General features: G+C 44.9%; 8 protein-coding genes across 13 annotated transcripts; 3 read left to right on the top strand and 5 right to left on the bottom strand.

Annotated features, from left to right (window-relative positions):
• The first annotated feature begins 2,182 nt into the window (after positions 1–2,182).
• On the top strand, positions 2,183–25,916 carry pcid2 (PCI domain containing 2). Of its 2 annotated transcripts, none has more exons than XM_033979559.2 (15): positions 2,183–2,305; positions 2,541–2,590; positions 2,732–2,821; positions 8,117–8,190; positions 8,279–8,344; positions 9,714–9,755; positions 9,911–9,965; positions 11,144–11,247; positions 11,332–11,407; positions 11,580–11,721; positions 19,192–19,292; positions 21,218–21,291; positions 24,240–24,365; positions 24,786–24,909; positions 25,691–25,916. In XM_033979559.2, exons 2-15 carry the CDS (start codon positions 2,555–2,557, stop codon positions 25,778–25,780), a joined length of 1,200 nt encoding a protein of 399 aa, XP_033835450.1. In that variant the 5' UTR covers positions 2,183–2,305; positions 2,541–2,554; the 3' UTR covers positions 25,781–25,916. The 2 variants fall into 2 exon arrangements, with proteins under 2 accessions (XP_033835450.1, XP_055083280.1); XM_055227305.1 differs by having other exon boundaries at positions 2,198–2,305; positions 8,279–8,336; positions 9,706–9,755; positions 25,691–25,878.
• Positions 25,917–27,961: 2,045 nt separating this feature from the next.
• prph2b (peripherin 2b (retinal degeneration, slow)) lies at positions 27,962–33,788 on the top strand. Its single transcript, XM_033979564.2, has 3 exons — positions 27,962–28,592; positions 30,581–30,827; positions 33,591–33,788. The coding sequence occupies exons 1-3, from the start codon at positions 28,012–28,014 to the stop codon at positions 33,786–33,788; spliced, it is 1,026 nt and encodes a 341-aa protein (XP_033835455.1). The 5' UTR covers positions 27,962–28,011.
• A 1,427-nt stretch (positions 33,789–35,215) lies between these two features.
• yipf3 (Yip1 domain family, member 3) lies at positions 35,216–49,122 on the bottom strand. The gene is made up of 9 exons (XM_033979560.2): positions 48,832–49,122; positions 41,792–41,989; positions 40,914–41,020; positions 40,722–40,767; positions 40,244–40,336; positions 38,283–38,414; positions 38,075–38,188; positions 37,443–37,566; positions 35,216–35,649 (listed from the first exon to the last, which is right to left on the bottom strand). Exons 1-9 carry the CDS (start codon positions 48,895–48,897, stop codon positions 35,543–35,545), a joined length of 987 nt encoding a protein of 328 aa, XP_033835451.1. The 5' UTR covers positions 48,898–49,122; the 3' UTR covers positions 35,216–35,542.
• A 127-nt stretch (positions 49,123–49,249) lies between these two features.
• Positions 49,250–54,447, bottom strand: tspan14 (tetraspanin 14). Of its 2 annotated transcripts, XM_033979563.2 has the most exons (9): positions 54,307–54,447; positions 53,472–53,552; positions 52,541–52,591; positions 52,327–52,473; positions 51,541–51,711; positions 50,939–51,064; positions 50,225–50,275; positions 49,969–50,082; positions 49,250–49,756 (listed from the first exon to the last, which is right to left on the bottom strand). In XM_033979563.2, the coding sequence occupies exons 2-9, from the start codon at positions 53,550–53,552 to the stop codon at positions 49,673–49,675; spliced, it is 825 nt and encodes a 274-aa protein (XP_033835454.1). In that variant the 5' UTR covers positions 54,307–54,447; the 3' UTR covers positions 49,250–49,672. The 2 variants fall into 2 exon arrangements, with proteins under 2 accessions (XP_033835454.1, XP_055082994.1); XM_055227019.1 differs by lacking the exon at positions 51,541–51,711 and having other exon boundaries at positions 54,307–54,402.
• Positions 54,448–56,758: 2,311 nt separating this feature from the next.
• LOC117382386 (echinoderm microtubule-associated protein-like 4) lies at positions 56,759–88,926 on the top strand. 2 transcript variants are annotated; one of them, XM_033979556.2, is made up of 24 exons: positions 56,759–57,080; positions 57,955–58,149; positions 58,220–58,358; positions 62,198–62,422; positions 63,511–63,612; positions 65,358–65,383; positions 68,484–68,525; positions 69,972–70,095; positions 72,229–72,378; positions 72,470–72,539; positions 72,682–72,792; positions 73,059–73,154; positions 73,233–73,367; positions 74,459–74,591; positions 74,682–74,830; positions 80,097–80,222; positions 80,634–80,765; positions 80,869–80,936; positions 81,035–81,123; positions 81,858–81,955; positions 82,029–82,116; positions 86,247–86,345; positions 86,780–86,910; positions 87,724–88,926. In XM_033979556.2, exons 1-24 carry the CDS (start codon positions 57,065–57,067, stop codon positions 88,045–88,047), a joined length of 2,868 nt encoding a protein of 955 aa, XP_033835447.1. In that variant the 5' UTR covers positions 56,759–57,064; the 3' UTR covers positions 88,048–88,926. The 2 variants fall into 2 exon arrangements, with proteins under 2 accessions (XP_033835447.1, XP_055082992.1); XM_055227017.1 differs by having other exon boundaries at positions 56,787–57,080; positions 65,361–65,383; positions 87,724–88,730.
• A 1,017-nt stretch (positions 88,927–89,943) lies between these two features.
• Positions 89,944–91,747, bottom strand: LOC117382391 (cystatin-F). Its single transcript, XM_033979562.2, has 4 exons — positions 91,607–91,747; positions 91,006–91,175; positions 90,691–90,810; positions 89,944–90,339 (listed from the first exon to the last, which is right to left on the bottom strand). Exons 1-4 carry the CDS (start codon positions 91,638–91,640, stop codon positions 90,208–90,210), a joined length of 456 nt encoding a protein of 151 aa, XP_033835453.1. The 5' UTR covers positions 91,641–91,747; the 3' UTR covers positions 89,944–90,207.
• A 125-nt stretch (positions 91,748–91,872) lies between these two features.
• On the bottom strand, positions 91,873–105,637 carry ppp2r5d (protein phosphatase 2, regulatory subunit B', delta). Of its 2 annotated transcripts, none has more exons than XM_033979557.2 (17): positions 105,502–105,637; positions 104,764–104,847; positions 103,817–103,973; positions 102,062–102,261; positions 101,440–101,550; positions 101,273–101,365; positions 100,651–100,781; positions 100,464–100,523; positions 100,278–100,386; positions 100,147–100,200; positions 96,114–96,284; positions 95,766–95,893; positions 95,076–95,177; positions 92,897–93,029; positions 92,692–92,739; positions 92,461–92,571; positions 91,873–92,375 (listed from the first exon to the last, which is right to left on the bottom strand). In XM_033979557.2, exons 1-17 carry the CDS (start codon positions 105,526–105,528, stop codon positions 92,238–92,240), a joined length of 1,857 nt encoding a protein of 618 aa, XP_033835448.1. In that variant the 5' UTR covers positions 105,529–105,637; the 3' UTR covers positions 91,873–92,237. The 2 variants fall into 2 exon arrangements, with proteins under 2 accessions (XP_033835448.1, XP_033835449.1); XM_033979558.2 differs by having other exon boundaries at positions 92,897–92,969.
• A 252-nt stretch (positions 105,638–105,889) lies between these two features.
• Positions 105,890–117,954, bottom strand: znf318 (zinc finger protein 318). Of its 2 annotated transcripts, XM_033979554.2 has the most exons (19): positions 117,933–117,954; positions 117,655–117,842; positions 117,315–117,400; positions 116,289–116,450; positions 115,975–116,188; positions 115,337–115,734; positions 114,480–114,701; positions 114,213–114,378; positions 113,965–114,097; positions 113,437–113,495; positions 112,900–112,999; positions 112,246–112,517; positions 111,451–111,717; positions 111,181–111,274; positions 110,481–110,599; positions 108,674–110,357; positions 108,293–108,450; positions 106,966–107,568; positions 105,890–106,870 (listed from the first exon to the last, which is right to left on the bottom strand). In XM_033979554.2, the coding sequence occupies exons 2-19, from the start codon at positions 117,793–117,795 to the stop codon at positions 106,661–106,663; spliced, it is 5,088 nt and encodes a 1,695-aa protein (XP_033835445.1). In that variant the 5' UTR covers positions 117,796–117,842; positions 117,933–117,954; the 3' UTR covers positions 105,890–106,660. The 2 variants fall into 2 exon arrangements, with proteins under 2 accessions (XP_033835445.1, XP_033835446.1); XM_033979555.2 differs by having other exon boundaries at positions 108,293–108,429; positions 117,655–117,947.
• Positions 117,955–122,669: the final 4,715 nt, after the last annotated feature.

Genomic DNA, 122,669 nt, shown 5'->3' with positions numbered 1-122,669 from the left:
ACCACATTAATGACCACATGGATAATGACCACATCAATAATAACCACACTGATAATGACCACATGGATGATGACCACATCAATAATGAACACATTGATAATGACCAGCAATAATAACCACATTGATAATGACTACACTGATAATGACCACATTGAAAACAACCACATTGATAATGACCACACTGATAACAACCGCATCAATAATGACCACATGGATAACGACCACATGAATAATGACCACATGACCACACTGATAACCACATGGATAATGACCACATTGATAATAGCCACATTAATAGTGACCACACTGATAATGACCACATTGATAACAACAACATCAATAATGACCACATGCCTCACATGGAGGAGTTCAAGTATCAAGGATGGAGTGTGAGATTGACAGTTGGATCAGTTGATGCGCTTGCTTATCGGGCTGTTGTGGAAAAGAAGGAGCTGAGTCCAAAGGCAAAGCTCTCAATTTACCCATCAATCTATGTTCCTACCACATTGATCATGGTCATGAGCTTTAGGTAAAGACCGAAAGGACAAGATCGTGGATACAAGCGGTCAAAATGGGTTTCCTTCGCAGGGTGGCTGGGTGTTCCCTTAGAGATAGAGTTGCTACTCCTCCATGTCGAGAGGCTCTTGCATCTGTTCCGGATGCTTCTTGGACGCCTCCCTAGGGAGACGTTCCAGGCATGGTCCACTGGGAGGAGGCCCCAGGGAAAACCCAGAACAGGCTGGAGGGACTATGTCTCTCAGCTGACCTGGGAACACCTTGAGATTCCCCTGGAAGAGCTAGAGGAAGTGTCTTTGGAAAGACTAATCTGGAGCAGAGTTCCATATTTGGAATTCCAGCAGTAATTATCATAGCAACCAAAGAGCCTATCAGGCTGTTGAAGATAACACCCCTTCCCACCCGCATCACTGGTTTAGCAATACTGTCGATCAAACCTCTTGCTGATGCTACTGTGAGTGACCTCAGGGAAAGAAGGATTTGTGCCTGATCAATGTTCTTGATGTTAATGACAACTACACCCATAACATAACAGACACCTACACCCATAACATAACAGACAACTACAATCATAACATAACAGACAACTACACCCATAACATAACAAACACCTCCACCCATAACATGCCACCCAGAACATAACAGACAACTACACCCATAACATAATACCCAGAACATACAGTAACAGACACCTACACCCATAACATAACAGGCACCCACACTCATAACAGAGAACTACACCCATAGCATAATAGACATCTACACCCATCAAATCTGCTTCCAATTAATCTTTATGAACATGCAAATGTTTTCATATTATTATTATTATTATTATTATTATTATTATTATTATTATTATTATTATTATTATTATTAACAACAACAACAACAACAACAACAACAACAACAATAATAATAATAATAATAATAACACCATAATCTAAACCAAAGGCTTTGTTCATTTAACGATTTAAACACAGAATGAGCTTTCGAACTACAATTTTAACAGAAATAAACAATATTTCCTTGAGAAAGAACAGAAATAAACGACTCACCTCAGTGGCAGACCTAGCTTCAGGAGGTTTCAAACTGAACTCAAATTTTTTAAACTTTACATAGGAGTGAAAAGGCAAAGTTTTTGTCTCTGAGAATCAAACTCTACAAATACAACTTTATATGTGTTTGTTCAGCAGAGGACAGACCGTATCTATAAACAGACTGACACTGATTCATGACAGAGAGCGGAGGAGAGAAGGAGGGAGGAGGAGAGAAGGAGGGAGGAGAGAGAAGAAGGAGGGAGGAGAGAAGAGGGGAAAAAGGAGAAAGGGAGGAGAGGGGGGAAAAAGGAGAAGAGAAGGAGGTAGGGAAGGCAGAGGTGGGAAAAGGGACGGGGGAGCGACTTGGTTAAGAAACATAAGAGGAAGGAAAATGAAAAGACGTGATGAGGAGTTAAAGAAGATGAGACAGGGACGCGTGAGACAGGGACACAGCGTTCCCCAGTGGACACGGAGGATCAGTGCAACTCATATCTGATTTTTGAATTGTAAACTAATTCTATTCTATTTATTGTCCTGTTTTAACTTTAAGCACGGCGTGTGTAAAATTTAAAATAAAAATAAAATACAACGAAATAACGTGTCGGATGTGACGTCACGGAGCAGGAAGTGCCCTCTCTAATACGTCCGTGCTGTAATGGCGCCGTAAACTGACCATGGATCTGTTAAACTAACTGGAACCGAAATATTCACAAATAAATTACTCAAAAACAAGTTAAACTTTGCGTTTAAAGGTACGTGTCGTGTTACAGGTTTGTGTGCGCTTTGTGGACAAGATTTTTGTGTTTTGCACGTTTGAGAAACGCCATAAAAGGCTTTAAAGTTTAACTCCCTCGTACTGCGCGTTACGGGCTTTAAACAGTGCGTCAAAGTCAAAAGGATTTTGTTACTGTTTACTTTAAATGTGCGTGGTTTGGGTTTGAAATTAGTAATACGTTTTTACTATCTTTTAAATGTTTTGTGTTCCAGGTCAAATCTGAAGCATGGCTCACATCACCATCAACCAGTACCTCCAGCAGGTGGCGCTCTCAACACACCATCAAAGATTAGCTTGATTCATAAAACCGCCTCTGACCCTCTGTCTATTCTGTCCTCCTCTCCTCTGTTCTTCTGTTCTTGTGTCTTCTCCGCCTTCCTCTCCTCTGTCCTTGTGTCCTCAGCTGTACGAGGCCATAGACAACCGCGACGGAGCGTTTTGCGCTCAACTGTTGTCCTTTAAACACCCGCACGTCGCTAACCCTCGACTACAGGTACTGCAGGTACTACAGTTACTCACACCACTACAGGTACTACAGGTACTTACACCAGTACTACAGGTGCTACACATACTAAAGGTACTCACACCACTACTGGTACTACAGGTTCTCACACAACTACAGATACTACTGGTACTCGCATCACTGCAGGTACTACACGTACTACAGGCACTCACGGTAATCGCATCACTACAGTTATACTCACACCACTACTACAGGTACTACAGGTACTCACACCAGTACTACAGGTGCTACAGGTATTAGAGGTACTCACACCACAACAGGTAGTGATGGGAGTGTATTGACACATGACACAATCTGTGTTGACACTGTATTGACACTGTGTTTGTCACTCAATAGTGACCTCTGCTGTAGTTCCAAAATCACTGCAAGTAAACAAAATAAAAATACGATGGAAAAGCTTACATGCTGCAAACCCAACATCAGCCTGTGAATCCTGTAAAGCCTGTAATCTTTATTTATTTGCTAGTTTTTGTTTTGTAGTTTTTGTTGTGCCTTTGCTCCAAGGCGATTTCTCCTCTTGGACACCAGTTCCCCTGCCTCAGAAAAAAACTTTCACAGGGAACGCATGAAGAAGGTGTGCATAAAAATGTAAGAGCGATTTGATAAAGGTGTGGATATGTTTTCTTGTTATTTTTCCAATATTGTAATGGGTCTTGTGTTCTGGGTGTGTTGCTTTCAGCCAGGTAGCGTAGGACTTCAGCTATGGAATCGGTTGTAGTATTTGAGGTCATCTTGTTCTCCTCAACCTCCATATCTAGAGGTTTCCAGAGATTGTACTCTGACAAATATTTTAGAAATAATTCTTTGTCATGTGATAATAAACTAACAACTAACAAACTGCCACAGAAATATACATAAACATAAAGAAAAAATTGTTTTCATACCTGAACTGGGTTCTGTTCATTTCAGCAGCACACTCCAACTTCAGTCTGTTGACAGCTTTAGTTGCTTTTAGTGGACTAAAGAAGCCAACTGTTTTAAACCTTGGGTCCAACAGTGTTGGGTGATTCCAATGTTGCTGATAGACTCAGTTAGCCGCTTTCTCAAATTTTCAGCCAGCTCTTGAGCAGCTGTTTTTGTCACTGTTGAGGCTTGATGTTGAAGCTCAATGTAGATCATTCTCATCAATGGAATAACCTTTGACCCTGACACTCTTTTTTTCCTCAGAGAGTTCTCTTGTGGCTTGGTTAAAAGGAGTGAGCACCCTGAGCATCTCTTCAGTGATTTCAAATTCTTCAGGAGTCAGTGAAGTGATATCAGTTTTTAATGAGGCCATTGACACCCAGACAGCCTCCTTCTGCTCAGTCATTCTTTCCGGCATGTGGTAGGTGCTGTTCCATCGTGTCGGCACCTCATTTGTTAGTTTATAGAATGATGTTCTCAGCTGTTGCTGCATTTGAGTGAGCTTTTCTTTGGCCTTGGTGCTTGATCGAAAGTATGTCACAATTTGCCGTGTTTTGTTGCATATTTCTATTAGTGTTGTGATTTGATCACATAATTTTTTTTAAACAATTAACTTCATGGAATGGGCAATACAAATGGTTTGCTGTATTTGCAGCATTCAAGCACATAAAATCATTTTTGCTGCTGCATCAGTGACAAGACACCTCACCTTGCATGCTATACCCCACTCCTCCATGAGGCTCCTTTTAACCGTGGCCATGTTTTCTGCAGTGTCTTTCTGAGGAAAATGCTGCACTGCCAAGACCAAGACTTTGTCCACATAGTGGCAAGTAACAGCAAGATATGCCTCCATATTAATGGACATCCACATATCAGCTGTTAAAGTAGCAGCAATGGTGCTCTGGAGGTCTTTTTTATTTTCTCCTTTTCCTCCTCATATTTCTGGCTCACATACATACATACATACATACATACAGTTCTATCTATCGACAGTACTCATTAATTCAACCATACATTTCTTAAACATACCTTCCTGCTTGGTAGAACATATAAAGGTGCAATAAGCTTCAGAAGCTCCCTGAATCCCTCATTTTCAACAATGGTGAATGGCTGACAGCCTTTGATCATGTTGACTACAGCCTCATCCACTGCTTGCTTGTTAGGAACTGCAAGCCAAAAGGAAATATTTAGTTTAAAGCTTGTGAAAGATATTACACAATATTACAGAGTCACACAGAGCCTTTTGTGTATAATAAACTATTTTTGAAAATTCATATTTTTTGTGACAACATACCTGGTGTACTCACAGGAGTATCTGCCAATTCTTGATTGCCATGCTGAGCTCTATAATGCCTCAGCATTAATGAAGTGCTTTTATGGTTGTAAGATAGCTCTGGGGAGCAGAGCTGACACTTCACCTACAATAAAATAAAAAGTTAATTTATCTGAAAACAATTCAAACCTCTTACCAGAAAAGAGTAGAAACATATTTAATTAAAAAAAAATCTGTAAAAAATGCCCAAAGGAGAAAAAGATTTAACTTATTTGGCGTCAAAAGATCAAAATGATTCCACACTGGGGAAAACTTCCTGGAATGACCCATTATGTCAGAACTGGAAGCAAAGCAAAAATTCAACAGACATAGCAACAGCAAGCACAGTTTGGTCTCCGTCCAACAAATCCGCAACATGTCAATACAGTTTGTTTCCTTATAAACACAATTTGCCGCAGAACATCCAAACGCTTCCTGTATCGGTCACATGACTTTTTCTGAAAGCGATACACCCACCAATATGAAGTTTCACTCTTGTACACTCAGCACAGTGCAGACGCACCAGTGTAGTTCATCACATCACTAACTACAGGTTCTTACACCAGTACTACAGATGCGTCAGGTACTACAGGTGTTAAACATACTAAAGGTACTCACACTACTACTGGTCCTACAGGTTCTCACACAACTACAGAGACTACTGGTACTCACATCACTGCAGGTACTCACACCAGTACTACAGGTACTCACACCACTACAGGTGCTACAGGTTCTCACACAACTACATATACTACTGGTACTCACACCAGTACTACAGGTACTTCAGGTACTACAGGTACTCAGTAGGCAAGGCAAGTTCATTTGTATAGCACAATTCATACACAAGGTAATTCAAAGTGCTTTACAGAATAAGAAAGTCATTAAAATCACACAAATCAAAATATAAATAATCATCATAAAATTACCATTAAAAGAGAAGAGTGCAGAATAACAACCTTTCAGTCATATACACAGCTAAACAACTGTTTTGAGCCTGGATTTAAACATTGTCAATGTAGAGGCCTGTCTCACATCTTCAGGAAGACTGTTCCAGGTTTTAGCAACATAAAACTTAAACACTGATTCCCAATGTTTAGTCCTGACTCTGGGCACCAGCAGGAGTCAGGACTAAACACTGATTCCCAATGTTTAGTCCTGACTCTGGGCACCAGCAGGAGACCGGTCCCTGAAGTCCTCAGAGCGAGATGGTTCATATGGCACTAACATGTCAGAGATATACTTTGGACCTAGGCCATGGAGAGACCTCTACACAAGCAGAGCTGCTTCAAAGTCTTATTCTTTGAGCTACAGGAAGCCAGTGCAGAGAGCTGAGCACAGGACTTATGTGCTTGTACTTCCTGGTTCTAGTCAGGACCCGAGCAGCAGCGTAGTCTAGTTTTGACAGTATACCTTTGATTTTTGCAATGTTTTTTAGATGGTAAAAAGCTGCAGATGTTATTGATTTGATGTGACTGTTAAAGTTCAAGTCTGAGTCCATTATTACCCCTGGATTTTTAGCCTGATTTGAAGGTTTTAGAGAGAGAGACTGGAGGTGACTGCTAACACTTTCTCTGTTTCTGTGGGCCAAAGATGATGACTTCAGTCTTGTCTGAGTTTAGCTGAAGAAAGTTGTTGTACATCCACACAGTGATCTGTTGGATGCAGTGGTAGAGTGAATCCACTGGTGCATATTCACCTGCTGCCAGTGAGACATAGATCTGGGTGTCATCTGCATAGTTGTGGTAGGACACATTATTGCTGCGTATTAACTGGCCTAACGGCAGCATGTTGAGGTTGAACAACAGGGGTCCCAGGATTGAACCCTGGGGCACCCCACAGGTCAGGGACATTTTATCTGAGATACACTTCCAATTTCAACAAAGTACTCCCTATTTTCTAAATAGGACTTGAACCAGTTTAGTGCCATACCAGAGATACCCACCCAGTCCTCTAGTCTCTGTAAGAGGATCCCATGATCAACAGTGTCAAAGGCAGCACTCAGATCTAACAGGATCAAGACTGAGACTGAGACTGTCTGCATCAGTGTTCAGGCAGATATCATTTGTCACCTTGATAAGAGCAGTCTCAGTGCTGTGGTGGGGTCAAAAAACTGATTGGAAGACATCAAAGGAGTTGTTAATTTGGAGGAAGTTAATAAGCTGTTGGTAAACAGCTTTTCGAGGACTTTGCCTAAAAACGGCATATTTGAGATTGGTCGATAATTGTTCAATATTGTGGCATCAAGACTGCTCTTCTTTAGGAGAGGCTTGATAACTGCAGTTTTCAAAGCACTTGGGAATGTTCCAGATTGAAGTGACATATGCAAGTGAGTGGTGACAGCAAACTGTCGAGCACAGACTTTAGAAGTTTAGAGGGTAACACATTGAGGCAGCATGTAGATGAACTCAGACTGGTAACAATTTCTTGGACAGTTTTGTCAGTTACAGGTGCAAAGTGAGTCAGCTCTAAGTGTCTAGGTGGCTGCTGAGGTGTTATTTGCGTCGTGGAATTTATGGCATTTTTAATGCTCTGAATCTTGTCATTAAAGAACACTGCAAACTCATTGCACTTAGATGTGGAAATTAGTTCCAACAGCAGTGGAGCTGGGGGGTTTGTTGATCTGTTTACTGTTGCAAACAGGACACGAGAGTTGTTACTGCAACTTCCAATAATGTCAGAAAAATACCTTTGCCTTGTTCTACATAAAGTGTGGTTGTACTTGTGCATCTTTTCTCTGTAAATCTCATAATGAACCTGGAGCTTTGACTTGCACCATTCCCGCTTGGCCCTCCGGCACTCCCTGTTCTGTAGGTATTAGAGGTACTCACGCCACTACAGATACTACAGGTACTCATGCCACTACAGGTACTCATGCCACTACAGGTACTCATGCCACTACAGGTACTCATGCCACTACAGGTACTACAGGTACTCATGCTGCTACAGGTACTACAGGTACTCATACCATTACAGGTACTACAAGTACTCACACCAGCACTACAGGTACCAGTCTAAACCCGGGTCTAAACCCAGGTCTGGGTCTGTTCCAGTTGCAGAGTCCAGAGGAGAAGTGCCAGCAGGTCTTGGAGCCTCCGTACGATGAGATGGTGGCGGCGCACCTCAGGTCAGCTCTGAATCTGATTGGATGAAACCTGGACAGGAGCATAACTCTCGAGACTTCCTGTCTCACTCTGATTGGTTGTATTTTTCAGGTGCTGTTTTGCTGTGGCCAATCACGACTTTGTAGAGGCCTATAAGTTCCAGACTCTGGTGGTCCAATATCCTTCAGTGATCTGAATGAAGTACTGTTACTATTATTACTATTATCACTGTAGTAAACGCCTGAGGAAGTACATAGACACTATTCTAACTGTTCATCACTGAGGGTCATGATGTGAAATCTGACCAGCATTTGTGGGGTCCGCAACCCGCTCGTCTCCATGGAGATGGGATTGCTTTGCTGCGAAATGTTACACAGCGTGACATGAACTCTCTCGTAAATATACAGTGGTCCCTTATTTATCGCAGGGGTTACGTAAAAACCCACAATAGGTGAAATCCGCAAAGTAGTCAGCTTTATTTTTTACAATTAGTATATATTTTAAGGCTGTAAAACCCCTCACCACACACTTTATACACTTTTCTCACACCGGCATTAACATTTTCTCACATTTCTCTCTTGTTTAAACACTCTCAAAGTTCAAACTTTTGTATATTATATCCCACTTTCTCAATGATCACTTTAAATTTATTGTTCACGTATGCTTCCGCTCCAGCGGTATCCGCAGAGGCGGCCTCTCTGTGCAGAGAAACACTTTTGTCCAAAGCGTTTCTGAAATTTGTCAAACCAGCCCTTGCTGGCGTTAAATGGCCTTGGTACTGCATGAAAGTTGTCATCGATGGCCTGGGCTCTGCATCATCCTGCTTCTCGCTGTCATGAATGTCATCGCTGTCAGTAAAGGTTTCAGCTCTTCAGAGTTACATTTTTAGTGATCAAACATTTATGTAAATTTGGCTGAATGCATGCTGTACGGCACAAACTGATTGACTGATAGTCTGCAGTCCCTTAGCCAATCAGGACACAAAACACAAGGTTTAGACAACTCAGAGGTTTAGAATCTGCAGTACATCACTCTTTTATTTCATTTTTCATGTATTCCTTTCTTCTTACTTTTGTCATACTCATATCCTGTACATACTACTGCAAGAGTACTTTACAGACCAAGAGTACCACGACCTCTCCATTGTACACATGATATATAAGTGTGTCCTATAGCATAACGACTTCTCCGTAGTACACAAGATATATACGTGCGTACCATAGTACAAGGATCTCTCAATAGTAAATGTGATATATATGTGCATGCTGTAGTACAAAGACCTCTCTCCGTAGTGCACATGCTAGATACGTGTGTTCTATAGTACAACGACCTCTCTCCGTAGTACACATGATATATGTGTGTACTTTAGTACGACCTCTTTGTAGCACACATGATATATATGTGTGCACTATAGTACAGTGACCTCTCCGTAGTACACATGATATATATGTGTGTACTGTAGTACAACGACCTCTCTCTGTACTACACATGATACACATGTGTGTACTATAGTAGAAGTATTTCCTGGTTTTCCTGAGCATTCCACGTCATTCTTGAGAGCATTCCAGTCACACAAAGAAGAAAACTGGTGAGTTGTTTTCTGAGTCTTTTGGTCTAAATATAAAATAATAAACATTTGTGATACTTGACTAGTAATAATAATATAATACAAATAAATGAATTAACCATAATATTAGTAGTAGTAGTACTAGTAGTAGTTGTCTAACCCTGTGATGTGTCCAGGGCTCTCCCACTGATGTTTGCCGTGACCCTTGACCTCCGGATCTTCGCCAACAATGTCAGAATCTACACTACATCATGCTTTATTTCATGATTTATGTATTCTTTCCTTACTTCTGTCATACCTGTACCTGTACATATCTCTGGACATAGCAAACCTGCTAGCCACCGCATTCCAAGCAGGAAGTGATCATGGGTGCGATTCATCTCCATCGACTCTAGCTTCAATTCATTTTCTGTGTAAAAACTGTGGCCCCTCTCTCTGTAAGTGCTCTTGTCAGACTTGTCATTTTGGTCTCAAATATTCGTATTAAGCTGCTCTACATGATCCTGGGGTTTTTATTTCACGATTGTGTCTGTAAATCAAAATATGAATATTAATAACAGACCAATCAGGCACAGTCTTTCCCAGAGGTCACTCCTGCTAGCGTTAGCAACAGGTTTGATTGACAGTGTTGCTAACTATCTGCACCATAACACCCTCACACCTGATTGGCTCTTTGATTTTGTGCTCGGATTAACAAATATGGTCTCTAGTTGCCGATTAGCCGCTATAACTGCTAGCCTCGATGAGCTTCATTTGGAGCTGAATGCCGTGGGTGACGTCTCACTCAGTTAATCCACTTCTTTATGCAGTCTATGATCATGCACCTCCCCATGCTTCTCCACACGCTTTTCCACCCTCCTCCACGTGCTTTTACACACTCCTCTCCATGTTCCTCCATGCTCCTTCTACATGTACCTCCACACTTCTCCACGCTCCTCCCCTCCATGCTCCTCCACACGCTTTTCCACGCTCCACCACTCGCTCCTCAATGCTCCTCCATGCTCCTCCATGCTCCTCCATGCTCCTCCATGCTCCTCCACGCTCCTCCACACGCTCCTCCACACGCTTTTCTACGCACTTCGACGCACCTCCACACGCTCCTCCATGCTACTCTACACTCCTCCACGCCCCTCCTCACTCCTCCTCAAGCTTTTCCATGCTCTTCAATACTTCTCCATGCTTCTCCACAACCTTTTGTACGCAACTCCTCACAGTCCTCCATGCTCCTCTCCACTTTTCCACGCTCCTCTCCACGCTCTTCCACGCTCCTCTCCACGCTCCTCCACACACCTCCACACACTGCTCCATGCTCCTCCACACTCCTCCACACTCCTCCACACACCTCCACATGCTCCTTCAAATGCTCCACGCGCCTCCACGCTCCTCATCTCTGTTTTGTTTACCGTCAGGCCGAGCAGCAGCTCCAGAGAAAGGGCAAAGGTCAACCTGGGGAGATGCTGGAGAAAGCAGCAGAACAACTGATGAGCTGCTTCAGAGTCTGTGCCAGTGACAAGTGAGTATAAGGATCTAAGACAGGACTAGAATTGGACCTAACAGGGTCTAAATCAGGACTAAACCAGGACTTTCTCTTTTGCAGTCGGGCTGGTATTGATGACTCTAAGAAATGGGGCATGATGTTCCTGAGCAACCAACTGTTTAAGATCTACTTCAAGGTAAAACCAAGGGAGGGAGGGCATCTGACACACAAGGAGGGAGGGCATCTGACACACAGGCAGGGAGAGCATCTGACACACAGGGAGGGAGAGCTACTGACACACAGGGAGGGAGGGCATGGGGAGGGCATCTGACACAGGGAGGGCATCTGATATTTTGTTTGTGTTTCAGATCAATAAGCTACCTCTGTGTAAACCTCTGATCAGAGCCATCGACAGCTCCAACCTCAGGACGGAGTTCAGCCCCGCCCAGACTGTCACCTACAAGTACTATGTGGGCCGCAAGGCAATGTTCGACTCAGACTTCAAACCAGGTAAATACTACTACTACTACTACTACAACTACTACTATTACAATGTTGGCTACAAGTAGGGATGGGATGATATTCAAATTGGATGCTGGTCTTGATCGGTAAGCATGGTTTATTCTGCTATTGACATAATTGTAGGTAAATTATATCGTGTGTAATCGTTAGTATTGCTTCTGTGCACATATTGCGCATTTGAACCATGCGTTCTGGCACATTTGTGTTTAGCTATATGAATTAGACTTCAATTCAGTTCAATTCATTTTATTTTTGTAACGCCCAAAATCACAACAGCAGTTGTCTGGAAGGGCGTTCATGTTTTGATTGATGGGGGAAACCGTAGTACCCGGAGGAAACCCATCCAGACACGGGGAGAAATATGCAAAACTCCACACAGAAAGGCCTGGGCGACCCGGGGATCGAACCAAACCTTCTTGCTGTGAGGCATGAGTGTTGCCACTCAGCCACCATGCTGCCTACACACAAAAACAAATAGGAAGATCAAACAACAGGAAAAATCAGACAAAACAAGAAAAATTGGCCAGGAGGAGGGAGGGCGGCGGAGGAGCGCCAGGCGAGGAGGAGGGAGGGGGCGGAGGAGGGCCAGGCGAGGAGGAGGAAGACCAGGTGAGGAGAAGGAGAGCCGGGCGAGGAGGATGAGAGCCAGGCGAGGAGGAAAGAGAGGCGGGTGGAGGAGGGCCAGGCAGGGAGGAGGAGAGGGTCCGACTTCATTTGTCTATTGATTGAAAGTTGTTGTTTTATGCTACAGTTTGCATTATTGTAGGTAAAAATATAAGACGTGCACATCTCATCTGTGTGCATGTATGAGGTGTGCACTGGCACGTTCCTGTGGAGAGTTACGAATCAGACTTTGTTTATTGTTGATATCTGGCAGAATATAGTTCAGACAGTGATAACTGTGCTGCCCAATAGGCACAGAAGCCAACAAGTGTCATTACTATGACATAGGCCCCCCTTGTGGGCAAACACCAGAACTAACATCTAAACATTGTATTGAACTGCAAACATGAGGCAGTCTGGTGCCTTAAAGACAATTATAATCGTGCGCGATGATCACAATTACTAAAAAATGCCACAAACGATTAATTGCGGAACTTTTTTTTTATTGCGATTAGCTATATTATCGTATATAGTCCCATCCCTAGCTGCAAGGTCATGTTCGACTCGGACTTCAAACCAGATACACTAAATAGTACTACTACTACTACTACTACTACTACTACTACTACTACTACTACTACTACTACTACTACTACTACTACTACTACTACTACTACTACTACTACTACTACTACTACTACTACTACTACTACTACTACTACTACTACTACTACTACTACTACTACTAAAAGTACTCTGTGGCCAGCAAGGCCATGTTCGACTCAGACTTCAAACCAGGTAAATACTACTACTACTACTACTACTACTACTACAAGTACTATGTGGGCTGCAAGGCCATGTTTGATTCAGACTTCAAACCAGGTAAATACTATTGCTGCTACTACTACTACTACTAATACTACTACTATTACCACTAGACCATTTTCAGAACTTTTAGATTAATGGCAGTGGTTCTGACTTGTTTTTGAGTTTTGAGCCACACGCTTCTCCATGCACCTCTATGCACCTTCACGCGCTCTTCTACACTCCTCCACACACCTCCACACACCTCCACACACCTCTACACACCTCTACACACCTCCACACACCTCCACACACCTCCACACACCTCCACACACCTCCACACACCTCCACACACCTCCACACACCTCCAAGCTCCTCATATCACTACTACAAGTACCATGTGGGCTGCAAGGCCATTACCACTAGACCATTTTCAGAACTTTTATCATCTGCCAGTTTCTGTCTGAACTCTCCTAAGATCACTGGCAGAGGTTCTGACTTGGTTTTGAGTTTTGAGCTTCAGACTTTCACAGTAAATCCATGTAACGTTAATGTTCTTGTGCCTTTATCTGCACTCCTCTTCTTTAGGATAAAGTCTCTGCTCTGAGACACTGTCCTCTGGTGTCCTGTGGTGCCCTCTTGTGTCTCCGGTGTTTCTGGTGTCCTGTGGTCCCCTTTGGTGCCCTCTAGTATCTCTGCTGTCTCTAGTGCCCGCTTGTGTCTCTGGTGTCCGCCAGTGCTCCCTGGTGTCTCTGGTGTCCTTTTAATGTCTCTGGTGTCCGCTGGTGTCCGCTGGTGCCCTCTGCTGTGGACCTTATAGCTCTAACAGTCTGCAGTTTAGTCTTTTGAGTGTTTTGAGCCAGTGTCTTTCCTGGACTTAAAAAAAATTGTTCTTGATATTATTCCAAGTTGTCTGTTCAAGGATGTCTTTGATTCTATTGGACCTTATATTGGACCTCACATTTGACCTTATATTGGACCTCATATTGTACCTTTTAATGAACCTCATTGGACCTCATATTTAACCTTATATTAACCTCCTATTGGACCTCCTATTAGACCTCATATTGGACCTTATATTGGACCTTATATTGACCTCATTAGGCCCTGAGCAAGAATGTGTGAGGAGGGCAAGTAAGCACTCGTGAGAGCCCTATTGTATTTGTACAATTTTGAAGAAAATGGCAATTAAGCAGTAAACAATAATGTATAGATAAGTAAGTGGTATCAAAAAATAGAGTTCAGTGAGCTCTAATTTTGAGTGAAGACTCTAAGAAAAAGTATTGAAAGAGGGCTCAGTAGCACCACCTCAAAAATGTATTTACTTTGCAGTAATGGGAGAAAAATGTCCAGAAAAAAAAAGCCCAGAAAAATGTCATCATAGACAAATGAAACTTAGGATTCAGACAAACCCAATGTCTATGTATTTTGATGAGCTGGATATAGTATATGGTGCACAGGTAAGCATATCAAAAGGAAAGAGCCATGTTTGACTTAATTTACATCATGTTTATTTTACATACTAAAGAAAACGTTTTAAACGTTTTTGAAGTTTTAAGTTCATTAACAATAACTATAGTGTATAAAATCTGAATCTGCCCATACACACTCATTCAGTTTATCCAGCCTAGGAAAAGGGCAAAATACAGCTTGACGTACAGAGCACAGTTGCACTAGTCCAAGTGCGTAATGGACTTGGTACAGTGAGTACAGCCGAGCAGCGGGACTAGGTTACACAGAGCATTACCTATTGCTGCAGATGAAGGTATGCACTTCGCTCAAGGTACAATGTTTCAGCCAAGCAGAGAAGCTACATGAAACATGGACTTTATGAGAATTTGGACAATTTTGTGAACAGACAGGAGTAATGGATATTAATTACCTGCCGCCCAAAGACAAGAGCACATGAGAACATGCTGTGAAGCTCAGCATGTTGCAAAAGAGCAAAGGATAAAGTTCTAAATTAACCCGGGCATGGAAGACAGAGCTGTCTACATAGGTAGAATGTGCCTTACCACATTCTACCCCCCAGATGGCATGGACGCTCCAACAACAGAATTGGCATGGCTAGCACAGTGGCCTGAAGACGCACATGGATATCGATGACGCAGCATGCCCAGTCAAAGGTAAGTTGGATGCCTTGGAAGATGGTGATTGTTTGGCTGCTGACCTGCGGTGGGACATGTAGCCATTGCTACACAAGCCAATGCTCCATCCACCCGGATCTAGGGTTGAAGTGACAGGCAAAGGTTGAGAGGTGGCATTTGATAGAGGGTTCCAGGACCATGGCTCCACAGACTCAGCCACATCTTGGGAGTGGGTGGGAGGAAGTGAAGATGGTTCCTGAGGTTGTGGCCTTAGGACAGGGGTGGGGAAACTTTTTGACATGCGGCCACAATGGGTTCTAAAATTTAACAGAAGGGGCCGGGCCACTGTATATATGTGTGTGTATATATATTAGAGATTTGGCCTGTAACATGTAGCAAAGCATGAATATGCAAGGGTCATTGTACAAATTGTTTTCCAAATGCATTAATTAAATTAATAATTCATTTATTAAATTTCAGTTAAATAAGCAAAAAAAAACAACAACTTTGAACAAGGTTTATCTATTTTAATATAATGTGATCACGTTTGGCTGGCTGAATTAATAAGCCCAAAGGCCCGTGTGTGGCCCCCGGGCCATAGTTTGCCCATGTCTACCTTAGGAACAGGTCACCATCGAAAGAATCAAAAGACAAATCTCCAGCAGGCATTGACTGTTTCCCTGAATTGCAAGGTGAGTCTTACACAACTAAGGCAGGTGTGCCAAGGCTAACCAAAGCTTTCAGCAAGGAGCAATGTATGCTCTTGACCTTGCTGTGGTCATTGACAGGTGCCATAGTGTAGACAGAACCCTCAGTCTCAGTGCCTTATGACCTGATAGGTCACCAGACTCCAAAAGTCCTGAGTTTTCTGGTGATCTCTGATGCCATGGTCACGCAAAAGCACAAGCTGACCTTATTTAAGAGGCACTTTTTTCACATTTGTCATGATTAACCTTTCTGCAATCTGCAGAAGCCTTCAAGCGGTCCCGAGCCCCTTGAAAAGCGTCTTGCTGCCAGGCTTGATACTTCTGTATCCGGTCATTGACAAGGGATCTGGTACTTGTCCATGAAAGAAATCAACGGAAAGCCGTGGGAAAATAAGCATATTCTCCAGTCAACTGATGGGGTGTGGTGTAAGCAAACAACACCTCCAACGGGCAAGAATTCCAATCCCCCTTCAGTAAGTAGGACAATGCGCACAACAGATTGTGCAGTGTTTTGTCAAAGTGTTCACACTGCCCATTACCAGCCGGATGATAGGGCGTGAGCCGGGACTTCACAACACCATACAAACTGCATAAATGTTGGGTCAGTGCGTTCTTGAAGTTGCGGCCGTGGTCTGGGTGGAAAGGAGCTGGAATGCCAAGCTGTGTAAGTTGAACTCAGTCTGGTAGCTTGTCCAATACAGACTTATACTCTTTTCCTTCCAGGGCCCCATAAATCTGGAGATAGTTTCTTTCCACAGTCGCATCGTGCATTTCACTGTTTTGTTTCATCGTGAGAATCAGAGTGTCCTTCATTTCCAGGCATGCCAATTCCAAAGCAGTGATGTGCGTTTGTGCTTTTGCTATGTCATCTGTCTGGTCTTGAAACTTTTGCAGCATTTCCTCTTTAAACTGTTGGAAAGCTTCCTTCATTTTCTTCCTTACTTTGTCTTTAAAGTCAGCTAGTTCACACTTAATGTCTCTCCTAAAATCCAGTAACTCCCTTTTCCCTTAATAAGTAAAACATGTGAACATGTGGTCTTGCCCGCAACAGAAGAGCATCCGGTTCTGTTGTTGTGATGAGTGTCACATCACATCACAACCAAACCAGTCCCACACAGGAGTCGCAGATGGACTGAGTGCTGCCTAAGCGAGGTGGTCACATGTTGGGGTCACACATTATAAAACATGTGTGATCAAACACCCACCGGTATGTGGTTATGCCCATACACTGCATTCCAAATGATTATGAAATTATATTTTTGTCTAATTTTGCCAAATTGTCAATATATATCAGTCATAAGTCATCAACCTTTAGAGTACAATTCGAATGTTATTGTTAACCTCCTAATGTTAACAGTATTTTTTCAAAAATAAAAACTTAAAATGCACTGTTCCAAATTATTATGTACAACAGTTTCAAACCATGTTATTGTTGTAAAGAACTGAAAATGGTCATTTGTTTAGTTTTCAGTTTGAGTCATTAGCATATAACTGAAATCAAAAGCTATTTCAATCAAAACATCTGAACAGGTCAAGTTACATTTTAACATAGGACCCCTTATTTGATAGGAACTTCACAAAGCTTGCACCCATTGAATTTGTGAGTTTTCTGGTTGAATTTCTTTGCAGGATGTCAGAATAGCCTCCCAGAGTTGCTGTTTGGATGTGAACTGCCTCCCGCCCTCATACATCTTTCGCTTGAGGATGCTCCAAAGGTTCTCAATAGGTTTGAAGTCAGTTGTTGTTTTATGCCCGTAACAGTCAGTGATGCAGAGGTATTACTTGCAGCATGGGATGGCGCATTGTCATGCATGAAGATGATTTTGCTGTGGAAAGCACAGTTCCTCTTTTTGTACTGTGGAAGAAAGTGGTCTGTCAAAAACTCATCTCTGTAAAGTATGTGGATACTTTACAGAGGTGATTTTTGCACCTTTAGGGACCCAGCTCTCTCCCCATGATTCCCAACCAAAACTCCTCACTCAATCACTCCTCCTCCTTGCTGATGTTGCAGCCTTGTTGGGACATGGCAGCCGCCCACCAACCATCCACCACTCCATCCACCACTCCATCCATCTGGACCATCCAAGGTTGCATGACACTCATCAGTGAATAAGACTGTTTGAAAATTAGTCTTCATGTATTTCTGGGCCCACTGGAACCATTTCTGCTCATGAGCATTGGTTAAGGAAGGCCGAATAGAAGGTTTATACTTAACTGCAAGCCTCTGCAGGATCTACCTACATCTTGATGTTTGTGAAATTCCAAAGGCACCAGCAGCTTCAAATACCTGTTTGTAATGGCTTTTTAGCAGCTCTCTTAATCCGATGTGTTTGTCTGGCAGAAACCTTCCTCATTGTGCCTTTATCGACAGAAATCCATGTGTGCTCTGAATCAATTACAAATCTCTTCATAGAACGATGATCACGCTTCGGTTTTCGTGAAATATCTTAAGATTTTCATACCTTGTCCAAGGTATTCAACAATTTCACACGTTTCGACACTACAGAGATCCTTTTTCATTCCTATATTGCAAATGGCGATTGATGGCCATTGAAAATGGCAGTCTGTTTAATAATATGGAACGTCCCTCTTAATTAGTTTTTCCTTTAATTGGACGTACCTGGCAGACTAATTGGCACAGGTGTCTGAGATTGATTTCACTGACCCAAAGAGCCCCTAGGCACAATACCATCCATGAGTTTCACTGGAAAACAAAAAAATGTACCTTTATGACACTTATTAATATTCATTTGGAGCACGGTGTAGACTCTGTGGTTATGTCCATAGACTGTGGTTATGCCCCTAGGCTCTAGGGTTATGCCCACAGACTCTGTGGTTGTGCCCATAGACCAGACATGGGCAAACTGTGGCCCGGTGGCCAAACACGGCCCAGTTAAGATAAGTAATCCAGCCCGCCAAAACATGACCAAATTATATTAAAATAGGTAAGGGTAAACCTTGTTTAATTTTTTTTTTTTTAAATTTGGTCCAGTTGATGATGACGTGTGAGATCGAAGAGAATCTGATCATTAAGGGATACATACAGAATCTGATCTATGAGGGAGACATACAGGCTGATTTGGTGGGGTACAGTAGCTTGGGTTTTGATATTTTTTAATGCAGCAGTTCTGACGACTCAGTAAAGATATAAAAAAGCATTGGAGAAAGAGGAGCCTGCTGCTCGTCTGAGGGCAAAGTTCTTTTTTCCGGCAGAGAAGTACCTGTATTAAATATACATGTCTCTCCTTTTGTTCCAGCGGAGGAGTACCTGTCGTACTCGTTTGATCACTGCCATCGCTCCAGTCAGAAAAACAAAAGGATGATCCTCATTTACCTGCTGCCCGTCAAGATGCTGCTGGTGAAGACTCACTTTAACCTTAACTAGAACTGAGCCTTCAGAAACTTAACATGTCCCATATGACTCTGTTCTAATGTTTCCTCATCTCAAACAGACCTGGAATTGTGTTTTGTTTTTCTCTCAAACTGAAAACACTCTGTTCCACCTTGTGATGGCATGTGGTAATACACATGCTCCACTGTGTTTTTAAACCCCATACACCTCAACTAGAATAATTTGGATCGTTTCCAATCTCTACTGAACTAAAGGTACAAGGAGCTGTTAACTTGAAAACTACCACTTCATGACATCACAAGGTGGAACAGAGCATTTTTAGCTTCAGAGATGTAGACAGACTAATAATAAAGGGTTATTCAAACAAGAATGAAACAAAACACAACTCCAGGTATGTTTTTGAGGAGGGAACAGCATTATAACATGGAGCTCACAGAGTCTGTGTGTGATATTGTATAACACAGGACCTTTAACTATCGTTCAGGCTGACACTAGCACCTGTTCTTAATATTTCTCCTTCTGGTCTCTAAACTAACACTACATATGTATTGTATAAATATGACTATCAAGTATAGTAAAAGTACTAGTTCTGGGTAGTACTGATAAATATAAATATAACTATACTACAGTAAAAGTACTGTGTAGTTCTGATACAGTTGAAACCAGAAGTTTACACACTATATAAAGACGCATATGCTTTCTTTTCTCACTGTCTGGCATGAAATCAGACTAAACGTTTCCTGTTTTAGGTCAATTAGGATTAACAAAATTATTTCTATTTGCTAAATGCCAGAATAATGAGAGAAGGATTTTTTCATTACTTTCTTCAAAGTCAGAATTTTACATACAATTCATTAGTATTTGGTACCATTGCCTTTAAACTGTATGACTTGGGTCAAATGTTTTGGATATCCTTCCACAAGCTTAGCCGGAAGTTTGGCCCATTCCTCCTGACAGAACTGGTGTAACTGAGTCAAGTTTGTAGGCTGCCTTGCTCGCACATGCCTTTTCAGGTCTGCCCATACATTTTTAGTAGGATTGAGATCAGGGCTTTCTGTTGGCCACTCCAAAGCATTGACTTTACTATCCTTAAGTCACTTTGCAACCAATCTTGGCAGTATGCTTCAGGTCATTGTCCATTTGGAAGACCTGCTTGCGCTCAAGCTTTAACTTCCTGACTGATGTCTTGAGATATTGCCTCAGTATTTCCACATAATGTTCTTTACTCATGATGCCATCTATTGTGTGAAGTGCATCAGTCCCTCCTACAGGAAAACAACCCCACAACATGATGCTGCCACACCTGTATTTCACAGTTTGGACGGTGTTCTCACGTTTACAAGCTTCCTCTTTTTTTTCCTCCAAACGTAACGATGCTTATTATGGCCGTAATTTTAGTTTTGTCAGACCACAGGACATCTTTTGCTCTTGTTCTTGGGTTGATATGCACATTTCGGACCAAAGCACGTTAATCTCTGGGACACAGGACTTGTCTCCTTCCTCAGCGGTATGATGGCTGGACATTCCCATGGTGTTTATACTATGTATAATTGTTTGACCAGATGAACATGGCATCTTCAGACATCTGGAAATTGTACCAAGGACAATTTTGAAGAAAGTAATGAAAAAATGTAAAAAAAAAATAAAAAAATCCTTCTCATTATTCTGGCATATAGTAAATGGAAATAATTTTGGTAATCCTAATTGATCTATAACAGAAAAAGTTTAGTCTGATTTCATGTCAGACAGTGAGAAAAAAAGCATGTGTCTTTTTATATAGTGGATCTATTTTTCTGGTTTCAACTGTAAATGTAGCTGTATGTAGCATAGGAAAAGTACTGGTATTGTATGGTGTAGTTCTCATAAATGTAACTGTATGTAGCACAGTAAAAGTACTGGTACTGTGTAGTACTCATTTGTTGTGTTGTCAGGGCCACATGCCGACTCTGCAGCTGCTCCGGAAGTACGACCTCATGCAGTTCTCCGATGTCACCAAAGGAGTCCGGTACTTTTACTACTGCTAGAAATACTACTGCTACTACTATAAATACTGCTACTACTACTGCTACAACTGTGACTATGTTTTTGAGTCTTCTTCTATGAGCCCTGAGCTAAATCCTATTGACCATCTTTGGAAGGAGCTGAAACCCGTCAAACCTGAGACAGCTGGAGTAGTTTGCTCATGAGGAGTGGGCCAAAATACTTACTGTGAGATGCAGAAGTCTCATTGACAGTTACACGAATCGTTTGATTGCAGTGATTGCCTCAAAAGGTTGTGCAACAAAATATTAAGTTAAGGGTACCATAATTTTTGTCCAGGCCCACTGACTTTCATTGGTTAAATTTAATAGAATTTTTATTTATTATTACTTTTGTCAGATTCAAGTTATTTCTGTGACCATTGTGAGTTTTTCTTTCATTAACCGACAGGTACCAACAATTTTGTGTGTGTACGTGTGTGTGTACGTGAGGCAAATAAGTATTTGAACACCCTGTGATTTTGCAAGTTCTCCCACTTAGAAATTGTGGAGGGGTCTGAAATTTTCATCTTAGGTGCATGTTCACTGTGAGAGACATGATCTAAAAAAACATCTGGAAATCACATTGTATGATTTTTTTTTAAATAATTTATATGTTACTACTGCAAAAAAGTATTTCAGGGTCAGAATTCTAGCTGATAGACAGGTGTTCAAAGACCTGTCAGTCCACCTTTAAAAAATTCACCTCCACTCCACTTATACTAAATTAGAAGCACCTGTTTGAGGTCGTTGGCTGCATGAAGACACCTGTCCACCCAATACAATCAGTAAGACTCTTAACTACTAACATGGCCAAGACCGAAGATCTGTCCAAATGCACAAGAGACAAAATTGTAGACCTCCACAAGGCTGGAAAGGGCTACGGGGCAATTGCCAAGCAGCTTGGTCCACTGTTGGAGCAATTATTAGAAAATTGAAGAAGCTAAACATGACTGTAGAAGGCGTTCCCAGGCCAGCCGACAGACATAGTCCCTCCAGCATGTCCTTGATCTTCCCCAGGGCCTCCTCCCGGTGGGACATGCCTGGAACACCTCTCTAGGGAGGCGTCCAAGAGGCATCCTGAGCAGATGCCCGAGCCACCTGAGCTGGCTCCTCTTGACATCTAGGAGCAGCAGCTCTACTCCGAGCTCCTCACCCTTTCTCTAAGGGAGTGCCCAGCCACCTTGCAGAGGAAGCCCATTTCAGCCGCTTTCGGTCATTACCCAGACCTCATGACCATAGGTGAGGGGACGTAGATTGGCTGGTAAAGCAAGAGCTTAACCTTTTAACTCAGCTCCTTCTTTACCACAATCATCCAATACAGCGACCGCATCACTGTGGACGCTGCACCGATTCGCCTATCAATCTCACACTCCATCCGTCACTCGTGAACAAGACCCCGAGATACTTAAACTCCTCCACTTGAGGCAGAGACTCCCCACCTACCTGGAGAGGACAAGCCACCTTTTTCCGGTCGAGAACCATTGCCTCGGATTTGGAGGAACTGATTCTCATCACTTGATGGAGAGTGTAGAGCTGGTCCAGTGTTCCAAAACCAGAACGAAAACCGCAATGCTCCTCCTGAATCCGAGGTTCGACTATCGGACGGAGTCTCCTCTCCAGTACCCTGAAATAGACATTACCAGGAAGGCAGAGGAGTGTGATTCCCCTGTAATTGGAAGACACCCTCCGGTCCCTCTTCTTATATGGGGGGACCACCATCTGCCAGTCCAGAGGTACCATCCTCAACTGCCACTCGATGTTGCAGAGACATGTCAGCCAAGACAGCCCCACAACATCCAGAGACTTAAGGTCACAAAGGAGCTTGACAACCACCTTAGTGACTTCCGTCAGGGTGATGGACGGGTCCGCTTCTGGGTACGGGATCCTTGGAAGTTGGAATTGAGGAGATCCTCAAAGTATGTCTGACAACATCCCCAGTTGGGGTCAGCAGCCCTCCACCAAACAGTAAACAGTGTTGGTGAAGCACTGCTTCCCCCTCCCTGGACAGTTTGCCATAATTTCTTTGAGGCTGTCCGGTAGTCCTCCATTGCCTCCCTAAACTCCTACCAACCCTGAGTTTTTGCCTTCGCAACAGCACGAGCTGCGGCGTGCTTGGCTCGCCGGTCAGCTGCCTCAGGAGTTCCACTATCCAACAAGGCTCGATAAGACTCCTTTTTCAGCCAGATGGTGATTGGTTGACAGCTCTACCCCTCTCTTCATCCAAGTGTCCAAGACAGGCAGCCGGAAGTCAGATGGCACAACAACAAAGTTGATCTTCGACCTCCGACCTAGGGTGTTCTGGTGCCATTGTGCTCGAACATTGTGTTTGTTATGGGCAAACTGTGCCTAGCACAGAACTCCAATAACAGAACACCACTAGGGTTCGGATCAGGGAGGCCGTTCATCCTGATCATGCCCCTCCAAGTGTCACTGTCATTACCCACATGGACATTGAAGTCCCCCAGGAGAACAGCGGAGTCCCCGGTCAGTGCACTGTCTAGTACCCCTCCCAGGGACTCCAAGAAGGCCAGGTACTCTGCACTGCTGTTTGGCCGCCATAACAATGAGAGACCTGTTCCCAACTCGAAGGCGCAGGAACGCGACCCTCTCATTTACCAGGGTGAACTCTAACATAAGGTGGCTGAGCTGTGGAGCAATGAGTAAGCCCACACCAGCTCACCGCCTCTTCCCGTAGGCAATGCCAGAGAAATGGAGAGTGCAGCCCCTCTCAAGGAGTTGGGTTCCAGAGCCCAATCTGTGCATGGAGGTGAGGCCGACTATATCTAGCCGGGCTAGATATAGTTGGCTCCTTCACATACACACACACATACAGAGAGGGAAGCCTGCTGCTACTGAACGAGGCTCTGTCTCGTGTGTGTGTTTGTATAATGTATTAATGTGTGTGTTGTATATGTTTATATGTGTTTCACAGAGAGGGAAACCTGCTGCTGTTGAACGAGGCTCTATCTAAACATGAGACGTTTTTTATTCGCTGTGGAATCTTCCTCATTTTAGAAAAACTCAAGATCATCACATACAGGAACCTCTTCAAAAAAGTGTAAGAAATAAAAGTGTAAGAAATACTACTACTGCTACTGCTGGAACTACTACCACTACTCCTACTCCTGCTACTACTGCCACCACTACTACCACTACTATTTCTGCAAAAACAAGTACTGCTACTGCTACTTCCAATCCTACTACTACTACTACTGCTACTGCTGCTACTACTACTATTACTACTGCTACTGCCACTACTATTATTACTACTACTACACCTACAGGAACCTCTTCAAAAAAGTGTTAGAAATACTACTACTGCATATACTACTATTACTGCTTCTGCTGCTACTACCTTTTGAAGTGTAAAGGTTAATACTAATACTACAAATACCACCTACTAACAACTACTACTATTACAGATACCTCCATCACTGTACTGGGAGGGCATCTGATACAGTATATTTTCCCTGTGCAGGTACCTACTGCTGCAGACTCACCAACTTCCCCTGGAGGCGTTCCTGATTGCTCTGAGGATGATGAAAGTGGAAGGAGTAGATCTGGATGAAGTGCAGTGCATCCTCGCCAACCTCATATACATGGTAATTTTACTATAATAATGTCATATACTGGGTACTTTTACTATAGTAATATCATATATTTGTACTATTACTATAGTAATACCATATACATGGTACTTTTACTATAGTAACCTCATATACTGGGTACTATTACTATAGTAACCTCATATATGTAGTACTTTTTACTATAGTAATCTCATATACGACGTACTTTTGCGATAGTAACCTCATTGACTAAGAGTCATTTTGGGCTTTACAAAAATGAATTGAAGGTGAATGTGCAGATGACAGATGAACATACAGGTGAATGCACAGGTGAACGTATAGATGATAGATGAACATACAGGTGACAGGTAGATGTACAGGTGAAAGGTGAATGTGCAGGTGAATGTACAGGTGACAGGTGAACGTACAGGTGAATGTGCAGGTGAACGCACTGGTACAGGTGAATAAGGGGGTGGGACTAACCGTGTACCTGTATTTGACACATTTCACAGTGTCATGCCTTATGCTGAGCTCAAATGTAGATGAACAGGTGCAGGACAGGGGGCGGGGCTAACCACGGGGGTAATGGTAGCGGGGTGATGTCATAATCACACATTCATAAATGGCTCTCTCCTTAAGGGAATTTTATTCATATTTTTAACTATTTTTTTTCATCTCTCTTCCTCTATCTCTCACCTCCTCGTCCCTCTTCCCTTGTTCCCTCCTTTTTTCCTTCCCCCTCCCTCCACGTCTCCTCTCTCCTCACTTGTCTTCTTCCTTGTTTCCTCCTTGTTCCCTTGTCTCTTTGTCTCCTCAGGGTCACATTAAAGGATACATCTCTCACCAACATCAGAAATTGGTAGTGTCCAAACAGAATCCTTTCCCTGCGCTCTCCACACTCACTTAGACCACACTACCCATGATGCTCTGCTCCAGACCACCCCGGGACAGAACCAGGACTAAACCGGGACTAAACCAGGACTAAACTAACCCTTTTTCATAAATTGCATTTTGTAAAAAGTGAAATAAACTGATCCTTTTGTAGTTGTGTTTTTGTTTTGGTTAAGGCTGGTCTAAAGAGGGAACAGCAGTACACATATGACGCATGTTTATGGCTCTGTGGAGCGTCCCCCCAGTGGACCTAGATTTAGCTTATTTTACTTATGGGTCATATATATATTTAACTGCTCGTTTGAACACTTGGATCTCATGAAGTGTAAATATTTTGGTGTATTTCTATTGTTACAGAAAGATTGTGTTTCTCTAAGCCCTAACAGGAAGAACGCATCTGATTTAAATAATTTTTACTTTAGCACTATTTTGATTTTACAGCTGTTTTTATGAGTTGGCTTTGATGTCCTTAAAGTCCTTAGTGAGACATTAATGTTCTTAGGGTCCTTAGTGAGGAGGAGTCAGGAACTGAGGGTCAGGTGGTGGAGGAGAGGAGCAGAAGGTCAGCTGGAGGGAGGAGGAGTCAAGAGGAGGTGAGGCGCAGCTTGAGGAGGAGGAGTCAGAGAAGAAGAGGGTAAGCTGGAGGGAGGAGTCAGGAGAGCAGCAGAGGGTCAGCTGAAGGATGAGTCAGAGGAGGAGTCAGAGGAGCTGAGAGTCAGCTGGAGGAGGAGTCAGGAGCAGAGGGTCAGCTGGAGGAGGAGGAGTCAGAAGGAGACGGTCAGCTGGACGGAGGAGTCAGAGGAGGAGAGTGAGGTGAAGGGAGGAATCAGATGAGCAGAGGGACAGCTGGAAGAGAGGAGCAGAAGATCAGCTGGAGGGAGGAAGAAAGGAGCAGAGGGTTAGCTGGAAGGAGGAGGAGTCAGGAGCAAAGGGACAGCTGGAGGAGGAGGAGAGGAGCAGAGGGTCAGCTGGAGGGAGGAAGGAAGAGTCAGAAGAGCAGAGGGTCAGCTGGAGGGAGGAGGAGTCAGAAGAGCAGAGGGTCAGCTGGAGGGAGGAGGAGTCAGAAGCAGTGGGCCAGTGGGAGGAGGGGAGCAGAGGGTCAGCTGGAGGGACAATGAGTAAGAGGAGCAGCAGGTCAGCTGATGGGAGGAGAGGAGCAGAGGGTCAGCTCGAAGAGGAGTTTGAGGAGGAGAGAATCAGCTGGAGAAGGAGTCAGGGGCAGAGGGTCAGCTGGAGAAGGAGGAGTCAGAGGAGGAGAGGGTCAGCTGGAGGAGGAGGAGTCAGAGGAAGTCTTAAGTCAAACCCATTATAGTTAATGAGGATCAGGAGTAAGTGGATCAGGACTCAGGCCGAGGCTCAGATCAGAGCGTTGTTTACTGTGAAGAACGCTCACACAAGTACTTCAACCTCTCTGCCTACTCCTACTCCTTCTACTCCTCCTACTCCCCCTACTCCTACACAAGCGCTTACTTTGGGTCTGTTTGGGGCGATGGGGCAGATCAGCCTCTCTGGTGTCACACTTGTCCCAGGACTGTGGAGCCGCTGCTGAACCTGCTCTGGACCAGGCCTCAGTGAGTACCCCCCAGGAGGGCACAGGGGAGCGAGTACTGGGGCGAGGGCACAGGGGAGTAGGACAGTAGACGTTCTTGGGGGCTTTTAGTAAACTACTTGACCATGTGTTTTGCCGTTACCACAGCAACAAACCTGAAACTGAAAAGCATCACCTGAGAGTGAAATGCCAGTTCATGAGATATTGAGTTTTACATTAAGTTAGTGCAGAAGTTCCAGAGTCAGAACAGTGGACCATCTATTTATCCATTGCTAAAGTGGCAGTGATACAGAATGTGATCTTACTGTTGCCAGAACTACTTGTATCATGGAAAATTAATATCTCACTGACTTCTCACTGACTTCACTCACTGACGTCGTGAAATCTCTTAAAACCCAACAGAACGTTTCTGGATTTTAAATCTAAAATGGACCTGTCTAAAGCAGAGAGACAGTGTGAGGGGTCAACCACATACAAAGCACATATGAAGCACATAGATACTTGATAATATTAACCTGAAACAAAAGTGATCAGAGTAGGACATTGTTTAAAAGCAGATAATCTGTGATGGTGACGCTGTAATCTTGTTCTCGTTAATCTGCAGTTGAGCTCTTGGGCCTTGCTCCGCACCTCGTGACCTTTGCTGAAGACGCCTCTTGTGAATAGCGTTTGTGCTCTGGTTTACCCCCTCCCTCATCATGCCGCTCATGCCGGTCAAGTTCACCCTACAGAAGCGGGTGAAGCTGGCGCAGGGGCTCTGGATGCTCTACTGGGTCTCTGTGATGGTGGGCATCCTCATCTTCAGCCTGGGCATCTTCTTCAAAGTGGAGCTGAGGAAGAGGAGCGAGATGATGGACAACAATGAGAGCCACCTGGTCCCAAACCTGCTTATCCTCACTGGGCTGCTCACCTGCGCCCTCAACGCCTTCGGAGGGAAGGTGTGCCACGATTCACTCGACCCCATGAAGTTCGCCAAGTGGAAGCCCATGCTGAAGCAGTACTTCACGGGCTGCCTGGCCTTTAGCGCCGCTCTCCTGGTGGTGGCGCTCTTGTGTTTCCTCATGCAGTTCTCGGTGTACCTGACGCTGGCCGAGGGTTTGAAAAACGGCATTCGCTTTTACAAAGACACAGACACGCCTGGGCGCTGCTTCATGAAGAGGACTCTGGACATGACCCAGATCGAATTTCGCTGCTGCGGCAACAACAACTTCAGAGACTGGTTTGAGGTCCAGTGGATTAGCAACCGGTACTTGGACATGAGCAACGACCAGGTCAAAGAGTGAGTATGACACAGGGTTCAAACTGGGTCTAAAACAAATCTAAACCAGTTCTGAACCAGTTCTGAACCAGGTCCAGTTCCATCATTCCGTCAGGTGGGGAGGTTGATAAATGGCCCAGAGACTATGGGTCAGGTATGGACCTGACCCAGGGAGGACCCAGGCAGTACCCAGGGAGGACCCAGGAAGTACACAGGGAGTACAGAGAAAGGATCCAGGGAGTACCCAGGGAGGATGCAGGGAGGACCAAGGAGTACCCAGGGAGGACCCAGGGAGTACACACGGAGTACACAGGAAAAACACACGGAGGACGCAGTGAGTACATAGGGAGGACCCAGGGAGTACCCAGGGAGCACACAAGGAGTACACAGGGAGGACTCAGGGAGTACACAGGGAGGCCTAGGGAATATACAGGAAGGACCCAGGGTGTGTACAAGGAGTACACAGGGAGGCCTCAGGGACTACACAGAGAGGACCCAGGGAGGACCCGGGGAGGACCCAGGGAGCACACAAGGAGTACACAGGGAGGACTCAGGGAGTACACAGGGAGGCCTAGGGAATATACAGGAAGGACCCAGGGTGTGTACAAGGAGTACACAGGGAGGCCTCAGGGACTACACAGAGAGGACCCAGGGAGGACCCGGGGAGGACCCAGGGAGTACACAAGGAGTATACAGGGAGGACCCAGGGAGAACAGAGGGAGTACACAGGACAAAAACGAATATACAGATAACATGATACGTAGGAACAGAACAATATAATTGTGCAGTTGGTATTAAATGCCAGGGAGAAGAGGTGGGTTTTCAGTTTAGTTTTAACCTGTATATGTAAGTAGAACTATAAAAATAGCTAACGTGCTAGCTGCCAGGTTCCAAACAGGAAGAGATCATTGGCACGCTTCGACTCCACTTCAGTTTCTGTATAAAGATTGTGTCCCCTCTCTCTGTAACTGTTCATGTCAAACTCATCATTTTGCTCTTAATGTTCGTATTAACCCACTCTACATATTTCTGGGGTTTTTATTTCACGATTGTGCCTGAAAATCAAGATATTGAACATTAATAGATAAATCAGGCGCCTTCTTTCCCCTGAGGTCACTCCCTCTAACATTAGCAGCAAGTTTGATTGACAGCATTGCTAAGCGCTTGCTCCCTGCTAAAGCAGCGGTGCGGGTGGAAAGGGGTGTTACCGTCAACAGCTTTGCTCTTTGGTTGCTGTGACACTCGTGGTCGGAATTCCAAATATGGAACTCAGCTCTAGATTAGTTGCTATAACTGCTTGAGGAGTACTCAGAGAGTACCCAGGGAGAAAAACACAGTTCTGCCACACAAGGCAGTGATGTTTATTTCTGAAGACGTTTTATTTTCAGGTCAGGATTTGGGTCATGTGATTTGGTTGGGGTTAAGGAGTTATGGGGTTACAGTTGTAAACTGTCCAAAAATCTTAACCAGCTCCAGGCAGAACTGCGTTGGAGAATTACACAGATGTGTGTGGTAGCGCCCCCTGGTGCCTGTGCAGAGGGCTGTGAGTCAGGTCTGCTGCGGTCACAGGAGGATCAAAAGGGATTTATTTAAAGGTAAAAGTTTCTACCTTAAGTCTATAATCCCCAAGAGCGGATGACACACTGCACGCTAACATGCTAATACGTGCTAACAAAGGGTTTTTAGGCCAGGACCCCCCAAAATAACCACATAGCCGACCGCTGACCCCCAGGGCAAAAATGAAATATGTCATCTTAAAACATTACAATCAATGGTTTTATATATATATATATATATATATATATATATATATATATATATATATATATATATATATATATATATATATACACATATATACACATATATATGAGCAGATCAATTTCATCAAAAGGCAGTTTTTAATTAAAAACACTTTAAATACATTGTGATCATTTTAAACCAGGACTAAACCAGGACCCTTTCTGTATGCATCTATAACATTGGCATGTTCTTATCGTGTCTTACAGCCGTGTTCTGAGTAATGTGGAGGGGAAGTTCCTCATGGACTCGGTCCCGTTCAGCTGTTGTAACCCCGGCTCCCCCAGACCCTGTATCCAGCATCACCTGACCAATAACTCCGCCCACTACGACTATGACCTGCGCACAGAGGAGCTCAACATCTGGACACGCGGCTGCAGAGAGGCCCTCTTCTCCTACTTCAGCTCCATGATGAGCAGCATTGGAGCTCTGATCATCGTCACCATCCTTCTAGAGGTAAGATCAGGGTCAGGTGTCAAAGATCTGTGTGGAGAAAAGTATCATGTCCATCAGCCTCCTCCAGGTGAGACCAGGGTCTGGTACAAGTATGTGTGGGGTCTTTGAGTTCAGACCTGAAGCCAGTCTGTGGATCTGGCAGGGACCTGACAGGGATTTGGCAGGGATCTGATAGGGATCTGGCAGGAATCTGGCAGGAATCTGGCAGGAATCTGGCAGGAATCTGGCAGGAATCTGGCAGGAACCTGGCAGGAACCTGACAACTTTCAAAAAAGTGGGAGTTTGTGGTTATTTTATTTTCATTCATGAATGAGTGCATGAACAAATGTAAATATGACAGATTATAGCTGCCATCTCATTCACATCCACAGTCCTGAGGCCGGCAACAAAACATAGAACTAGAATGTTTAAGGCCCAAGTATTGACCATTGAGGTACACGCACCAAGACATCCAGAAAGGATGACCTGACACTGTCCACACGTTTTCACCAGAGCAGGACGGCGGGGCCTCTACTGCCGTGGCAGTGCCACCTGTGGTACATTGACCTGGATCGGGCTTGTTAGTGGAGGGGTGACTGGATTATGGACAAAGACGGACAACTACAGTGTTTAAGATTCATTCAAATGAATTTGAGGCTCTTTTACCACATACTGTATATACAAATGGACAGACTGTATATATATAAATGGACAGAGCTAACCTGCTAGCATAGACTGTATATATAAATGGATATAGCTAACCTGCAAGCATAGACTGTATATAAATGGACATATGTAACCTATTAGCATAAACCAGGGGTGTCCAAACTTTTTTCACCGAGGGCCATATGCTGAAATATATTTGAAGCAGAGGGCCACAGACCAGTGTTGATACAGGGAGTAAAATGGTGCATTTAACACAGGTTTGACAAAGATATTGTACCGTTAATAAGACTTGGGAGATTATTTTTAGGTCTGTATCACAATGCAATGTGATGTTATTCAGGTAATAGAGGAAAAATCTCTTCAGTTTGTAGTAAAAAATACTTCCTAATAAATTGGGCCAGTTTAGGAGGAGGCATGAGGGCCAACAAAAATTGGTCTGAGGGCCACATTTGGCCCCGGGGCCATAGTTTGGACAGCCCTGGCATAAACTGTATATATAAATGGACATAGCTTACTTGCTAGCATAGATTGTATATGTAAATGGACATAGCTTAATTGCTAGCATAGACTATATATAAATGGACATAGCTTAATTGCTAGCATAGACTGTATATATAAATGGTCATAGCTAACCTGCTACCATAGACTTTATATATAAATGGACATAGCTTACTTGCTAGCATAGACTGTATATATAGATGGACATACCTAACCTGCTGGCCACCACGTTCCAAACAGGAACTGATCATGGGCACACTTGCGCTCCATTGACTCTAACTTCAATTTACTTCCTGTGTAAAAACTCCGCTGCTGTCAGACATGTAATTTTGGTCTTAAAATAATGGTTTTAAACAATTGCGGTGAGAATTCCAAATATGTAACTGCTAGCTCCAGTTTAGCTGCTACAACTGAGCTTCTTGTGGAGTGTTCACGCTGTGGAGGCGTTACACTTCTTTATAAAGACTATGGTCTATGTTTACAGCTTACAGCTGTCTCATTGTGGAGTCAGAACCAGATCTCACCTTTACTTCCCCAAACCTCCAGTAGGGTATAAGCAGGATTACAGTTTATGTAGGCCAAGACTCTAAACGAGTTAAGTCCAGGATCCAGGTCAGGACTCTGCTCACCTCAGGCTAAATTTAGGTGAGAGTGACTTTTGTTCTCCTCTAGTCCTGGTTCAGTTCTGGTTCAGTTCTGGTTCAGACCTGGTTCAGTCGTTCCTGAGATCAGAGACATGAATAGTGAGTTGCTGTTCTTGTGTTTTAGTAAAGTTTTATAAACTGGAGCTCTGATTTCAGGTATCAGGCTAACAGCTTGTGCTAAAACCTCATTCTATGCCCTGATTGGTTGTTTGAGCACCTCACCTGAGATCAGTCTATTCTGGGCTAATCTGAGGCAGGGTGCATTCTGGGAATCCTAAGGTCAAGTTTTAGTGTGACGTGACTCATGATGGAAACACATAGACTGTATAAATGAGCATAGCTAACCTGCTAGCCATTGCATTCCAAACAGGAAGTAATCATGGGCTGCAGTTGACTTCTCTGTAAAAAGTGTGGCCTTGGGCTCGCTGCTGTCGGGCTCACCATTCGAACCTTAAAGACGAGGTATTCTGCTAAATCTGACTCCCTTATCGTTGTTCCCTCATCAAAAACACATCTGAAGAGCTTTTAGATGTCATCCATATTTGAGTAATGTAGTGATCTCCTCCGGAGACTATTTGAACACTCCTTACAGTTAGCAATACGAGCCTGTACAAGGCTCCTCCCACAAGCCTACCACATGACGATTCTCCATAAATATACAAAAACATGATACAAAAGTGTACACAGCAACTTGACAAATCTGATGTGATGTGCAGTAGTTTCATTAGTGGGATGCAGCTGATTGTGTTGTAATAGTGCTCTGAAGTGGAAGGGACTTAGCACAGAGAGCAAAGGGAGGGGTGATTCAGTGTCAAAAACTAAAGTGAAACTTATAAAATGTTAATATGGTGTTTTGGGCATTTTCAAAACAAAAGGAAACATGGTGACAACTGCCAGATTATTATAAATGATAGAAGGGCATCTAACACATGTATATACATGTCTACATATTAAGTAATGCACTTTTGCTCTCCAGGCTGCAGACATGGCTGGGCTGAAGTACCTGACAACGTCGCTGGAGTCCATGGCCGACCCGGAGAACCCGGAGTGTGAGAGCGAGGGCTGGCTCCTGGAGAAGAGTGTGAAGGAGACTGTGTGCGACGCCTGCGCCAAACTCAAGGCTCTGATCAAACCCAATCAGGTGACAGAGGGGGAGGAGCCAACGGCTGCCTGAGCCCACCCCACACGCCCATATAAGGACTGAGCCACACGCCCCCCCTCCCCAACAGCCAATCACAGGAGAGGCCTGCTGTAAATACTGTTTTTAAACTGTGCAAAGTATATCTAGAGCTTATTTTAATAATGATATGAATATTACACCCCTCTGTGTATATAGTCTCTATAGTCCAAATATTATATTTAAATATAAAAAATCAGCTCCGCCTTCGTGTTTCCTCTAGTTTAATGTGGAAACATGAAACATGTGAGAACGTCACCAGAGGAGGGTGCTGGGACTGTTCTGCATTGAGGAGTGAAGCCACAAAATACTAAACAAGCTAAACAAGCTAAAACTAGCTAAATAAGCTAAAGTACTACGTACACCATCAAGCTAAAGCTAAGGCAGCTAGTTTTTAGGCAGCTAAAATGGACTTTAAAAACCTAGAGGAGCTTCATAGAAGACAGTGGCTGCTGTGTACCAGAGGAGGGCAGCATTACTGAAGGGTTAGAAGGCACTACAGGTTTAAAGCCTCGTTGCGGCGCATTTCTTCACATTAGAACAGGGTTACAAAGAAAAGTTGTTTTAACAGAATATAGCTTTCAGAAAAACCTCAGACTTGCCAAAAGCGCTTGCACTCTCAGCCAATCAGAACCCAGTGCGGCAGAGTGGTTACAACAGATAGCGCCCCCTGTGGACACCTGAAGCACAGCGGCCTATCAGTGCTGAGGCTTTGGGTCTGAATTCATAGAACGAGGACCAAGACCTGATCCCATGGTCTGGACCCTGGTCTAACCAAGCCCAGACCAGAGGATTGCAGGGGTGCAGGTCCCCGAGAGGCGCAATTCTCAGAGTCTAGTCCCTGGTTTAATGAAGGCCTAGATGTTGTAAAATGTTTGTTTTGTTGTGGTCCAAATCAACATTAAAATAAGACGACAACAAATGTGTGTGTCATTGTGAATGTGGGTTAGGATGTATGAGTGTGTTTGCGTGAGAGGAATGGGTGTGTGTGTGTGTGTGTGCTCACGCAGATGGGATTGGGGTTTGGGGTGTGTGTGTGTTTGTGCGGGTGGGGGTGAAAGTTGGGGTGTGTGTGTTTGTGCAGGGGTAAGTCACAGGTTGAAGAGCTTAATCCTTTAAACGTTTAACAAGCATTAGAGGCTGATGATGTCACAAATGACACTGGGAGCTCAGATCACATGAGCCTAAATCAAACATCCATAACTCCATCTTCTCTGAGCAGGGCTGAATGTGAGTGCCTGGAGTTTAGTGCTGTTGAGGAGCAGAGAGATGTACTAGAGTTAGGGAGTCTGTGAGTCTTATATTTGGATTAAACAGAGTTGCTTCAAGCCTCAGGTTAACTGTGTAAATGTCCTGAGTTCACAGCACAACTCTGGTCTAATTCACCATTTAATGAAGAAATGAAGAAGTGACCATCACAGTTAAAGTAGTTTGACCCACAGACTTTATTTTATATAAATCTGTTTGTCCAGAAACAAAAACGTTGAGAAAAACACTTGAACTGTAAAGAATCACCTAAACATTGAACCATTAACAAAACACCCTGGAGTTTTTCATTGTTACAGGTTTTATTTTTGTCTTATTAAACAGCAACGCACAGGTCTGCACCTGACAGCCAATTAGAACGCTCTGTGTCCTGGTGAACAAATAAACACAAATTAAACAAATTAAATTCTTTGGTGTGACGGGGCGGTCAGGGGGGCAGGTTCTGTTAAGGTTCTGTCTTCAGTGTCACAGGTGCTATCCAATCTTCAGTGTGACAAGGACAGTGTGGCGTTGAGTGTGAGCTGGGACACGTCTCGAGCCACGCGCTGCATCGGCTCCAAGTTGTTTCCATTTTCTAGAGTCTCCATCAAACCTGAACGAAAAACACAAGTTACTCTCAGGAAAGGCATCTGGCACAGGGAGATTTCAGAGCATGTTTGTAGAGACTACATTAGAGTCACAGGAACACAGGTGTGACAGTTGTGTATGAGACATATGTGTTTGAAACAGGCATGTGTGACAGGAGTGTGTGACAGGCGTGTGTGTAACAGGTGTGTGTGACAGGCATGTATGAGACAAGTGTGTATGACAGGTATGTTTGTGTGACAAGTGTGTGTGTGAGACAGGTGTGTCTGTGTGTGACAGTCGTGAGTGTGACAGGCGTGAGTGTGATGCAGGTGTGTGTGAGGCAGGTGTGTGTGAGACAAGTGTGTGTGTGTGTGGTCACAACTTGAATCTGACAAAAGTAATAATAAATGAAAATTCTATGAAAATTAACCAGTGACAGTCAGACATTGCTTTTCAACCATGCTTCAACAGAATTATTAAAAAAATATACTCATGAAATAGGCCTGGACAAAAATTATGGTACCGCTTACCACGCAGGCATGGGCCATATTTGTTACTGCTAAAATGAATGGAAGTCAATGGGAGGTCAATGGCGGACCCCGACGCCATGGCGAATGACGAGCGCATTAGCACCCCCTAGGGTGTTTGAGACAGGCATGTGTGACAGGCCTGTTTGTGTGACAGGTGAGTGCGTGACAGGCATGTGAGTGACAGGCATTTGCGTGACAGGCATGTGTGTGACAGTCACGTGTATGAGACAGGCGTGTCTGTGACAGGTGTGTGACAGGCGTATGTGTGACAGGCATGTGTGTGTGACAGGTATGTGTGAGACAGGCATGGATGTGACAGGAATGTGTGACAGGTATGTGTGTGTTTGTGACAAGTGTTTGTGTGACAGCCGTGTGATCACAAGTGTGTGTGTGTGACATGCATGTGTGACAAGTGTGTATGAAAGGCGTGTGTATGACAGGTGTGTATGACAGTTACGTGTGTGACAGGCGTATGTGTGACAGATGTGTGTCTGACAGGCGTGTCTATGTGACAGGTGTGTGTGTGACAGGCTTATGTGTCGCAGGCGTGTGTGACAGGCATCTGTGTGACAGGTGTGTTTGACAGGCATGTGTGACGCCTGTGTGAGACAGATGTGTGTGTGAGAGGCATGTGAGTAACAGGCGAGTGTGTAACAGGCGTGTGATGACAGGTGTGTGTGTGACAGGCATGTGTGACAAGTGTGTGTGTGAAAGGCATGTGTGTATGACAGGTGTGTATGACACTTGTGTGTGTGACAGACGTATGTGTGACAGGTGTGTGTGACAGGCGTGTGTGACAGGCGCGTGTGCAAAAGGCGTGTCTGTGTGACAGGCTTATGTGTCGCACGTGTGTGTGTGACAGGCATCTGTATGACAGGTGTGTTTGACAGGCATGTGTGACGCCTGTGTGAGACAGGTCTGTGTGTGAGAGGTGTGTGAGTAACAGGCGAGTGTGTGACAGGCATGTGTGAGAAGTGTGTGTGTGACAGCCATGTGAGACAGGTGTGTGCGTGACAGCCGTGTGTGTGACAGGCGTGTGACAGGTGTCTGTGACTGGCATGTGTGAGACAGGCATGTGTGACACGCATGTGTGAGACAGGTGTGTGTGTGACAAACGCGTGTGACAGGCATGTGTGTGTGACAGGCATGTGTGTGTGACAGGCATGTGTGTGTGTGACTGGCGTGTGTCTCACATGTGAGACTGATCCTGGATGATGCTGTGGTAGGAAAAGTGCAGGTGTGTGACAGCTTTGTGACAGGTGAAACAGGTGCGACAGGTGAGACTGACCCTGGACAATGCTGTGGTAGGAGAAGTGCAGGTAGAGCAGGAACAGAAGGTGAAGAGCTGCCACAGAACCACACAGCACCAACCGCGGAGTCTGACCCACTGTCCTAGAGACCAAGACAAGGACCTGGACCAGAACCAGATCAGAGGACAGGGTCAGAATGGGTCGTGATTTCAGGGGTCTCCAGATGAATCTGCCCTGTTCTTCAAACTGTTCTGTTCAACAGTTTGGAGTTGTTTCTTCTCATTGAGCCTCTGAAGTTGACAGGTGTATGACAGGTGTGTGACTGGTAAGAGTAACCCTGGATGATGCTCACTAGTGTGATGTGCAGATAGGGGGCACATGTGCATAAGCATGTGGCTCAATAGGGCTGGCTTAAATGATTACTCTGGTCTTAAAACTTCAAAGGGCGTGCTGATCTTGACTAAATCCCGTCTAGATCCTTAAAACCAAACCTGAGACTACATGGTCCTGTGTCAAGAGGGGGGCCTTTGGGGGCGCCACTAACAAACCTTCAGAATGACTTGTCTATAGAACAGAAGAACAGTCTCTGAACCCTGGTCTAAACCCGAACTAAACCCGGTCTAAACCCGTTCTAAACCCCGTCTAAACCCGGTCTGGACTCTGGACTCACCATGCGCAGTGTGGACAGTCCTCCGACGAGAAGCCAGAGGAAGAAAAAGAGGAAGTGGAAGTGAATGTTGTAGGTGACGAAGAGCACGATGCAGTGTCCAAACAGACCATAACCCTGGAACCAAAAATATACATATACATAAGATAATATGAACATATACAGAGTCCAAACAGACCATAACCATAGAAACAAAAGTATAAATACAAACCAGCAGGGCGAGTGTCTGCAGCATGGTGATCTGAGCGTTCACCAAATACGCCAAAAAGTACACCAACCCCGACATGCACAGCCAGTACCCAAAACATGTGCCGATGGCTGTGCCCATCAGAGTGCCCCCGATCTGAAACAACACACAAAATATGATAAACAACAGATAGACAACACACAAACTAAAATAAACAACATATAGACAACCTGCAAACTAAAGTTTTGTGTGTGCTAGCGTGAGTACTGTGTGTGTGTTAGTGTGAGTACTGGTGTTTGTATTAGCGAGTGTACTGTTGTGTGTGTGTTCGCGTTTGTAGGTGTGTGTTAACATGTGGAGGTGTGTGTGTTAGCATTTGTAGGTATGCGTTAGTGTGTGTGGGCATGTGGAGTTGTGTGTGTTAGCGTGTATAGGTGTGTGTTAGCGTGAGTCCTGGTGTGTGTTAGTGTGTGGACTGGTGTGTGTTAGCATGTGTACTTGAGTTTGTGTTAACGTATACAGATCTGTGTGAGTGTGTGTAAGCGTATGTGCAGTATGTTAGCATGTGTACCATGTGTGAGCATGAGTACTGGTGTGCGTGTTAGCTTGTGTACTGGCGTTTGTGTTAGCATGTGTAGGTGTGTGTGTGTTGGGGTGTGTAGGTGTGTGTGTTAGTGTATACTGGTATTTGTTAGCGTGTGTACTGGTGTGTGTGTTAACGTGTGTACAGGTGTGTGTTAGCGCGTGCACCAGTGTGTGCGTTAGCGTGTGTATTGGTGTGTTAGCGTGAGTCCTGGTGTGTGTTGGCATGTGTACTGATGTGTGTGTTAGCGTGTGTATCGGTGTGTGTGTTAGCCTATGTAGGTGTGTGTGTTAGCATGTGTAAGCATGTGTTAGCATGTGGAGGCGTGTGTTAGCGTGTGTAGGTGTTTATGTCAGTGTGTACTAGTGTGTGGGTGTTAGCGTGTGTACCGGTGTGCGTGTTAGCGTGTGTAGGTATGTGTGTGTTAGCGTGTGTACCAGTCTGTGTGTTAGCGTATGTAGGTGTGTGTGTGTTAGCGTGTGTAGGTGTGTGTACTGGGGTTTGTGTTAACATGTGTAGGTGTGTGTGTGTGTGACCTGTGTGCTATATGTTAGCATGTGTAGGTGTGTGTTAACGTGTGTAGGTATTCATGTCAGTGTGTACTAGTGTGTGTGTGTAGGTGTGTGTTAGTGTGTGTAACGGTGTGTGTTGGGGTGTGTAGGTGTGTGTGTTAGTGTGTGTATGGATGTGTATTGGCTTGTGTACCGGTGTGTGTTAGCAAGTGTAGGTGAGTGTGAACGCCTGTACTGGTGGGTGTGTATGTTAGCATGTGTACTGGTGTGTGTTAGCATGTGTATGTATGTGAGTTAGAGATCATATCATAAGAACAAACCAATATACACACTAAAATATACTTTTAGTGTGTATATTGGCTTGTTCTTATGATCTAAATGTTGATGAGTGTTGACATGTGCAGGGGCTATATATTAGCATGTTACTAGCATGTTCTTACATTCTGTGTATTAACATCTTCATGCCATATGTTTTTTATTTATTTATTTTTATTAGTTTATTTGAATAGGGACAATGCACATTAATCAACATTTCTGTAAATGCGCCAGTATTAGCTATACAGCTAGTTTCCAACTGCAGTCCCTATGGCAAGATGTAAAATGCCACCATATGTTGGAGTCTATACTGCTATGTTAGCGTGTGTAAGCATGTATAACATGTGCAAGGGTGTATGTTAGCATGTTATTAGTTTGTTCTTATCTGTGTGTTGGAAGCCTTTATGCTGTATATTAGGGTGTATACTGCTGTGTGTTACATGTGCAGGGGTGTATGTTAGCATGTTAGAGTGTTATTAGCATGTTCTTACGATCTGTGTGTTGAATGTCTTCATGCTCTGTTAGTGTGTGTTACATGTGCAGGAGCGTATGTTAGCATGTTAACGTGTTCTTACGATCTGTGTATTGGACGTCTTCATGCCCTGTAGTAAAATGGCGACTAAAGTGAAGACAAGCATCAGAGGCCCGTACAGCTCCCCGGCGATTTTCTGTCCACAAAACACAGCACATTTACATACATATCATATGCATATTTAAATATTTATGTATTCGTTTAGAAATCTACAAAAATAATTTCAATCTGAGGTCGAACTCTGACCCCGAGGTCGACCTCTGATCCGAGTCCGAGATCTGACCCCTAACTCTGACCCTCTGAGTCTTTGGTTGACCTCTGACCTCGAATCTGAGGGAGCAGGTCTGATCCAGGCATCTCTTTTATGATAATACAAGGCGCAATAAATTCTAATTTTGTTATGCCAATACATAGTCCAGATTATTTTAGACTCTAGGGGGTGCCATAGTGTCCTGTACTGATGGGAACATTGTTGACATTTGACCCCGAGTCTGAAGGAAATGTGACCATATAAAATGTACCTGAGGGAAGCTGACCATTCGCACAGGGATGAGAGACTCCAGCAACCTGTGGACAGAGACCGGCTTTAGACCAGGACCAGACCAGAACCAGACCAGAACTAGTCCAGGATCAAACCAGGACTATAGTAGGACCAGACCAGGCCTGGACCAGAACTAGACCAGGGGCTGGGAAGACCTGGACATGGGACTGACCTGGTCCGGACTTGTCCCGGCTCCACGTCAAAATACGGCCTCAGGATGTCGATGTTGGCATAGAGGTTGAAGGCTTTAGACGCCTGTCGCTTCCCGGCCTCCCAGACCTGAACACAGAACAGAGATCAGGTCAGAACTGTGTGAGACTGGGTCAAAAATGAGTGAGACTGGGTCAGACCAGGTCAGACCGGGTCAGACTGGGTCAGACCAGGTCAGATCTGTGTGACACTGGGTCAGATCTGGGCCTTTAGGATCAACCATTGGGTTACATTTAGACCAAGAGGCCCTTAGGGCTCCTGATGAATTGTGTGTGTCTGTATTTTGACCTGAAGATAAAAGTTTGGACACTAGACCTGTCCACGTGGGTCACATGACCCAGTCAGCAGAACAGGGGGACTAAATATCTCTCACGGGAGCCTCAGAGTATGTCTATACTAGAGCCATCAAAAAGATCAATTCAGATTCTTGACGATACTAAAATGAGTATCAAAACTAGATCCTCATTTTTGGCAGGTATTGATACTATTAACAGATTATCCCATTAACAGAACAGAAATGAACCTTTCCTGAATGTTCAGAAGGATGTTGAGCTGTACCTTTCACAAGTATAAAGGCACATAAACTAGTACTAGGATTAAACGCATACAAGAACACATGGGAATAGAACACAAAGTACCAACATTTAATGTGGAACAGCACAGTCTCTAAAGGTGTTTTTATTATCATTGAGGTATCGTGATCAGTATCGAGTATTGACTCTAATCCTTAGGATTAAAATGGAGTCTGTAGTGTTCGTATGGTGACATCATCTCTACGGTGATATCATTTCTACCAAACAGCTGGACAGTCACATCACCCAGGTCCACTCTAAGCCGTACCTCATCAGCCACCTGCCGTCCCAGCTGACCTTTGAACTCCTTCAGGAAGTCCTGGTCAGGTTCTGGGTCTGGTTCTGGATCTTGTTCTGGGTTCTCCTCCTCATCCTTCAGCCTCTGGTGAATCTCACCCATGTCTTCAAAGCTGGAACCTGAAGTGTCATCCATGTTCTCCATGTCGATGACGGCTGAGCCTCCGCCCTGAAACATGTCCAAACACATCAGATGCCCTCCTGTACTCCTGTGTGTCATGATACCCTCCCGTATTCCAATCTTGCCCTCCCTATTTATGCAGGTCCAGTGCTGTTCTGGTTAAAAAACATATCTGTCTGGAGCCTCAAAAAATTAAAAGCCTTATATAAGCGTTATATGAAGGCAACACAGGCCTTAAATGTATATTAGCTATATTAGCCTACTATCAAAATGACTAAGTAGGCTACAAATACACAATGAGCGTTCATGTTTAAATGTTTATTTTCTCTGCAGCGCATCCTGGAGAGAATGACATACCACGTGACTACTCTGCTGTATGATATTTGGTGCTTTGAGTTTAACTTTCATTACAATATTAATGTATTATGTTTTGTTGCATTGATGAAATTATGTCAAATACATTGAAGAAATTGTGTTTGGCCTTTCAGTGGTATTAATGCGATAATTTCTTCTTGCGGCCTATCAGAGTTCACGTACCTGCACAGCAGCACTGTCTGTTAGACATTGATCACATCACACGATTCATAAAAGGCAATTGAGTACGCTGGAGCTGAATTAATGTCCTTGATTTGCCGATTGGTGATGTCGCCTGCCACTTTAATGGCCCTTTCTTTCACCGTCTTTGCGGAGAGAGGCACATCTTTAATGTTCTGTATTATCTCGGTTTTGTTTTTGAAGTCTGAAAATAGGTGCCCTGATATTTTGATGAATGAATCCTTCATGTAATCACCATCTGTGAACGGTTTTCCACACTTTATTATCTCTCGGGTTGCAACAAAACTTGCAGCGGTAGTCGAGTTTGGAGATGCAATCCACTTCTTAAATCTATCTTTGAGCTATCTTTCTATCTTTTCCCTTTAATTTCTCAAGAAGTACTGCAATCGCACTTTTTCTCTCACTCCCAACTGGTTGGTTGGCTGCAAATTTAGCATGCCTTCCCTGGAAATGTCTTTCTAAATTACTCTTTGTTATTTGACAACTTCTCATTACAAAGCAAACATGCATTCAATCCTTCCGCATTGGCAATGAAAGCAAATGATTTGGTCCATTCTTCCTTGAATTCTCTGTTCTCATCAGCCATCTTTCTCTTTTTCCCTTTGGGATCCATGGTCCATGACACACTCGCTGGTTTGTTTACAACAGCCACCTGCCTGGCACCGCGCCGCACTGAAACGTGTGTCGCAGGCTCTAACACAAATTTTCGATGACGGCAATGTTGAAATTTTATATTTATTATGCACATTTTTACAGCATAGGAAAACGTTAAGAATGTTTGTCATGTTTGTCCTCCTACACAAACCATATTAAAACAAAAAAAATAACGCCCACCCCATCCTTTTCATACATTTTTGAAGCGGCTACTATGGGGGCGCTAAAGAGCCGCATGCGGCTCTAGAGCCACGGGTTGCCGACCCCTGGTTTAGGTTTAGTCCTGGTTTATTCCTAATTTAGTCCTGGTTTAGTCCTGGTTTAGTCCCAGTTAAATCCAGGTTTAGTCCTCTTATAGTCCACTGTTTAGTCTATGCTTAGTCCTGGTTTACAAAAAGTTTAGTCCTTTTATAGTCCACTGTTTAGTCTAGGCTTAGTCCAGGTTTATTCCTAATTTAGTCTGGTTTAGCCTGGTTTAGTCCTGGTTTAGTCCTGGATTAGTCTTGGATTAGTCCTGGTTTAGTCTTGGATTAGTCCTGGTTTAGTCCAGGTTTAGTCCGCTTATAGTCAACTTTTTGTCTAGGCTTAGTCCAGGTTTAGCCTTAGTTTAGTCTGGTTTAGTCCTGGTTTAGTCTTGATTTAGTCCTGGTTTAGTCCTCTTTTAGTCAACTGTTTAGTCCAGGTTTAGTCCTGGTTTAGTTGGCGGGGCATTGTTCTTCCTCGTTGGCCTTCGACACTCACACTGTGATGGTGCGTGGCATTGTTCTTCCTTGGTTTCTTCGTCTTATTTTTTTTTCTCCCCAAATTATCGCAGGTTTCACCCCCTGAACGTCGAAAAGAATATTCAAAATTTTCAAATGAATTGGGAGCCAACATGAAGTTTTCGCTGTAACTCGATGAAATTCCCTGCAGTGATAAAGCTCATGGAGATAAGCAAAAAAGCCAATCATAGTGCTGCCCTCTGGCGGACAGGAAGTCGGCCATATTGGATCGAAAATTCAACACTTTTTTCACCACCTGTTTTCAAAACTTATCTTGTCACAGGTTTTTGGTCCACTTAGATTTCACATGCCACATCTAGACCCATGGGTTTTCACAAACTTCCACGCTGTCTGCCCGTACCACATTGCCAACAAACACCTTAATTTCCAGTTTTTTCCTGTCCTCTCACGACCACAAGCATTGGCCTAGAGAGCTCACATTCACATCACACATGTGTGATCAGGGCATGAATAGAATGCAATATTAATTTTAATCAAAATGAACACTATAGCTCCCCCTAGCATAGACGTGAAACGTCAACATTCCTACGAAACTTGGAGAATAAATTAGATATATGAGACCAAGCTAAAAATTATATTATGGACATGGGTCAATTTTTATGGTTGACCACCAGGGGCGCAAAGACTCCAAAAAAACAAAAAAACAAAAAAAACATGAAAAATTTCTTATACGGACGTTGGTCTACACGTCCCAAATTCAAATCACAGATGTTTCATCTGGCCATGAATGGAACATTAAAACTAAAACCTACTTCTACTCTATGATAATCTCCCACATAGACTATTGTTTAACTACTTGGTCTCTTGCCTGTCCCATAACACTTAAAACCATTGAAAACCTCTATAAAAGAGGTCTAAAAATACTTGATAAAAAACCCATTTCCCACCATCACTGTCACTTTCTGAAAAAGCATAGACTATTGGATTTTAACATCATGGTCAACCTCAAAAGAGCTTGTCTAATTTATAAGGTCCTACACGCCTCACACCACCACCTTTAAAGGAGTACATTAAATATAAAGACAATCTAGCAAGGACCGTGCAAGCTACCACCAGAGGTGACCTGCTGATCCCCTACAGACGGACCACCTTTGGTCAGAATGTATTATCTGTCCAAGCTGGGAACCTGTGGAATAGTCTCCCAGTAACCCTGAGAGAATGTCCCACATACAATTTTTTTAAAGCTCAAATGAAAAACTGGTTATGGTCAAACCAAACATGCACTCACCTATAGTAGCAATGTGGTTTTAACAAAATATGAAAGGGGTGGACCAACTGACTGAAATAATGGGGACTGCGTAATGAGTGTAATGTGCAATATTTTGTATGGTGCATTAATGGGAATTGTGCAATGAGTGTAATGTGCAATGAATGGAATGTGCAATTGTGTGGAATGTGCAATGAATGGAATGTGCAACCATGGGAACCGTGAATGTAATGTAGTGTGCAATTTTTAACTTGACCCTTTTGTGACCCCAGCCCCTGGGACAACAGATGGAAATTAGCCTTTGGCTATAATCTGGTGTATTTACATTCATGTTGGATCATGTCTGTTCATCAATATGCATTGTCCCAGTCAAATAAATAAATAAGTATAAAACACACAACATTGTCCGATTGCCATTAAACTTGGGGAAATAATTGTGGGCATCGCATTTCTGCCTGACCTAATGTGACTCAACAGCGCCACCTAGTAGTGGCGGCACCGTGGACGGGGGCGGGCAAATTTTGAAGTAGGCTGATAGAATTCAAAACAGTGATAGAGCTCCATGAGACAAGCCAAAAAGTGAATAGAAGCACTGTCCTATCATTAACAGGAAGTCGGCCATATTGGATTGAAATCCCACGCCACTTTGACATATGTGTATATGAAACCTATCTAGTCCTACGTTTTTCAGACAAATGATCTCACACTCCAAATTTCACATCTACAGATGTTGATTGTCAATACTCATCCACGTTTTGGAGATATTCATTACAGTTTATGTGTAGCCCGCCCTCAAAAAATGACTTAATTTCCTGTTTCTTTGATTACCACTCACAAACACATGGATCAGCCTAAAGAGCTCAAATTGTAACCACTGATGCAGAATAAAACTTTCAATAGAGAACAGTAACGAGCACATGGCCAGTGGCATCTATAGCGCCCCCATAGTACACATAAAAGACACAACTTTGTCCGATTAGCATGAAACTTGGGGAGATAATTGTGGGCCTCAAAACGTACCAAAAAAATCAATTATACCATACCTGTATTATGCGTGAGGTTGCCGGTACAAAGACACGGCCCCCCTCGTATGGAGCCAGGGCCGCACTGCCAGTTAATATTTAGGCCTGAGCCCATACAGGGCGTAGGGCCTATTGCTTCCGGCTTCGCCCATGCACTCATCGTTGCAGACTGTCTTCGCGCGCAACTTCGTGGCAGCACCGCCCCCTGCACAGACTCCTGTGTCCTAGCAACCCATGCCGTAGGCATGGGACATGCATATTTGTTCTTGCTAGCATGTCAGCGTCAACATTGCAGCAACAACGCAGCGCGAAGCGCTCATGTCCCCAAACACACTCCTGACATCGAGCCCTATCCAAGGCCCCATGCCGCAGGCATGGGCCATACTTGTTACTTCTAAAATGAATGGAAGTCAATGGGAGGTCAATGGCGGACCCCGACTGTCTTCGCGCGCAACTTCGTGGCAGCACCGCCCCCTGCACAGACTCCTGTGTCCTAGCAACCCATGCCGTAGGCATGGGACATGCATATTTGCTAGCCATGTTTTTGCATTTTGTGCATCAGCACTTCCAATGTGTTTTGACTTGTTTGGTGCCAAATGGAGTCCAAACCCGCAATAAAACAGAGGCAAGTGGCGCGTTAGCGCCACCCACAGGGAGTGCCGGGTCGGCCGGGTGCGAAGCACGGCCCGCGAATTTGACCCCCTGAACATATTCAAAAACTCACCAAATTTTGCCCATAATTCAGGTCTGGCGAAAAAAAATTTTTTTTATGTGGTGCATCATTGGACATAAAAAAATGGCGCGACAGCGCCCCCTGCAAAAGTAAAATTTTTTACATCAATGGGAGACGTCGACGTCAACTTTTTCATACAGCCACCAAATTCGGTACACGCATTCTTCAAATGATGCCAAACAAAAAATATTATTATGGCCACGCCCTCTGACGCACCGGAAGTCGGCCATCTTGGATTGAAAATTCCAAATTGCCGAGTCAGCGTTTTCGCTGACGTTGCATTTTCGTCAACTCCTCTGAAGGCGCTTCACCTGCAGGGCTGAAATTCACTGTACATCATCTACACAAGTGGGGCATCAAAAGTTATCCAATTTATGATGATCCCTTTTACGGTTTCCGTGCGGCGAAGCCGCAAAATTCCATCGGAATTTTTGCAATTTTCAAAAGTCAAAATTTGCTCCCGTTTGCGCAAGCAAAGTCCGATTTGGCTCAAATTCGAATCAGTTGGAAAACTTTCGGGCCTAAAGCTACTCATTATGATAGAAACTAAATTGGCGCGATAGCGCCCCCTACAGAACATCTAATATATTTGTATGGAGGGCCGAAAATTTAGTTTTCCTAAATGTTATCAAATTTGACACAAAATTCCATTGGGTCATCCCAATCAATAAAGTCAATCAGACCTATGTCGTCTTTTGCACCGTGTTGCCATGGCGATGCGCCAAACTGCCAATGTTATCCTAATGGGAAACCTCCCAATTTTTCCCATTCATGGGAAAAATATTAGTTTCATGGAATAATGTAAAATTTGGCACCATGACTCCTCATGTCATCCTGATCAAAAAAGTCAATCACACCCAAGTCATATTTTTCACTGGGTTGCCATGGCGATGCGCGAAAGCGCCCATGTTATCCTAAAGGGAAAATTTGAAATGTATGAAAATTTGGAAAGTCTTATATCGACTTATTACCGTCAACGACGGACATAAAATTTGGCACAGTGATTCTTCAGGTCGTCCCCGACAAAAAAGTCCAGGGAGCCAAGTTTGTATTTTGCACGGTGTTGCCATGGCGATGCCTGGAAAACCCAAATTTTGCCATTTTGTGCATCAGCACTTCCAATGTGTTTTGACTTGTTTGGTGACAAGTGCAGCCCAAAGCCCCAATAAAGAAGGGACAAGTGGCGCGTTAGCGCCACCCACAGCGAGTGCCGGGTCGGCCAAGTGCGAAGCAGGCCCGCGAGGGCCGTTCGATGCCGCTTGCGGCTTTAATGTTCTTCTTGTTTTTCTTCTCAAAACAAATGATTTCATTTTCACCCACTGAACATCAATGAAAAGTCTCACACCGGGGTATAGAAACGATTGGCACGACACAAGTTTTGATACAATGGGTATCGCATTCATGCCTGACCTAACGTAACTCAATAGCGCCTCCTAGTAGTGGACCCCTATGGGAGTGGGTACATATAAAAGACACAACATTGTCCAATTGCCATGAAACTTGGTGAAATAATTGTGGGCCTCAAAAGGGGCAAAAAGGTCTATTATACCTGTACTATACACGAGGTTTCTGGTTCAACGCCGTGCACCACCACTATAATGTGATGGCCACACTGCACTATAAAAACGGTGTGAAGGGGGGTGGATAGCGGCTGGGCAGTGGCCGGGCGGAATGCTGCGCGGGGTAGCTGGCCCCAAGCGATCGCGTGGGGGGCAGGAACGCCGGGGCGAGGGCCATCACCGCTGCTTGCAGCTTTAATCCTGATTTAGTACTAGCTTAGTTCTGGTTTAGCCCTGGTTTAGTAGCTGAAGGCATCCATGAGGCCGCAGCAGGTTAAGGACCATAATAAACCACGTTATTGCTCTGTATTTACGTGAATTAGCTTGTTAACTGTTAGCCTGTTAGCTGTTAGCCTTTAGCCTGCTGGGAGCTCTGACCTGGATCACACTCTCCTCGAAGCTGCCCCACGGCTCGGAGGTCCTCTTCCCGAGCCCGGTGGACATGTGTGCTGGTCCTTGTGGTGGTAGGTCACGGACAGTGTGTCAAAAACCCGTGAAACCGTCCGGTTCCTCCTGGCCCGGTTTGTTTGGGATCTGCTTCACGGCATAGAGTGATTAAGCTCGGGAGTGTCGCGAGATCCGCCCTGATGTTACGTTAATCAGTGTGTGGCTCTTGAGTGCCTGCTGTGCTCGCGAGAGATCGCTGGTCCTGGTCCGACATTCTGCAAGGTGTGGATCCTGCCCCTGTGACTTTGAGAGTCTTAAATATTTCACACAAAAACCCAGGAGGAAAGAAAGACCTGAGGGCTAACCACTCTGCCATGGAGGCCCTTAGAATAAACATGACTTTATGAAATCCAGACGCAGCAATTTACATTTTTATTCAGTAAAAAGCACATTCAACAAACAGTTTACAAAAATAAAACATTATTACAAAAGCAGACCAGGCCCAAACCAGGTCTGATCCTGGATCAACTCCTGGACTGCCTTGGATCTGTCCCGGGTCTAGACTAGATCTAGACCAGATCTAGACCTGGTTTGTTCCTGGTCTAGATCCTGATCTTGACCCAGTTTATTCCTGGTCTAGACCTGGGTCTTGACCTGGTTTGTTCCTGGTCTAGACCCGGGTCTTGACCTGGTTTGTTCCTGTTGGAGGAGTCTGGAGAAGGAGAAGGCACAGTTAATCCTCTGTGATTTTCAGTAGTTAGTTTGGTCCACTGCAGTCTTTGTAATGTTGGTCCAGTTCTGGTCCAGTCCCAGCCCAGTGCCGGCCCAGTCCTCAGTAGACCGGGTTTCGGATGTGGTTGATCTGAACTTTGTAAATGTCGGTGATTAAACTTCGGGCCAAATATATCCCCAGCATCTGCAACAAGATTAGGAAGTTAGTCCTGTTCCAGTCCTGTTCCAGTCCTGTTCCAGTCCTGTTCCAGTCCTGTTCCAGTCCTGTTCCAGTCCTGTTCCAGTCCTGTTCCAGTCCTGTTCCAGTCCTGTTCCAGTCCTGTTCCAGTCCTGTTCCAGTCCTGTTCCAGTCCTGTTCCAGTCCTGTTCCAGTCCTGTTCCAGTCCTGTTCCACACCTGCAGTACTGACACGATGACAAACACCAGAGCCACAGTGTAGAGGTTTCCAGGGACCCACTGCTCCAGCGCTGAGATACAGCCTCTAGTGTGGATCTGCTCCGACCAATCAGGCTGTAGGAACAAGAGGGAGCAGCCAATCAGAAACGAGAGATAAGACAATCAGAGAGGAGACAGGCAACCAATCAGAGTAGAGAGAAAGAGGAGCTAATCAGAAGAGAGAGAAGAGCCAATCAGAGGAAGGCATTGGTCTGACCTTTGCCCTTTTACGCACGTCGTATCCACACTGAGAGTTGACCACAGACTCCTGCAGAGCACAAAGGTTTAAGTGTTTACTCAAGTTCTGATTTAGTAGTAGTAGTACTAGTAGTAGTAGCAGTAGTAGTAGTAGTGTAGTAGCACCAGCAGTTGTAGCAGTGGTAGTGGTACTAGTGGTGGTAGTAGAAGCAGTAGTAGTAGTACCAGTACCAGTAGCAGTTGCAGTAGAAGCAGTAGTAGTGGTGGTAGTAGCAACAGTAGTAGTAGTGGTGGTGGTGGTAGCCGCAGTAGTAGCAGTAGCAGTTGTAGTAGTAGTAGAGGTAGTAGCAGTTTTAGTAGTAGTAGAGGTAGTAGTAGTGGTAGTACTAGTAGTAGTAGTGGTAGTACTAGTAGTAGTAGTGGTAGTACTAGTAGTAGTAGTGGTAGTGTAGGTGGTAGTAATAGTTGTTGTAGTTGTAGTAGTAGTAGTAGTAGTGGTGGTAGCAGTTGTAGTAGAGGTAGTACTAGTAGTAGTAGTGGTGGTAGTAATAGTTGTAGTAGCGGTGGTGGTGGCAGTAGCAATTGTAGTAGTGGTAGTGGTAGTGGTGGTAGCAGTAGTGGTAGTGGTGGTAGCAGTAGTAGTAGTGATAGTAGCAGTGGTAGTAGCAGTAGTAGTACTAGTAGTAGTAGTAGCGGTAATAGTCGTAGTACTCTTAATATTATTGGTACTCACTGCGGGGTCCAGCACACAGCAGGAAAAGGGGACTCCACAGCGCTCTCTAGAGGCATTTGTGGAGTTACAGGAAAAATAAGGATTGTGCTCCCAGTCCTCCGGCCCCTGGGCCCCACAGCACCATGTCTATAAGAACAAGATTATACACACAGGCGAGGGGAGGAGAGGAGAAGAGAGAGGCCCCTGCGCCCCACAACACCATGTTTATAAGAACACAAGATTAAAGGAGAGGAGAAAGGAGAGGAGGAGAGGAGAGAGGAGGAGACAAGAGGAGTAGAGAGGAGAAGAGGAGAGGAAGCGAGAAGAGGAGAGGAGGAGAGAGGGAAGAGGAGAAGAGGGGAGAGGAGGCAAAGTCTCTCCTCCCCCTTGGGCCCCACAGCACCACATCTATAAAAACAGAATGCAAGAGTATACACAGAGGAGAGAGGAGAGGAAAGGAGAGAGAGGAGAGATGAGAGGAGACAAGGAGAGGAGAACACAAGGGAGAGAGGAGAGGAAAGAGGAGCGAGAAGACAGAGGAGAGAGGAGAAGAAAGAGGAGAGAGAGGAGGAGAAGGAGCAGAGGAGGGGGAGAGAAGGAGTAGAGGAGCAGAGGAGCCGTACCGATGTCTGAAGGGAGTCGATGAGATTCTGCAGGTCGATGTCATCTCTGTAGGCTCGAATGTTCCTCATGAAGAACGTCTGGATCCACTCAAACACCTGACTCTGGAAAACCAGAACCAGGACCACGGCCAGGACTTCAAGAAAGAAGATCAGACCCACCATAGACGAGAACTAGACCAGAACCAGACCAGAGATTAGACCCACTATGGACCAGAAAGAGACCAAACCTGAACCAGTGATCAGACCCACCATGGACCAGAACCAGACCAGAGGTCAGACTCACCATGGACGAGAACTAGACCAGAATCAGACCAGAGATTAGACCCACTATGGACCAGAACCAGACCAACGATTAGACCCACCATGGACCAGAACCAGACCAAAACCAGAACCAATGATCAGAACCACTATAGACCAGAACCAGAACAGAGATCAGTTTCACCATGGACGAGACCTAGACCAGAACTAGACCAGAGATTAGACCCACCATGGGCCAGAACTAGACTAGAACCAGGCCAGAGATTAGACCCCCATGGACCAGAAAGAGACCAGAAAGAGACCAGAACGAGACCAGAAATTAGACCCACCATGGAGCAGAATGAAACCAGAACCAAACCCGATGATGAAATAATGGTTATGTTTGTATATATAAATGTTATGCTTTATGCTGTTTGTGGGTTCTGTGTTTTGCAGATGGGAAACGAGCTCAGAGCTTCAGTCTGCTACAAAGCATCCACAGTGTTTCTGGTCTTGAGAAATAAACTCAAAGACTCAAAGTAAGCTCACAGCTTTGAGCAGACACAGGTTCTCTCGGAGCGCTCCCACACAACCGGCGAAGCCCAGGACGAACATGACGACTCCAGCCACGAGCAGCGCCCACACCGGGTCAAAACCATGGATCCGGGTCAAAACACTCAGGTCCTGAAGCACGCCCTGAAACACACACAAGAATATAGCAGGAATGAACCAGGACTGAACCAGGACTGAACCAGGACTGTACCTTCTCACTCCAGGCCCAGAGTCCTGCTGCGATGAGAGCTGCTCCCAGTAACTGAAAAACACCACAACATGTCCTCATTAATATGCGAGATCTCCTCTGAATATTATAATATCCTCATTAAATCAGCCCTATCGAGCTTGTGTCTCTATGGTTCTCACCTCTGACATTCGTGGACCATTATGTTATAATTTACACATTTTAAATCACAATATTCATCTAAAACAACTTAAAACAAAACAAAAGAAACAAGTCTGCTGACTTCCACTTTAGAAAAGCCCAATGAGACCTGACGTCGCCATAAACGTCATCACAACAAAGTGTCCCTGTGGATAGCCCCCTATGGATATTTTTTTTCATTTATGCCAAAATGACTACACAAAGTTGCTGAATCCTACGAGTATCACCGATTAAGAGAATAAAACTAGAGAAGGAAGTGCGTATGTCACAGTGGGCATGTACCAGTGGATGTAGAAATGGGGGTAGATCGGCAAAATGTGGTCTTGAAAATAAGTGGTTAAAAATTACTCAAACATGAATCACTCCAAATACAACTTCAGAGGCTCAATGAGAAGAAACAACTATAACATGGTTAAAGGTGTGAATAGAACAGTTTGAAGAACAGGGCGGATTTAACCTGTGTGAGATGTATATAATATTCTAAGAAGATCACATTTCAGTGGACCAAATGACACAGGAAACCAGGAACCATAACAGCCTAAACTCTGCACTCTAAAGAACTCTGCACTCTAAAGAGCTCGGCACTCTAAAGAGCTCGGCACTCTAAAGAGCTCGGCACTCTAAAGAGCTCGGCACTCTAAAGAGCTCGGCACTCTAAAGAGCTCGGCTCTCTAAAGAGCTCGGCTCTCTAAAGAACTCTGCAGTGCATCTAGAAGACAGTTCTGGCTCTGATTCTAAAGATCATGTGACTGACCCAGAAGACAATGTTGTAGCTGAACATGAGGTATTTGTAACAGCAGCTGACCTCCGCGTTCTCATATCGATAATAGTACATCTGAAACACAAGGAGCAGAGGACGACAGTGAGTATTAAGTACATTAAGTACAGAGGAGGAGGGACAGAGGAGAGAGACGAGAAAGAGAAGGAGGGACAGAGGAGTAGGGACAGAGGAAAAGGTACAGAGGAGGAGGTACAGAGAAGAGTTGACATAGTTCCACAGTGAGGTAAATATAAAAGATGTCAACACATTGATATAAATGTGAAACAGTGAGTTCAGACTTTGATCTAAAGTCGAAAGTCTCTGAATATGTTACGATTATTGTGAGAAGAAACACCACGATTATTCTCGAATATTTATGTAAAACAAGACAGGAGTAAATCATTTTCTTTCATTCTAATCCATTTTCCTCCTCTCGTATCAGCTTTAGAAAGTCAAACTTTCTTCATGCTCAAGTTCTAGTGAGATAAACGAGACAGAACGATACGTTTGAGTGTACGTTTTTGGAGCAAAGACTGATTTTAAATTACTTAAGTTTTGCTTCAAAAATGGTCCCCGATTATTATATTTTAGCACTCACGATGATGTGTATGAACTGTCACAATTATCGATTAACCGAATAATCGTGCCATCATTATTTCAGAGTTTAGATACACTAGGGAAGTGCAGCTAACACTGAGTGAACACTGAGCTAACACCTGAGCTAACGGGGCATTATTTACACCAAACTAAGGCTAGTGCTAACGTGGCTAACGGTGAGGCTAACCTTGCCCCCGGTACTGGACGCTGATTCCCAGCCCCGAGCTCTCACCTGTGTCCCGCAGCGGAACCGAACCCGAGAAAAAAACAAACAAAAAAAAAAAACCAAAATGAAAAACAGAAAAACAAACTCCGCTGCTTCCTCCAACACCCACTTCCACCTCTGTTACGACACCTCCGCCTCTGTCCCAACACTTCCGCCGGACTTTCACAACAAAAAACTGCAACCCAAAAACCCAGGATTACTCCACACTGAGGAGTATCCACACCGAAGAGTACTCCACACTGAAGAGTACTCCACATTGAAGAGTTCTCACAAAGTCCACAAAGTTAGATTTAAATAGATTACTTTTAGATTACTGTACTATTATTTGATTCCTGGATTTCAAAACCTCCACAGAAAAAACTACAAGAAACAAGAGACAGATATGAAAAAACGAACAAACAAAAAACAAAGTATCCCAGAGTACCACAGAGTACCCCAGAGTACCATAGAGTACTATAGTGTACCACAGAGTACCTGAGTGTACTACAGTGTGTAAGATGTGTAATATATGTGAAATATGTGTGTAAGATATGTGTAACCTGCGTGAAACATATGAGTACAATATGTGAAAGATATGTGTAAAGTATGTGTAATATGTGTGAACTACATGTGTGTAATATATGTGTAATATGTGTGTGTAATATATGTGAAATATATTTGAAATTTGTGTGAAATACATGTAAAATATACGTGTAATATATGTGAAATATGTGTGTAAGATATGTGAAGTATATGTGCAAGATTTAAAATTTGGGTGTAATATATGTGTTGTATATATTATTCATATATATGAATATATGTTGTTCTGCTGCTGCTGTTCTATATATTTTCTATACCTAAGTATTTTATTTTTAAGCACATCATTTTTAACTCTGTGCATGCCCTTATTTGTATTTATTCAGTGTGTTTTTATATTGCATTTTATCACTGCAGCAATTTCCTTGTTTGTGAACTGTGTTCACAGATGATGGCAACAAAAGTCTTCTGATTCTGAAATACATGTGAAATATGTAATATGTGTGAAATATATGTGTAATATATGTTTAATACAGTGGGGCAAAAAAGTCAGCCACCAATTGTGCAAGTTCTCCCACTTAAAAAGATGAGAGAGTCCTATAATTTTCATCATAGGTACACTTCAATTATGAGAAACAGAATGGGTGGAAGAAGCCAAGAAATCATATTGTAGGATTTTTAATTGTAAATTCCTTGGTAAAATAAGTATTTGGTCACCTACAAACAAGCAAGATTTCTGGCTCTCACAGACCTGTTACTTCTTCTGTAAGAGCCTCCTCTGTCCTCCACTCGTTACCTGTATTAATGGCACCTGTTTGAACTTATTATCAGAATAAAAAAAACACCTGTCCACAACCTCAAACAGTAAGACTCCAAACTCCACTATGGTCAAAACCAAAGAGCTGTCAAAAGACACCAGAAACAAAATTGTAGACCTGCACCAGGCTGGGAAGACTGAATCTGCAATAGGTAAGCAGCTTGGTGTGAAGAAATCAAGTGTGGGAGCAATTATTAGAAAATGGAATTCATACAAAACCACTGATAATCTCCCTCATTCTGGGGCTCCCCACCCCGTGGGGTAAAAATTATCACAAGAATGGTGAGCAAAAATCCACATGGGGGATCTAGTGAATGACCGCAGAGAGCTGGGACCAAAGTAGCAAAGGCTACCATCAGTAACAGACTACGCTGCCAGGGACTCAAGAGTAGACTGTAGAGGAGATCTGCATGGAGGAATGGGCCAAATTACCAGCAACAGTGTGTGAAAACCTTGTGGAGACTTACAGAAAACATTTGACCTCTGTCATTGCCAACAAAGGGTATATAAGAAAGTATTGAGATGAACTTTTGTTATTGATCAAATATTATTTTCCACCATAATTTGCAAATAAATTCTTTAAAAATCAGACGGATGTGATTTTCTATATATTATTTTCTCATTTTGTCTCTCATAGGTGAAGTGTATCTATGATGAAAATTGCAGGCCTCTCTCGTCTTTTTGAGTGGGAGAACTTGTACAATTGGTGGCTGACTAAATACTTTTTTGACCCACTGTATATGTGAAATGTGTATGTAATATCTATGAAATATATGTGAAATACGTATGTAAAATGTATGTCTAATATATGTGAACTATATATGTAAAATGTATGTCTAATATATGTGAACTATATATGTAATATATGTAAAATGTATTTGAAATATGTGTGAAATTTATGAAATATATTTGAAATACGTTTAATATATGTGAAATATATTGAAATATGTGTGAAATACATATATTTGAAATACACACAGACTTGTGTACAGTTCTGGTTATACAGGCCACGTGCTCTGGATAAACACATATAAACTCATGTGACTCTGCTGCAGCCAAAAAGTCTACGGTCTCAACCGGGCCAGGTCCAGATCTCGCGCTGTGCCTGAGCTGTCGCGGGACTTGTCTCTGTCTAGCCGAAATCTCGCGGTGTTTGGGAGCGTGCTGCAGCTCAGAGGCGGAGTCGGAAGCTCTGTGCAGTCTGCAGCGGGTCCTGCTTTGGTCCTGGTTTAGTCCCTGTTTATTCCTGGTCCAATCCTGGTTCAGACCCCGTTTAGACCCGGGTCAGACCGGCCCAGCTCGGCTTAGTCCGGACTACAGCGGCGGGACCGAGGGGGAAGTCCGTGCTCGCGCCCGCTGTCGGCGCGCGCTTGCGGCTCGGCGGGAAACAACAGGCCTCAGTCACGCGCACGGGGTTGGGTCACGCGCACAATGGATGGCTCTTTGGGTGAGTCCTGCACGCGCACACGCGAAGCACGCACGCGCACGGACCGCTGCGGCTTTCCACGTGTCACCCCCATGCCCCGCCCCCTACGAGCCTGCGATCTGCGCGCGTGCGTGAGGTAGAACAAAGCCACCGGAAGTGGTCCAGACTGCTTCCGGCCGGTTTAGACCTGTTTCAGACCTGGTTTAGGCCTAGGTTAGTCCTAGTTCGTACCTGGTTCAGTCCTAATTTAGACCTGATTTAGTCCAGTTTCAGTTCTGATTTAGACCTGATATAGTCCTGGTTCAGACTTGGTTTAGTCCTGGTCTTGTCCTGCTTTAGTTGTGCTTTTGATCTATTCTGAGATCTCTCTGAGAGTTTACAGTTTCAGTAGTAATACTACAATTCTACTGCAGGAGTACTATACATTACACAGTAGTACACATGTCACAGTGGCACGAGGGCTGTGACACCACTATTGTGTCTTCATCATTGTACTTTGTGAGTCTCTGTCAGATGTCCTCCCTGTGTGCCAGATGGCCTCCCTGTGTCTCTGGTCCTGTGATTTTGGGATGAGTTTAAACTTCAGATTTGAGTCTCTGATATGAATGATCCTGGACATGTTTAAAACATGTTTAAACTTAAGTCCTACATCTCTCAAATCCCTGTTGTCTCTTCCTGTTTCCTCTGTGGTTTCAGAACCAGCTCCACATGATTTCAAACACGTTTTTTTGTCAATGAGACTTTTTCAGTATCGATACCGCTCAAATGCAGGTTCAACCCAGAGACACTGAAGGATGGGTCAGATGCTTTGATACCTAAGTCTATGTTTAGTGAAAAGTCATTTTCTCTTTCTGACTGTACATGCACGCTCCTGACTCTTTCTTTCTGTGAACAGATGAGGATGTGCACGAGGACAGCGTGCATGCTCGTGTGTGCACGTTAGAGAGCGATGAGCATGTGCATGCTCGTGTGTGTGCACTGGAGCTGCGGGTGCAGACGCAGGAGGATGAGCTTACTGTGCTGAAAGCTGCGCTTGCTGATGTCATCCGCCGCCTCAACCAATCAGAAGAGAGCAAGAGGCAGAGCAAAGGTACGGTCAGCCAATCAGAGCAGAGAATGGGCTCGTAACACTTTGATGAGACTTTTTGTGCTCTTTTCAGGGTCCATGCGAGAGGCCTACTCTCTATCCTGTCTCCCAAATGGAGGGACCTCAGGAGGACCCTCGGGGGGTGGGCGGCGGAGGGACCGCGACTCCGGATCTGTGACGCGCAAAGAGACGCTATCGTCTGCCGCCAAAAGGTGAGACTCACTTCCCACCATGAAGCTTAAAAGTGATGCTTGCTATGGTTCGGGATGAGCATTTCCCATACATTTTTCCCACAGACTTTTGCAAACCTGCCACATGCACATGCCCCATACAAGTGCACACCTCCTATACAGGTGCACTTCCCTCATCCATATGCACATGCCCCATACACAAGCACAAGCACCATGAACATGCACACCTCCTATACACATGCATACACCTCATACTAAAGCTCACGCCTCATACACGTGAACACCTCCTATACACGTACATACTCCTCCTACATGTGTGCACACCTCCTACATGTCTGCACACCTCCTATATTCGTGCATACGCCCCATACATGTGCACATGCCCCATATACGGGCACACCTCCTATATATGTGCACATGCCTCATACACGTGCACACTCCTCTACACATGCACACTCCTCAACACATGCACACTTCTCATACATGTTCCCATGCATCATACACGTATACCCGCCTCATGCATGTGCACACTCCTCCTGTACATGTGCACACGCCTCATACATGCGCACACCTCTTATACACCTGCACACTCCTATACACGTACACAGTCCTCATACACCAGTGGTTCTTAACGTGGGTTCGATCGAACCCTAGAGGTTCGGTGAGTCAGTCTCAAGGGTTCGGCGGAGGTCAAGACATGCACCCGACTCATATGATTCGTGGACTGCGAGCGTCTCCAGATGCTGGCCGTGTCCCAATTCAACACATGCATTCAACACATGCATGCACATCTCTTATGTTGCAACATGTGCCTATCGAAGTACCCGCCTGACTTAAATGAGCCGTTCGAACGGCATAAAACGACATAAAAATGAAAAAACGGAACAGACTTTGCTGTGAAAATGACATGAGAGTGGCCAAGGTGAAGCCCTGCATTTCTGAACTGGTCTCACAAAGGCAACAGCAGAAGTCACACTGATTTGCAGTAAATATTCATTATTATTGTAACCTGATGGAAATTAGGTGATGTGATGTGTAAAATGTTAAAAATAATAAATAGTATAAATACAATAAGTTGATTATGGAATACATAAGGTTAAAAATTAAAATTTCAGTGTGGTAGTATTACAAACGGTCAAGTCTTTGTAAAAAGGTATATATGTAATTTGTTGTGAGTTCATGCATTGTACTGGTTTTATTCTTTGAACACAGTAATGTTAGTGCACGGTTCATTTTGTGCACCAGTAAAACATACATATGTCTTGAATAAAAAAATAAAATAAAATTATTTTTCAATAAAAAAGGGTTAGGTGAATGTGCATATGAAACTGGTGGGATTCAGTACCTCCAACAAGATTAACCCCTTAGCATTCCGGGCCAGTTTGGTGAAATTGCCTTTGTTCTGACCTCTCCAAATTAAAATAATCACCATTATTGAACCCTCAGTAGTAAATGCACAAGTTTGGGGTCTTCGTAAAGGTAACACCCTATAGTTTTACCCACAGGTGTCTGAATCACTGTAGGTTTGTCTGCTGAGCATTTATACACTTTGGAACACACATAAAAAATTGTTTTTCTCATCCTCGCCTAAATTTTTGTGTGAAAATGAAGGTGTAGAAAGCTGCAGTAGGTAGCTAGGGACAAAAATACACTATATCTCAACTGACAAGATTGTTGACCACTTACATTTCAAATTTGAGGTCAATACCTATAAAAATGAGAGTTTTACAATCATTTAAACATGAATAAGTCCAGGCCTCTCCAAACCTATCCGAATGAAGACATTTGGAGAACGTTTGGAAAAAGTGCAGTAACCTTTGAAATTTCCAACCCACAGACATCAGTGAGGGCTCTACTGAAAGCTCACACTGAGAGGAATCTGTATCTGCACACCCAGCTGCTCTATTACTGTACATTTATATATCATATCAAAACACAATATAAAATGTATATTTGTATATACAATACAGTCAAAACAAGTGGTATGGGTCAAAATAAATACATATTTACAAACCACACACTGCAAACAGTGAACAAACACACACACTTCAAAATGTAAACAAACACACACTGGAAACTAAGAACACACTGTACATGATTGTACAGTGAGACAGTCATTCTGCAACAGTGGCTCAGTGGTTAGAGCTTTGGTCCAGCAACCCGAAGGTTGGAGGATTGAGTCCCACTCAGACCAATTTCTGTCATTGTGTCCTTAGTTCTGTCATTGTGTCCTTAGGCAAGACACTTCACCCAAGTGGTGTGTGCGTGATGATTGGTGGTTGTCGGGGGGCGCAAATTGGCATTAGCTAATGCTAATGATTACACATGATACACGTTTGACCCACAATTAAGTCAAAAGCAGAATAAACCACGCTTGCCGATCAGGAACAGCATCCAGTCCATCAAAACATAAGGTCCCTCTACTCCTGACTCCACCATGAGATCTTCACTCGGTTCCACGAACCGCTCCGGGTCCGAGATGCCTCTAGTTTAACTTGTACAAACATCCACAGTGTCCTCGGTCGCACACTTCCTTTGTTTTGTCCATTTTGTCATGTTTAAAACGCAAAACTGCTGCGTAAAATTATGCAACATGCATGGAACACGGATCTTTATATCCAGTCTCGTCTTTTTACGCGCCCAGCAAACTCTGTCTGTTTACAGTAAACCACTGCATGTCATGCATCAGCGTGTTCTGCAGTTCATGGGCTTTAAGAGGAAAACATCACTAAACGTGTGTAATGTAACAGCTTGATTCTACAAGGGGGAGAGTGGGGCGTACTCTTTCAGTCATCTGTAGCACTCACTGTCCGCGGCTCCAGTAACCTACAGCCCCCACCTTATTGGCCAACTTTGGTGTCAATCACAAGCTAACAAGTTTGTTTTGCGTTGAGGAACAAAGTTGGCGCTGTCAGAAGTTTATTATGCCTGAAACTGACAAAAGAAATGCAGAGAAGTGATGGAACAGATTTCCCTTTCCTGCAGAAGATTGGACATGGAGGCTCTAACTTCTTTTGTGGACATCATTTCTTGACTGGATTATATTCTCTGGACCTTTACGGAACGGATGAGACCAACTTTGTGTGAATATGTTGATGTTTCACAGAACCAGAGTGCTCAAAGGTAAGTGAAGTCCAAATCCACATTTCTGACTTCTCTGTAAAAACGGCTTTCCTATCAGCACTGTGGTGATTAGAGGTGTAAATGGTTTACATATTCAGAAAGATGAATGCCGTAGCTTTCATTTGATGTGTAGATTGTTTGTGTGGGTGACGCAGAAATACACGTACATTGCTGTAAAGTTGTAACGTAAAGGCCCGCGGGCCGTAGGAACGCTAAGTGGTTAAGAACCACTGTCATACACGTTCACACTTCTCATACACGTATACACACCCCATACACATGCAAACTTTTTGTAGAGTGTAGACTTGAGGTGTGATCGTGGATCACCTCCTCCTCTTACTTGTTATAGATGGTAATTATAATATGATAATATTTATAATGTCGAACCTTTAAAGTTCTTCTAGGTGATTCTTTTTAGGGTTTTGTGGCAGAAGTGACTTTCAGTTTATTGTTCATCTGGATTTATTTCAGCATGTGCTATTTTGACAGGCCTACCTTCAACCCACGTGCACGAGCTCACGCTTTCTCTCTCTCATCTCTCCAGATGTGGTTTGGTTGCTCCTCTCCTCAGTCTTTCTCTCTCTTCTCCTCCTTCTCTCCTCTCTCCTCTCCTCCTTCTCTCTCCCCTCTCCACTAACGTGGATTGGTTGCTACTCTCCTCTCCACAGATGTGGCTTGGTTGATCCTCTCAGTCACACTTTTCTTTAGTTTAAAGTCTAAACTTTTTTTTGACTCAGTGGGACAGACAAGAAGAAGGACACTCCACAGACGTCCCACTCCAGATCTGACCTGGGTGAGATCCAAGAGGAGACCCAGAACCGGACCCAGAACCGTACCCAGAACCAGACCCAGAACCAGACCCTCACCCTCCAAAGGTCCCAGTCCTCAGAGTCGCGCTCCACAGAACCCAGGACCGAGCCCAGAGCCGAGACCAAAGTCCAGACTGGAGCCTCTAGCAAAAGGTCTCCTCTGAACCGGTTCTGGACCGGTCTAAAGCCTAGTTTTCTCTCAAACTAATCCAGACCCTGCCCAGACCCTTGGCTTGCAAATGTCGCTCTTTCCTCAGAGTTCTGTGTCTGACAGTCTAACCTCTAACTGCTCTGGGATATCTCCTTTCTCCTTCTCCTCTCTCCTCCTCTTCCCTTCTCTCAGCGCTGGGAGTCTGGCACTGGTGCATTATGGGAAACAAGTGTTTTTGCACTAACCACTTTCTGCTTCTCTTTTGTTTGAGTCTAACTTGTGTTTTAATGTTTGTGCAGAGAGGCACCATACTGATACCGATATCAGTCGATACTGATAACAGCTGATACCGATACTAGTCGATATTGATATCAGCCGATACGGATCAGCTGATACCATAGACTGTGTAAAGTGGACTAAGTGAGTGTGACATCGCCTAGAGCGTTTGGCTGCAGTCAAATGAAGCGATTCCCGGGTGAATTTGTAAATAGTTCTATATTTGAAATTCCAATTGCAAGTATCATAGCAACCAAACAGCCAATCTGGAGCGAGGATGTTGACTGTATTTGAAGGCTTTCTGCTTGGACCGCTGCTTTAGCATGGAGCGGTGCTTAGCAATGCTGTCAATCAAACCTGTTTGACAGCATTGCTAATGCTAGCAGGAGCGACCTCAGGGAAAGAAGGCGCCTGATTGATCTGTTATTAACGTTCATGTTTTGAATTGGGACAAAATAGTGAAATAAAAGCCCCAGGAGCAGCTTAATACAAACATTTAAGACCAAAATAATGAGTCTGACAGCAGGAGTTACAGAGAGAGGGACCACAGTATTTACACAGAAACTGAATTGGAGCCAGAGTTGATGGAGCCATGATCACTTCCTGTTTGGAACTCGGTGGCTAACAGGTTAGCTATGTCCATTTATATTTACAGTCTATGCATTTAGGTTAGCTGTGTCCATTTACATTTACAGTCTATGATACCAGCACGTGTGTCTGGATCAGTATCGTCGCCTCTCTGTGCCGATATTTAAATGAGACGTGATCTGTGTGCGATATAGTAATATTTTTGTGTGTGTGTGCGTGCGCACAGGGGGGGCAGTTCCAGGCGCTCGCTTGACCGGGACGACGATCGTCTCCACAAAGCCGCCTCCACCTCCAAAGTATTAGTGCGTGTTGCTAAGCAGGCGCACAGGTGAGCACACCCTCCCCAGATGCTTCCTCTCCCCAGTCCCCCCTCCCATTCTCCCCAGACCCCCCTTCCTGTCCCCAGGCACTCCCTCTCCCCTGTCCCCTCCTCCTCCTCCCCAGACACTTCCTCTCCCTAAACATTCTCTCTCCCCAGACCTCTCCTCAGACCTTTCCTCCCTCTCCTCAGACACTGTGTCTCCCCAGTTACTCCCACTCCCCAGACACTCCCTCTCCCCAGACCCCTCCTCCCTCTCCTCAGACACTGTGTCCCAATTCACAAAATGCACCTTTTGACAGTACCCTTTGAAGTACACCTCAAAGTATAGTTTGAAGCTTCCGGACGAAAATGTGTACTCCTAAGTGTAGATGCGATCTTGCTGAAATGGGACAGGCCTACACCACGGACCGTACTACCACTGCTGTCTTTGAGCATACGATACGTACATTACGTACGTTATTTTTAATTATTTATTATTTAATAGAAGAAAAGTCAAGATGTCGTTGTCGCAGCCATTTCTTTCTGTTTAGATTGAATATCAATAGGCAAATATAACTTTCAAGGTGATTTTTTTTCCTCAATTGTAGCTACTTCATAACTTTAACAAAATATACCTTGTGAAAACATAATAACAGAGACAGAGGTAACAATATCATTTTGACATTCATCGTCTATAAACCAGAGAACACTGATTAATAGTACATATAGTAGGATATTGCAGTTTAGCGATTCTGTATTTTGGCCAGTGGCTACACCACTTTAATAACAGTAGAGGGCACTGTTTCTATGTTTCTATGCCTTGCCAGTTCTTTTCATCTTATTATTGTAAAGTATTTTCTAGCAGTGCAGCGCTACATCAAGCCAGTGTCTTGATTTACTAACACAAAGGTAAATGACATGTGCTCACCAGGGGGTGCAGACCTATGGAATGTACCGGAACTCATGAAGATTTTGTGCACGTCTCAGGACTCTCTTCTATCCTTTCCTGAGAGTCTGTTGCTTCATTGTTCGCATTTCCTGTGTGGAACTCATTAAACCCTTCTGACTTTATGTTTCAGTCTCTTGGTCTTTGATGCTTACAATAGAAACGAACATTTTTACATTATTCTTGTTGCAATAATAATTTCTAATGATAATAATGTCTTCTTCCTGTCTAGCAATAACTGCACTTTCCTTTATTCCATGTAACTCCCCTCCTTTTTAATCATCAAACACACGGCCTGTACTTATCTTTTTTCAGATTTAACAGTTTCATGTCGCACTGTTGTAGATGAGGTAAACCAATACGAACATTTGAATGTGTATTGCGTAGCGGACTCCATTTTCTTCCATTTTTTGCATAGTCGCGGTGCATGATGAGATATAGCAGTGCGTGAAGTGTGCATGGATGCACACTTCGGTTACGGCTGATCTCCATGGAAACGCTGGAAATTGCAGGGCACGTTTGTCGGGCGCATTCAGTTGGGTGCATTGAAATGGGACAGCCCTTGTCGCGCCGGAAATTACGCAACTGCCCTTCGACGCACACTTCCAATGGTGAATCTAAGGCCATTTTGGTGAATTGAGACATGGCCATTGTCTCCCCAGCCACTCCGTCTCCCCAGACACTGCCACTGCCCAGACACTCCCTCTCCCCAGACCCCTTTTCCCCCTCCTCAGACACTGCCTCCCCAGCCACTCCCTCTCCCCAGACTTTGACACCCTCCTTCTCGTGACCTTTGAATATACTAAGTGTGTTGTGTCTGTTTCAGGAGTAAGGACCCTGTGGTTAGTCCAGGTGAGTCCATGGTCTTATTTTTGTCTTATTTTAGTCCTGTTGTAGTCCTAGTTTAGTTCTGGTTTAGTTCCTGTTTCAGACCTGATTCAGACCTGTTTTGATCCTGGATTAGACCTGGTTTAGACCTGGTTCAGTCCTGATTTAGTCCTGGTTCAGACCTGTTGGAGACCTGGTTTAGACCTAGTTTAGTCCGGGTTCAGGCCTGGTTCAGACCTGGTTCAGTTCTGGTTCGGTTCTGGTTTAGTTCTGGTTTAGTCCTGGTTCAGACCTGGTTCAGACCTACTTCAGACCTGCTTCAGACCTGTTATAGACCTGGTTAAGGCCTGGTTCTGACTGTGGTATAGATATGGTTTGGATCCTGTTTAGTCCTCGTTCAGACCTAGTTTAGTCCTGGTTTAGTTCTGGTTCAGTCCTGTTATAGACCTAGTTTGGACCAGGTTTAGTCCTGGTTTAGTCCTGATTCAGACCTGTTATAGACCTGGGTTGGACCAATTTAGTGCTGGTTTAGTCCTGGTTTAGTACCGGTTTAGTCCCTTCTTTGCTTGTGGCCTGACATGCTCTCTGCGGTTCACAGATGTCTGCTATGTTGTCATGTGGTGAGTCTGTAGTTTGATTCCTGTAGAGTCCAGTTTAAATCATCTGACCTGTCTGCTCCAAAGCAAGGCACTTCTGTAGATCTGAATCTGGTCCCTCACATCCCTATGTCTGTAGAGCAGTGATCCTCAAATGGTCTTCAGGTTTAGACCTGGTTCAGACCTGTTATAGTCCTGGTTTTGACCTGTTATAGTCCTGGGTTAGACCTATCCTGCTTTAGACCTGTTATAGTCCTGGTTTAGACCTGGTTTAGAGCTGGTTTAGAACTGTTATAATTCTGGTTTAGCCCAGGTATAGACCTGGGCTAAACCAGGTCTCCAGCGTCTTATCAGCGTGACTGAGATGTAACGAGGTGGCGCCTTAACTTATTTGGCTTCATACTGTCCACTGCCAACATTTTCAGACACAGCAGACACCGGTCTGTCCTCGTGTCCCACCGGAGTCACGATGAAGTCAAGTGCTAAATACGCTTCATCAGACTTCCTTGTCTTACTTTTCAGGTGACTTTCGTGTGTCTCATTACCTCCGTCTATCTTCGCCTTTCTTTTTATCCCTGTTAAAATGTTTTCCATAGTGTCTGCCCTGTGTCACGATTTGTTCTCTTCTTTTCTTTGCTGTGTGCGCGATGCGTATGCGCTATGTACAGAACTATGAGTGTCATAAGCGGAGTCATTATGACAATGACATAGATCTGTTACAGTCCCGGTTTTGACCTGTTACAGTCCCGGTTTAGACCTGGTTCAATCCTAGTTCAGAGCTCTTGGAGACCTGGTTTAAACTTGTTTTAGACCTGGTTTAGACTTAGTTTAGACCTGGTTTAGAGCTGTTATAGTCCTGGTTTAGACCGATTTAGACCTATTGTAGTCCTGGTTTAGACCTTGTTTAGACCTGTTATGAATGAGGTCTAAACGATTTGTTTATATGTAGTATATAGTCCTGGTTTACTCCTGATTTAGATCTGTTATAGTCCTGGTTTAGATGTGGTTTAGACCCGTTATAGTCCTGGTTTAGACCTGGTTTACACCTGTTGTAGTCCTGTTTTAGGCCTCGTTTAGACCTGTTATAATCCTGGTTTAGGCCTAGTTTACACCTGTTATAGTCCTGGGTTAGACCTATCCTGGTTTAGACCTGTTATCCTGGTTTAGACCTGTTATAATCTTGGTTTAGACCTGGTTTAGACCTGTTGTAGTCCTGGGTTAGACCTATCCTGGTTTAGACCTGTTATAATATTGGTTCTGACCTGGTTTAGACCTGGTTTAGACCTGGTTTAGACCTGGTTTAGACCTGTTACAGTCCGGGTTTAGACCTGTTACAGTCCAGGTTTAGACCTGTTATAGACCTGGTTTAGACCTGGTTTAGCCCTGGTTTTGACCGTGTTTAGACTTGTTATAGTCCTGGTTTAGACCTGTTATAATTCTGGTTTAGCCGGTTATAGTCCTGGTTTAGACCTGTTATAGTCCTGGGTTAGACCTATCCTGCTTTAGACCTGTTATAGTCCTGGTTTAGATGTGGTTTATACATACTCTTATAGTCCTGGTTTAGACCGGTTTAGACCTATTGTAGTCCTGGTTTAGACCTGTTATGAACGAGGTCTAAATGATTTGTTTATATGTAGTATATAGTCCTGGTTTAGTCCTGATTTTAGATCTGTTATAGTCCTGGTTTAGATGTGGTTTAGACCTGTTATAGTCCTGGTTTAGACCTGGTTTACACCTGTTGTAGTCCTGTTTTAGGCCTTGTTTAGACCTGTTATAATCCTGGTTTAGGCCTAGTTTACACCTGTTATAGTCCTGGGTTAGACCTATCCTGGTTTAGACCTGTTATAGTCCTGGTTTAGACCTGTTATAATCTTGGTTTAGACCTGTTATAATCTTGGTTTAGACCTGTTGTAGTCCTGGGTTAGACCTATCCTGCTTTAGACCTGTTTATAGTCCTGGTTTAGACCTGTTATAATATTGGTTTTGACCTGGTTTAGACCTGGTTTAGACCTGGTTTAGAGCTGTTACAGTCCGGGTTTACACCTGTTACAGTCCAGGTTTACACCTGTTATAGACCTGGTTTAGCCCTGGTTTTGACCGTGTTTAGACTTGTTATAGTCCTGGTTTAGACCTGTTATAATTCTGGTTTAGCCGGTTATAGTCCTGGTTTAGACCTGATTTAGACCTGTTATAGTCCTGGTTTAGACCTGTTATAGTCCTGGGTTAGACCTATCCTGCTTTAGACCTGTTATAGTCCTGGTTTAGACCTGTGATAATTTTGGTTTAGACCTCGTTTAGACCTGTTATAGTGCTGGTTTAGTCCTGGTTTAGTTCTGGTTTGATCCTGGGGTAGACCTGGTTTGGACTTGGTTTAGTCCTGGTTTAGTTGTGGTGTAGACCTGGTTAGGTCCTTGTTTAGGCCTGGTTCAGTCCTTTGAGGATGGCTGCTCTATGTCTCATGTTTTAGTTTTAGTTTCATGTTGCCATGAACATTTTTATGTTTTGATTTTGTCTCATGTCTCATTCAGCCAAAATGTCGACTCGAGAAAAGACCAAAGAGACCCAGGCAGGTGAGTCCTAGAGCGAGTCCAAGTATTGGGGCTTTATCGCTAACGCTATCCTAACCCTGCAGAGGCTAACATTTAGGACTGTCTCTATTAAATGCTTGCCATTTTGTCAGCATGGATGCTAGCCGCATCCGCTAACTGTCTAAACAGGTGTTTAAAAGGCCCATATTACACTACTTTCTGATCTATGTTATAATGTAGTTTCCTCATCACAAACAGACCTGGAGCTGTGTTTTATTTCATTCACACGTGTTTAACACACAAACTGGGGATATTTATTGAAAACACTCTGTTTCACCTTGTGATGTCATGTGGTAATACAGGAAGTGCTCCACTGTGGTTTTAAACTCCATACACCTTCACTCAAATCATTTGGATCATTTCAGCTCTGGAATTGCCCATCTCTACTGAACTAAAGGTAAAAGGAGCTGTTAACTTCAAAACTACCACTTCATGACATCACAAGGTGGAACAGAGCATTTTGAGCTTTGGTGATATAGACAGACTTCAGGGTTACTCAAACATGAATAAAACAAAACACAACTCCAGGTATGTTTTTAAGGAGGTAACAACATTATAACATGACTTAAAGCTCACAAGAGTCAGCTTGTGTCATGTAGGACCATCATGGTGCTGCAAGGGAGTGAACGTGAACTGGTAGTGTGAATTAGCTGTAAATAATTGAAAAAAAAAATCTTTAAAAACGTTGAACAAAATTGAGGAAAAATTTTCCAAAATTGTGAAAAAATTCTGTAAGGTCTGTAATCCTACAAAAAAGAGTGTAAAACTAAACCCTGTAAAGCTAAGGAGTGTAAAGCTAAACCCTGTAAAACAAAAGGGTGTAAAACTAAACCCTGTAAAAACAAAAGGTTGTAAACCCTGTAAAACTAAAAAGTGTAAAACTAAAGAGTGTAAGTGTCACGTCTTTAAATAGTCGTCATGTTCTTGCTTCTTCCTCGTCATCTCTGTCTTTTTTCATTTGTTTCGCTGTTTCATGTCAAACACAAAAGAGCGGTACAAAGTGCTGTTTTCAGTCCCGATACCGATACTGGGTTTGAGTGTCGGATGATCTCTAAGTGAAGTGATCCCAAACTGCTTAGATATAAGTTTTTGTTTCATTTTTTTAAATTTAAGTCCAGACATTAGTATTCTAACCCAGAGGATTGTGTGTATGTTTGTGTGCGCACATTGCCTGTGTGTGCACATGGCCTGTGTCTGCATGTACATGCGTGTGTGCACACATGGCATGTGTGTGTTGAGGTGTGTGTGTGGTGTGTTTTGATCCGTGTTCCGTGTCTTTCAGAGGGGAATAGTATAAAAGACGTTTATGCGTGTGTGTGTGGTGTGTTCTGATCTGTGTTCTTCTAAGGGAAATAGTGTAAAGACATTCATACGTGTGTGTGTGTGTGCGTGCGTGCTGTGTTCTGATTTGTGTTCCGTGTCTTTCAGAGGGGAACAGTATAAAGACATTCATGCGTGGTCGTCCTATCACCATGTTCATTCCGTCAGACGTGGAAAACTACAACGACATGAGAACAGAGCTGCCTCCGGAGCGTCTCAAACTGGAGTGGGTGTATCCTTCATCCGATACACACACACACACATATATATATATATATATATATATATATATATATATATATATATATATACACACTGTATAAATGCACACATTCACTCACATATATACACATATACAAACACAAACACACACACACACACACACACACATATACACGGATAGACACCCATACACATAGCTAGTATGCTAATAAGTGTTAGAGCACCCATTAGGGCCCTGAAAGATTATGCAGAATACACTGCCTGGCCAAAAAAAAAGTCACCACCAATAATAATATTTCGTTGGACCGCTTTTAGCTTTGATTATGGCACGTATTCACTGTGGCACTGTTTCGATAAGCTTCTGCATTGCCACAAGATTCTGTCCAGTATTGCATTGATAATGACCGTCTGACCGATGCGCAAACATCCCAAAGATTCTCAGTGGGGTTAAGGTCTGGACTCTGGTGGCCAGTCCATGTGTGGAAAATGATGTCTCATACTCCCTGAACCCCCTCTTTCAAAATTTGAGCCTGATGAATCCTGGCATTGTCATCTTAGAATATGCCTGTGCCATCAGGTAAAAAAAAAATCCATTGATGGAATAACCTGGTCATTCAGTATATTCAGATTGTCAGCTGACCTCATTCTTTGAGCACATACTGTTGCTGAACCCCAACCTATTTGCTTAGTTAAATCCAGGTGGTGACTTTTTTTTTTGGTCAGACAGTGTATGATTCAGGCACTCAGTTCACTCTTAGTGTAGCTCATTAGACCTAACCAACAAACAAATTAATAATAAGTTCCTCCATGTCCAATCTGCTGCAGGAAAGTATTCCAAATGTGAAATCTGCTCCGTCACCTTTTCTGTATTTCTTTTGTCGATTTCAGGCATAATAAACGTCTGACAGCACCAAGTTTCTTCCTCAGTTCTAAACACACGTATTAGCTTCTGACTGACACCAATGTTGGCCAATAACGGGGGGTTGTGGGTTACTGGAGCCCCAGATAGCGAATCAGTGCTACAGATGACTGAAAGGTTACGCCCCTTGTAGAATCAACCAATTACATTACACACCTTTAGTGACGTTTTCTCCTCACAGCCAATGAGCAGCGGAACACGATGATGTATGGTATGCCATTCTTTTCCGTAAACAGACGTACCCGGCCGAAAATGCGTACTCTGCCATCTTGCAGAAGTGGGATAGCTCTTGTCACGCCAGAAGTGCCCGTTGACCAACACTTCAAATGATGCGTTTAAAGCACTTTGGTGAACTGGGACACGGCCAAAGCCGAGTGATGCAGAAATCTGCATTCTACGCATCCTACGTTGTTTTGCGTTTTAAACATGACGAAACAGACAAAACAGGAAATACATGATGCAGGACACTGTGGATGTTTGTACACGTTATACTAGAGGCATCTCGTGCCCGGAGTGTTTCGTGGCAAAAATTCCACAGTGGATTCAGGAGTAGAGGACCTTATTTTTTGATGGATTGGATGATGTCCTCGATCGGTAAGCGTGGTTTATTCTGCTATTGACATAATTGTAGGTAAAATCGTTAGCTTTGCTTCTGTACACATAGTGCGCATTCGAACCATGCACTCCGGCACATTTGTGTTTAGCTGTTTGAATTAGACTTTATTTGTCTATCGTGTGAAAGGTGTTGTTTTATTTTGCGGCTTGCATTATTGTAGGTAAAAATATAAGATGTGCACACATGTCATCTGTGCTCACGAGTGAGCACAGATGACATGTGGCACGTTCCTGTGGAGAGATCATACTTTATTGTTGATATCTGACAGAATATATTTCAGACAGCGATAACTGTCCTACCCAATAGGCACAGAAACTAACTAGTGTCATTGCTATGACAGAGTCTCACCTTGTTGGCAAACACCAGGACTAACATCTAAACATTGCATTGAAACTGCAAACAGGAGGCAGTCTGGTGCCGTAAAGGTGATTATAATCGCAATGATCACAATTATAAACAAATGCCACGAACAATTAATTGCAGACCTTTTTCATCATGATTAGCGATATTATCTTATATCGTCCCATCCCTACTTAGTGCCACCTGTGGTTTGTGCTGCAGTAGTTCTTGTACTCACAGTACTGCAGTATTCTCCTTAGTGTTGTCAGATACGGGTACCGCGGGCGCGACTGCCGCGCAAATGTGTTCCTGCTGCCGACGGGAGAGACGGTTTACTTCATTGCCTCCGTTGTGGTTTTATTCAACAGCGAAGAACGAACGCAACGCCACTACCTCGGGCACACGGACTGCGTCAAGTGGTACGAATACTACTACAGTAAATACCACTGTTAGAGCTTCTACTACTTGTGTACTTTTAAACGTCTACCCCCCACCTCTCCCCCCATCCAGTCTGGCTCTTCATCCTGATAAGATCCGCATCGCCACAGGACAGCTTGCTGGAGTGGACAAAGATGGACGGGTCAGAACATGACACATTTACACAGAACTCTCGACTCATTTTATAATGAGTTTTAATGAGCTTTCTCTGTCTGCTTGTTTATGTGTGTGCGTGCGTATATGCGTGTGTGTGCGTGCGATGTACACGTGTCCTTGCCAAGCAGGCGGTGTCTCCTCACGTGCGTGTCTGGGACAGCGTGAGCTTGTGCACGCTGCAGATTGTGGGTCTGGGGACATTTGAGCGTGGCGTCGGCTCTCTTGCCTTCTCCAAAGCCGTGAGTCGCTCTTTTATTTATAGTACTAATAATTAGTAATAATAAAAATAATAATAATTATTATTATAACAAACTGTTTAACTACTACTATTTAAAGCTCTGACTCATGTTCTCTTTCAAAGGGTTAAACTGTTCTGCTCTGTGTGCAGCCTCTCACCTCGTGTCCTCTCCTCATCTCCTCCCTCTCCATGTCTCCTCCTCTCCTCTCCATCTCCTTACCCGTCTCCTCTCCTTCTCCCTTCTTTCCCTCTTCCTCTCGTTTGTAGGACTCTGGAGTTCATTTAGCTGTAGTGGACGACTCTAATGACCACATGTTGACCGTTTGGGACTGGAACCGAAAAACTAAAGTGGCTGAGATCAAGGTGCGCCTTCTCCTAGCCCCTTTGGCTCAGAATACACAGACGAGTTTTGGTATTGTATGATCATGTTTGTTTGTACAGACGACCAATGAGGTGGTGCTGGGGGTGGAGTTTCACACCACTGACTCCGCCTCCATTGTCACCTGCGGAAAATCCCACATTTTCTTCTGGACGTGGAACGGCAGCAGTCTGCAGAGGAAGCAGGGGATTTTTGGGGTAAAAGTATATGTATGATAACTATTACATGCACTACTACTACAGATACTACTATATGTATAGTTACTACAGACACTACCACTACCAATAGTACTATTTTTGTCCAGAGGGGCAGAGCAGCAGTGTGCATTGGAAGTATCTGTACAACAATAAAGTACATTTAATTTAATTAAATTAATTTTATTTTTGTAACACCCAAAATCACAACAACAGTTGTCTCGAAGGGCGTTCATGTTTTGGTTGATGGGGGAAACCGGAGTACCCGGAGGAAACCCATCCAGACACGGGGAGAAATATGCAAAACTCCACTTGGCCTGGCAACCCGGGGATCGAACCAAACCTTCTTGCTGTGAGGCATGAGTGTTGCCACTCAGCCACCGTGCTGCCTACACACAAAAACAAACAGGAAAATCAGACAAAACAAGAAAAATCGGCCAGGCGAGGAGGAGGGCGGAGGAGGGCCAGGCGAGGAGGAGGAAGACCAGGTGAGGAGGAGGAGAGCCAGGCGAGGAGGATGAGAGCCAGGCGAGGAGGAGAGGGAAACTTGCATTTACATACATTTAAGTCTAAAGGACTTTTAAAGGTCCAAAGTCAGACTCGCTCTGTCGTGATGTTCAGAATTTAAATTGTTCTGGGGCAGTGCATGGGCCTGTTGGCTTTTATGGTCTGATGGTCTGGTGGAATCAGCTTGGTGGAGTGAGGTGGGTGAAGTCGGGAGTAGGTTTGACAATCTGATGGGATGAGGAGGGTTGAGTCAGGTGGGTGCAGTCAGGTGAGTGGGTCTGATGGAGTGAGGTGGGCGGGTCTGGTGGAGTCAGGTCAGTGGGGTTGGCAGTCTGATGGTCTGATGTGTTGAGGTGGCTGGGTTCTAATGGCGTGAGGTGGGTGGGTCTGTAGGTCTTATGGGGGGAGGTGGATGAAGAGAGGTGGGTGGAGTCAAGTGGCTAGGTTTGATAGTCTGATGTTGTTTTATCTAAGCACTTATTTGTGTTTGGTCTGAGTTCTTGTGTACGTTTGGCCTGAGTGTGTTTTGTCTGAGCGCTCACACTGCAGTAAATAAACAGCACTGTCTCTGATGTTGTTTTTTGTAGAAATTTGAAAAGCCGAAGTTTGTCCAATGCGTTGCCTTCCTCCAGAACGGAGACATCCTGACCGGAGACTCAGGGGGAGTCCTGCTGGTGTGGACCAGAACTGCAGAAACTCCCACGTCCAAAGGACTCAGAGGTGGGGGGGGGGGAGGACTCAAAGGCGAGGAGGTGTGAACAGGGGGCAGTTGTTCTGGTTTCACATGTGTTTCCTTGTGTGTTTCTGCAGCGTTCCAGATTGTACGTCAGGTAAAGGCGCACGAGGGCAGTGTATTCTGCCTGAGTGAGACCAGAGGAGGCGCTGTTCTGAGCGGAGGCTCTAAGGACAGACGTGTGGTGCTCTGGGACCACGAGCTGCGGCCCGACAAGGAGATTGAGGTGACTCCTCCCACCTGCTGACTATTTGGACTAGATTTGATTCGATCCAGAGCTGGGTTTGGTCCGGTCTAAAGCCGGACTAAACCTGGGACTGAACTAGGGATGGGACGATATTAAATTTTAGACTCACGATTATTGTGACAAAAATAATCGCGATAAACAATATTGTATTATAATTATTAATATGTTTGTATGTAGACTTTCTGATGGCCTGGGCCTACATTACAACTCTACAGCAATGTACATATACTTTTGTGTCACCCACGCAAACAATCTACACATTAAATGAAAGCTGCATTTCTTTTGTTGGCAGGCATAATACACTTCTGACAGCACCAGCTTTGTTACTCAGTGCTAAACACACGCGTTTGGCTCTGATTGACACCAATGTTAGCCAATAAGGTGGGGGTTGTGGGTTACTGGAGTCCCAGACAGCGAAACAGTCCTACAGATGACTGAACGTTTACGCCCCACTCTCCCCCTTGTAGAATCAACCAATTACATTGCACACATTTAGTGACATTTTCCCCTTACAGCCAATGAGCAGCAGAACATGCTATCCCATTCCTCAGTTTTTAGCAGTGATGTCACACATTTGATTAATATCAAATACAGACAACAAATATCAATTAATTTTGATCAGGATGACATGAAGAGTCATGGTGCCAAATTTCCCATTATTCCATGAATCTAATATTCCCATGAATGGGAAAAATTGGGAGGATTCCCATTAAGACAACATTGGCAGTTTGGCGCATCGCCATGGCAACACAGTGCAAAAGACGACATAGCTCTGATTGACTTTGATTGGGATGACCCAATGGAATTTTGTGTCAAATTTGGTAACTTTTGGGAAAACTAAATTTTTGGCCTTCCATACAAATTTATTAGATGTTCTGTAGGGGGTGCTATCATGCCAATTTAGTTTCTATCATAATGAGTAGCTTTAGGCCCGAAAGTTTAACAACTGATTCGAATTTGAGCCAAATCGGACTTTGCTTGCGCAAACAGGAGCAAATTTTGACTTTTGAAAATTGCAAAAATTCCGATGGAATTTTGCAGCTTCGCCGCATGGAAACCGCAAAAGGGATCATCATGAATTGGATAACTTTTGATGCTCCACTTACAGTGAATTTCAACTCTGCAGGTGAAGCACCTTCAGAGGAGTTGACGAAAATGCGAGGTCAGCGAAAACGCTGACTCGGCATTTTGGAATTTTCAATCCAAGATGGCCAACTTCCGGTGTGTCAGAGGGCGTGGCCATAATATTTTTTGTTTGGCATCACTTGAAGAATGTGTGTACCGAATTTCTTGGCTCTACGCCAAAGTTGACGTCGGGACGTCTCCCATTGACACAATGTATTTTGACTTTTGCAGGGGGTGCTGTCGCGCCATTTTTTTATGCCCAATGATGCAACACATAAAAAAATACATTTTTCAGCAGACCTGAATTTTGGGCAAAATTTGGTGTGTTTTTGAATATGTTCAGGGGGTCAAATTCCTGCTCAAAGAGCAGAAGAATAAAAAAAATTAAATAAAAGCCGCAAGCGGCATCGAACGGCCCTCACGGGCCGTGCTACGCACTCGGCCGACCCGGCACTCCCTGTGGGTGGCACTGACGCGCCACTTGTCCCTTTTTTATCGCGGTTTTGGGCTGCACTTGTCACCAAACAAGTCAAAACACATTGGAAGTGCTGATGCACAAAATGCAAAAACATGGGTTTTCCAGGCATCGCCATGGCAACACCATGCAAAATACAATCTTGGCCCCAGGACTTTTTTGACGGGGACGACCTGAAGAATCACTGTGTCAAATTTTATGTTCGTCCTTGACATTAATAGGTCGTTATAAGACTTTGAAATGTACGAAAATGTTGAAATTTTCCCATTAGGATAACATAGGCGCTTTCGCGCATCACCATGGCAACCCAGTGAAAAATATGACATGGGTCTGATTGACTTTTTTGATCAGGATGACATGAAGAGTTGTGGTGCCAAATTTCACCTCGACTCCCAGATACCTCACAGTCTCCCTCTCAGTTAGCCACCTGACCGGCATGCCCCGTACCTTCCACTGCGGACCTTGGTTCAGGACCATCCTTCGCCCCTCCTTCTGGAGACAGAATCCCGAACATTTTGACGGGTTCGCCAGTCAGCCCGTCTTCTCCGAGAAGGTGTCCAATATTGACAGGTTTCTCGCCATGCCCCCATAACCGCTGCTTATAATCACGAGGTCGTCGACATAGGCCATGGACGTTATACGTTGGTCCATCCCAAACTCCAGGCCGACCCCGTGCTCATCCAAGGCATAAAGGAGAGAGATTAAATACTAAGGGGGAAAGCGGGTCTCCCTGTTTCACCCCCACCCGTATCTCAATGGGATTAGAGGGGCGGCCAGCCGACGTCATCGTGGTACGTGACCCTGTGTATGCGTCCACGATGAGCCTCACAATCATCGGGCTCACCCGCCTCCTCCTCAAGGTCTCTATGAGGCCGTGTGGGACCGTATCGAACGCCTTCTCCAGGTCAACAAACACTACCGCCAGGTCAGCCTTATTCTTCTTACTGTTCTTGATTAAGCCATCAAGTACCGTTATGTTCTCTGAGGCTAACGCGCTCGTCATTCGCCATTCGCCATTGACCTCCCATTGACTTCCATTGACTTCCATTCATTTTAGCAATAACAAATATGGCCCATGCCTGCGGCATGGGGGCTTGGATAGGGCTCGATGCCAGGAGTGTGTTTGGGGACATGAGTGCTTCGCGCTGCGTGCGTCAACATTGAGTCAATGGGCGAAGCTGACATGAATGCTGACATGCTAGCAACAACAAATATGCATGTCCCATGCCTACGGCATGGGTTGCTAGGATACAGGAGTCTATGCAGGGCGCGGTGCTGCCACAAAGTTGCGCGTGCTTCGCCCATGCACTCATCGTTGCGGAAGCAATAAGCCCTACGCCCTGTATGGGCACGGGCCTAATAATATTTTTAGCAAAAACAATATATCCGAAAACATTAGAATGACATATTATACGTTTTTTGAAAGCTCTCGACTTTCCCCACGTCACCGTGGGGTCAATGGCGAATGACGAGCGTGTTAGCGCTCGTCATTCGCCATGACGTCGGGGTCCGCCATTGACCTCCCATTGACTTCCATTCATTTTAGCAGTAATAAAGATGGCCCATGCCTGCGGCATGGGGGCTTGGATAGGGCTCGATGCCAGGAGTGTGTTTGGGGACATGAGCGCTTCGCGCTGCGTCAGCATCAACATTGAGTCAATGGGCTTCACCCATTGACTTAATGTTGACGCTGACATGCTAGCAAGAACAAATATGGATGTCCCATGCCTATGGCATGGGTTGCTAGGATACAGGAGTCTGTGCACAGTGCGGTGCTGCCACGAAGTTGCGCGCTTCATGAAGACAGACATGGGCTTCGCCCATGCACTCATCGTTGCAGAAGCAATAGGCCCTACGCCCTGTATGGGCTCGGGCCTGAACACAGTTGGGCAAAAGAGTATTTAGTCAGCCACTGATTGTGCAAGTTCTCTCACTTAAAAAGATGAGAGGCCTGTAATGTTCATCATAGGTTCACTTCAACTATGAAAGCTAGAATGGGGGGAAAGAATCCAGGAAATCACACTCTAGGATTTTTTATGAATTAATTTGCAAATCATGGCGGAAAATAAGTATTTGGTCAATAACAAAAGTTCATCTCAATACTTTGTTATAAACCCTTTGTTGGCAGTGACAGAGGTCAAACGTTTTCTTAAGTCTCCACAAGGTTTTTACACACTTTTGCTGGTAGTTTGGCCCATTCCTCCTGCAGATCTCGTCTAGAGCAGTGATGTTTTGGGTCTGTCGCTGGGCAACACGGACTTTCATCTCCCTCCGAAGATTTTCTATGGGGTTGAGATCTGGAGACTGACTAGGCCACTCCAGGACCTTGAAATGCTTCTTACGAAGCCACTCCTTTGTTGTAGTGACAGTTTCAACAGGGACGTCTTGATCGCAAAAACACTGTCCAGATTACACTGTTGAACACCTATTTCCTACTTTGTCTAAAAACACCAATACCTGGATTATAAACTTTGTAACATTTTTTCATGATCATGTGGTGTTAAATAAGCTTTTTATTTCCCACTCAGTATTAATAATACATTCTAGATTCTTCTTACCTGAGTACCAGACAAAAGGACTTTCTGACATACAGGTACCACTCTTCCATTTCCCACTGGTGAGCATGACTCCACAGGTGAATGCATTACTGTAGTTATCAGGTTGTCCCACCTCCTCATATGCGCGCATTTTATGTACTGTTGATTTGCGTCCTAAACATGACAAGATAGACAAAACAAATTAAGTATGCGATCGAGGAGACTGTGGATGTTTGTACAAGTTATACTCGAGGCATCTTTGACCCAGAGTGGTTCGTGGAGAGTGAAGATGGCTGTGGACTCAGGAGTAGAGGACCTTGTTTTTCGATAGATTTGATGCTGTTCTTGATCGTTAAGCGCAGTTTATTCTGCTATTGACATGATAGTAGGTAAAATATATCGTGTGTGTGTCTGTAAAGTGCTGTTTAGCTAGTGCTAACTTAGCGATAGCAAAATCCACACAAACAATTATTAATACAAATCCAAACTAACACAATCTACATTCAATAGTTTATTTCACATGGTATGTTACTTACGATGGATATTTTTGGCTCAATGTTTGGCAAACAATGCAGGATGGTTGTCTCGTAAATATGCATGTAAGTTGCTCGTGTTTGCCCCCGGAGCTGCAACTTTTGCAAGCAAGATTGTAATAACAGAGGCCCCCTTTTGAGCAAACACCAGAACTAACATCTAAACATTGTTTTGAAACTGCAAACCTGAGGCAGTCTGGTGCCATAAAGGTGATTTTAATTGCGTGCGATGATTACGATTATTAAAAAAAGCCATGAACGATTAATTTCGCTACATTTTTTTATTACGATTAATACGATATTATCGTATATCATCCCATACCTAGTCCAAACCCAGGTTTGGACCATACTAAACCTGGGTTTGGTCCAGTCCTGGGTTTGGCCCGTTCTATTCCAGGGTTTGGTCCAGTCAGGGGTTTGGTCCGTTTCAGTTCCGGGTTTAGTATGGGGTTTGACATGGTCTAGTTGTGGATTTGGCCCGGTCCAGTCCAGGGTTTGGTCCAGTCCCAGGTTTGGTCCAGTCCCAGGTTTGGTTCTGTCCAGTCCTGGGTTTGGTCTGATGTCTGTTTGTGCAGGTCCCGGATCAGTTCGGGAGCATCCGTGCCGTGGCCGAGGGGAAAGGAGACCAGGTCTTAGTCGGGACCTCCAAGAACTTCATCCTCAGAGGAACCTTCACTGAGGGATTCACTGTGGAAGTCCAGGTACTCCATCAGTACTCGACCATGTACTAGACCAGGACTCGGCCAAGAGTATAAAAGGACTCGACCAGTGCTCGACCAGGTATTAGACGAGGACTAGACCAGTGCTCGACCAGGTATTAGACGAGGACTAGACCAGGACTCGACCAGGTATTAGACCAGGTATTAGACCAGGACTCGACCAGGTCTCGACCAGGTATTAGACCAGGACTTGACCAGGTACTAGACCTGGACTCGACCATAATTCGACCAGGTACTAGGCCAGGACTATAACAGGACTATAACAGGACTATAACAGGACTATAACAGGACTATAACAGGACTATAACAGGACTATAACAGGACTCGGCCAGGGCTCGACCAGATCTAAACCAGGTCTAAACCAGGTCTAAACCAGGACTCTCCCTGGTTAAGGGACATACAGACGAGCTGTGGGGTCTGGCGTCTCACCCGAGCAGGGACCTGTTCCTGACCTGTGCCCAGGACCGACTCGTCTGTCTCTGGGACTCAGCCGACCACCGCCTCAAGTGGAGCCGCAGCCTGGAGGTGAGTGGGAGAGCATCTGAGGTACAGGGAGGGTATCTGAGGTACGGGGGAGGGCATCCGAGGCACGGGGAGGGCATCTGGAGTAAATATGCATGTTCTGCAGGAGCACGGACACTGCGCAGACTTCCATCCGAGTGGAGCCGTGGTCGCAATTGGGACGCACTCCGGGAAGTGAGTACAAGTACTGCATATAAAAGTACTGAACTTACAAATACTTTGGTGCACTCCACGCATGTTGTGAGTGACCTTTAACCTTTGACCTTTGGCAGGTGGTACGTTCTGGACGCCGAGAGCACCGACCTTGTGGCAATCCACACCGATGGGAACGAGCAGTTGTCTGTCATGAGGTTCTCTGTGGGTATGTACCTCCAGCAGGGTACCCAGGGCTAGACCAGGGCTAGACCAGGGCTAGACCAGGGCTAGACCAGGGCTAGACCAGGGCTAGACCAGGGCTAGACCAGGGCTAGACCAGGGCTAGACCAGGGCTAGACCAGGGCTAGACCAGGTTGTCCCAGCGGCAGGCACATCTGTGTCTTCAGCAGAGCAGTGGAAGGTCCCAGGAGGAGCATAATAAAATAATATGGGGCCTAAAATAGAACTTCGTGGTACACCCATAAACAGCATATATATATAAATAGACATAGCTAACCTGCTAGCAGCCAATGGAAAATGGAAATGAGCATGGACTCTGGCTTCAATTCACTTTCTGTGTAAAAACTGTGGCCCCTTTCTCTGTAACTGCTGCTGTCAGACTTGTCGTTTTGACCTTAAAATGTTGTATTAATGTATTAAATGTATTAACCTGCTCTAGCGCGTTCTTTCCCCGAGGTTGCTCCTGCTAGCGTTAGCAACAGTTTTGACAGCATTGCTAAACGCATGCTCCATGCTAAATCAGTGGTGTGGGTGGGAAGGGGTGTTACCTTCAGCAGCTTTGTTGGGTCCTCTCTGGGCTCTCTTTGGGTCCTCTCTTGGCACTCTCTGGATGCTCTCTGGGTACTGCCTCGGTGCTGTCAGGGTGCCCTCTGAGTACTCTTGGTACTCTCTAGGTCCTCTCTTGGTACTCTCACCCTTTTTTCCGATGATGCTTTGCAGACGGCAGCCTGTTAGCCGTGGGGTCTCATGACAACTTCATCTACCTGTACACAGTATCTGACAATGGACGCAAGTACAGCCGTTACAACAAGTGCTCTGTAAGTACTACTACTACTACTGCTAATACTACTACTCCTCCAGGCCAAAATTATGCTGTGTGTTGTGTCTCAGGGACACTCGAGTTACATCACTCACTTGGACTGGTCTCCAGACAACAGCTTCATCATGTCCAACTCCGGAGACTATGAGATCCTCTACTGTAAGTATACTCTATATACTACTGTGTGTATACTTTATATACTACTGTGAGTATACTTTAGATACTACTGTGACCATATTTTAATATATAAAGTATATTCAGTAGTATATACTGTGAGTATACTTTATATACTACTGCATGTATATTTATATACTACTGCATGTATACTTTATATACCAGTCCAATGAAGTTGGGACGCTGTGTAAAACTTTAAAAAATGCAGAATACAATGATTTGCAAATCCTTTTCAACCTATATTGAATTGAATAAACTACAAAGACATGATATTTAATGGTCAAACTTATAAACTTTATGCAAATATTCACTCATGTTCCAATAAAGCTGGGACAGGGGCAACAAAAGAATGGTAAAGTTAAGGAATGCTTAAAATCCACCTGTTTGGAACATTCCACAGGTGAACCACTTTGTGAACAACTGTGTGAGCAAATAGTCCAACAGTCTAAGAATAACATTTCTCAACGTACAATTGCAAGAAATTTAGGGATTTCATCATCTATGATTCATAATATCACCAAAAGATTCAGTGAATCTGAAGAAATCTCTGCACGTAAGCGGCAAGGCAGAAAACCAACCTTGAATGCCCGAGACGTTCGATCTCTCAGGTGGTACTGTATTAAAAACAGATAAGAATGTGTATGAGCACATGGGCTCAGGAACACTTCAGGAAACCTTTGTCAGTTAACAGTTTGTCACTACATCTCCAAGTTCAAGTTAAAACTGTACCATGCAAAGCAAAAGCCATATATCAACAACATCCAGAAATGCCGTTGGCTTTTCTGGGCCCAAGCTCACCTGAGGTAGACTGTCTGGTGGTCTGACGAGCCCACATTGCAAGTTGTTTTTGGAAATCATGGACGTCGTGTTCTGCGGGCCAAAGAGGAAAAGGACCATCCGGATTGTTATTAACGCAAAGTTCAAAAGCCAGCATCTGTGATGGTATGGGGGTGTGTTAGTGGAATGGGTAACTTGCACATCTGTGAAGGCAACATTAATGCTGAAAGGTATATGCAGGTTTTGGAGCAACATATGCTGCCATTCAAGCCACGTCTCTGTCAGGGACGTCCCTGCTTATTTCAGCAAGACGATGCCAAGCCGCATTCCGTATTACAACAGCGTGGCTTCGTTGTAAAAGAGTGCGGGTACGAGACTGGCCTGCCTGCAGTCCAGACCTGTTTCCCATTGAAAATGCATTATGAAGCGCAAAATATAACAATGGAGACCCCAGACTGCTGAGCAACTGAAGTTGTACATTCAGCAAGAATGGGAAAGGATTCCTCCTGCAAAGCTTCAGAAATTATTGTCCTCAGTTCCCAAACACTTATTGATTGTTGTTAAAAGGAAAGATGATGTAACACAGTGGTAAACATGCCCCTGTCCCAGTTTTATTGGAACATGTTGCAGACATCAAATTTAAGATTTGTGAAATTTGCATAAAAACAATCATGTGTATCAGTTTGAACATTAAATATCATGTCTTTGTAGTTTATTCAATTCAGTATAAGTTAAACCATTTGCTAATCATTCTATTCTGTATTTTTTTTAAGTTTTACACAGCATCCCAACTTCATTGGAATTGGGGTTTTACTACTGTGTATGCTAGTACTAGGGATTTGTGTTTAGGGTCATGTTTGTGATGCGCGTGATATAACGTTTGTGTTGTATTTAGGGATGGGACGATATTAAATTTCAGACTCTTGATTATCGTGGTCAAAATAATTGCGATTAACGATATTATCGCGATAATTATTAACCTGTTAACGTTCCGACGGCCCGAGCCTACTTTACAACTTTACAGCAATGTACATACACTTCTGCGTCACCCGCACAAACAATCTACACATCAAATGAAAGCTGCAGCGCTTGTCTTTATGGATATGCAAACCATTTTCACCTGCAATCACCACAGTGCTGACAGGAAAGACATATTTACAGAAAAGTCACAAAGTGTGATTCTGGACTTCACTTACCATTGAGCGCTCTGGTTCTGTCAAACATCAACATATTCACACAAAGTTGGTCTCATTTGTTCCGTAAAGGTCCAGAGAATATATTCCAGTCAAGAAATTATGTCCACAAAATAAGATCCTCCATGTCCAATCTGCTGCAGCAAAGTACTCCAAATATGAAATCTGCTCCGTCACTTCTTTGCCTTTCTTTAGTCGATTTCAGGCATAATAAACTTCTGACAGCGCCAACTTTGTTCCCCAGTGCTAAACACACGTGTTAGCTTGTGATTGACACCAGTGTTGGCCAATAAGGTGGGGGTTGTGGATTACTGAGCCCGCACATAGCCAATGAGCAGCGGGACAGGACGATGTATCACATGGCATGGTTTTCCGTAAACAGACGTACCCGGAAGAAAATGTGTACTCCTCAATGCCATGCTGGCGAAATGGACCGGTCCTTGTTGCGCCGGAAGTGACGCAAGTGCCCGTCGACGAACATTTAATTTTTTTAATTAAGGCACTTTGGTGAATTGGGAAACGAGTGGATGCAGAAATGTGTGCATAATGGCACATTTTACGCACTGTTGTTTTGCGTTTTAAACATGACGAAACGGACAAACCAAAGGGAGGACGTGATCGAGGACACTGTGGATGTTTGTACAAGTTAAACTAGAGGCATCTGGACCTGGAGCGGTTCATGGCAAAGATTAAAGATCCCACAGTGGACTCAGGAGTAAAGGACCTTATTTTTTGATGGATTGGATGCTGTTCTCGATCGGTAAGTGTGGTTTATTCTGCTATTGACTTAATTGTACATAAAATATACCGTGTATAATCGTTAGCTTTGCTTCTGTGCACATAGTGCGCATTCGGACCATACGCTCTGGCACATTTGTGTTCAGCTGTATGAATTAGACTTAATTTGTCTATTGTTTAAAAGGTGTTGTTTTATTCTGCAGTTTGCATTAATGTAGGTAAAAATCTAAGATGTACACACATTAGCGTCTCATCTATGCGCACGGGTGAGGCGCGCGCTGGTACGTTCCTGTGGAGAGTTACGGATCAGACTTTGTTTATTGTTGATATCTGACAGAATATAGTTCAGACATAGATAAGCACAGAAGCTACAAGTGTCATTGCTATGTCAGAGTGGGCAAACACCAGAACTAACATATAAACGTTGTATTGGAACTGGAAACATGAGGCAGTGTGGTGCCGTAAAGGCGATTATAATCGTGCGCGATGATCGCGATTATTAAAAAATGCCACGAACGATTAATTGCGGACCTTATTTATCGCGATTAACGATATTATCGTATATCGCCCCATCCCTAGTTGTATTCAGGGTCCTGTGTTCTGTTCAGGGTCATGTGTGTGATATAAAGTGGGTGTTGTCTTCAGGGTCGTATGTGTTGTGTTCAGGGTCAGGTCTGTGATATAATGTTTGTGTTGTGTTCAGTGTCACGTGTGTGTTGTGGTCAGGGTTGTGTGTGCTCTGTTCAGGTTCATGTGTGTTGTGTTCAAGGTCGTGTGTGTTGTGTTCAGGGTCATGTGTGTTGTGTTTTGTTCAGGGTCATGTGTCTCATATAACATTTGTGTGTTGTGTTCTGGGGCATGTGTTGTGTTCAAGGTCGTGTGTGTTGTGTTATGTTCAGGGTCATGTATGTTGTGTTTTGTCCAGAGTCATGTGTGTAATACAATGAATGTGTTGTATTCAGGGTCGTGTGTGATGTAACTTATGTGTTGTGTTGAGGGTTGTGTGTATTGTGTTGAGGGTCGTGTGTGTTGTGTTCAGTGTAATGTGTATTGTGTTCAGGCTCATTATTGTGATAAAATGTGTGTGTTGTGTTCATCGTTGTGTGTGTTGTGTTTAGGGTCATGTGTATGATACAACGTGTGTGTTGTGTTCAGGATTTTGAGTGTTGTGTTCACGGTCGTGTGTGTTGTGTTGACAGTCGTGTGTGTTGTATTCAGGGTCATGTGTTGTGTTTGGGGTCGTGAGTGTATTGTGTTCTGTTCAGGGTCGTGTGTGTTGTGTTTGGGGTCATGAATGTGTTGTGTTGTGTTCAGGGCCGTATGTGTTGTGTTCAGGGTCGTGTGTGATATAATGTGTGTGTTGTGTTCAGGGTCATGAGTGTGATATAACGTGTGTGTTGTGTTCAGGGGACGTGGTAAACGGCTGCTCTCAGATCAGGAATCGCTCTGACTGTAAAGACCTCGACTGGGCCACGTACACCTGCGTCCTGGGCTTCCATGTCTTTGGTCAGTACCATTACTACTATTATTAACTCTATTACTATTACTGTTACTACTATTGCTACTACTACTACTACAATCACTTCGGTTGTTACTTCTCTAACCATTACAACTACTATTGCCGTTTTTACTATTACTAAGTAATAGTAATACTAACTACTTCTGTCCGTGGCTGTTTCTGTCTGCCCCTTCCCTTGTATCTCATCCTGTCTGGCCCTGTCTCTGATCCTTCCACTGTCCCTGTCTCTCATCCTGTCTGGCCCTGTTCCTGTCTCTCTGCCCGTCTCTGGCCCTGTCTCTGTCCCTTCCTCTGTCCCTGTTTCTTACCCTGTCTCTGCTCCTGTCTCTCACCCTGTCTCTGCTCCTGTCTCTGTCCCTGCCTCTCACCATGTCTAGCCCTGTCCTTGTCTCTGACCTTGCCCCTGTCCTGTCTGTTCCAGGCGTGTGGCCTGAGGGCTCAGACGGCACAGACATAAATGCTGTGGTTCGTTCTCACAACCGCCGCGTCCTTGCTCTTGCTGACGACTTCTGCAAAGTCCATCTGTTCTCCTACCCATGCTGCACACCCAAGGTCAGTGCTCCCCCTGCTGCCTCCCCAATGTCAGCGCTCCCCCAGCTGCACGTCCAATGTCAGTGCTCCCCCAGCTGCACGCCCAAGGTCAGTGCTCCCCCTACTGCCCCACACCAAGGTCAGTGCTCCCCCAGCTGCACGCCCAAGGACAGTGCTCCCCCTGCTGCCTCCCCAATGTCAGCGCTCCCCCAGCTGCACGTCCAATGTCAGTGCTCCCCCAGCTGCACGCCCAAGGTCAGTGCTCCCCCTACTGCCCCACACCAAGGTCAGTGCTCCCCCAGCTGCACGCCCAAGGACAGTGCTCCCCCTGCTGCCTCCCCAATGTCAGCGCTCCCCCAGCTGCACACCCAAGGTCAGTGCTCCCCCTACTGCCCCACCCCAAGGTCAGTGCTCCCCCAGCTGCACGCCCAAGGTCAGTGCTCCCCCTACTGCCCCACACCAAGGTCAGTGCTCCCCCTACTGCCCCACATCAAGGTCAGTGCTCCTCCAGCTGCACGCCCAAGGTCAGTGCTCCCCCAGCTGCATGCCCAAGGTCAGTGCTCCCCCTGTCCTACCCCTGCCACACGCCCATCAGTCCAGAGAAAGAGTGCTGACAAAACAGTCTGTGTTTGTTTCTGTTTGTCTGTAAACAACAAACAAACAGAAACAGTTTGTTTGTGTGTTTGGGTGCTGACAGAACTGTTTCTGGCATCAAAGACCAAAGACTGACGCAGATGACTCAGACTGAGGAATGACCAGGTTTAGTCCCAGTCTCAGTCCTGGTCTAGTTCTGATCTTAATCCTAGTCTTAATCCCGGTCTCTGGTCTCTGCAGGCTCCGAGTCACAGGTACAGCGCCCACAGCAGTCATGTGACCAACGTGAGCTTCCTGCACAATGACAGTCACCTGATCTCCACGGGAGGAAAGGACATGAGCATCCTACAGTGGCGACTGGTCGAGAGCAGCGCAGGGCCCACCCCCAAGCCACTGGCCCCGCCCCCCACCACTGTGTTGGATGAGCTGCCCACGGCCAATGGGGAGCCAGAGCCGGAGTGTGAGCTGACCCCGCCCCCCTCGGAGCTGACCCCTCCCACTTCAGACACGATGAGTTTGAAGGACAGCTTGGAGCCGACGCCCCCCCTCACGCCACCGTCTTAGACCCGCCCCTCACCATCCACCACCGTAGACCTCAGAAACACTCCTCTGTCGCTGCTCGGGTCCAGGCCCGCTCCGGTCAAGTCCGGATCCAACCAGAAACCCTCTCGTTCCGGTGCATTAAGCTCATCTCTGCAAAACTGTGTGGAGTCCTGTGGGTTTGTGAAGTGGACTGCATCTCCCAGAATGCATTGTACCAGCAGCCAATCAGAGTGCTGCATCCTGATCATGTGAGTTGTGAATGGACTCTGTTTTATTCACTGTTTTTATGTTTCAGTTTCTGTTTTTGGCCTTTTCAAAATGAACCAAAAAGTGATTTCTGTAAAAATGTGTTTCCAATGAATGTCAAGGCCCTGCCCCCCTCCAGAGTCCTGGTCTAGTACTGATTTAGTTCTGGTTTGTTCCTGGTTTGGTCTGTGTTTAGGGCCCATTGTAGTCCTGGTTTAGACCTGTTTTAGTCCTGGTTTAGAATTGTTTTATAAACACTGACTCAAAGGGCACCAAGACTAAACCAGGACTAAACCAGGACTAATCCTTGTCTGACCAATCATTTTCAAGATGGAGTTAAATCGTGGTGTGGGCAGGGCCTGGGAGTGAATGTCCGATTGTGATTGATCAGAGCTTTGAGCCTATCGGGATCTGTCATTATGACAGATTCCTATTGGCCCATCTCTGACAGTGTCATTGTGAAGGGCTTGTCTCATTGGATGTTCACACGTTTAAGGGAAGGGTTTGAGGGTGGGGGGGCATGCATGTGAAGGGGGAGGGGGAGGGGGGGGGGGGGGGGGTGTATGTGATGGTCATGTGACAAGGCCCTAAGCCAATCATGTGTCACAAGCATTCCTGTCGACATCAGACTGAAAATAAACATTTTGGACTAAAACCGACTCGTTTGTTTATCTGTCTGTTTGTGTTTGATTACATATGTATTTGTGCTTGTTTGCATGTTTATTCGTGTTTGCGTGTGTTAGTCTGCATTTGAGTGTTTGCATATGTGTGTTTGCGTGTTAGTGTTTGAGTGTGTTTGATTGTGTATGTGTTTGAGTGTATGTTTGAGTATTTGCGTGTGTTTGTTTGCATGTGTTTAGGTGTGTTTGCGCGTTTGTTTACGTGTTTGATGTGTGTGCATTTGTGTGTTTCGTTTCTTTGTGGGACTCTGGCTCAAACTTTTTCTCTGGGATCAGCTGATGTTTTTCGAAGGGCCGATAAATCAGATCAGTTTAAAATTTTCCACAAAAACAAGTCACAAGTTTTCCATTTTTGTTTCTTGTTTATTTTCAGGATTCTTCAGTGAGACTCAAAGTGAAACGTGAATGTAGTGGAAAAAAAAAACAATAACTCAGAACCTGTTTTAGATTTTTATAAATATCTGTCACCTTTTGCTTTGGTCACTGCTTCTGACCCTGAGGCTCAGCTGTGAAGTGAAAATCATTTCAGGGATGTCATCATGAAGCTCATTGAGAGAAGGACAAGGGTTTGAGCTCGACTAGAGTTTGAGCTCCACAAAGCAAAGGGTAGAAACTGAGGATACGTAGATGAAATATAAATATAATTCCATATATATCTGATGTCCTCTGTGTGTGACATTGAATGCGGTGTCCAAACGTGTGACTGGTCGTGTAAATGAACACCAGAGACAAAAGGAAACAAAGTTTTAGAAGCAACTTTAGTTTACAAACATGAAACGAGTCTACCCATGCTACATGTCTGCACACGCCACACATCTGCACGCCACCTCTGCACAAACGACACTCCTGCACGTGAGCGAACATGTGTGCTAATGTGACTGGGTTTATGGTTAATATGTCTGTAATCACTCACTCTTTTCTTGTCAGTTTCAACAAACAAAAGTCAGATGAATTTTTATAAAATCTCTTTAAAGTGCAGCTGTTTTTCAACACCAAAGACACCACACCAAAGAGTGTGTCACATGACTTTAGGAGTTTATTGATCCACAAGAGAAATGACTGCTTTTTGTTTTTATTTCTTATTCTAATGTAAGCTGCTAATTTATACATGTTCATAAATTTCAAAATACGAGACAGAAAAAGACTAACTTGCCTTATACAGATGAGTTTAAGAGGAGGGATTCAGGATCTTTCTCCCATGTTCTAACCCCTCATCAAAAACTTGCCAAAGGCAAAGACCCCTTTTTAACATTTCTCAGTCACTATCTCTGACTGGCTGAGACTCTGATCTCTGCGCAGCTGAGGAGAGAGTTTTGCAGGAGAGTCTCTGAATGATGCTGTGGTGGCTCCAGGGTACATCCCAAACCTCCACATGGCAACGGAAGACCTAAAAACAAGACCAGGATCAGAACTAGGTCTGAGCCAGGATCATAGCCTGCATAAAGAAGTGGACTGTGGGACTGTGACATCACTCCCAATTACAAAATAGGATCATGTGGAGCAGGTTCAAACCAACATTTTAAGGTCAAAATAACGAGCCTGACAGCAGCAGTCACAGAGAGAGGGGCTACAGTTTTTACATAGGAAGTGAATTGGAGCCAGAGTCAATGGAGTTGGATCACACCCATGATCACTTCCTGTTTGGAATGTCGTATGTCCAGAGATATGTACAGTCTATGGTCAGGACCACGTCTGGGCCAGGACCCTGGTGCCGTACCCCTCTGGCTGTTGTACTGACCTGGTGCAGAGGACCCGGGGGCTGAAGGCCACAGTCAGAGAGGTTCTTGGCTTTGTCTCGTTTTCGACACATGGTTCTACAAAGATTCAAGTCCACGAGGAACCGGATGCCCTTCACCACCTGAGAAGCAGAATCCACAGAATGTCAGAATAGGGTCAGAATCACAGACCATTTGGACCACCACAACCTCCCTCTTTCTCTCCCCATCTCTTCCCACTCTCCCTCTTTACTCCCCCCTCTGCCCTCTGTCCTCCTCTCACCTCCATAATCAAAATCTTCCTCTCTCTGGGACTGCACCTGTCTCTGGGAGCTCACCTGTTTCTGGGCCTTGATGACATGCTCTGGCCTGAACAGAAAGCTGTCATTTGATTGGTTGTTGAAGGACACTGCAGCTGACAGCGCTGCCTGCTGGACACTGCTGTCGTCGATGCTGACGTCACAGGGTCCCCCAGGAATACAGCGCCACCCGCAGGCAGCATGGACCCCTATTACAGATGTAGATGTAGAGCTGTAAAAGGTTAAATAAAAGAAATATGAGTCCAGTCTGTGCATAGCCTAACACACCAAAGGTATGTCCAGACTGAACCCATTGCCTCGAACACACTGCACACAAGACTAAAGCCCAAAACACACTGCACACATGAGTAAAGTCCTAAACAAACCGCAAACGAGACAAAAGCACAGTGACACCGCACACAAAACTAAAGCCCAGACCACACCGCACACAAAAGTAAAGCCCCACACACACCTCTCACAGTGCATATGTATACATATATATAAATATATCTGTAAGAACAAAACTAGTCAATATTATATGATGTGAGACTAAACCAGGACTAAATCAGGTCTAAATCAGGTATAAACCAGGACTACACAAGGTCTAAACCAGTCCTAAATCAAGTATTTTGGCTCTTACCCAGAAACACAGCGATGATCAGAAGAGCCGCCATCTCCTCACTTCCTGTTCACAGCTTCTACAGGAAGTGCCCAGTCATTTCCTGTCAATCATTTCTCAAACTATCGACCACTTCCTCCTCTGCATCATCTCCTCCTCTGCCCTTTTCTCTCCTCCGCATCATCTTCTATGCTCTGCTCCTCTCCTCTCTCCTCCTCCTTCTGCTCCTTGTCTCCTCTGCTTCTCCTTAGTGTATTTCATATTTTTAATAAACACAAAACCCTTTTGAGACAAACAGTTTTTATTGGATGAAACGTTTGGTCCAATCAAAGCGTGGAATGACACAAAATGTCCGCCTTCTCTTAGATTAGTCCTGCGCTCTGATTGGTTGACTACATTCAGTGTCCGTGCTGACGCATGATTGGCTGCTGCAGTGGAGGGGTAGGGTTAGAGGTGGGACATGGAGCAGTGTTAGTAACTATCTCTGATTGGCCGTAGAGGATCAGAGAGCCTCCTGATTGGCCGTAGAGGATAAAAGAACCTCACGATTGGCTGTAGAGGATTAGAGAGCCTTTTGATTGGCTGTGAGGGATCAGAGGGCCTCCTGATTTGCTGTGGTGGATGAGATAGCCTCCTAATTGGCTGTGAGGGATCAGAGAGCCTCCTGATTGGCTGTGAGGTACTCTTCGGCTCGCTTGTGGGCCTCCAGAGCTTTGATAGTGTAAACGTCCTGTGGCAACTCAGACTTCCTCCTCATCAGTACCTTGTCCTTCTTTAGGTCCTTCACACCCTGACACAGCCAATCAGAGTAGAGCAGGGTTAAACAGGCCAATCAGAGCAGAGCAGGGTTAAACAGACCAATCAGAGCTCAGTACCTGTGCAGCCTCGCTCTCCACTGTCTTCTTCAGCAGTTGGATGTCTTCTTCTGTGGTGGGTGTGTCCATCTCCATCGAGTAAACCACGCTCAGGCTGTCCACCAGCGCCACCTACAGGAAGACACTGTTTACAGGAAGTCACAGGGAAACTGACTGTGTGTATGTGTACTTGTGTGAATGTGTGGGTGTATGTTTATGTGTGTGAGCGTGTGTACAGAGGGGGACACTGACCTGTTGGTCTGGGCACAGTCCTGGACGCAGAGGCTGCATTTTGTGGCTCTAAAAAAACACAGACAAATATCAGTCCATGTTTAGTACATACTGTAGTAGTACTACACAGACATTTGTAGTAGTAGTAGTACATAGGACAGGAATAGTAGTACATCCTGTAGTAGTACATACTGTAGTAGGAGTACACAGGACAGTGGTGTAGTACCTGTGGGTTTTGTCGGGCCAGCCCCTCGATCCTGCTCCACACTTCTTCTCTCTCCTTCAGCTTGTATTTTTCCCTGACACAGAAGTACAACAGTCCATCAGCAGGGGGCGCTGCAGTACATGGACCATCGTATCTATGGTAACCGAAAGAGCTGTTCTTTATAAAAAAAAAAAAGTCAGCACTAGTACTTCAGGACAGTACTAGTAGTAGTAATATTACTAATTTATGTATTAGTAATACTTCTGCTTATTGGCCTTGTAGTGCTGGGAGCTTTAGGACAGTAGTAGTAGTAGTATTTGTAGTATTTGTACGTTCTTCCATTTGTTGGCCTTGTACTGCTGGGCGCCTTAGGACAGTAGTAATAGTAATAGTGTCCCTCCGCTTATCGGCCTTGTACTGCTCGGTGCTTTAGGAGAGTAGTAGTAGCAATAGCAGTAGTAGTATTTGTACGTACTTCTGCTTGTCGGCCTTGTACTGCTGGGTGCTTTACAACAGTAGTAGTAGTAGTATTTGTACATACTTCTGCTTGTTGGCCTTGTACAACCCCAGTTTCAATGAAGTTGGGATGCTGTGTAAAACTTGCACACAAAAAAATGCAGAACATTTTACAATACCTTCTCAACCTATATTGAACTGAATAAACTACAAAGACATGATATTTAATGTTCAAACGGCTAAACTTAATTGTTTTTATGCAAATATTCACTCATTTTCAATTTGATGCAACACATTCCAATAAAGCTGGGATAGGGGCAACAAAAGAGTGGGAAAGTTGATGAATGCTTAAAATACACCTGTTTGGAACATTCCACAGGTAAAGGTTAATAGGAAACAGGTGAGTGTCATGATTGGGTATAAAAGGAGCATCCCCAAAGGGCTCAATCATTCACAAGCAAGGATGCGGAGAGGTTCACCGCGTTGTGAACAACTGCGTGAGCAAATAGTCCAACGGTCTAAAAATGTTTCTCAACATGCAATTGCAAGAAATTTAGGCATTTCATCATCTACGGTTCATAACATCATCATAAGATTAAAAGAATCTGGAGAAATCTCTACGTAAGCGGCAACGCCGAAAATCAACACTGAATGCCCATGACCTTCGATCCCTCAGGCAGTACTGTATTAAAAAAATACATGAATGTGTAAAAAATATTACCACATGGGCTCAGAAACACTTCAGGAAACAACTGTCAGTTAACACAGTTCGTTTCTACATCTCCAAGTGCAAGTTAAAACTGTACCATGCAAAGCGAAAGCTGCATGCCAACAACCTCCAGAAATGCCGCCAGCTTTTCTGGCCCTGAGCTCACCTGAGATGGACTGACATAAAGTGGAAAAATGTGCTGTGGTCTGACCATGACGCAACGTCCATGATTTCCAAAAACAATCTCGGACGTTGTCTCATATGAGCCAATGAGGAAAAGGACCATCCAGATTGTTGTCAGCACAAAGTTCAAAAGCCAGCATCTGTGATGGTATAGAGGTGTGTTGGTGCCCATGGCATGGGTAACATCTGTGAAGGCAACATTAATGCTGGAAGGTACATACAGGTTTTGGAGCAACATATGCTGCCATCCTAGCAACGTCCTTTTCAGGGATGTCCCTGCTAATTTCAGCAAGACAATGCCAAGCCACATTCTGCATATGTTATAACATGGTGGCTTCTTAGTAAAAGAGTGCAAGTACTAGACTGGCCTGCCTGCAGTCCAGACCTAGCTCCCAAATGTGTGGTGCATTATGAAGCGCAGAATATGACAACGGAGACCCCGGACTGTGAGCAACTGAAGTTGTACATTCAGCAAGAATGGGAAAGGATTCCTCCTGCAAAGCTTCAACAACTAGTGTCTACAGTTCCCAAACATTTATTGATTGTTGTTAAAAGGAAAGGTGATGTAACACAGTGGTAAACATGCCCCTGTCCCAGTTTTATTGGAATGTGTTGCAGACATTAAATTGAAAATTTGTGAATATTTTCATAAAAACAATAAAGTTTGTCAGTTTGAACATTAAATATCATGTCTTTGTAATTTATTCAGTTCAATATAGGTTGAAAAGGATTTGCAAATCATTGTATTCTGTATATTTTTTTTAAGTTTTACACAGCGTCCCAACTTCATTGGAATTCGGGTTGCACTGCTGGGTGCTTTAGGACAGTAGTAGGAGTATTACTTGTACGTACTTCTGCTTATCGGCCTTGTACTGCTGGGTGCAGTCGTCGAACAGTTTCTGGTTCATTTCCATGAAGAGTTTGAGAGCATTATAGATCAGACCATGAATCGTTCTGGAACAAAGAGAACAAGTCTGAACCAGGAATAAACCAGGTCTGGACCAGGACTGAACCAGGTCTAAACCAGGTGTGAACCAGGTGTGAACCAGGTGTGAACCAGGTGTGAACCAGGTGTGAACCAGGTCTGAACCAGGTCTGAACCAGGTCTGAACCAGGACTAAACCAGGTCTGAACCAGGTCTGAACCAGGTCTGAACCAGTCTAAACCAGATCTGAACCAGGACTGAACCAGGTCTAAAGCAGGTGTGAACTAGGACTAAACCAGGTCTGGACCAGGTCTGAACAAGGTCTGAACCAGGTCTGAAACAGGACTGAACCAGGACTGAACCAGGACTAAACCAGGTCTAGACCAAGTCTAGACCAAGTCTAGACCAAGTCTAGACCAAGTCTAAACAAGGTCTGGACCAGAACTTAACTGGGACTAAAACAGGTCTAAACCAGGTCTGGACCAGGTCTGGACCAGGTCTGGACCAGGTCTGGACCAGGTCTGGACCAGGTTTAAACAGGACTAAACCAGGTCCACACCTGTGTGTGTTCTGTGTGTTCTCTCAGTATATGTGTGTGTTCTGTGTGTGTTCCTCACTTGTTCCAGTGGCTCTTGCTGTTCTTGTACAAAGCGGCGAACATTATGGGGAGGATCTTTGCTGCATTATCGCTGATCAGACTCATGATGTACTCATTATTCCAGTAATACAGCGCTCTCTCCGCCACCTGCAGGACACACGCGGAACAGACGCACGCGGAACAGACAAACAGGACACACGGGTTAGTCCTGGTCTAGTCCTGGTCTAGTCCCCGTCCAGTACCTAGAAGTGGGGGCTGGACACACACTTGGACAGTTGCCTGAACAGTCCTGGTCTAGTCCAGGTTCAGTCCTGGTTTAGTCCTGGTCTAGACCTGCATTAGTCCTGGTCTAGTCCCCGTCCAGTACCTGGAAGTGGGGGCTGGACACACACTTGGACAGCTGTCTGAACAGAGGTTCTTGGACTCGGACAAACTCTTGAGGCTCGATGACATCCAGGATCTCCTCCAGCTCGTTCAAGAACATCACCTCTTTGGGACTATGGGTCTTTGGCCAGAACTTCAACAGCCCCATGATCACCTGTAGAACAAGAACCACAACAGCCGTATGATCACCTGTAGAACGAGAACCATCAGAACCAGAATAGAATCACAACAGCCACATGATCACCTGTAGAACCAGAACCATCAGAACAGAACCACAACAGCCCCATGATCACCTGTAGAACCAGAATCATCAGAAACAGTACAGTACCACAACAATCCCATGATCACCTGTAGAACCAGAATCATCAGAACAGAACCACAACAGCTGCATGATAACCTGTAGAACCAGAACCACCAGAAACAGAACAGAACCACAACAACTGTAGAACCAGAACCATAAGAACCACAATAGACCCATGATCACCTGTAGAACCAGAACCATCAAAAAAAGAATCAGAACAGCCCCATGATCACCTGTAGAACCATCAGAACCACAACAGCCCAATGATCACCTGTAAAACCAGATCCATCAGAACCAGAACAGAACCACAACAGCCCCATGATCACCTGTAGAACTAGAACCATCACAATCAGAATAGAACCACAATAGCCCCACGATCACCTGTAGAACCAGAACCATCAGAACCAGAAAAGAATCACAACAGTCCCATGCTCACCTGTAGAACCAGAACCATCAGAACCAGAGCAGAACCACAACAGCTGCATGATCACCTGTAAAACCAGAACCATCAGAAACAGAACAGCTCCATGATCACCTGTCAAACCAGAACCATCACTCTTTGTCTCATTGGTCACAGTGAGGTGAATCTTTGGTGAATCTTGTTTAAGTGATGCTTAATGCTACAAAGTAACACTCCAAAGTAACTATACAAAGTAACTCTCCAAAGTAAAACTCTCCTGAGTAAAACTCTCCAAAGTAACTTCAGAACTGTATGCAGATTTGGGTCTTCACACTTTTGACAAACTGCTGTGCGAGCAGCCTGCATTTAACCCCGGCTCTTCATTATTGGTGTGACCAGAGGAACTGACCACTCTGTGGACTTATAAGATCAGACCTAAGCAGTGAAATTACTGACTGAGGCTACCCCTATTAAGATCTGACCTAAACAGTGACCTTATTGATTGAGGCTACTTCTAGAAAGATCTGATCTAAGCAGTGACCTTATTTGCAGAAGTTGGCACGTTGCGTCCTGGGCCCCAGTCGAATGTAGATGTTATACCATATCGAGTTCTATTATGTAGTGTGTCTCTGTGGTAGAAATGTGAGTCAGTACAATGAATTTAATACATGTGGGGCACCAGAATTCATAGTTATACAAAACAAAACCAGAAGAATCAAAACCACTGACTTCTTGCAGTCTGAAAGGTAAATGTCACCGTCAAATCACCACCCGAGGTTAGTCAACGGGCATTTGGGTTCATTGGGCATCTGGTCTGTTGAGAATACAGACTCTACAATCCTTTTGAGGTGGCATCCATTACTCCAGTGGTCCCCAACCTTTTTATCACCGCGGACCGGCCAACGCTTGAAAATTTTACTGTGGACCAGGGGGGGTTTTTACTCATTTTGCATTTGTAAGTTGTCGGCGCTCAAGTGACGGAAAGATAACCGAGAGAATCGGGTCATTTTTCAAAATAAAAGATTTTTCAAAATAAACGATTGTTCAGACTCAGATAATAAAAACAACGGAAATAATTAATTATTTCTTGGATGGCCGGTGGCCCGGTACCAAATGATCCAAGGACCAGTACCGGTCCACGGCCTGGTGGTTTGGACCACTGCTTTACTCCATCTGTCAGACACTGGAGGTTCTCTCCCTACAGTTACCCGGCTGAGAAAAGTTGAATCCCCATTTTAACCTTGACCTCACTGGTCAAGTTTTGTATGCCGCTGTTTGGGTGAGTGTCAAAATTTGAACTTGAAATTCTGGTTTTAGTGATTTCTGAAGTTATCACTGAGTCGCTGATCGGTGACATTTACAATTCAGACTGCGAGAAATCAGTGGTTTTGATTCTTATAGTTTTCGTTTGAATTTGTTGGAATTCTGGTGCCACACATTTATTAAAATCATTGTATTGATAAACCATTAAGTACTTGTCACAATGCAGGTTTAGCAGGGAGCGGGCGCTTAGCAACACTGTCAATCAAACCTGTTGCTAATGGTTAAGGGAGCAACCTTGTGGAAAGAAGGCGCCTGATTGGTCTATTATTAATGTTCATATCTTGGTTTACAGACATAATAGTGAAATAAAGGTCAGGTCAGAATGACAAGTCTATCAGGAGCAGTTTCAGAGAGAGGGTTTCAGTTTTTAGTCGATGGAGTCGAAAGCGCACCCTTCGCTTCCTGCTTGGAACACAGCAGCTAATATGTTAGCCATGTCATTTACACTCACCTAAAGGATTATTAGGAACACCTGTTCAATTTCTCCTTAATGCAATTATCTAATCAACCAATCACATGGCAGTTGCTTCAATGCATTTAGGGGTGTGGTCCTGGTCAAGACAATCTCCTGAACTCCAAACTGAATGTCAGAATGGGAAAGAAAGGTGATTTAAACAATTTTGAGCGTGGCATGGTTGTTGGTGCCAGACGGGCCGGTCAGAGTATTTCACAATCTGCTCAGTTACTGGGATTTTCACGCACAACCATTTCTAGGGTTTACAAAGAATGGTGTGAAAAGGGAAAAACATCCAGTATGCGGCAGTCCTGTGGGTGAAAATGCCTTGTTGATGCTAGAGGTCAGAGGAGAATGGGCCAAGTGATTCAAGCTGATAGAAGAGCAACGTTGACTGAAATAACCACTCGTTACAACCGAGGAATGCAGCAAAGCATTTGTGAAGCCGCAACACGCACAACCTTGAGGCGGATGGGCTACAACAGCAGAAGACCCCACCAGGTACCACTCATCTCCACTACAAATAGGAAAAAGAGGCTACAATTTGCACGAGCTAACCAAAATTGGACAGAGTTGAAGACTGGAAAAATGTTGCCTGGTCTGATGAGTCTCAATTTCTGTTGAGACATTCAAATGGTAGAGTCAGAATTTGGCGTAAACAGAATGAGAACATGGATCCATCATGCCTTGTTACCACTGTGCAGGCTGGTGGTGGTGGTGTAATGGTGTGGGGGATGTTTTCTTGGCACACTTTAGGTCCCTCAGTGCCAATTGGGCATCGTTTAAATGCCACAGGCTACCTGAACATTGTTTCTGACCATGTCCATCTCTTCAGCCATCCTCTGATGGCTACTTCCAGCAGGATAATGCACCATGTCATAAAGCTTGAATCATTTCAAATTGGTTTCTTGAACATAACAATGAGTTCACTGTGCTACAATGGCCCCCACAGTCACCAGATCTCAACCCGATAGAGCATCTTTGGGATGTGGTGGAACGGGAGCTTCGTGCCCTGGATGTGCATCCCACAAATCTCCATCAACTGCAAGATGCTATCCTATCAATATGGGCCAAAATTTCTAAAGAATGCTTTCAGCACCTTGTTGAATCAATGCCACATAGAATTACGGCAGTTCTGTAGGTGAAAGGGGGTCAAACACCGTATTAGTATGGTGTTCCTAATAATCCTTCAGGTGAGTGTATATATGCAGTCCCTGGTAGAGACACCATACACAGGCCTACTGTAGAGAGACAGAGGCTGTGTTCATGCTACTGGACTTTTTGTATGTCAAACCCAACTTAAACAGAAATAAACAGAACCACATAGAACCAAACAAAACCAAATAGAACCAAACCTCAGTTTTATATCAGTTAAAGATCTACAGTGAATTTTTACATCACTAAATATATCGGCATCTCAAAAGCCCCTTCAACTGTAGTCAGTATCGGCCCCAAAAATACATATAGGCCTAAGAGACCCAGAGCAGGGACGGGGCTGGGCTGGGTTTGGATCAGGTCTTTATGTTCTAGAAACTCACCGGCTCTGTCAAGCTGCTGTCCTTCTCCAGGAACTGCACCACACAGTACGCCAACTGAAACGCAGGGATAGACCTGCTTTAGTCCTGGTTTAGTCCTGGGTCTAGTCCTGGGTCTAGTCCTGGTCCAGTACCTGGGGGTGGTAGACGCTCAGACTCTTGACTTTGTGCAGGGGGAGCAGGATTCGGATTAGAAACATTTTGTGTTCCTCCTTCAGTGGCAGTGCAAAACCATTTATTATACTGAGAGAGAGAGGTTAGAGACGTTAGAGGTGAGAGGAGGGTTAGAGGAGCAGAGGGTCAGGGGGTCAGAGGATTACCTGCCCAGTATCTCCAGTAGTTCTGCGATGCCGTTGTGATGTTCAGTTTCATAAATAAATCTGAAAAACAAAATCACAACATTCAAATGGTTCGTTATTTAGTCCTGGTTCAGTGCCAATTAATCCTGGTCTACTCCTGGTTCAGTCCTGGTTTAAACCTAGTTTAGACCTAGTTTAGTCCTAGTACCTGTAGAAGATGTTGTTGATCTGGCGGCGGATATAGGCTCTCAGACCAAGGAACTTGCCGTAGATTCGGTGGAGAATGGTCTTCAGGAAGTCCCTCTCTCTTGGGTCCTCACTGTCGAACAGCTCCAGCAACTGCCGTGGTTGGGGAGGGAACTCAGTCACTGCATTGTGTGTGCTAGAGTCAGGGGTCAGACTCACCAACACCACGGTCATTCCTCAGTATGAGTCAGCTGGCTCTGCAGTCATGCTAGTCGTTGGGTTGTCTTTATTTTGATGACTCCAGAAACAGTATGTTGTGTCAGTCAAACCTTAGTTCTTCTTCATTTAAGTGAAATAGAGTTTGTAAATAAAAGTTTAGTCCTGGTTTATTCCTGGTTTAGTTCTGGTTGCTGGGCTCACATTCATCTCCAAATAAACAAATGCAAACAATCATACAAACACACAGACTATTACATGGAGTTTGTCCCTGTGTATGTTGCCGTAGTGACACGTATTTAAGCAGAAGCATCTGAGCATGTACAGATATAAGTCCGCCACAAATTCGGCTCTGACGCAAACTGGGGAATGGCCCCTCTGCAGGGGGTGTCATTCTGCAGGGATCAAAAGTGAGGGGTTTGACTCACCGACAGCACAAACTTCTGGTCGATGTATTTCTTAGCAATATTTGGCTGAAAATCTGGAGACTCCAGAAAACGCAAGAAAAACTCGTACACCAACTGCAGACAGAAGGTCACAGGGTTTAAGTCATGGCTCAGTCCTGGCTCAGTCCTGGCTCAGTCCTGGTTCTGACCTGCAGGTGGGGCCAGGCTGCCTCCAGCGTGGGCTCGTCTTCCTCTGGGTCAAACTCAGCTCCGGTTGGGTTTGAGGACGGAGGAAGAGTCCGGAACACGTTCATCGAAAACTGCAACCCACAACACAGAGACTGCATTTGACCCATCCTTCAGTGTCTCTGGGTTAAACCTGCATTTGACCCATCCTTCAGTGTGTGTGTCGGGGTGTGTGTATGACCTCAGGGTGTGTGTATATGACCTTGGGGTGTGTGTGACCTTAGGGTGTGTGTGTATGACCTCTGGGTGTGTCTGTGGTGTGACAGTGTGTATGACGTCGGGGTATTTGTGTGTGTGACCTTGGGGTGTGCGTGTGTGTATGACCTCAGGGTGTGTATGACATTGGGGTGTGTATGACATTGGGGTGTGTATGACATTGGGGGGTGTATGACATTGGGGGGGGCGTATGACATTGGGGGGGCGTATGACCTCGGGTGTGGTGTCCTCGGGGTGTGTGTATGTCTTCGGGGTTTGGGTGTATGATCTCAGGATTTGCATGTATGTCCTCAGGGTGTGTTTATGATCTCGGAGTGTGTGTGTATGACCTCAGGGTGTGTATGTCCTAAAGGTGTGTGGGATACTCACCATGAGCACAGCCTCGGGGTAGATGGTGTCCGTGAGTACCTCGGTGTTGTGTGTGATGAACTCCACCATCTCGTTGAGTCCAGCGCGTTTCACTTCTTTGTACTTGAGGTCAGACAGAGGATCAGACACGAAGTCGAACAGAACGCAGCACTGACGCAACTTCTGCACAAACAGTTCCTCCCGCTCCACCACTGGGGCATCTGACACAAAACACACACATAAACACCAGCCAGGGCATCTGACACAAAACACACACATAAACATGAGCTGGGGCATCTGACACAAAACACAAACACGTAAACACCAGCCGGGGCATCTGACACAGTTCCCTAGAGCAGGGGCAGTGGGCTAGTATCTGTAGTACTGCTGTGTACCCTGGGAGTGCCTCAGGGCTACCTCAGTAATAAAAAATAGTATATAAAAATAAATAGTACTCATGCATAGTACCATAGTACACATGTAGTATCAAGTACCTATGTGTAGTATCATAGTACTGAAGGGTATGCCAAGTAATAAAAGTTCTTGGTTGTATCACATATACATATATCAAAATACTGAATGCATATTAGTTCAAATAAAGCTTTTTAGGTGCATTTGATATACATATATATATCAAAACACTGAACTGATATATCCTTTGAATATTGTATCCTTTTGAAGGTTGTTTAATCAGCACCATTTTTATACTAACCCCCCCCCTGGGTCAAGGGAAAGGCAGACAGACCGCCTGCTGCATACACAGGCTGCGAAGGATAGCTCACTTGACCCCGGGCACTGTATTAGATTGTAACTCTCAGGGTAATAAACTTTTGAGATTTGAACTGATCGAATCCAGTCGTCATTTTGATAGAACACGCCTAACAGTACACATGTAGTATCATGGTACACATGTGTAGTATCATAGTACATATGTGTAGAATCATAGTAGACATGTAGTGTCATAGTACAAAAGAGTAGTATCATAGTAGACATGTAGTATCATAGTCAACGCATGTAGTATCATAGTACACGTGTAGCATCATAGTACAAACGAGTAGTATCATAGTACACATGTGTAGTCTCATAGTACACACATGTACTATCATTGTACACCCATGTAGTATCATAGTACACACCTGTAGTTTTGTAGTACACTTGTAGTATCATAGTACACATGTAGTATCATGGTACACATGTGCAGTATCATAGTACACGTGTGTAGAATCATAGTAGACATGTAGTATCATAGTACAAATGAGTAGTATCATAGTACACATGTGCAGTATCATAGTACACCGTAGTATCATAATACATAATACACATGTAGTATCATAGTACACATGTAGTGTCATAGTACACACATGTAGCATCATAGTACACACATATGAATGGAATGTGCACTATTTTGGATGGTGCAATAATGGGAATTGTGCAATGAGTGTAATGTGGAATGTGTGGAATGAGTGTAATGTGTAATTATGGGAACGGTGCAATAAGTGTAGTGTGCAATTTTTATTTTGGCCCTTTTGACTGGTGCGTTTACTTTCATGTTGAATAATGTCTGTTCATTAGCATGCATTGTCCCAATCAAATACATATATAAATAGTACACATGTAGTATGACAGTACACAGGGGTAGTACCTTTGAACGTGGGCAGCTTGTGCAGATCAGCTTACACTTGGATACAGTACATTTTGGTATGTAGTACATATATGTAGGACTACCCCAGGAGTACCCCAGGAGTGCCTTATAGCACATGTACATGCTTGTAGTACCTTTGAGCGCGGGCAGCTTGTGCAGCTCGCGGTTCTTGCTGAGGCTGAAGCGTGACGAGCTGTGGCGTCGTTCCTTCTTGACAACGGTGGTTGCCGGGGAGTACTTGATTTTGTTGAGTTGTGTGGGAGGAGGGGCGGAGGTGGGGGTGCGCTTATTCTGAGAGACAGAACCAAAGATAAATATGATGTATAAAAAAAACTGCTCACAACACCCTGTGATGTCATCAGGTGGTGCTCCTGCAGATTTAATCTGTCTCCCTATCACCATCTGCTGGTGCCATAACATGCGTGAGGGTTTGTGCACAAGTCATAAACTCTATCAAAATAAAAACACACACAAATAAGCCCCTTTCAAAATCAACCTTTAGTTCGAAATGGCCACTGTGCTGGACTTCAAGTGTCTAAATGTCTTTAAAGCTCCTGTATCACACAAACTCTGTGAGCTCCATGTTCTAATGCCATTATCTCCTCAAAAACATACCTGGAGTTGTGTTTTGTTTCATTCATGTTTAAGCAACCCTTTATTATTAGTCTGTCTACATCTCTAAAGCTTAAAAAGCTCAGTTCCACCTTGTGATGTCATGAAATGGTAGTTTCAAGTTAACAGCTCCTTTTACCTTTAGTTCAGTAGACTGGCAAATCCAGATCTGAAATCATCCAAATGACTCTAGTGAAGGTGTGTGGAGTTTAAAAACACAGTGGAGCACTTCCTGTATTCCCACATGACAAAATATGCAGGGTTTGTGTGTTTGTGTGTTAAACATGTGTGAATGAAACAAAACACAACTCCAGGTCTGTTGGTGATGTGGAAACATTAGAACATGGATCAGAGTAATATTTTAAAATAGGATCAGCAGTGTCTCAGCTCGGAACCATGCGCTATTAACATAGTAATAATAATACTTACTAGTACTACTATTTAAATAATTGTAGCAACGTCACAGTACCTCGTCTGAGTTCTCATGAGGCCCATCTTTGTTGTTGTTGTTCAAGCTGTTTTTAGAGCTGCTTTTAGTGGATTTATTTGAATCCTGAAAAAGAAGACAAGAGATTCTAATCCACAACCTTCAACACTCAGACATCAGGAGTCTAACCCGCACCCTCCCTGACCTTGGAGACAACGTGCGCATGCGTTATAACCTATTCTTCTGGACAGAATCTGTTTTGTGTCATTTGCAGAGCTCTGATTCGGATGACTGACACACTCCAGGTTACAGGAGGCTGAGGACCTTGTCATGAATATTCTGCCCCATCTCCACGGTCCTCCCACCAGTTAAACCCGGTAAAATCCTGTTAAATTCTGTTAAACCCGCCTGTACCCGCAAGTACCAGGGGCAGACCCTGCGGACGGGCGCAGGTGAGCACCGTGAACTTTGGAACCCGTTTCAACCAAATCAATAATGCATCATCAGCTAGCCTCTACAGCTAACGCTGTGGTTAACACGAGTAAACCTGGGTAAAACCAGCTCATGTCACTTTGTCACTTTGACAGAACACGCCGCCTCCCGGTATATCCGCCCGGTGCGGCCCCGTGGGGAGCTGCAGGACTCGGGTAAATGATTATAAAAGAGGATGTCATCTGACTTTAGTTTTAGCCTAGCCGCTAACGGGCCTCCGATGGAAGACCAAGCACTGCACCGCGGTCCGGGTGAGAGGACCGGACAGACATCCCACTGCCACATTACCTTGTCCTTCTTGGTTTTGTTGGGCATGGTGCAGCCTCCGCGGCGTGTCGTGCCGTCTGTGCCCGGATTTGGGGCGCTGTCGCTCGGTCAGACTCTGCTCCCAGCGCCGCAGGCGAATCCAGCGCTCCCATTGGTTGCTGCGCCGCGACTCTGCCTGCCAACGCACACATGCTTTTTTCTAATTGGCTGATAGAGTTGAGTAACCGAGGGCGAGGTTCTTCCCAGCAACAAACCATCACCAAAGCATTAAACCAGGACTAAACCATGGCTAAAAGAGGACTAAACCAGGGCTAAACCGGGACTAACCCCAAAAATAATCCCAAAACCGACCCCAAAACCAACCCCAGGACTAACCCCAGGAGAAATCGTCTAAATAATAAATAGAAAACACTGTTTAAATGTTTTATTTCTTTGTTTCAGCTCAAAACAAGAAATGTTTGCAAAAGCTTTTTCTTTGTGAAAAAAACAACATAAAATATGATGATTCTAATCTACAAACATAAAACGGCTTGAGGAGGGTCCTAAACCAGGTCTGAATAGAATCTAAACCAGGTCTGAACGAAGCCTAAACCAGGTCCGAACAGGGTCTAAACCAGGATCAAACTAGGTCTGAACAGGGTCTAAACCAGGTCTGAACAGCACCTAAATCAGGACGACACCAGGTCTAAACCCAGGATTGCAGTCTTTAGTGTTGTGATTTTAAAAACATGACTCTAAACTTTGCCTCAGAAAATGACAGAGGCCATTTTAGTTTTTCTTTCAAACCGCTGGATTTTTGTGGTTAAGATTTATATTCAACCTGAACAACTGCGGCTTTATAACGACATCTACTCTGAAATCTCCAAATTTATGAAATAGAACAGATTTTTAAGGGACCAGCACTTATTTGACTGAGCTCGAGGTTAGGATGAAAGCTGTTGAAATATGAACACAATTTTACAGTTTTGATTGGACAAAAACAATTCTACTGTGTCTGCATCACAGAAGCACTATTTACAAAAGCAAAGGTCCAGTGTCCAGGGAAACGAGGGAGACCATAGACAGGAGCAACCGGGCCATTTGAGACTGGGCCTTTTCATGGCTAAAGGTTTGATTTGGAAATATCTCCTTCACAGGATCAGTGCCGTGCCCTGCTCCAAAGTGAACACGTTTTTGTGTTTTACTCAAAGCTAAAATCATAGTCGAAGTCCAGTGCTGTCATGTCCGGAGGGAGCCCCAGCGTCTCTGGGGTCAATTCCACCATCGGAGCGTCGGGATCGGGCTGTGTCTGCACCTCCTCCTGGTCCACCTCCATGGCCTCCTCCTGGCTGCACTCGACAGATGCTTCTTGGAACAGTCTCACCTCGGCGCTGTGGTCCTGAACGTAGGCCTATAGCAAGAACAGATTCTGAACTTTTATCGTTTAATTAAATTTAATATAACTTACACGGTAAGATGATATAGCATTTATCATGACAGGCTTACCTGAGCGGGATTAGTCCCCAGGTCAGTTTGGGCCGCGGTCTGCATTTCTGGTTCTGTCTCACCCTCTGGTTCTGGCTCAGGTTCCAGCTCTTGCTGCTGCTGTCGCCGCGTCTGGTACCGAGTCTGTCGAGCTCGGACTGGTTTTGCCGTGGGTGATGCCTTCTTCCTGCCTCTGGTTCTGGGTTTGGGTTCTGGGGCAGAGAGTTCTGTGTCTGTGTCCTGGTTCAGTTCTGTGGACTGTGGCTCGGGTTTTGTGGGACTTTCCTCTGTATTGGCCTGGACGTCGGCCTGGACGTCGGCCTGGACGTCGGCCTGGACGTCGGCCTGGACGTCGGCCTGGACGTCGGCCTGGACGTCGGCCTGGACGTCGGCCTGGACGTCGGGCGTGGTCTCCAGGACTATGCGGATCAGTGGCACCTGGAGCTTGGGTAAAGCTTTGGCCAAACCTACAGCATTGGGATTATCGAGTTCTGACTCAATTTGGACGGGTCCAGACTGGCTCCCCTTAGACTCATTCTGTGGGACATTTTGAGCCAGGTCTTGGGTCTGGTCTTGGTTCTGGTCCTTGGTCTCAAACTCAGGTTCAGGTAGCTTCACTTGTCCCTGGGGGGGAAAAAAAACACCACCGGAACATTTAGTAATACATATTTGTAAATCATTTGAGTTCAAAGGGCCTTTATATTTTCTCATCTACTGGTTTATGAGCTGTGGAATCACTGAAGAATAAAACTAGTTCAATAAAATGACTGAAATCTAAACAGCGTCAGAAAAAAAAGGGGCTCCCATAGTTGGAAATATGAAATGGTCATTATATAAATGGTCATGGCTGACCTGCTAGCTGCCGCTAAGTGCCCACTCCCTGCTAAATCAGTGGCGTAGGAGGGAAGGGGCGTTAGCCTCACTCCTGATTGGCTCTTTGGTTGCTATGATACTCGCAGAAAGAATTCCAAATATGGAACTGCTCAAGATTAGCCCCTATAACTGCTAGCCTCGATGAGCTTCATTTGGAGCCATGGAGAACCTCACACTCTCCTAGTCCTCTTCTGTTGATGCTACACTCAGAAGGTGGCACTTAAACCACATCAAATGTCTGTAGCTGGAGCATTTACTTTTGAGTAGACACACACGGGTCACATACGTGATGAGTTCAGAAGTTTAGACACTTAACACGCAAAATGTTCAGAAGTTTATATTTTTCTACTGAGGAATGCTCAAACACAGCCGAGTCTAGACGAATGCCCTCCATAAACTTTACATGTAAACGGCCCTGAAGGCGTGGTCTGAACGCTTTATCTCAGTCACATGACATACGGAAATGAGTCCTCACCTGGGCTTCCTGCTCCTCCTGTGATTCCTGCGTCTGTGAAGCCTCATCAGAGACACTCTGCTCAGTCATACCCAGCTTCAGAGTCTCATTTTGGAGTGGGAGCTGTTTGGTCTTCCCCTCTCCCTCTGGAACCACCACTGTTTCAGATGTGGATGAGTCTAGCATATATATTATATTATATATATATATATATATATTATAATATATAAAAAATATATATATATATATATATATATATATATATATATATATATATATTATAGAATATGGTTCTGTGTTCTGGCAGAATTCAGATAAACTGAGGCCTGATACGTTTGTCTAGCTCAAATGGCTCATTCAGAATGAGACCTCAGTAGTTCCTGAATCTGATTGGATGTTTACCTGTTTTGGCGCCCTTCGTCTCGTTCATGGACCACACTGAGGTGATCTGCAGCCCTGGCTCCTCTGCAGCGCCACCTGCTGGAGGGACTGGAGCATCACTGGTGTTCTGCATAACACTCTGCTGCTCCTTAGGTTTGGTCTGAAGTTTGGTCTGGGGTTTAGTCTCCATTTTGGCGGTGGTGGTTGCCGAAGCAACGGTTTTGGTGGAGCTCGCAGACGATGGGCCGATGCTGCTGGAGCTGAACAAGATGCCAAACAGGTCCTGGGCTTTGGCGGCAGCCATGCTGGTACTGAACTTCTCCGTCTTGGATCCGGTGCTGCTCAGGAAGGGGGCAGGCTTCACGTAGACCCGCTTTGGAGGTTCTATCTCTGGGACTGCCGGCGCTGCAAAGGCCTGAGGGACTACCGGGGGTAGCACCAGTGGTGGAGGGGGGATGCTGGGGTTAATGGGGGGCATGATGCTGGAGGGGGGAGGGAATGGGGGGTAAGAAGGAGGAGGGAAGGCAGGCAGGGGGAAAGAGGGAGGAGGGAAGGTAGGGTTCGGGATCATGGGGACCTGAGCCGCGTCCGATGGGGGCATGGTTTGGGGCGTGGCCTGGGGTGCTCCGGTAGCCGGTGCTGCATCCTGATTGGTCGGGGCGGACGGCCTCACAGCGTTCTGTCCCGGTTTCCCACCCAAAGCACCACGGTGGTTAGGGAGACTGGGTCGAATCTTGCCCCATGAGGGAGGCGCGCTCTGGGCCAGCTTCTCGGCGATCTCTTTCGCTGCCGCCATCGACTTCTGAAATGCGTCTTCGTCCGAGCCGCTCTTCTGTGCCGCGGCCTCATCATCCTTGATAAATGCCGCTGCCACCTTCTGGGCCTCCTTCATCAGGACGCTCTCCTTCTTTTTCCAGGTGAACTTGTTGAAGGTGGCGGCGGTGGCAGAGGAGGCGGGGGAGCATCCTGATTTGCCGGCCTCTTGATTCTGCTTCTTGAGTTTGGCCCTCATAGCGGGACTGGGGCCGCACATGACCTTGGGGGGGTCGTAGGCGCGAGGCGGAGCCTCGGGCTCCTTCTTAGGCTCTGGTTTCTTTGGCTCGTACTTGGACTTGGAGTCGTACTTTCCTTTGGAGCGATCCTCGTCTCTGTGGTATTTGGACTTTTCATAGCGATCTTCATATCGATCTTCATATCGATCGTCGTATCGATCGTCGTAGCGGTCATCATAGCGCTGGGTCTTGTACTTGTACTCCTCGTAGCGGCGATAGCGTTCCTTGCGGTCCTCCTCCTCGCGGTTGTAGCGATATTTATCGTCCTTTTTGCTGAGTTTGGGTTTCTCGTCTTCATCCTTCTTGAAGACTGGACGCTCCAACGGTTTCAGAGGAGGTTTGTTCTCCACTTTGATCTCCAGCTTGGGTAGTTTGGGTGGCTCCTCGGGGAGTGGCCTCATGTCCACTTTGACCTCCAGTTTGGGCACTTCCTGTGGGTGAGGTGGTTCGACGGGGCGCGGCGGTTCGAGGGGACGGGGTGGGCTGAGCTCCTCTGGCTCCATGTGTTTCTTCTTCTTCAGTCTGGGTTCTGGTTTGGGCTCACACTCCACCTTGGGGACCTGGCTCTTGGGTTCTTCGGGTTTGCGCTTCATTCCAGCTTGCCGGTCCAGGTTACGGCGCTGCTCGTAGAGAGGGTTCTCCTGTATCAGTTTCTGAAACACATGAGTTCTCTTCAGTGTTTAAAATAAGTATCTGTTTCACTACAGTCATGAACTTCATGAGCTCTTACATCTGTAAACCCACAGACCTGCTTTTCCTTCTTCTTGCATTTTTACCTTGTACTTTTCGTTGTGCGAGTGCTTGGTCACATGCTCTTCAGCGCAGATGGCGTCACCGTAAAACTCTTTACACAGGAGGCAGTAGAATCCTCGCACGGGCAGCATGAACTCTGACCCTGAGAAACAAAAGGCGCAAACAAAAGCTTAAATATCAGAAAAACGCAACAGAGCAACGTGTTTACCTGCACCGCCGCATCTGAGAACCTGAAGAAAAACAGGTGACAAAAACACCATTCACAGAAAATGAAACAGAAATGTCTGCAGTTACAATGAGAACAATGAGGAACATTGTGATTGGACAACTCCAGCATAGTGGCATTCTGGGAGATGCAGTTTATAGTGGATCCTGAAATAAAGGAGTTAAAGATTTGTTTTGATGAGGACCAGAACTGAGGCAGAGCATTATGTTAGCGCTATGTTAGCGCTACGTTAGCATTGGAAATAAGTCCAAATTCTGCCTCAGGTTTGGCCATGGCACTAAAACTGTTTGAATCTGGAACAGAACAAAGTCGTGTCTTGCTGAAATGCATCTTGAGAGTCGTAGTCTACGTACAATGCTCCTTTTTCACTGCAGTTTAAGAGACGCTGATCCAGCTTAGACCTGGAAAAGGGAGAGGCTGAGCTCGGGGCACACAGGTACTCTCAGGCCTATACATGAGTACACATTTATGCAGTATTCACACAGCTCCATGTTCACCTTTGGCGGGTTTGGTCAGCTTCTCCACCGCCGGGTCGCTCTTGGAGATTTTGGTGGGAGCAGGGGCCCAGGGCCGATCGTATGGGTCCAAAGTCTAGAGAAGAGTTTTTGTTAAATTAGAACAGAGACATTTTAACATCAATAATCCTGAATTAAAGGTTTGTGCGGAAACAAGGGGGCGCCCCGCCTTGCCTGGAGCAGAGGGTTACACATGTTAAATCCTTGTATTAAATACTCTTCATTTAAATGGTTTATAGAAACATTGTGGACCTTGCGGTGCGTCTTGCTGTGCAGATGAGTGTAAAAGTCGAACATGGATCCTGACGTCACGTTGCAGCTTTTGCACCAGTGGTTTCCTGCATCATAATATTCAAAGGGATCCTCCGGCACAGGGAGCGGGGACACGGACTTAAGGGGTGACGCCACGGGCCGAGGGGGTGTGGCTGTTTTCATGGGGGGTGTGGTCTTCCGAGGAGGCGTGACAGTTTTCCGAGGAGGCGTGGGCTTCCAGGAGGGCGTGGCTGATTTTTCGGGAGACTAAAAAATAAACCAAATTTCAAAGTATTAACTGTAAATCTGTAAATTACCATAGCAGTTTAACACTTTAAAATCCAAAAAAAAATGAAATTAAACTAGTTTCAAACAGAAAACTAGTGTGCGGCCAACAAGCTCAGACCATCTCAAATGGGCTCGAGCACTTTTACAACGCTGGAAAATCCAACTCATCAGAGTCTAACCTCCAATGCACCGCAGGTAAAGCTAATCCATGTGGAGGAAGTAAATGATCCTTAGCCCCAAAGAAAACAGACCACTAAGAACACCGTCATCTTGGATTACACTGGCAAGTGATTATACTGACATGATCTGGACCTCCCTCTCTCCACTTTTTCTCACTCTCCTCTTGCTCACCACTCTCTCCCTTTACTCACTCACCACTCGCTCCTCTTGCGCCCTCTCTCCAAAATAAAGTTTGTACTCCTCTGCTCCTGCTCTTCCTCTGTACCTTAGACCTCCTCTGTACCTGTGTGGTAAATCTTCCTCTGTACCTTCCATCTTCCTCTGTACCTTGGCACTGCTGTGGCGCCGCTCAATGCTCCGCTCTCGTTTCTTTTTGGGAGGTGGTTCTCGCTCGGAGGATTTTCGGGGTCGATCTCCAGGAGCCAGACCCAAAATGGACGCCACTTTCTCTATCTCAGTGCGCTTCTTCTCAGCTGCCTCGTGTTCCCGCCGCAGCGCAGAAATCTGTGACATCACTTCCTCCTGCAGGCGGCTGATTTCCTGTAGCAGAGGGTCTTTGTGTCCGTCCTTCTCTCGCCGCTTCTTCCTCAGCAGCTCCCCTACAGGACAAATATGAGAACTACACTCAAACACAGCCTGGTCCTGCTCAAGAATACCTGGAGGTTAGCGTGAGGAGTACCTCGCTGGGGGTTGCTTAAAGTCACTAGTTTCTCTCTGGTGGTTGGTTAAAGTCATTAGTACCTCGCTGGTGGCGGTCGAGGTACTAATGACCCATGTGGGTGGGCTGGTGTCAGGAGTGCCCCGCTGGGGGTTGTTCATAGGCAGGTTAGGGTCAAGAGTACCTCGCTGGGGGTAGGTTGGGGTCAGAAGTACCTTGCTGGGGGTGGGTTAGGGTCAGGAGGTTGGTTGTTGGGAGTACCTTGCTGGGGGTGGGTTGGGGTCAGGAGTGCCTAGTTGAGGTTGGGTTGGGGTCAGGAGTACCTTGCTGTTTTCGGAGGCGCTCCAGCTCCTTCATGAGGTACTCTTTCTTCTTCATCCTGATGTCTCTGTCCTGTTTGAGCTTCTCTCGCTCCTCCAGCACCTGCAGCATTCAGTTAATGATGTGACTCAACAACAAGGTTCTTTTATTATTGATACTTTGAAGTGACACCTCGCTGGGGTGGTCTACACAAGGAGCGAACGATACTAATGCTACTGTTCATTTCAAAGCCATTCTTCTGTATTTCTTCCTATAGCTACCACCAAAAGGGTGAGAGTGACTGACTGATACACTGTGGCGAATGTTAGCTAGCTTGTGACTTCAATGCTAGCTAGCTTGTGAATGTAATATTATTTGAGAGGGACTTGCAAAAATCAGCTCACCTGTTGTAGTTCCGATAAGTCAGTTATTTATGGTCAGATTGTGTTAAAACAAAGCTCAGATTAAAGTCTAACGGAGCAGTGCCTACAGTTAGCATCACACCCCCAATGTTGATGACATCATCTGCAGAGTATCAGTTATTATTAGTGTGAGGTCACCTTCTGCTTCTGACTCTCGTTGTTTTGTTCATCGTTAAACGGATGATCTTTTTCTCCATCTGAAACAGAAAACGCAATTACCTACTTCCTGTCTTTCAAAAATGTTTAAAGAGAGGGTATTAAAGAGGGCATTTGATTTGTATGGGGGTATTTGACTTCTTTTTCTATTTCTAGTTTTTGTATATTTATCGAGAATTGTCGTGTGGGAGCATGGATGATGTAGGCTTGTGGGCTGAGCCTTGTACAGGAACTTACACTGTAATGTTAGATTGCTAGATTACTAAAACATGGAAACCCTCTTCATGTTTTTAATGAGGGGACAGCATTAGAACATGGGAGAGATACAAAAAATAATTCTGATGAATACCTCCTCAGCAGCCATTACAGAGAGAGGGGCTCTTTACAGATAAACAACTGGAACCAGAGTTGATGGAGCCCAAACGTGCTCATGACCACTTCCTGTTTGGATGTTTGGCGTTCCACAGATAAATACTGTCTATAGTAGTGACGGGCGCTGAGGGCACTCACCTGGGTAGGCGCTGTAGGGCATGGTGGGCGGGGGGTACATGGGGGGCCACTGTGGGGGAGGGGGATAGCCCATGTAGTTCCCGTACTGAGGAGGATACCCAGGCGGGGGGTAAGGAGGTATCAACCCGTGCACCTGATGGAGAGAGGGCGGAGGATCACGTAACTGTTCCAGACTGGTCTAGTAATAATAGCAGCAGTAGTAGTAACAGTAGCAGTATTTTTAGTTGTAGAGAAAAGTGGGGCCTTACCTGAGCGGGGGGGTAGGGTAGGTTCATGGGGGTGTGTGGAGGAGGGACTACAAGAGGGGCAGCTTCAGGGGCGGGCAGAGACTGATCCCTGGTCTGGTCTCTGGACTGGTCCTGATTGTAGCTCCTACTGCGACTGCGACTGCGACTGCGACTGCTGCTCCCTGACCTGAGGGTTTTAGCGAGACATGGTCAGAGAGAGAGACAGGGTCAGAGAAAGAAAAGAAAGAGGTTGAGTCACAGGGGGTCACAGGTCACGGCCTCTTGTACCTGGAGCTGCCAGAGGAGGAGTAGTGACGTCGGCGGGGAGGGGACTTGAGTGGCCGGTTTCCCTGGAGACGCTCCTTGGTTCTGGCAGCCATCTTCGAGATGTCGGACACGTTGAGGTCCAGTCCGATGGTCTGAAGGAGGTTCTGCACTTTTTCATACTCCTCCAGAGCCTGGCGCTCCCCGGCCTCCAAGGCCTCAGTGCCTAGGGGGATCTGGGAGTACCTGGATTGAAGAGAGAGGATGGTGAGAGCGGCTGAGGTGAGAGGAAGGAGAGAGAGAAAGAGAAAAAGTGATATATAGAGAGAAAGCTGTTAAGTTCTTTTCATTTGTTAATGTTTGCCTATTATATTTCATATGTGACTGAATCTGTCTGTTTACCTCATGAAATACTAGCTGTGTGAGCCCTCGCTGGTGATCGGAGGACTGTTTCCCCGCATGGCCAATCTGTGCCTCACCTGCAGCTGCCTCCCTCTACTTAAGATTCAGTTCACCTGTTGGGGGCTGCTGGCCTGTGTGGCCAGTCTGCCATTCTGTATGTGTCCCATTTAATTATTCACATGTTTGTCTCTATGTCCAGCTTTGTGTTTTGAGACATTTACGTAAATATTTAAGTCCAATTTTGTTACTTTGCCTATTACAATCCTGTACATTAAATTACTACTTTATTTCACCATCTTCCCATCTGTTTTTTGTTACTTCTCTGCCCCTAGACAAGTTGTGTTGCAACAAGAGCACCTGTGTCGAGAAAGGGAAAGAGGTGAGAAAGCCGTTTTGGGGGTAGAGGGAGAAGAGACAGTGAGTGGGTACCCATGTCAGGGGAGAGGGTAAGTTGTACACTGGGTTCTCGTAAGTCGTACCTGGAGTCATGGGCAGCAGGTGGCGGCTGCAGGTCGCCGTACAGGTCGTCCTCAGTCACATCTCCATACACATCCTGGCTCCGGATTGGCTGCTCTGGGGGCTGGCCTGTGGGCGGAGCCTCAGAATCTCCGTACAGGAAGAGCTCCTCGTCGTCAATGTCGTCAGGGCGTTTGGTAGCCACTTTGGCATCGTCTGGTCGACACGCAGCCGTACGAGACTCTAGCAGCACCACAATCTGACGAAACTCCGCCTCCCCCATCTGAGGGTCCGCCTTCAGCTGAGCCAACATAGCCGCCACCGCACCCGGCTGCAGCCCCCTCACCGCGGCAACAAGCTGATCAGCCATCCGCGTGACAGAGTCTGAGGGACCGGGTGCCAGACGAGGAGAGTCCAGGCTCTGACGGAGACAACATCATCATTACACTACTGAACTACTACACTATTACTACTACTGTTGGTATAGTACCAGCAGTAGAAGTAGTACTACCTACTACCGCTGTTGCTGCAGTACTGGTACTACTACTACTGCTACTACTACTACTGCAGCTATTACTATTGCTAAGGCTACTACTGCTGCTGCTACTACTAACACTAGAGGGGTATTGGGCCCCTGGGTCTCGGGACCCCGGGTCCGTACCTGTACAGAGGGGGAGTCCTCTTCGGGGCGTCTTTTTAGAATAGATTTGGTTGGTTGTTGAGTCACATTTTCGTGGCATTTTCGCACTGACTCAAGTTCGCTTAAGTCTCCAGAGCATGAGCGACTGCAGCGACGGCTCTTACTGTGAGCACCGCCTCCTTTGCTGTAGCTCCGCCCTCTGCTGCGGCCTCGGCTCCGCTCACGAGACCTGGACCTAGATTTGGAGCAGAGAGGAAACTGTCAGAGCACACACTCTCTCCACACAGCACTGACCTGGTCTCTGTTGACAGACCAAAGTTAGACCTGAGACTCACCTGGACTTGGACCTGGATCTAGACAGGACCCGGCTCTTGCTCCGCCCCCTGGACTTGCTCCGCCCTTTGCTCTTGCTCCGCCCCCTCGTCCGGTCCGGAGTTCTGGACCGACTCCGGCCTCGGGATTTGCTGTGTCCTCGACTCTTGGTTCGGTCGTAGTCTCTGAGGAGCAGAGGGACATGAAGGCTTTAAATCTTTGAGCTTGTGTCTCTATAGTTCTCATCTCACACACCTGCGGATCATTATGTTATAATTTACACATTTTAAATCACAATATTCATCTAAAACGACTTAATAAAAGAAACAAGTTTGCTGACTTCCACATTAGAAAACTGTGGTGCCCAGTGGGATCTGATATTGCCATAAAAGTCATCACAACAAAGTGTTGTTGGCGCCCCCCATGGATAGCTGCACATCACACTAGCGTGTAGCCTATTTTTTTTTCATATGTACCAAAACTAAACAAAACTTTGAGCTCATTGTATCACCATAAACTTAAACATTATAAAAAGAAACAACACTGGGATCCAGTTTCTTCAGCTCCAATACCGATACTAACTTTAATGATTTCTCAATACCTAAAACAATACCAGTGTTGGAACGAAAATGTCTCTTATTTCTTTAAAACACTGAACTTACTCCACACAGATCCAACAGTGTTCCTGTAACTGTTATTTGTCCGTTATCTGTTAGACTGTTATCAGCCTGAACAGATTTGGATGAAGAAAAGAAAAAACTTTATCAGACAAGTCAGCCTAATTAGTATAATTACATCCAATTAAAGGCCAATCAGGATATTGCCTGAACCGATACCACGGAAACCGATACCAGACCTAGCTAATTTTTCAGTATTAGTATGTTCCTAGATCACACTGGTCAAAATGACATTTAAATGAAATGTAGGCAGTGAGCGCTGTTTGAACTCACACATTTGAATGAGATGAAATGATCGACAGTCTTAACCAAATCTATGGTAAACGCTGGTCTGCAACTGGTGCACAGGGCGGGACTGTAATTGGCGGTTACCTGTCTGACTGCGATGCGCTGTGATTGGCCCGTTCGTTGCCCACGGTGATGACGAGGTTGCGGTCGAGAGGACCAGACGGAGACCGCTGCCACAAAACAAAAATGTCACACTAAATTCAAAAGTCAAGTTTGTTTGCATGTTCTCCCTGTGACTGTGGCAGAGTGATTGTCCTGTCTGCTCTCAGTGAGGAGGGTGTGGGTTAGATTACTACTACTGCTGCTGCTGCCTCCTCTCTATGAGGAGGTTGCAGGTTTGACTCCTGATCTCTCTGCGTGTGTTGCTGTGGCAGACTGATGCTCTGGGGGTTGCGCGTTAGACTCCTGACTGCCTCAGACTCACCTCTCTCGGGGGCGCGTTGCTCCAGGGCTCGTTGTAGTGTCCGCGGGGGTCCGGTGGAGGATAACCCGGCGCGTACGGAGGCCGGGGCCCGTGCGGGTCTCTGGGACCAGAGAGGTCCCTCTGTCCTCGGCCGCGGTACATGAGCTCCGTGGGGTTACGGGGGTCAGGGGCGCGTGCTGGGGTCGGGGCTGGGGGGGTAAAAGAGGAGATAAATGAGATAAACGGAGAAACACCGCAGATAAAACGGAATGTGGAGTGTGTGAATAGCGCGGAGCAACCTGTGTAGCGCGGAAAATGGCGCCGCACTTCCGCCTTTGCTGTTATTGTCCCGCCGCCGCACAGCGCCCCGTGTGCACAGGAGCGGCACAGACAGCAGGTCACACCATGGATCTATTAAAATAACGATGGGTCGAGGTAAAACATTGGTCTAATCTAGGACTATAACAGGACTATTCCAGATCTAATTTAGGACTAAACCAGGTCTATAACAGGACTATTTCAGGTCTAATCTAGGACTAAACCAGGTCTATAACTGAACTATTCCAGGTCTAATCTAGGACTAAACCAGGTCTATAACTGGACTATTCCTGGTCTAAACTAGAACTAAATCAGGTCTACCAACCAAGTGGAAAAAGTAGACTAAATAATTTCCACTGTAAACCTGACCCACCCTTCACACCTCCACACAGACATAAGGAGAACATGCAAATTCCACATAGACACATTGTACTGCCCTCAAAGAACCCCGTTTCTACTATCCAGGAGTTAAACGCCTCCACACAGTAAGTCACTGAGGCCAGGATGGGTTTAGACTGTCTTTATATGGCAGGTGTGAAACTAACATAATACAGTGTACATTAGCAAGCTTATAAGGAATACAGCAAATAGCAAATATGCTAATGTACCAAATTCATGCTAGTAACGCAACATAAATTAGCATGTAAATTATCTTATAAATAGTTCATTTTTGTACTTTTTAACTACTTAATCACATTTTATTTCTGAATACCTTTAACCTACCTGATTTTTATTAAATGGCCAGTGCACTTGGCCAAACTAAAACAGAAAACAGGCAAAATAGACTGGTCAGAACACACAAGGAAAATCCCCCCTCTCTCTTGCCTCAGGTCTTATCACTGGCCCCAACAGTAAATACAGAGAGGTCATAGGTCAGATACTGTCCAGACTCCACATACACAAACCCAGACTGTACCAGGTCAAGGTCCAGGGCCACGTTTTCCTCACCATGAAAGTTAAACTAAAGTAAATCCACTTTTTTGCTCCTAAACTGTGTCTGTGATGTTTGAAAAACATCATCTTCTGCTCCTAGTGGGTTTTTTTTGTGTGTGTTTTTTTTTCCAAACGCTGCAGCGTCTGTCAAAAACAGTCCAAATCTGTTTGTGCTTCAGTGACATGATCACAGAAGAAGAGTTCTGAGCATGATATTACCACAGAAGATGAAGAGTCCTGAGTGTAATGTCCCTGCAGAAGAAGAGTCCTGAGTGTGATGTCACCAGAGAAGAAGAGTCCTGAGTGCGACGTACCCCACAGGCTGTAAGAAGAGTCCTGAGTGTGATGTCCCCACAGAAGAAAAGGAGTCCTGAATGTGATGTATTCACAGACTATAAGAAGTGTCCTGAGTGTAACATCACCATAGAAGAAGAAGAGTCCTGAGTGTGACGTAATCACAGACTGTAAGAAGAAGAGTCCGGAGTGTGACGTCACCACACAAGAAGAAGAATCCTGAGTGCGATGTCCCTACAGAAGAAGAGTCCTGAATGTGACGTCACCACAGAAGAAAAGTCCCGAGTGTGACAGCACCAGAGAAGAAGAGTCCTGAGTGTGACATCATCACAGAAGAAGAAGAGTCCTGATTGTGACATCATCACAGAAGAAGAGTCCTGAGTATGACATCACCACAGACGTAGAGTCCTGAGTGTGATGTCACCGTAGACAAAGAAGAGTCCTGAATGTGACGCCATCACAAAAGAAGAAGAGTCCTGAGTGTGACGTCACCCACAGCGTTCTGCTCTAAATGAAGCTCATCAAGGCTAGATGAATCAGGTAATACTGTCGTAACCAGCGGGGCGTAAGGACCAAAGTTGCGAGACTCACGAAGTTTTACAATGTCTTTATTCACAATAAGTGTTCATAGAAACCAGAGTTCATATAAGTGTTCATAGAAACCAGAGTTCATATAAGTGTTCATAGAAACCAGAGTTCATATATCCACATGGCCGGGGAAACGAGGCAGCTTCACAGCATAGCGTCTGGTATTACACAGTTCATTAATCCAGCGTAGCTGGGGAGCGTGGGTGCGGGTCCGTGAGCGCTGAGAGACACAGTGCATGGCAGTGAAGACGAGGGCACGGGGAGAGCAGAGCAGGAACCGTGACAAATACCCCTTCCCACTCGCACTGCTGTTTAACAGGGAGCGGGCAGTCAGCAACACTATCAAGCAAACCTGTTGCTAACGCCAGTGGGAGTGACCTCGGGGGAAGAAGTCACCTGATTTGTGTGGTTTTAATGTTCATATCTTCATTTGGGATAAAATAGTGAAATAAAAAACGCAGGACCATATAGAGTGGGTTAATACACACATTTAAGACAAAATGATGAGCCTGACAGCAGCAATTACAGAGAGAGGGACCACAGAGAATTGGAATCGATGGAGCCGAATCGCGCCCATGATCACTTCCTGTTTGGATGTAGCTGTCCCCTCCTCCTCCCTCCTCCGTCCTCCCCCCTCCTCCCCCTTGCTCCACCTCCGTCCTCCCTCCTCCTCTGTCCCCCTACCCCTGAAACTTTTATTTAAGAGGAAATAGAGCCACAAACAGGTTTAAACCTTTTATTTAAGAGCATTTAAAGCAAACTCTTCTAATTGGTGGCACAACAATATGTCTGAGATTGACTGATTGCTCTTATTCTTTCTTCTGTGATTGCTCGGTTTAATGCTGTGTTCATGTGCTCGTCAGGAGCTGGAGATTCTGAGGTGAGATGTCAGGTCCTGACTTGTCTGAGATCATGAGCTCATTATCAGAGTTTAAATGAGAAAAGCTGTAAGATCTGCAGCTGTTAGCCTTCTCAAAACTAAACATTATGTGTTTACTTTAGCTACTGTTGAGGAAAACAGCCTTTTCCTCTCATGTTCATTAGTTTCTGCTTGGAAAAAACCCACTTGAAATAGAAATAAAGTCCAGAGAATTTACTTAATCAAATACTTAAGCAATACATGCACAAGGAGTCTATGGTGACGTTCTCAGACTGAATATTTACATACAATGAGTTTTATATGCAAACTATAGCGGGGGCTGCCATGGTTTAGATGGGATGTCTCTTGCTTCAATTGCTGGAGCATATTTTGTTGGCTTGACCAGCGTGATGAGTCATGAGTCAGCACATGCCTATCAATAAGTCATTGCCCTACTATTTGATTAGACATACAGATAAAGATAGAATATCTTGTACATGTTCAGAACATATATCTGTGTCACACAGCTGTAACCTTGTCTACATGACCACTGTATGAACTATAGCAGTATAATAATGAAATATAGCAGTAGGTATACAGAATAGCTAAACATAGTTATTTATCCTAACACTAGCTAACGTTACATCTGTCATTAATTACACAGTTGTGTCGGGTCTTTAACTGAGAGTTAACCCCTGAAAGTAAGAACTTAGTCAAAGACCTCAGATATCCTCCAACCCTCTGATTGGTTGGTTTAAAGCCTCTCCTCTGATTGGTCATTATATAAACCCTCTCCTCTGATTGGTTTTAAACCATCTCCTTTGATTGGTCAGTTTAACCTCTCTCTTCTGATTGGTCAGACGTTGCAGCGGTTGGTCTTACAGCACGTCCATCCAGGTCTGAGGCAGTTCTTCAGCACTGTGCAGCCCTTCTCCCCCGTGTCTGAGGAATGGAACCAATCAGAACCAACAAGAACCAAACAGAACCAAGAAGAACCAATCAGAACCAACAAGAACCAATCAGAACCAATTAGAACCAAACAGGACATCAGAACAGCAGCAGAACGAGCAGAACACATTACAGCTGTTAAGTGATGATACCACTTCCAGGTCCAAACTTCATCAGATTTTTTATGTCAAATCCAGAGACAGTTCCATTTCAAAAGTGTTTCAAACTATGTCAATTATATAAATACTGTAGTAATAATCATAACATAGGATTACCAGTGTGTGCATCTTACTGTGTCACCGCTAACACTAGCTTAGCCTAGCCTAGCTTTTTACCTGAGCCTCCCTCATATACTTCCTGTCACAGTTAATGATGATCTTGTTAGCTTTAAACAACTCAGTCACTGTTAAACGTCAGGCATGTTAACATAAAAAAGAACATTTTAAACACTTTGTTTTTACTGATGAAACAGGAAGTGACATCACACTTAACCTTGCCATAGTCACAGTGACACATGGCTGCTGACCTGGGGCTCTGTAAGTATTAGTAATAGCAGTAGTATTATAGTAATAGTACCTCAGGTGTAACAAACCTGGGGCTCTGTAAGTACTAGTAGTAATAGTACTAGTACCAGTAGCAGTAGTATTACTATAGTAGCTAGTATTACTATAGTAGTAGATATCTGTGTAATCCCTCAGTCGCCCAGGTCTGATCCATCACAAAATAAAAAATAAAAAAAATCTATCAATTGGACAAAACATTGTAGGAGTGAAGACCTTTGGCGGCTCATCCAAGCCACTTCTTCAGTTCTGGTCAGATTACTGGTGGACACTGCCTTATCTATCTGAAGGGAGGAGCTAACTACACTGAAACTCAACTCAATGTAGTACTCAGTACTCACCCTATTGTTAACAGTTTCTGTTTGTAGGCAAGGTCTATTGAGCTACCCTACGTGTGTGCTGTGCCTGAGTCCTTCTTAACATAGTAAAGCCCCTAATGAGTGCTTTCACATCTATTTGCATCCTGCCAACCCAACTATTGTTTTCTTTGTTCTCTTTGTTTTTCAGACCCAAAGCAAAACAAAGGTCTAGGAGTA

Source organism: Periophthalmus magnuspinnatus, chromosome 15 (assembly GCF_009829125.3).
Source record: "Periophthalmus magnuspinnatus isolate fPerMag1 chromosome 15, fPerMag1.2.pri, whole genome shotgun sequence".
NCBI lineage: Eukaryota > Metazoa > Chordata > Actinopteri > Gobiiformes > Gobiidae > Periophthalmus > Periophthalmus magnuspinnatus.
This window is presented reverse-complemented; position numbering and strand designations above follow the sequence as displayed.

Coding starts and splice junctions, on each gene's coding strand:
- pcid2 (XM_033979559.2), top strand. CDS start 2,555: ATGGCTCACATCACCATCAACCAGTACCTCCAGCAG. Junction 11,722..19,191: donor CGACTCAGACTTCAAACCAG/GTAAATACTACT, acceptor CTTTTGTTCCAG/CGGAGGAGTACCTGTCGTAC. Junction 24,366..24,785: donor AGGAACCTCTTCAAAAAAGT/GTAAGAAATAAA, acceptor TTCCCTGTGCAG/GTACCTACTGCTGCAGACTC.
- prph2b (XM_033979564.2), top strand. CDS start 28,012: ATGCCGCTCATGCCGGTCAAGTTCACCCTACAGAAGCGGGTGAAGCTG. Junction 28,593..30,580: donor AGCAACGACCAGGTCAAAGA/GTGAGTATGACA, acceptor CGTGTCTTACAG/CCGTGTTCTGAGTAATGTGG. Junction 30,828..33,590: donor TCGTCACCATCCTTCTAGAG/GTAAGATCAGGG, acceptor TTTGCTCTCCAG/GCTGCAGACATGGCTGGGCT.
- yipf3 (XM_033979560.2), bottom strand. CDS start 48,897: ATGTCCACCGGGCTCGGGAAGAGGACCTCCGAGCCGTGGGGCAGCTTC. Junction 41,021..41,791: donor GACGGCAGGTGGCTGATGAG/GTACGGCTTAGA, acceptor TTCTGTGTTCAG/GTCTGGGAGGCCGGGAAGCG. Junction 38,415..40,243: donor AGACGTCCAATACACAGATC/GTAAGAACACGT, acceptor GTGTTGTTTCAG/ATCGGGGGCACTCTGATGGG.
- tspan14 (XM_033979563.2), bottom strand. CDS start 53,552: ATGTACTATTATCGATATGAGAACGCGGAGGTCAGCTGCTGTTACAAA. Junction 52,592..53,471: donor GCTACAACATTGTCTTCTGG/GTCAGTCACATG, acceptor GGTGTTTTTCAG/TTACTGGGAGCAGCTCTCAT. Junction 51,712..52,326: donor ACCTGTGTCTGCTCAAAGCT/GTGAGCTTACTT, acceptor GTTCTGGTCTAG/TTCTCGTCTATGGTGGGTCT.
- LOC117382386 (XM_033979556.2), top strand. Junction 72,540..72,681: donor GAGTGGACAAAGATGGACGG/GTCAGAACATGA, acceptor CTTGCCAAGCAG/GCGGTGTCTCCTCACGTGCG. Junction 74,592..74,681: donor CACGTCCAAAGGACTCAGAG/GTGGGGGGGGGG, acceptor GTGTTTCTGCAG/CGTTCCAGATTGTACGTCAG.
- LOC117382391 (XM_033979562.2), bottom strand. CDS start 91,640: ATGGCGGCTCTTCTGATCATCGCTGTGTTTCTGG. Junction 91,176..91,606: donor GATCATCGCTGTGTTTCTGG/GTAAGAGCCAAA, acceptor CATCTGTAATAG/GGGTCCATGCTGCCTGCGGG. Junction 90,340..90,690: donor CCCCGGGTCCTCTGCACCAG/GTCAGTACAACA, acceptor TCTTGTTTTTAG/GTCTTCCGTTGCCATGTGGA.
- ppp2r5d (XM_033979557.2), bottom strand. CDS start 105,528: ATGCCCAACAAAACCAAGAAGGACAAG. Junction 96,285..100,146: donor ACAGCAGCTTGACAGAGCCG/GTGAGTTTCTAG, acceptor CTTGTTCTACAG/GTGATCATGGGGCTGTTGAA. Junction 95,894..96,113: donor TGTCCAGCCCCCACTTCCAG/GTACTGGACGGG, acceptor TGTGTCCTGCAG/GTGGCGGAGAGAGCGCTGTA.
- znf318 (XM_033979554.2), bottom strand. CDS start 117,795: ATGTACCGCGGCCGAGGACAGAGGGACCTCTCTGGTCCCAGAGACCCG. Junction 112,518..112,899: donor GCGCCTCCGAAAACAGCAAG/GTACTCCTGACC, acceptor TTTGTCCTGTAG/GGGAGCTGCTGAGGAAGAAG. Junction 108,451..108,673: donor GACGAAGGGCGCCAAAACAG/GTAAACATCCAA, acceptor TATATATGCTAG/ACTCATCCACATCTGAAACA.